Here is a 115,676-nt window from a genome sequence, read left to right on the forward strand (position 1 = left end):
ATCACAAAAGATTTCCACGTATTATCTTCTAATAGTTTCAGCATTTTGCTTTCATATTTAAGTTGGAATCTGTCTGAAGTTGTCTGTGTGCATGTAGTGCAGATATTGATATAATTTCATTTTTTAAAAAATATTTATTTATTTGGTTGCACCAGGTCTTAGTTGCGGCTCATGGGATCTTCACTGCCGCGTGTAGGATCTTCATTGCAGCATGCAGGATCTTTAGCTGCAGCATACAAACCCTTAGTTGCGGCATCTGGGATCTAGTTCCCTGACCAGGGATTGAACCCGGGCCCGGTGCATTGGGAGCTCGGAGTCTTAGCCACTGGACCACCAGGGAAGTCCCTGTAATTTCATTTTCTTTCCACATGGGAAGCCAATTTCCTCATCCCAAGTGCATTCAATTGCTAGAGCTGCCATAACAAAATATCACAGACTGGGTGGGGTAAACACCAGAAACGTATTTTGTCACAATTCTGGAGACTAGAAGTCTGATTGCACGGTGTTGGCAGGTTTGATTTCTTCGAAGATCTCTCTCCTTGGCTTGCAGGTGGCCGTCTTCTCCCTGTGTCTTCACATGGTCCTCCCTCTGTGCATGTCTGCGTCCTAATCTCTTCTTCTTTTTTTCCTCCAGTTTTATTGAGGTATAATGGACATACAGCACAGTATAAATTTAAGGTGTACAGCATAATAATTTGACTTACTTAACCCATGGAATGATGACCACAATAAATTCAGTGAATATCCATCATCTCATATAGATACAAATTTAACGAAATAGAAGAAATTTGTTCTCGTTGTGATGGGATCTCTTAGGCTTTACTCTCTTAGCGACTTGGAGCAGTATTCACAACACACAGCGGTGCTAATTCTGTTTACCGCGTCACACATTCCATCCCTAGTACCTATTTGTCTTATAACTGGAAGTTATAAGTTAGTTTCTGTTACACAACACAGTGATTCTGTTACTGACTTCAGTCCTTGGACACTTTAATAAACAGAAATTGGTAAGTGGCCAGAGGAGGAATTCGGGCAAGGCTTTACTGGGACTCACAAACAAGAACAAGAACAACTCACAAACAAGGCTTTACTGGGACTCTGCAAAACAAGAAACAGGTGCCCTTGCTTGCTTTCTGAGGTGGGGCAAGCTTGTCCCCTAAATAGGGTGAGGGTAGGGGCAGATCAGTGGGTCGGGCCAGAGGAGTGGCATAGGTGGTCTGCCCACCCCCTTGGTGCAGGGATCATGCACAGTACCCTGCTTTTGCTCACTGCACCTCAGAAGCATCAGGTGGTTTTTAGCCTTTTAGTGTCTTATTCATAATTTGCCCCAATTGTGCATGCATGCAGTTATTTTTAGTTCCTTATGGTTTCTTTGTATCTGTTGCTCAAGGAAATGTTTGTCCAGGTGCCAGCACTGCAGCAAAGGGTCCCAGATCCCAGGTGCCAGCCTGTCTCAATTCTATATTTCTATACATTTCAAAATGATCACCACAATAAGTTTAGCTACCATCTGTCACCATACAGCACATTATGTAATTATTGATTATATTCCACACACGGTATATTTCATAACCATGACTGATTTATCTTGTAACTGGAAGTTTGTACCTCTTAATCTCCCTCACCTATTTCTAGCCTCCCCCACCTCCCTTGCCATTTTGAAGGAAAAAAAAAGAAAACTATTAGAACTAATAAATGAATTCAGAAGAGTGGCAGGACAAGATTAATATACAGAAAATCTGATGCTTTTATATGCACTAATAATTAACTATTGGAAAGAAAAACAAGAAAACAGTCCTGTTTAAAATTATATCAAAGGAGCTTCCCTGGTGGCACAGTGGTTAAGAATCCGCCTGCCAATGTAGGGGGCACAGGTTCGAGCCCTGGTCTGGGAAGATCCCACATGCTGCAGAGCAACGAAGTCTGTGCGCCGCAACTACTGAGCCTGTGCTCTAGAGCCCAAGAGCCACAACTTCTGAGCCCACGTGCCACAACTACTGAAGCCAGCACACTTAGAGCCCGTGCTCCGCAACACGAGAAGCCACTGCAATGAGAAGCCTGTGCACTGCAACAAGGAGTAGCCCCTGCTCGCCGCAACTAGAGAAAGCCCACGTGTAGCAACAAAGACCCAACGCAGCCAAAAATAAATAAATAAATAAATAGATTTTAAAATAAAATAAAGTTATATCAAGAGACTTCCATGGTAGCCCGGTGGTAAAGAAACCACCTTCCAATGCAGGGAACGCAGGTTTGATCCCTGGTCAGGGAACTAGGTTCCCACATGCTGCGGGGCAGCTACACCTGCACACTACAACTACAGAGCTCATGCGCCTCAACTAGAGGGCCCATGTGCCACAAACTACAGAGCCCATGTGCCCTGGAGCCTGCATGCCACAACTAGAGAAGAGAAAACCTACGCCAGAGCTAGAGAGAAGACTGCGCGCCCCAACGAAAGTTCCCACATGCCTCAACGGAGATCCCGCGTGCCACAAATAAGACCTGACTCAGCCCAAAAAAATAAATAAATAAAATAAAATTATATCAAAAAGAGTAGGGCTTCCCTAGTGGTGCAGTGCTTGAGAGTCCGCCTGCTGATGCAGGGGACACAGGTTCATGCCCTGCTCTGGGAATATCCCACATGCCGCGGAGTGGCTGGGCCCGTGAGCCATGGCCGCTGAGCCTGCGCGTCCAGAGCCTGTGCTCCACAACGGGAGAGGCCACAACAGTGAGAGGCCCACGTACCACAAAAAAAAAAAAAAAAAAAAAAAGAGAGTAAAATACCTAAGAATAAACTTTACCAAGGATGTGAAAGACCTATACGCTGAAAACTATAAAAGACTGATGAAGGAAATTGAAGAGGATGCAAAAAAATGAAAAGATATCCTGTGTTCATGGATTGGAATAATTAATACTGTTAACATTACACAGTGCAGATTTAATGCAATCCCTATCAAGATATCCATGACATTTTCCACAGAACTAGAACAAATAATCCTAAAATGTATATGGAAACACAGAAGACCCCAAATAGCCAAAACAATCTTGAGAAAGAAGAATGGAGCTAGAGGAATCACGCTCCCTGACTTCAGACCATACTACAAAGCTACAGTAATCAAAACAATATGGTAGGGCTTCCCTGGTGGTGCAGTGGTTAAGAATCTGCCTGCCAATGCAGGGGATATGGGTTCAAGCCCTGGTCCAGGAAGATCCCACATGCTGCAGAGTAACTAAGCCCATGCACCACAACTACTGAGCCTGCGCCCTAGAGTCCATGAGCCACAACTACTGAGCCCACGTGCCACAACTCCTGAAGCCTGCATGCCTAGAGCCTGTGCTCCACAACAAGGGAAACCACTGCAATGAGAAGCCCACACACCACAACAAAGAGTAGCCCCCGCTTACCACAACTAGAAAGAGCCCGTGTGCAGAAATAAAGACCCAATGCAGCAAAAAATAAATAAATAATTTTAATTTTAAAAAAACACAATATGGTAGGGTATTCCCTAGTAGTCAACTGGTTAGGACTCCACACTTTCACTGCTGAGGGCCCAGCTCAATCCCTGGTCAAGGCTACTCAGCGTAGCTCCCACCGCCCCTCAAAAAATAAAAACAAAAACACCAGTATGGTACTGGGACAAAAATAGACATATAGATCAATGGAATAGGATACAAAGCCCAGAAATAAACCCACACACTTATGGTCAAATAATCTATGACAAAAGAGGCAAGAATATACAATGGGGAAAAGACTGTGTTTTTCATAAGTGGTGCTGGGAAAAATGGACAGCTATATATAAAAGAAAGTAGAATATTTTCTCATGCCATATGCAAAAATAAATTCAAAATGGATTAAAGACCTAACTGTGAGACCAGAAACCATAAAACTCCTAGAAGAAAACATAGGCAGAAAACTCTTTTGCGTAAATCATAGCATATTCTTTTGGATCTGTCTCCTAAGGCAAAGGAAACAAAAGCAAAAATAATCAAATGAGATCTAATTAAACTTAAAATCTTTTGAACAGCAAAGAAAACCATCAATCAAACGAAAAGACAGTCTACTGACTGGGAGAAAATATTTACAAATGATATGATAAGCAGTTAATATCCAAAATATATAAACAGCTTATAAAACTCAACATAAAAAAAAAACTCAATTAAAAAATGGGCAGGAAAAAAAAAAAATGGGCAGAAGACCTGAATAGACATGTTTCCAAAGAGGATATGCAGGTGGCCAATAGACACATGAAAAGAAGTTCAACATCGCTAATCATCAGTGAAATGCAAATCAAAACCAACAATGAGATATCACCTCACACCTGTCAGAATGGCTATCATCAAAAAGACCACAAATAGCAAATGTAGGTGAAGATGTGGAGAAAAGGGGACCCTTGTACACAGTTGGTCAGAATGTAAGTTGGTACAGCCAGCATGGAAAACTGTATGGAGGTTCCTCTAAAAACTAAAAAGAAAAGTACCATATGATCCAGCAATTCCACTCCTTGGTATATATCTGATGAAAAGGAAAACACTAATTTGAAAAGATACATGCACCCCAATGTTCATAGCAGCACTATTTACAATAGCCAAGATATGGAAGCAAGGTTAAGTGCCCATCAGTAGATAAAAGGATGAAGAAGATGTGATATATACACTGGAATATTACTCAGCCATAAAAATTAGAATGAAATCTTGCCATTTTCAACAACATGGATGGAAATACAAGGTATTATCATACCTAGTGAAATAAGTCAGAAAGAGAAAGACAAATACTGTATGTTATCACTTATCCATGGAAGCTAAAGTATGAATGAATATAGCAAAACAGAAAGAGACTCACAGATACAGAGAGCAAACTAGTGGTTACCAGTGGTGGGAGGGCGGGGAGAGAGGCAAGATAGGGGGAGAGAATTAAGAGGTGCAGACCATTATGTATAAAATAAATAAGCTACAAGGATATATTGTACAGCACAGGGAATACAGCCAATATTTTATAATAATTTTAAGTGGAGTATAATCTACAAAAAATTTTAGTCACTATGTTTTACACCTGAAACTAAAGTAATATTGTAAATCAAATGTATCTCAATAAAAACAAAACATAATGAAACAAAAATATAAACAAACAGTAAAAAATAAAGTGATTATTGATAGGTCTGTACTTATTCCCATTTTGTTATTTGTTTTCTGGTTTTTCAAATTATTTTGTATTTTTTTCTTTTAGTTTCTTTCCTTGTGGTTTGATGATTTTATTTTGTAGTATGCTTGTGTTCCTTTCTCTCTAGTTTTTGTTATCTTTTGTAGGTTTCTGATTTGTGGTTACCATGGAGTTCATATATGTTACCTATAATGATATCCACTTGTTTTAAAATGATAGTCATTTAAGTTCAACACATTCTAAAAGATCTACATTTTTTTACTCCCTTCCCCCACATTTTGTGTTTTTGATGTCATATGTTACATCTTCATATCTATCCCTTAACAGTTCACTGTACTTAGAGTTGATTTTACAATTTTTGTCTTTTAAGCTTCCTACTAACTTATTTAAGTGGTTGATCCTCAGCCTTTACTATACATTTGCCTTTACCAGTGGAATTTTACTTTGCCTATAAAATTCTTACTTCTTGTTTTAGCCTTTTCTTTTCCACTTAGAGAAGACCCTTTAACAGCTCTTGTTGGGTCGTTTTAGTATTGATGAACTCTTTCAGTTTTTGCTTGTCTGAGAAGTTCTATGTGAATATCACATTGTCTTACTATTCTAGCTTAATAAAAACCTCTTGTCCTCTTGTATCTAGGAGGGAAAGCTCCACTGATTGTTATGCATGTTCATTATTGTCGTGTATATCTGAGACCTGTAAACATTAATGTAAATATTAGAATTTGTTTATCACATTTAAAGAAAAAAATATTTTGTTTTGATTTAAATTATATTAAATATATATGTATAATAATTAATATTTTACGATATTGACTCTACTCCATTAAGATACTATATCTTTCAATTTTCAGTTTTTTATGAACTTTTATAGAATTTTAATTTTATTATTTTATTAATAAATTCTCAGTTTATATAGTTTTTTAAAGATTTATTCCTAGAAGGACTTCCCTGGTGGTCCAGTGGATAAGACTCTGCCTTCCCAATACAGGGGGCTGGGGTTCAATCCCTGGTCAGGTAACTAAATCCCACATGCCACAACTAAAGATCCCGCATGCCACATCTAAGACCAGGTGCAGCAAAAGTAAATAAATAAATAAATATTTTTTAAAGATTTATTCCTAGATAGTTCTAATTTTAAATTCAACATTGTATCAGATGTATTCCTAAGTAGTTTATCATTCCCAGTGATATTATGAAGACAAGCTTTTTTCCCCCAGTATAATTTCTTATTGCCTATTAATTGTGCTATGAACTGAATGTTTGTGTCCCTCCAAAATTCATTTGTTGAAATCGTAACCCCCAATGTTGCGGTATTTGGAGATGAGGCTTCTAAGGAAATTAAGGTTAAGCGAGGTCATAAGGTCATAACCCCGATCCCATAAGGTTAATGTCCTTATAAGAAGAAACACCAGGGAGCTGGCTCTCCTGGTAATCTCAGAGAGGCAGCAGTGAGTGGTGGTGTGAAGCGAGATCTTAATTCCCTGCCCAGTAATTGAACCTGGGTAGCCTGGATGAAAACCAGGAATCCTGGACTTCCCTGGTGGTGCAGGTGTTGGGAATCCGCCTGCCGGTGTGGGGGACGTGGGTTTGAGCCCTGGTCCGGGAAGATCCCACATGCCGCAGAGCAACTAAGCCCGTGCGCCACAACTATTGAACCTGCGCTCTAGAGCCCGCGAGCCACAACTACTGAGCCCGTGTGCCACAACTGAAGCCTGAGCTCTAGAGCCCGTGCTCCTCAACAAGAGAAACCACCACAATGAGAAGCCCGTGCACTGCAGCAAAGAGTAACCCCCGCTCGCCGCAACTAGAGAAAGCCCACACGCAGCAACAGAGACCTGGCGCAGCCATAAATGGATAGATAAATAAATAAATATAAATTTATTTAAAAAAAATATATAACAGGAATCCCAGCCACCACACCCCCTGGCTCTTGGCCCCAGTGAAAGACGCGTTTCTCATGGAGGCAAAACTGTAAAAACAGGTGCAAAGTTTATTATTAGAGACACAGTACAACAAGTGGGAGAGCACACAGAGAAACAGCTTGTTCAGTTAAGACAGAAGTAGGGCAGAGACGCACACCCGGAGAGCAAGGGTGTGGTCGTCCCCCCTAACAAGGAGAAGCCCAGTAAAGAGGCGGTAAAGTCACTTATATAGGGCAGGTCTTCCAGGTCTCTGTTCACCTCTGGCCAATTATCTGGTTTCTTTCTCCACACCTGCCCTGCCCTAGGACCCTCCCCAGCATGTGTGCGCAGCTTCTTTCCAACATGGATTCTAGCCCAGAGGCCTATGGGACGGCCTTAACATCATCTATTATGGGGTGGTGCCCCCTCCTTTTGACACCCACGGAGGCTTTCTGTGCATGTGCAGTGTCTCCCTTGTCCCAAGGATGGGAAATGAATGACCTCTTGATCTATTACTCAAACAGGGGTTAGCCCCTCTCTGTTCCTGCCACGACTGTTATCTTAAGGCGTCCACAGGAGACGAAGCCTGGCTGTTTACCCGGTTTCTGTTGTTACTTCCATTTCAGAGAGCAAACAGGAGGCTGATTTTAAATGTCTAACCTGGAGCCCACCTATCTCCTATCTCAGGAACTGCGAACAGGAGGCTAGTTGTAAGTGTCTGGCCTGAAGGCCACGTTTTCCTGCCCCATGAAATGTAAACGGGGGGCCAGTTGCAAACGCGGAGCTCGGGGTCCGTCTGTCTCTTGCCTCACTGGTGCGCACACCAAGGAAACCCATGTGGGGACACAGTGAGGAGGTGGCGGCTATTCACGAGCCGGGAAGAGAGGCATCACCCAACCGACCCTGCCGGCACCTTGATCTTGGATATGTAGCCTCCAAAACTGTGAGAAAATAAATTTCTGCTATTTAAGGCACCAAGTCTGTGGCATTTTGTCACAGGAGCCAGATCAGACTAAGAGAGATGGTGTACAGGAAGAGAACTGATTTGTACCCTGCAACAGTGCTAAATCCCTTTTCAGATCTTGCTTCTAATAACCACAATTCTTCCTCTTTCTTTCCAGTCCGTATAATTCTTAATTTTCGTTTTTTGTCTTCTAGTGCATTGATTAGGGTGCCAGTTCAATGCTTAAGAGTATGAGAAGTAGGGGGGTCAACTCAGTTGTTCCTGATTTTATAATGTTTCTAAAGTTTTACTTTAAGTACGATGTTTCCTGTAGGGGTTGGTAGCTATTCTTTATTATCTTAAAAGGAAGTTAGTTTCCATCTTGAGTTTGTTAAGGACTTGATTATTAAGAATTGCTGAAATGTACTGAATATTTTTCTTTAGCTATATAGGTAGTTATGTTTCTTTATTAACCTATTTCTACATTAAGATTAAAATGATGCATACATTAATAAAGTCTAGTATTATCTTGAACATATTATTTATTTACTTATAAGGTTGAACAATATGAAATTGTCCTTTTGTGGGCTGGTCCAGTTCCTCTTCTGCATAATAGATGACAATTTAATGGCTTATTATATCGCAGAGTTTCCTGGGTCAGAAATTCAAGACAAGCTCAGCTAGGCAGTTTTGTCTTGGGGGTCTCTCATGTGGTTGCAGTCAGGTGATGGCCGGAGTTGGAACATCCGGGTGGTGTAGGCGGCTCCTGCTCTTGCCGTAGCCTCAGGCCTCTTCACTGGTCTTTTCGTGTGAGCTGTTTGAACCTCATCACAGCACAGCAGCCTCAGGGCAGTTGGACTGCTTACCCGGCTGCTGCAATCTTCATCAGGGAGAGCTTCTGAGAACAAGGTGTGAAGCTGCATTTCCTTTCATGACCTGGGCTTGGAAGCCACACAGCTTAATTTCTGCTGCAATCTGTTGACTATGAACAAGTCACCAGCCCATCTGGATTCAAGGGGCAGGGTGCGTAGACCTCTCCTCCCTGTGGGAGGAGTGGCAAAATCACATTGCCCCTTGTAGAAGAGGATGCTGTGTGCGAGGTGTTCTTGTAGCCATCTTAGGGAAACAAAACTTACCACAGACTGCCCTCTGGCTTTGACCATTGACTTCCGCAAACCATAACCACCTCCTGCCCCAAGACCCCAAACGTCTCATTCCATCGCGGTGTAAGGTTGAAGTCCAAGACCTCATTCTGGAAATCAGGCCCTGTGGCAGGTGAGGGTCCTCAGGACTGCTCCCCTGGGTACCGCTCTTTACGTGCTATTCTCAGTCTTCGTCTTACAAACCTGAAATATGATAGTGGGGCAGACAGAGGAAGACTTCTATAGATATTCCTATTCCAAACTGGGGACAACATGAGTCCTCACACAGCAGTCGCTGGTCCACAGAAATTCCAAATCCTGTTGGGTACGTGTTACCAGTTAACTGTTTAGGGTCCGGTCCTGCTCGCGTGGAGCTCTCTGTACCTCTTAGCAGCACCTTGGGGCTTGGTTCTGCCGAGCCATGCTTCCTTAACCTAAACATCCACGTTTGCCAGAGTGTCCTTCTCAGCCTCCTTCCTGCCCAGACAACGTTGGGAGCCCAAAGAGCTCTTTTTATTTTGTCCAGGGTTTGTCTTTTCAAGTTAATATGGCTGGGTTTTTTTTTTGTTTTGGGTTTTTTTTTTTTTTACAAAGTATATTTTATTTTATTTATTTTTTGTAAGACCTGCTCACTGCAGTGTTACAGAGTAGATGGGGGGATTAAAGGAGGAGTTATTGGAGAGCTCAGAACCCTGACCCTTGAACCTCAGCCCCGTAGCCACCTCCTTTGCTTCCTGGACACCCTCTGTCCAACTGTGGTGACAGGGATGCGAAATCCCTGCAAAATGTCAAGATTGTATTTCGTGTCTTTTATAGGCTCTGCTCTGCACCTGCCCCCCTCCCTGATCTCCTAGTTTCATTGAGATCTTTATAAAAATTTTATTTTATTGAAGTATAGTGATTTACAATGTCCTGTTAATTTCTGCTGTACAGCAAAGTGACTGTTCTCTATATGTATATATTCATACATATAGAGTATGAATTCTTTTTTCATTCTTTTTTTGAATTTTATTTTTTCATTCTTTTTTTGAATTTTATTTATTTTTTTATACGGCAGGTTCTTATTAGTCATCAATTTTATACACATCAGTGTATACATGTCAATCCCAATCACCCAATTCATCACACCACCACCCCACCCCCTGTCCCTTTCCCCCCTTGGTGTCCATATGTTTGTTCTCTACATCTGTGTCTGTATTTCTGCCCTGCAAACCAGTTCATCTGTACCATTTTTCTAGGTTCCACATACATGCGTTAATATACGATATTTGTTTATCATTTTCTCACTTACTTCACTCTGTATGACAGTCTCTAGATCCATCCACATCTCAACACATGACTCAATTTCGTTCCTTTTTATGGCTGAGTAATATTCCATTGTATATATGTGCCACAACTTCTTTATCCATTCGTCTGTTAATGGGCATTTAGGTTGCTTCCATGACCCGGCTATTGTAAATAGTGCTGCAATGAACATTGGGGTGCATGTGTCTTTTTGAATTATGGTTTGCTCTGGGTATATGCCCAGTAGTGAGATTGCTGGATTATATGGTAATTCTATTTTTAGTTTTTTAAGGAACCTCCATACTGTTCTCCATAGTGGTTGTATCAATTTACATTCCCACCAACAGTGCAAGAGGGTTCCCTTTTCTCCACACCCTCTCCAATTATGGCTGGTTTTAAACTTTGTGGTGTGTATATATGTGTTTATACTATCTTTCAGTTTACAAGTAGCCTTCACTTTTCCCACTTCTTGCTGGGAACCCTACAATTAGCCATGCTTCTATCCTAATTTTGTCCTGTATTTTCCTTTCTACTCAAACATGTCCCAATTTCACCATTTTTCTTTATTAGACACTCATGTTATCTCTTTAGTTAGCATGCTTGCAACCTCAAGTAATGGAAAATATTCTTGGGAATTGAGGCTATAATGAGACTTTCCTCAAAATGATTCTCTCCAGATCTGCAACTGGGACCTTACAATTCACCAGCTGACTCCACAGTTTGCCTCATTGAGAGCTTGTTGACTTACCTCAATTCTTAAAGACGAAGCTCCCAAATTTCTGTTTTGAGAGTATTTGAGGAGTTTCATGGATGTACACATGAGTTGTTGGGAGGATACATAGGAAACGGGGGGGGAAATTTTTGTGCGCTTTTTAATATAACAATTTGGCAAAAGCCACATCTTCAAAATATTTCTTAAAGATAAGACTTTGTCTGCCTTGGGCTCTCTGTGAAGGTTCTGTGTTAACACTGACAGAAGCTCTGTTTTTTATGAGAGCATTCACAGAGGCTTTCCCATAAGGTACTTAGAAGGTTTCTCTTTTCTCTGAAGGGGTACACGAGGCATCCCCTTAGGTCTTTCTGAAACCTTGCCTAAGGATTTTACAGTCCCTGAGGACCTTTCTCACTTTGAGAACATTTTAACTGGCTGAAAAGACTGTACTGGGCCACTGTCATTTCCTCATGGACTGGTTCATTTTTTAGCTCCTCTCTCTCCTCTCTCATTTTATTATAAGCAGTGAGAATAAACCAGGTAGCACAGTAACACTGTGCGTAGAAAACTCTTAGCTTGGGACTTCCCCGGTGGCGCAGTGGTTTATAATCCACCTGCTAATGCAGGGGACACGGGTTCGAGCCCTGGTCCGGGAAGATCCCACATGCCGCAGAGCAACGAAGCCCATGCGCCACAACTACTGAGCCCGTGTGCCACAACTACTGAAGCCTGCGTGCCTAGAGCTTGTGCTCCGCAACTAGAGAAGCCACTGCAAAGAGGAGCCCACACACCACAACAAAGAGTAGCCCCCACTCGCCACAACTAGAGAAAGCCCGTGCACTGCAACAAAGACCCAACACAGCCAAAAATTAATTAATTAATTAATTAATTTTTTAAAAAAGAAAGAAAACTCTTAGCTCTACCATTTGAGGTCATTATGTTACCGAACCAAACTTGGGTCCACTTGCCCCGCACAGCAAAGCCAATCTTCTGACACCAGTTGTGGTGAAGGAAAGGGCAGCGCTGACTGCAGGCGCCCAACATGGGGCCAAGCAAGGAGCAAGGTTGGCTAGTGCTTGAAAGACACCAACCCCTGATGGCTTTCAGGGTAAGGTTTTTAAAGACGGAATGAGGGAGGGGGGCTGTGGGGTGTGATCAGCTCGTGGACCTTCTTCTGATCGGTTGGTGGTGAGGTAATCAGGAGTCGGCATCGTCAACCTTCAGGTTCCAGCCGTTCTGGGGTCTGCGTACTTGTGGGCAGCAGACAGTTAACTTCTCCCACCTGGTGGGGGTCTCAGTATCTGCAGAACAGCTCAAGGACACGGCTCAGCATAGTATCTACAGCCCTTGAGGAGGAACTAAAGACCTTTGACTTGAACAGCTAAAGTATTATTATTTTGTCTTGCTTGACTGTTTTCCCTCCTTTCTGCATTTTCTCACTTCTCTGGTTGCATTTGTTCTCTGGAACTTGGGGAAGTCCTAGGAGGCTAAAGGCTTTGCACAGACAAGAGGTAGGCAGGACACTGGTCGGGGTGCTGTCCTGTTCTGGGAAGGTCCCACGGGCTCCTGCTGGGCTACGATTGGGTGTGTATCTATTTTCCATGTCCATTAGGCGACAGTATTGAGATACTTTCTGCCACTCATAACAAAGTCTCCTTTTGCCCATGTTCCCATAACACTCTCCTTATGTCCCTTCAAGCCCCCATCAACAACTTCCTTGATGACCTTCAGGCTCTGCTAACACCCCTCCTAAGGGCCCTTCAGGCTTTCATTAACATTTTCCTCAAAAGTCTTCCAGATTCTGCTCACCACCCAGTGCCCAAACCAGTGGCAGATGTTTTAAGGTTTTGTTGCAGTAGCACCCAACTTCCAAGACCAAATTTCTATTCCAGTCAGTACTGCTGCCTAAAGCATGTCCCCAAACTATAGCATATGTAACAACAAAGATGTTACATCTCTCACGGTTTCTGTTGGTCAGGAGTCCCTGGAGGGTTTGGCTGCTGGTTTTTCGTTCAGGGCTCCTCGTGCAATTGCTGTCCCCTGGTGGCTGGAGCTGGAAAGGGTGGCACTGGAAGATGTGGGGCTGGATGGGCATCTCTTTTTCTCCATGGAGCCTCAGAGCCTCTCTACATGGTTTCTCCACCGGCACTCTCTGCGGTTTCTCTCTGAGCACCACAGCCTGACAGGCTGCTCACAGGGCCGCCAAAGCTTCAAGAACACGTGTTCAAGCAAGGAAAGCAGAAGCACTTTCTCCACATTCTTTTAGCTACAAACAAGTAACCAGCCAACAGGACTCTCGGTGGGGGGAGTGTCAGAGTCACATTGTAGAAGAGGATGCCAGCTGGGACATGTTGTCACAGTCAACTTTGGAGAACAAAATCTGCCACATGTGTCAATAACGGGTCCATTGTTGATTTCATATAGTTCCACCTAATACAGACATATACAAATGTGTGGGGGAAGAAACCTGGATTCCATTTTATTCAGTTTTTCATCTATTAGATTGACCTCTACTTTTTTTTCCTACTGTGTCTATCCAATTTCGGTGTGAAGGTTATACAGGATTGTAAATGAATTTGAGAGTAATCTATCCTTTAACATTTTTCTAGCACTGCTGTATAACATAATGATGATCAAGTCCTTCACTGTTTGGTAAAATTTTACTGTTCAACAATCTAGGCTTGTTACATTTCATTGAGGGTTTTTTTTTTTTCTTTCATTGAGGGGATTTTGACTACAGTTCAGTTTCTTTATTTGTGATTGATTTAATCAATCTCACTTTTTCCTGCTTGGTCAATTTTGGTAATGTATAATTTACAAGAAAATTGAAAATTTTAATCTAAATTTTCATATTTAGTGGCACATGGTTATTCTTAGTATTCTCATATAATTAAAAAATCTAAATTATCTGTGTTTATGTCCCCTTTTTTATCTAATATTAGTTACAAGTACTTTCTCATGAATGTCCATGAATCTATCACCCAGTCTGAGAAACAGAAAATTACAAATCACTTGCAGTCTCTGTCTGCTGTTCCTCCTTTCCAACTCACTGCTTTCTCCACAGAGGTAGACACTATCCTAAATATTTTGCTTATCATTATCTTGCTTTTTCATTTCATCATCTTATCACCTACACATGTGTGTCTAAATAATATATAATCCATTTCACTTTATTGGTCTTTAACTATGGTATTATATTATATACAGTCTTCTGAGAATGACTTTTTTTTTTTTACTCAATACTATGTATCTAGGATGTAAACATGTTGTTTATTCAATTGTAGTTTATTTCATAGTTATAGCATAGTATTCTATTGATTGTATATAATAGTTTATTCATTCTACTTTTACATCCTTATTAGATTTATTTTGTTTTAATTAAAAATTTTATCAAGATAATTGCAAGTTCACCTCCAGTATAAAATAAAATACAAAGCGATCCCTAATACACTTTGCCCAGTTTACCCCCAGCGTTAACATTTTGCATAACTACAGTATAATATCACAACCAGAGTACTGACATCGATACAATCCACAAGACTTACTAAGATTTCCCCAGTTTTACTTACACACAGTTGTATGTGTATATGTATCAAGTTCTATTTGATTTTATCACCTGTGTATGTTTATATATTGATGACTATAGTCAAGATACAGAACAGTTCCAACACACAGAAAATTTATTGTGTAATTTGATACTTTTGAAAATGAATTCATTTTATTAAATCCTATTTTATAAAGTTTTTCTGGTGTGTAGAAGTAGAACTGACTTGGATATACGGACCTGACATCCAGTGACCTTGCTAAATTCATTTTTTCTTCCTAACTGTATTATTTATAAATGATTTCATGCTGCCGAAAAGTTGAAAAAATGTCACAGAAATACAGAATTTAAAGAATTGTAAAGAATGTCTGATTGGTTCAAGTAGATGGACGTGCACTCACCGCCTCTTGCAAGAGCACCAGAATCACAAATAACTGCTGAACAATCATCGACAGGAAGACACTGGAACTCACCAAAAAAGATACCCCACATCCAAAGACAAAGGAGAAGCCACAATGAGACAGGAGGAGGGGTGCAATCACAATAAAATCAAATCACATAACCGCTGGGCGGGTCACTCACAAACTGGAGAACACTTATACCACAGAAGCCCACCCACTGGAGTGAAGGTTCTGAGCTCCACATCAGGCTTCCCAACCTGGGGGTCTGGCAACGGGAGGAGGAATTCCCAGAGAAACAGACTTCGAAGGTTAGCGGGATTTGCTTGCAGAACTTTGGCAGGACTGGGGGAAACAGAGACTCCACTCTTGGAGGGCACACACAAAGTAGTGTGTGCATCGGGACCCAGGGGAAGGAGCAGTGACCCCATAGAGACTGAACCAGACCTACCTGCTAGTGTTGGAGGGTCTCCTGAAGAGGCGGGTGGTGGCTATGTCTGAGCGTGAGGAAAAGGGCACTGGCAGCAGAAGTCCTGGGAAGTACTCCTTGGCGGTGAGCCCTCCCAGAGTCGGCCAATAGCTCCACCAAAGAGCTGGGTAGGCTCCAGTGCTGGGTCGCCTCAGACCAAACAACCAACAGGGAGGGAACTCAGCCCCACCCAACAGCAGACAAGCAGATTAAAGTTTTACAGAGCTCTGCCTACCAGAGAAACACAGGGAGATTGCCCAAGTCTCGTAGATAGCCTCATCCACCAGAGGGCAGACAGCAGAAGCAAGAAGAACTACAATCCTGCAGCCTATGGAACAAAAACCACATTCACAGAAAGACAGACAAAATGAAAAGGCAGAAGACTATGTACCAGATGAAGGAACAAGATAAAACCCCAGAAAGACAATTAAATGAAGTGGAGACACGCAACCTTCCAGAAAAAGAAATCAGAATAATGATAGTGAAGATGATCCAGGACCTCGGAAAAAGAATGGAGGCAAACATCAAGAAGATGCAAGAAATGTTTAACAAAGACCTAGAAGAATTAAAGAACAAACACCTAGAAGAATTAAAAAACAAACAAACAGAGATGAACAATAACTGAAATGAAAAATACACTAGAAGGAATCAGTAGTAGAATAACTGAGGCAGAAGAACAGATAAGTGACCTGGAAGACAGAATCGTGGAATTCACTGCCATGGAACAAAATAAAGAAAAAAGAATGAAAAGAAATGAAGACAGCCTAAGAGACTACTGGGACAACATAAACACACCAACATTCACATTATAGGGGTCCCAGAAGGAGAAGAGAGAGAGAAAGGACCCAAGAAAATATATGAAGAGATTATAGTTGAAAAACTCCCTAACATGGGAAAGGAAATAGCCAACCAAGTCCAGGAAGTGCAGAGAGCCCCAGGCAGGATAAACCCAAGGAGAAACACGCCAAGACAGACAGTAATCAAACTGACAAAAATTAAAGTCAAAGAAAAATTATTTAAAGCAATAAGGGGAAAATGACAACATACAATGGAGCTCCCATAAGGTTAAGAGCTGATTTCTCAGCAGAAACTCTACAAGCCAGAAGGGAGTGGCATGATATATTTAAATTGGTGAAAGGGAAGAACCCACAGCCAAGATTACTCTACCTGGCAAGGATCTCATTCAGGTTCGACAGAGAAATCAAAAACTTTACAGACAAGCAAAAGGTAAGAGAATTCAGCACCACCAAACCAGCTCTACAACAAATGCTAAAGGAACTTCTCTAAGTGGGAAACACAAGAGAAGAAAAGGACCTACAAAAACAAACCCAAAACAATTAAGAAAATGGTAATAGGAACATACATATCAATAATTACCTTAAATGCCCCAATCAAGAGACACAGGTTTGCTGAATGGATACAAAAACAAGACCCATATATATGCTGTCTACAAGAAACCCACTTCAGACCTAGGGACACATACAGCCAGAAAGTGAGAGGATGGAAAAAGATATTCCATGCAAATGGAAATCAAAAGAAAGCTGGAGTCGCAATACTCCTATCAGACAAAACAGACTTTAAAATAATGTTATAAGAGGGGCTTCCCTGGTGGCGCAGTTGTTGAGAGTCCACCTGCCAATGCAGGGGACGTGGGTTCATGCCCCAGTCCGGGAAAATCCCACATGCCACGGAGCGCCTGGGCCCATGAGCCATGGCTGCTGAGCCTGCGCATCTGGAGCCTGTGCTCCGCAATGGGAGAGGCCACAACAGTGAGAGGCCCGCGTACTGCAAAAAAAATAATAATAATAATGTTATAAGAGATAAGGACGGACACTACGTAATGATCAAGGAATCAATCCAAGAAAAAGATATGACAATTATAAATATATAGGCAACCAACATAGGAGCACCTCAATACATAAGGTAAATGCTAACAGCTATAAAAGAGGTAAGCAACAGTATCTCAATAAGAGTGGGGGACTCTCAACACCTCACTTACATCAATGGACAGATAATCCAGACACAAAACTAATAAGGAAACACAAGCTTTAAATGACACAATAGATCAGATAGACTTAATTGATATTTATAGGACATTCCATCTGAAAACAGCAGAGTATGCTTTCTTCTCAAATGCACATGGAACATTCTCCAGGATAGATCACATCTTGGGTCACAAATCAAGCCTCAGTAAATTTAAGAAAATTGAAATCATATCAATTATCTTTTCTGACAACAATGCTATGAGACTAGAAATAAATTACAGGGAAAAAAATAAAAAAACACAAACAAATGGAAGCTATATAATACGTTACTAAATAACCAAGAGATCACTGAAGAAATCAAAGAGGAAATCAAAAAACAGTGAGAGACAGACAAATGACAATGAAAACATGACGATCCAAAACCTATGGAATGCAGCATAAGCAGTTCTAAGAGAGAAGTTTATAGCAATACAATCCTACCTCAAGAAACAAGAAAAATCTCAAACAATCTAACCTTACACCTAAAGGAACTACAGAAAGAAGAACAAAGGAAACACAAATTAGTAGAAGGAAAGAAATCAGAAAAATGAGAGCAGAAAAAAATGAAAAAGAAACAAAGAAAACAATAGCAAGGATCAATAAAACTAAAAGCTGGTTCTTTGAGAAGATGAATAAAATTGATAAACCTTTAGCCAGACTCATCAAGAAAAAGAGGGAGAGGACTCAAATCAATAAAATTAGAACTGAAAAAGGAGAAGTTACAATGGACACTGCAAAAGTACAAAGCATCATAAGAGACAACTACAAGCAACTCTATGCCAATAAAATGGACAACCTGCAAGAAACGGACAAATTCTTAGAAAGGTATAACCCTCCAAGACTGAATCAGGAAGAAATAGAAAATACGAACAGACCAATCACAAATAATGAAATTGAAACTGTGATTAAAAATCTGCAAACAGGGCTTCCCTGGTGGCGCAGTGGTTGAGAGTCTGCCTGCCGATGCAGGGGACGTGGGTTCATGCCCCGGTCCGGGAAGATCCCACATGCCGCGGAGCGGCTGGGCCCGTGAGCCATGGCTGCTGAGCCTGCGCGTCCAGAGCCTGTGCTCCGCAACGGGAGGGGCCACAGCAGTGAGGGGCCTGCGTAACGCCAGAAAAAAAAAAATCTGCAAACAAACAGAAGTCCAGAACCAGATGGCTTCACAGGTGAATTCTATTAAACATTTACAGAAGAGCAAACACCCATTGTTCTCAAACTCTTCCAAAAAATTGCAGAGGAAGAAACACTCCCAACCTCATTCTACGAGGCCACCATCACCCTGATACCAAAACCAGACAAAGATACTACAAAAAAAGAAAATTACAGACCAATATCACTGATGAATATAGATGCAAAAATCCTCAACAAAATATTAGCAAACAGGGGCTTCCCTGGTGGCACAGTGGTTGAGAGTCTGCCTGCCGATGCAGGGGACGCGGATCCATGCCCAGGTCTGGGAGGATCCCACATGCCGTGGAGCGGCTGGGCCCGTGAGCCATGGCCGCTGAGCCTGCGCATCTGGAGCCTGTGCTCCACAACAGGAGAGGCCACAACAGTGAGAGGCCCGCATACCGCCAAAAAAAAAAAAAAAAAAAAAAATTACTAGCAAACAGGATCCAACAACACATTAAAAGGATCATGCACCATGATCAAGTGGGATTTATCCCAGGGAAGCAAGGATTCTTCAAAATACACAAATCAATCAATGTGGTACACTATATTAACAAACTGAAGAAGAAAAACCATATGATCATCTCAAGAGATGCAGAAAAAGCTTTTGACAAAATTCAACACTGATTTATGAGTAAAAACTCTCTAGAAAGTGGGCATAGAAGGAACCTACCACAACATACTAAAGGTCATATAGGACAAACCGACAGCAAACATCATTCTCATTGGTGAAAAAATGAAAGCTTTTCCTCTAAGATCAGGAACAAGACAAGGATGTCCACACTCACCACTATTATTCAACATAGTTTTGGAAGTCCTAGCCATGGCAGTCAGAGAAGAAAAGGAAATAAAAGGAACACAAATTGGAAAAGAAGAAGTAAAACTGTCACTGTTTGCAGATGACATGATACTATACATAGAGAATCCTAAAGGTGCCACGAGAAAACTACTAGAGCTAATCAATGAATTTGGTAAAGTTGCAGGATACAAAATTAATGCACAGAAATCTCTTGCATTCCTATACACTAACAACAAAAGATCAGAAAGAGAAATTAAGGAGACAATCCCATTCACCACTGCAATAAAAAGAATAAAATACCTAGGAATGCACCTACCTAAGGAGGTAAAAGACCTGTACTCAGAAAACTGTATGTCACGGATGAAAGAAATCAAAGATGACACAAACAGATGGAGAGGTATACCATGTTCTTGGACTGAAAGAATCAATATTGTGAAAATGACTATACTACCCAAAGCAATCTACAGATTCAATGCAATCCCTATCAAATTACCAATGGTATTTTTTACAGAACTAGGGAAAAAAATCTTAAAATTTGTATGGAGACAGAAAAGACCCCGAATAGCCAAAGAGGTCTTGAGGGAAAAAAACGGAGCTGGAGGAATCAGACTCCCTGACTTCAGACTATACTACAAAGCTACAGTAATCAAGACAATATGGTACTGGCACAAAAACAGAAATATAGATCAATGGAACAGGATAGAAAGCCCAGAGATAAACCCATGCACCTATGGTCAACTAATCTATGACAAAGGAGGCAAGGATATACAATGGAGAAAAGACAGTCTCTTCAATAAGAGGTGCTGGGAAAACTGGAAGCTACATGTAAAAGAATGAAATTAGAACACTCCCTAACACCATACACAAAAATAAACTCAAAATGGATTAGAGACCTAAATGTAAGACTGGACACTATAAAACTCTTAGAGGAAAATACAGGAAAAACACTCTTTGACACAATTCACAGCAAGATCTTTTTTGACCCACCCTCTAGAGTAATGGAAATAAAAACAAAAATAAACAAATGGGACCTAATGAAACTTAAAAGCTTTTGCACAGCAAAGGAAACTATAAAGAAGACGAAAAGATAACCCTCAGAATGGGAGAAAATATCTGCAAATGAATCAACAGACAAAGGATTAATCTCTAAAATACATAAACAGCTCATGCAGCTCAATATTAACAAAACAAACAACCCAATCCAAAAATGGGCAGAAGACCTAAATAGACATTTCTCCAAAGAAGACATACAGATGGCCAAGAGGCACATGAAAAGCTGCTCAACATCACTAATTATTAGAGAAATGAAAATCAAAACTACAATCAGGTATCACCTCACACCAGTTAGAATGGGCATCATCAGAAAATGTAAAAAAACAAATGCTGGAGAGGGTGTGGAGCAAAGGGAACCCTCTTGCACTGTTGGTGGGAATGTAAAGTGATACAGCCACTATGGAGAACAGTATGGAGGTTCCTTAAAAAACTAAAAATAGAATTACCATATGACTCAGCAATCCCACTACTGGGCATACACCCAGAGAAAACCATAATTCAAAAAGACACATGCACCCCAATGTTCATTGCAGCACTATTTACAATAGCCGGGTCATGGAAGCAACCTAAATGCCCATCGACAGATGAATGGATAAAGATGTGGTACATATATACAATGGAATATTACTCAGCCATAAAAAGGAACGAAAATGGTCATTTGTGGAGACGTGGATGGACCGAGAGACTGTCATACAGAGTGAAGTAAGTCAGAAAGAGAAAAACTAATATCTTATACTAACACATGTATGTAGAATCTAGAAAAATGGTACAGATGAACCAGTTTGCAAGGCAGAAATAGAGACACAGATGGAGAGAACAAATGTATGGACACCAAGGGGGGAAAGTGGTGGGGGGAGGGTGGTGGTGGTGTGATGAATTGGGTGATTGGGATTGACATGTATACACTGATGTGTATAAAATAGATAACTAGTAAGAACCTGCTGTATAAAATAAATAAAATTAAGTTAAAAAAAAAGAATTGTAAAGAATTCCTAAATACCCTTTACTTATACTTCCCCAATTTTATTGCTTTACCACATCTGCTTTCTCTATAAAAGAACATATTTTTCGTGAAAGGTACGAGCATGAGTTGCAGATGTGAGTCCTCTATACTCCCCAGTGCTTCAGTATCTCCAACAAGGTCATTCTATTATCTAGTGACCATAAAATTATCAAATTGAGGAAATTAACATAAATGTCGTACTATTACCTAATACACAAAACTTATACAAATTCCATCAATTGCCCAGATAATGTCTAAGAAACAAAATTTGTGTTTGGTGTGCAGTGCCCTGTCTCTTTAGCTCTTTTTTCACTGGAGCAGCCTTTCAGCCTTTTTCTTCTACAACCTCAACGTTTTTTAAAGTGCATGCCATTTTCATGGTAAATGGCCGTAACTTTTGTTTGCTAGATATTTCCTCACAATTTAGATTCAGGTTATGCATTTGGGGCAGGAATACTACAGAAACGACATTGTGTCCTTCTCAGAGAATTACAGCAACAGTTCCCTGATATTTGTTTGTACCAGTAGTGGCAATATTAGTTTTGATTGCTTAATTAAGGTGGTAAATGCCAGATTTCTTTTTCCAACTGTAATTAATAAGTGTCTTGTGGGCAGATGTTCTGAACCTAATAAAATAACCTCTCATAAAGCTGTCACTCAAAAAAAAAAAAAACCCCAAAAAACTGTCACTCACCCAGTTTTAGCATTCATTAATGATTCTTGCCTAAAACAAGTATTACTGTGCTGGCTACCAAATGGTCATTTCCTTTCGTATTTATTGATATTCAACTGTTTAAAAGAGTTTCCCCCTCTTCCCTAGTTGTTTATACATTTATATATCTATATATCATTATGGATATATGGATTGTTATTTTATTCTTTGGGTTGTAACCTGTTATCATTATTTATTTTGTCCCAGTTTTGGCCAGTGTGTTAGAGCTGCTTGCAGTGTCCTTCGGGGCTTGTTCTGTGGCCTAGCATGTGCTCTGTGTGGCACAAAGTTCCATGTGTGCTTGGGGAGTCTGCTGCAGTGGAGTAGAGTGCTCCACATGTCTGCTAGGTCCAGCTGGTTTAGAGTGTTGTTCAAATTGCCTGTTTCCTTGCTGAATGTCATGGGTTGAATTGTTTCCCCCCGAAAAGAGATGTTGGAATCCTAAACCCCCACCTCAGAATCTGACCTTATTTAGAGACAGGGTCTTTACAGAGATAACTATGTTCAAATAAGGTCTTTAGGGGCTTCCCTGGTGGCGCAGTGGTTGAGAGTCCGCCTGACGATGCAGGGGACACGGGTTCATGCCCCGGTCCGGGAAGATCCCACATGCCGCGGAGCAGCTGGGCCCGTGAGCCATGGCTGCTGAGCCTGCGCGTCCGGAGCCTGTGCTCCGCAACGGGAAAGGCCACAACAGTGAGAGGCCCGCGTAGAGAAAAAAAAAAAAAAAATGAGGTCTTTAGGGTGGGCCCTGAACCAATAGGACTGGTATCCTTATAAAAAGGAGAAATTTGGACACGAAATAGACACACATAAGGAGAAAAATGATGTGAAGACACAATGGGAGAAGACAGAGACCTAGAAGTTGAAGAGAGAATCCTGGAACAGATTCTCCCCTCACAGCCCTCAGGAGGAATCAACCCTGCTGGCACCTTGACTTCAGACTTGTGACCTCCAGAACTATGAAAAATATAAAAAATAAATTTCTGTTACTTAAACCACTCATTTTGTAGTACTCTGTTACAGCAGCCCTTGCAAACAAATGAAGATTTTGGCTGGAAAACAGGGTGCTGCTTTAGCAAATACCTAAAAATGTGGAAGTGGCTTTGGAATTGGTAGAGGATGGAAGAGTTTTGAGGTACTTGATAGAAAAAGCCCAGATTGCCTTGAGGACACTGTTGGTAGAAATACGAATGTTAAGGTAGTACTGGTGAGGTGTCAGACAAAAATGAGGGACGTGTTATTGGAAATCAGAGAAAAGCGGCAGAGAACTTGGCTGACTTGTGTTCTAGTGTTTAATGGAAGGCAGAACTTGTGAGTGATGAACTTGGATATTTAGCTGAACAGATTACTAAGCAAAGTGTTGAAGGCATGACTTAACTTCTTCTGAGAATGTATTGTTAAACATAAAGGAACTAGATCATGAAGATCTGGAAGACTCTCAGTTTACTCATATCGCAAAAAACGAGAAAGCAAGCTCAGGAGAGAACACCAAGCATGTGGCCAGACGCTGCTTGCTCAAGAGATTATGGGTGTATGGCTTGTGAATCCAATTAATCATCTCAGCAGAAATGCTACCAACTTGGACTGAAGGGAACAGAGCAAGGTTGAAATGAAGGAACTTTGTCAAACTTCTGAGATTCTACAGGCAGGAAACAGGCTGGAAACAGGCTGTGAACATAGGTTATCCTTAAAGCAAAGGGAAGAATGACCCTGAGGGCAGGGCCACTTCCTTGGTTCCAGAAGGTGAAGCCTCCTTTTTAATTCCAGAGGGCTGGCCCACCATCCAGGGTTGAAGGGGCAGGGCCACCACCCCAGTGGGCTCAGAGGACAGAGTATTTAGCCAAAGAGGGTTATTCTCAAGCCTTAACATCTAATGGAATTTACCCTGCTAGTTTTTGGACTTGGTTGGGACTCATAACACCCTTTTTCCTGATTTCTTCCTTTTGGAATGGGAATGTCTATCCCATGCCTATCTGATTATTGTATTTTGGAAGCAGATATCTTATCTGGTGTCACAGATTCACAGATGAAGAGGAATATTGCCCCAGGATGAATCATATCCCAAGTCTCACCCATACCTGATTTAGATGAGATTATGGACTTAGAGTTGATGTTGGAGTGGATTAAGATTTGGGGGGATGTTGGGCAGGGGTGAATGTATTTTGCATGTGAAAAGCATATGAATTTGGTGGGGTGGGGAGGGGCAGGAGGGCAGACTGTTATGGGTTGAATTGCATCCTGTCAAAAAAGATGCTGGATTCCTAACCCCCAGTATCTCAGAATGAGAAGTTAATTAGAGACAGGGTCTTTACAGAGATAATCAAGTTTAAATTAGATCACAGGGTGAGAACTAAGCCAATATGACTGGCATCCTTAAAAGAACAGGAAATTTGGACACAGAGCTGGTAACAGCGAGGCATGGGGTACTGCAAGAATAAGCTGCCTCCTACAAGGTATGGTTCACTTTTTCACTGAAGGGAAGGGCCTCTACATCAGGAGTTAGTGGGTTCTGTGGGTAATACCGTGTCTGCCTCAACCATTCAACTCTGCCACTGCAGTGCAAAAGCAGCCGGACAGCAATACACAGATTGTGTCTGCCTGTGGTCCAAGGAAACTTGATGGATGGACACTGATATTTGAATTTCAAATAATTTTCTCATTTCATACAAGTTTGGCTCTTTTTAACCATTTAAACATGTAAAAGCTTCTTACTTGCCATCCATACAAATATGGGCTGCAATCTGTATTTGGCCTGCAGTCTGTAGTTTGCCAACATCTAGACCATATCCCCGAGTGAAGAGCATACAGTGCAAAGTATACCACGAGTTTGCTAGGCTGAGTCCTTGGATACTTCTCAGATATCGCTACTCCAATTACCAATTATCAAGAGACAACTTTTCTAATGCATGTTTACATAAGGGATTAGTGCGCACTTAAGGTAGATGACTCTAATTCAGCAAGCCAACTGTGTATTTGGTGTCCACCATCTCAACGCTACAGCTCTGAGTAAGCAATTATTTCAGCAATGTCAGAGCATGGCTGAGTTCAGTACTCTGCCTTGAGATGAGATTCCAGGCCTTCAAGTCTGTCCTTGTTGTGTTTAAGAGCCGATGTAACCAGAATGAGCCATCTCATCTCCTGCCCCAGATTTCCTCATTAATTTAAAACTCTTCTAGGACAATAGTTCCTCAGTATTCCCAGAATCTTACCAACAGGGGCCACAAGGTTCTTGGTGTACACAAGCAATAACACTATTTCATACTATGTACTAAAAAGTATCCACCTTGGAATATAAACAGGAATCTGAAAGACTTTCTTCTTGTCTCAGGAAAAAACCTAAACCACACACCCAGCTGTTCTTCAACAGTTTACTACCTACAGCTACTCCAGAACAACGACTTACCAGTTAAAGCCCTTCAGTGACAAAAAATAGGAACTCATTCTACTTAACTTCAGCAGAAAACAATATTTATTGAAAAGATGAGGAAGCACACAGAAGACCAGAAAACCAGGTTCAAAAGGGGCAGTATCCAAAGTTATTCTGAGAAATCAAAACAGCAAGAACTAACTGATGGTCTCAGTAGAATTCTGGGACAAGAATGGGTTCCAATATTTCCCTGCTGGTTCATGGGAGACTGAAATCGAGATGCAAACTCCTGGAAAAGAGGCTCCCATTTCCCAACAACGGCAGAGTGCTCACCTGTGACTGGTGGAAAGGACACACTGAAAGACCCACCGCAAGGGTGCACACACACAGGAGGGGTATTTCTCCAGAGAGATCTAAGCCGCTCTTACAAATCTTACAGAACAGACACTGAACTGGTAAATATAATCAATGTTCATTATGGTGAGTGCTCTTAGGAAGTACCCCTGTTAACAACTGCCAGACCCACTTGCTGGATATGTAAATTCATTTGGAATGAGAACTGAATCCTTTCATTTATTAAAAACTATATTATTTTAGTTATATTGCTAAGAAATAAAGAGACAACACTGATCCTTAGCATTTAATGTGGAGAATATTAGAGGGTGTTATTCCACAAACTATCAAATATAACAAGTTACATTTTAAAATAAAATACCAAAAATTTTTAAAACACTATTCAGTGTTACTCAGGAAAGTCACACTCCATACCCCTTAACCTTCAGAGTATGTTCCTTGCCATTTTCCTGCTATTACTCTAGATACATATTAAAATAAAAAACAACTTTACTCTCTACCAAGACTTTCTTCAGCACCACATCTGGAATGCGACTCCCCATGTAACACAGCTTCCACGGGAAGTGCTTTCTTGATTTATTAAAGTTACAAGGGTTTCTCAATATGATTCCCCATGTTAAATCTTCATAATCAGGCTACCACTTCTGATACAGTTACTGCTCTGTACTCCTGCAACTATTCTCTTGTATATAAAGATTTGTATGACTTACTTCTGAAAGCTTTTGCACATTCATTCCAAATATGATTGGCCTCTCTCTCGTATGACTAATTTGATAAAAGAGTATTTTTAGGACTTCCTGCCTCTATTATCCTCTGAAGTCTCCTGTGGATCAGCTTCTGTGAGAATGATTCTAACATCTACTCCGCTCTGATTTCTCACTTGTGAGTTTTTCGATGTATACGAAGCCCTGAATTCCAGCAGAAGGATTTCCCACATTCAGAGCATTTCCATGGCTTCTCTCCTGTATGAACTCTCTGATGTTCACTGAGAGACGACTTTTGAGTGAAGGCTTTCCCGCATTCACTGCATTTGTGGGGTTTTTCTCCTGAATGAGTCTTCTGGTGTATCTGAAGTGACGCCTTCCTAGGATAGGCTTTCTCACATTCGCTGCATTCGTAGGGCTTCTCTGTTGAATGAGTTCTCTGATGTATAATTAGCTGTGATTTCCCACAAAAGGCTCTCTCACAGAAGCTACACTCATAGGGTCTCTCTCCTGTGTGTGCTCTCCGGTGTATAACGAGGTATGACTTGCTGCTGAAGGCTTTCCCACACTCACTGCACCCATAGGGCTTCTCTCCCGCATGAGCTCTCAGATGCGCGGTGAGCTGTTCCTTCCTACCGAAGGCCTTCCCACATTCACTGCACTGATAAGGATTATTTCCTGTGTGAATTCCCTGGTGCACAACAAGTTGTGTCTTCATGCTGAAGGCCTTCCCGCAATCCCTGCACTGATAGGGCTTCTCTCCCGTGTGCATCCTGATGTGAACGAGGAGATACGACTTACTCCTGAAGGCTTTCCCACAGTCACTGCATTTATGGGGTTTCACTCCTGTGTGAGTTCTCTGGTGCACAATGAATGGGGACTTCAGACTAAAGGCTTTCCCACATTCACTGCATTCATAGGGTTTCACTCCTGTATGGCTTCTCTGGTGTAAAATCAGCTGTGATTTCCAGCTGTAGGCTTTCCCACATTCACTGCAACCATAAGGTTTCCCTCCTGAGTGAATTTCCTGATGGACAATGAGCTGTGACCTGAATGAGAAGACTTTCCCACACTCGATACAGGAGTAGGGCTTCTCTCCTGTGTGGACTCTCTGATGAGCATTGAGGTTTGACTTGGCACTGAAGGCTCTCTCACATTTAGTGCATTCGTATGGTCTCTCTCCTGTATGAATTCTGAGATGTACAATGAGCTGTGATTTACAACGAAAAGCTTTCCCACATTCGTTACATACACAGTTTTTTTCTATACTATGAGTTCTTTGATGCTTAAGAAAATATGATTCATCATACCCATGAAACTGATCAGGATTCTGTCTTAGATAGCTTCTGGCTGAAGCTAAGTTTTGTGTCAAGCTTTTTCCAAGTGTATTATATTTAAGGAGACTTTGTCTTGAAGAAATGTGGCTTTTGCTCAGATGAAGCTTTCCAAATGCATTACAAGCATAGCTTCTCTCAACACTTTCGAGTTCATCTTGATTTTTCTGGTACCATTCTTTCCAACCTTCTAGAAAAAAAAAAACAAAACACCATATATTTAAAATCATAACACAAACCGAATATAGAACTAAAGGGCTTTAGAACTGCCATGTAATGAGTGTTTTTCTTTTGGTCCAGGCCTCTGACACACTGGTTCAAAAGAAATACTTGCCAAGTGCACACACATCACATAACCAAGCATGAGGGCAAGGGGAAGTGAATCAAACCAAAATAAGTCCCTTTACAGAAATGGGTAGCCGATTAGCAGTGATCAAAAATGTTTTTTTAAAAATAGAAGTTTAAAAATTTTAGCCTGCACTTAGAAGCCAATGCCAACTATTTATGCCAATTTTATTATTGCAGGAGTTTACTCATAAAGTTAATTCACAGGATACAGAATAGCTAGGCATGACCTGTAGGTAGGTACAAAGAGACATTAAAAGAGAGACTGAGTGAGCCATAAGGAAAGTAAGGCAAAAGCATTCCAAACAGAAGGAAGAGCAAGTGCAAAGCTCCTGGGGAAGGAACCTGCGTGGCATGGTTAAGGAACAGAACAAAGGCCAGGACAGCTGAGACCCCCTGAGTGAACAGAGTGACTCTGAGTGAACAGAGTGAAGGCAGGAACCAGATTAGGCAAGGCCCCGTACACACTGTCTGTGTGTCAGCACCCGTCAGACACATAGCCTCAGTCACCCCCGTACACGACTGCTGTGCTGGGGGCCTCAGTAGCTGTCCTGCTTTCTCAGGACTGCTTGCTAAACACTTTTCTCCCCAAAGTGGTGGGAAACTGGAGGAAGAAGAGCAATTTCAGAAGTGCCTTCCCATTTCTGCCACTGAGAATGCAGAGTGGGAAAGCCCAGGGGCACTCTCCTGCAAGCATATAAAGCTGGGACCAGAGCACACGAGGAAAGGAGAAGGAGGATGGCGATTCTGCTGTTACAACACTGGGAGGAAAAAAGCTTTGATTTTCAGGACAGAAGAGCCTTTCCACAGTTACAATATAGAAGAGAAGCCCAAACTTGGACAACTCAAAAGGGAAGAGTAAGCGGGGTCAGGGAAATAAAAGCAGGGTGATAAAAACCACCTAAGATACAGGTGAGATTAGGCTAGGTTTCAGAATTCTTTTAAGAAAAGAGCCCAAGGGACTTCCCTGGTGGTCCAGTGGTTAAGAATCTGCACGTACACTGCAGGGAGCATGGGTTCCATCCCTGGTCGGGGAACTAAGATCCCACGTGCTGTGCGGTGTGGCCAAAAAAAGAAAAAGAAAAGTGCCCAAGAAAGTAACAGATGTAATTTCCAAGTGACTGGTGTGAGAAGAGAGAAGGAAGCAATGAAATCTCCTAAAACAGTCAAGGGGAGAGAATGAAATGAAAAACTATGGGTAAAGTCAAGGGACTTAACTGCAGAGGCAAGAGAGAAAACAAGGCCCATGACTACGGGAAGGAAGGCAGAGAAAAAAGGTGCCAGAAGGAAGGAAACTAACCCAGAAAGCAACCTTTCAGAGCCACGGGAGGAAACCGAGGGCCCCATCCTTACCTGAGGACTCACGGGCTCATCCCGAGTCCACCCGGTGGTTCAAGGACTTCAAAGAACAGTTCGCGCACACAACACTCCCTGAGTGCCAGCCCCGGTTCACTCCAGACCTCCCCTCTCCATGGTTTCTGCTCACCCACCTGGACAGCTCTGACGGGAAACTTCCGCGTTTATTATCCATGGCTCTTCTCCTTGCTCCAACTTGAAGACTAAATCAGGTTTGGTACCATGATACCCTGTTAAGGGAAAATCACAAAGGATGTGGGCCAAACTGCTGGGGACTAGAAAAGGAAGCTAGAAGCTCAGAAAGGAAGCAGCTCGTTTGCACTTGCAGAAAGATTACAATGAGGGGGTGAAGACAGAATAGGGACTAAGAACGTATGACCTCCAGAGCTCAAGTCCATAATCATTAATTACTTCAGAGACCCCGGGATAGAACAACAAAAGAAAAAGCAGTGGCAACTTATGACTCACAACCTGAGCCGAAAAGAGAAGCTGTACTTACCCACAGACACCAGGTTACTATAGTTTTCCAGAGTCACATCCCGGTACAGGTGCTTCTGCGCAGAATCCAATAACTGCCATTCTTCCCAGGTGAACTCCATAGATATATCCTTGAATGACGACAATCCCTGTAACAATACACACACCATTCCACAGGCTGCAATTATACTGGGAGACATGGAAAAGATGTAGAGGACCCAGGAAAGGAGAATGTCCCTCCACAGACTGCATCCTGAACCCACCACTTGCTTTGAGAGAGAATTAAAAAAATAATAATAATAAGTGAGCCTCCGTGTGCTAGATACTCTTTTGGGTCCTGAAGACTTCAGGATGAGTGAAGCCCACTCTGGCCTTCAGAAGCTTTTAGTCTTGTAGAGGGAAATGAACAGCTATGCATGCAGACAAAATAAGGTGTTTCCAGTCTGATAAGAACCTATTCAGGGAGACCTTGCACGGGGTGGTGAGCACGACTCAAACTACAGGCACCAGACACACAGGTCTGACCCTCCGGAAGTGCCTGCCATCTGGCCGGCTGCTCAGCCCACCTGAGTCTCAGTGGGAGCGAGCACATGAAGAAAACATTCCAGGGACTTCCCTGGTGGTGCAGTGGTTAGGAATCTCCCTGCCAATGCAGGGGACACAGGTTCGAGCCCTGGTCCGGGAAGATCCCACATGCTGCAGAGCAGCTAAGCCTGTGCGCCACAACAACCGAACCTGCACTCTAGAGCCCACGAGCCACAACTATTGAGCCCGCATGCCACAACTACTGAAGCCAGTGCACTCTAGGGCCCGCGTGCTGCAACTACTGAGCCCACATGCCACAACTACTGAAGCCGCGCTCCTAGAGCCCGTGCTCTGCAACGAGAGAAGCCACCACAATGAAAAGCTTGTGCACCGCAACGAAGACCCAACGCAGCCAAAAATAAATAAATTTTTTAAAAAAAGAAAGAAAGAAAAGAAAACGTGTCAAATAGGTGACTTCCCAGGCTTCTTCCAAGAAAATAAGTGGTCCACAACCGAGTCAACCAGGGGACACCCAGCACAGACTGTGAACCTAAAGCCCAGGTCGCGGAGCCACAGGCCACAAACCAGTGCAGGGGGGTCTGCTCCCCGAGGTGCGCAGGTCCTACCAGGTGGCCCTGCGGCAGTGTCAGCCGTGCAGCCTGCATGACTGGTGCTTGATGCCTCTGAGAACTACCCAGTGTACTCACAATAAATTCCTCTCACAGGACCAAAAGATAGCAGCAAGCCACAGACCCTCAGGGGATCATTCAATAAGTGCTTATTAGGCACCAACTGTGGACACAGTCCCTGTCCTCAGTGGGTTTCCATTCCTGCAGGGGAGATGCCAGTAAACACACAGCCACCTAGCACGCAAGCGGTGACAGTGCTCTGACAGGCCTCCAGCAGCTTCATGGGAGAGAGGCGGGGAGGAAGACACAGGCGCTATCTCAGATGGGTCATCAGGAGCCCCCTGCTGAGGCGACATTTGGGCAGAAACACAAGCAGTGTGAGAACGAGCTCTGAGATTTCTTCGGGAAGAGCCTTCCACGCAGCATGAAAACAAAGGCACAGGCCTGCAGGGCTCAAGGACGTGGTAATGACTTGGATTTCATTCCACAGGAGGAGAAGCCCCCGGAAGGCCTTGGAAAGGGTGGTGCGCTCTGACCCCCACCTGAGACCATTCTGACTGCCACGGAGAGGGCAGGGGTCCTAGTTCCAGTGAAAGATGAAGGTCCCTGGGGCTGGAGTAAGAGCACTGGGGTAAGGAGCCGTGGTTGGGTCCCAGGCATCCAGTGAAGCCAGAGGCAGAGACGCCCCGGTGGAGACGACAGCGCAGAGAGAGAGAGAAGGACGTCGGGGAGAAGGCAAGGATCTGGCCAAGCAAACGGAAGACACTGCCCTCTACAGGTTGGGAAGCCTGCAGGACGAGAAAGGGAGGGATGGGGGCTGAAGACAAGGAAGCAGCAGCTAGAGGAGCCCCGACTGACGCCCTAACAGGCTCCTCCCCAAGAGCGCTGCCTGTAGCGAGGGGGACCCCGGGGAAGACACAGTGAGTGCAACTCTGGGGGAGCCTCAGAGGCCAGTGGAAATACAGGGTAGAGCCCTGTCACAGGCTCCAAGCGATCCCTGTCGTGCTGGGGACTGACCGCCAGATGACAGGAGCTTCCCATCCCAACCCACGAGGAACTCCCACAGGGACAAAAAGTGAAGTGGGAATAAAGAGAAGAGCCTCCCATCTCCCACAGCCTGAGTCGGGGAAGAAGAGGGGTTGGAGTGTAGCCTGGACTTTCCAACGCCTCGAAGTTAACTGACATCCAAATACTTGGCTCTTGCCAAGATGACTGCCAGGGCCGGGGAGGGACAGCTGACAGGGCACGTCTGAGGTCGTGATGGAGAAAAATGAAGCCATGACATCAAGCCCAGGGCATTCATGCAGGGGGGAGGAGAAACAGGAAGCAAGGCCTGAGGCAGATGCCACAAGAGCAAACACAGACCAAAGAGACAGGATGGAAGAAGAAAGGGGTAGAGCAGAGAGTGTATTTTATTTTAAGCCTTTTGCTATTTTTAAGCTTGATAAGAATAAAAACAAAATACAAAGGAAATACTACAAAAAAATTTAATTGGGCAAGCATAATCAAGAAATGAGGAGACTTCCCTGGTGGTCCAGTGGTAAAGAATCCGCCTTCCAATACAGGGGAAGTGGGTTCGACCCTTGATCGGGGAACTAAGATCCCACATGCTGTGGGACAATTAAGCCCGAGCTCCGCAACTACAGAGCCCGCGTGCCCTGAAGCCCTCGCACCACAACTAGAGAGAAGCCCAGGAGCTTTCCTGCTGGCACAGTGGTTAAGAATCCGCCTGCCAGTGCAGGGGACATGGGTTCGAGCCCTGGTCGGGGAAGATCCCACATGCCACGAAGCAACTAAGCCCGTGTGCCACACCTGCTGAGCCTGCGCTCTAGAGCCCGTGAGCCACAACTACTGAGCCCGTGTGCCACAACTACTGAAGCCTGTGTGCCTAGAGCCTATGCTCTGCAGCAAGAGAAGCCACCACAATGAGAAGCCCACGCACTGCAATGAAGAATAGTCCCTGCTCCCCGCAACTAAAGAAAAGCCCTTGTGCAGCAGTGAAGACCCAACGCAGCCAAAAATGAATAAATAAATAAAATTAAAAAAAAAAAGAGAAGCCCGCGTGCCACAAGGAAGAGCCTGCCCCACAATGAAAGATGCCGCAGCTAAGACCTAAAGCAGCCAAAAAGATAAAGAAAATAAATAAATTTTAAAAAAAGAAAAGAAAGAAAAGAGGGAATGACCAAGACAGGGTGCATAACTCTAAGATAGAAAAGGGATTTTAAAATTCATAAACGATCACTATACACAAGCAGTTCTGCTATAATGTGATGTTACCAAAAAAAAAAAAAAAAAAAAAATCACCACTATGCAAAGTCTCCGGCTTATGGGAAGAGCAGGGTTGGGGTGTGACACCTTTGTAGCACACATGAAAAAAGAAAATCAGGAACCTTAATAAAAACAGTAGCAGTTTTATACATGTTTGATTTGAGAAATACTACCATAAATATGGCACTGTACCTTGAAAAACGCCTGACGTTTGGGTGTCAGAAGGGCCGTAGGTTAGTATAAAGTGGTGAAAAGAGGCTTGCCTGAAATCAGTCAGAAAGCTCACATTGTTCCCTAAGATATCAATCATGTTGAAACAAATTTACATCCTTAAAGCAAACATATTAGCAGAACTGACTGTATTTACAAATTTCTTCCAGTAAATTTGAAAACTTAGAAGAAATGGAAAATTTCCTAGGAAAATAAAAGTAACCAAAATTTGCCCAGAAAGAATTAGGAAGACCAGACTGACTAGCCCATGGTCATAAAATAAACTGAAACAGTAATCAAAGGTATACCCTCTCCATAAACACAACAGTCCCACACTATCTTGAAAAGTAAGTTCTATCAGCATCCAAGGAACAGAAAATTTCTCCCATATCTAACCTGATGTAGAGCCAGGAAATGATAGGAAACCCATCACACAAAACCTGTATAACCCTACAGAGCAGGCAAGGACCGCACAAACTGTAGTCCAATCTCATTTATTAAAAATACCTAGATAAAGACACTAATAGAGTAAAACAAATCCTGTACATATATACATAGCAAACTATGAATGAAGTTTATCCAGAAATTTAAAGGACAGTCCAAACTTTAAAAAAAAACACACAACCGTATCAAAGAAATAAGTAACGTTAGTACATTAATGGAGGACAATCATCTCAATAGATGAAATAAAGTACTATGAGGAAATTTAACGCTTTTAAAAATCGGAATTCAGTTTGTTACAGGTAAAAGTAATTTCCCAAAGCCTATAAAAAAATTAATACTTTGTGTGAAACTAAAATCAGGAACAAGACACGGACGCTCACATCAACTCTGCTAGTCAGCACTGTCCCAGAGGACCCAGCACAGCAGGAACAAAGCAAAATGCCAGCGATAAACACTAAGCAAGGAGAAGAAACTACTGTCATTATTTACAAACATCTGATTTTCTGACTAAAAAACCTAACAGAAACAGCTGGCATAACATGAGAACCGATAAGAAACATCAGCAGGGTGGCAGTTAAAAAAAAAAAAAATCAACATGTAACAGCTCTTTCATACATCAACAGTAACCAACTTGAAAATGTAATAAGAACCACAACAAATCTAGAAAGTACTCAGGAATAAAGCTTAAAAATAGAGAAAAACAACGAAAAATACACATGTGATAAAATACATAAATGCAGAGGCAAAGAAAACACAATAGCCCAGATATGGAAGCAACGTAAGTGTCCAGTGATAGATACAGAATATGTGCTACACAAGCACACACACACACACACACACACACACACACACACATACACACGAACATTACTCAGCCATTAAGGAAAACCCAAAATCTTGCCATCTGTGACAACTAGAACTAGAGGGTATTATGCTAAGTGAAATAAATCAGACAGAAATACAAATACCATATGACCTCACTTATATGTGGAATCTAAAAAATTAAATGAACAAATAAACAAAACAAAAACAGACTCATAGACACAGAGAGCAAAAGGGTGGTTGCCAGAGGTAGAAGGGTGAGTGAAATAGGTAAAGGGGATTAAGAGGTACAAACCTTCATTTATAAAATAAATTAGCCACGGGGATGCAGCATAAGGAATATGGTCAATAATACTGTAATAACTTTGTACTGGGACAATTACCAGCCTTGGGGCAGTGATCATTTCATAATGTATGTAAATGTCAAATCAGTATGTAGTACACCTGAAGCTACCATAATATTGTATATCAACTAAATTTCAAACATTTTTATATTTTTTAAAAAAAGAAAAAAAAAACAGAGGCCTGAGTAGTCGAGTAACATTTATGATATGTACACTCAATGTGGTATAAAGATATTAATTTTCAACAAATTAATTTATAAATTCAATGAATTCTCAATCAAAATGCTAAGAAGATATTTCTTTTCTAACACTTATTCACAATAAATAAAATCATACGTTTGGACTACCGCTGCTACAACTAAAAAATTAATGGTAAAGTACAATCCTCATGAACATCAGAGACCCACGGAAGCAAGGAGGACTAAATGAACCAAATTTCAGAGAGAGGAGAGCTCTTTCCAGGTGAGCTAAGAGCTGGCTGGCTGTTTACTTCGCCAAGGGCATTTGTCCAGCCTGAGAACAGGTGGGACGGGGTCAGCTGAGACAGAGGACGACACCAGGAGAAAGAGAAACCAGTGGAGCCTTCGATGTCCCCCTGGACAGCAGGCTGTCCCCCTGGGGCATTTTCTGAGTGCGGTCAGTACAGGAACTGGGCGGGAATGGCAGACTGACTCTCCCATAGTCTCAAGGCACTTAGGACACAAAGTACTGCGAGGGAGGAGCCTGCGATCGGCACACCCCGCTGAAAATACAGGTGAACCGAGTCGAACTAAAGCAGCACCCCAGCCCCAAACCAGCTCAATGTCTGTTTAGATGAGGTGATCAGTCACTCCCCAACTGCACAACAGAGGAGAGGGGAAAGAGGCTCTGGTAGAAAGTAACATTGAACTTCAGTCTCTGTGGCTGTTCCCTTTATACCAATTCATGTACACACACACACAAGTAAAGAGAGAATGACAGAGCTAATCTGGGGAATCTGGGTGAAGGGTGTGTGTTTTTTTTTTAATACAATACAGATTATTTTATACTATTCTTGTAACTTCTCTAGTTTGGAAATTATTTCAAAATAAAACATAAAATGTAATAAACTTTAGGGCTTTCCAGATGATCCTTTGCCTACTGAAAGGGCCCTACACAATCTGGCCTTGCTCTCGCACGCTCCCTCCCCATTCCTGCCGCACGCCTTCTTTCCACTAGACAGGGCACCTGCTGGTTCTCACCTTAAGGCCACTGACTTAGCTGCTTCCTGTTCTGTGCCCCCATACTCCCATGATTATCCAGCTGTCATTCAGATTCTGCTTAAATGCTGCCTCAAGACAAGGTTGCCAGTCTGAAGTAGCCACCCAGCCTCTCAGTGCATGAGCATTCACAACTTTGTTCATGGTGTTCCCCTGGTATGTCTTACCGTCTCCCATACCCTTCACGGGGTCATGGGCCCTGTCAGTCTTGTTCACCCCTGCATGCCCTAGAAAATTACCTGGCATAATAGTCAATAAAGGCTTGCTAAACACGTGCACTCAAAAACAAGGAAATACTGTCTACATTTGTTCAAGTCTTTTAGGTCTTAAGAGGCAATAAGAGCACAGGCTCTGAAGACACTCTGCATGGGTCTGAATCTCAGCTCTGCCACCCTCGTGTCCTTGTTTCCCTTACTAGTTTGGGACCTGGCAGGCTCCCCAGTTTCCTCAGCTGTAAAATGGGGACATACTTGCCTCACAGGGCCGTGAGGTGCTAATGACATCACACACACAAAGTGGCTAGGCCAAGAGTGGTGCCTATTAATATTATTCAACAGTTGTGAAGTCTTCTTTTTTCAGGTCCTGTACCCTTATGGTCACTTATTTTATCTTTTCCAATTGCTATTGCAAATACGTTTTCTCTCGTTGTACTCTCTGTATAGTTATTGTTTAAAAGCAAAAAGTTCATTGATTTTGAGGTTAACTGTACCCCTCCGGCCGCCCCGGTGAAATCCCTTCTCCCCTGACACCCAAACTCTTCCTGTCACACTTGATCACCTAAAAAAGTGTCTATACTATTACTAATCGCTTCTCTACATCCTGCTGCCCACAGTCGCATGCAATCCCTTCGCCTCTCAGGAACTGACCACCTGCACCACCCCCGACATTCTCTCTGCTCTGGAAAAGCTGCTTAAGACCCACATTCTGAAGTCCAGGCGGCACCTTTCGGCCTCATGAAATACTTCTGAGGCATTTCGTATCATGGCTTCTAGGAAGCTCTCTTCTCAAATTTGCAGCGGAAGAAACCACTCTCCAAATGTTCTGTCACCTCCCTTGCACCCCAGCCCTTCGGCACCGCCGTCCTGGTTGCCCCCGAGTCCTCTACTGGTCCCTCCTGGGGCTCTACTCGTCGTACCCTGCGCTCCCCCGAACACAGGCGCCTTTAATCTGCACATGTTAGTTGAAAACCCCTACCCAAGCCTACAGACCCGACGACAGGCACTGCGCTTCGAACACCTACAAGCCCGCTCGGCCCCCGGATACCTCTTCCAACAGTGTTCTCCAGGCCGGAAACACGAGCAGCGCGCCAACGGCTCGGTCCACTGGCCCCCTCCCCTCGCGACGCGGATCCTTCCGGCTCTGAGCCCTCGAACCCGCCCGCCACCCTGCCCAGCGACCACCCTCCACAAGGGACCGCAGCTCCTCGAAAGCAAGAAACGTACGTAATTCTTCGCACTGCCAGCGCCAGTCTCAGCGTCAGCACACAAAGACACTCGGTGTATGAGCATCTCAACAAGTGAATGAACAAAGAGGAGGTTAATTTCCCTGATGGGGCCCGAAAGGGCTGGACACGAAGACAACTCCGTACTTGTGTGTGAGAAACCTGAAACGACAGAGGATCACTTCCTTCACGAGGACCCTCGCTGCCCTCAGAATTCAGGGGCCGCTGTAGACCATAAAACAGGGTACCTGCCGAAGGACAGGGCACCGGACACAAAATGCCCGAAGACGAGGAACGTTCCTGGAGACCCAGGCGGACGGCGGCGAACACGCGAGTTCAGGCCCTGGCGTGGCCGTCACGGGATGAACACGGCTACGCTCACGGCCCAGTCAGCTTGCGCAAGGGAGAAAGTCCCGACTCACCCAACACGAAGCTGTCCGGGACCTGCTGGCCATCCCGCGCTGTTTCGTGCAGGGTCTCCCGGCTGCTCCCACCCCGCCCACCCAGCAGGGGCTTCGCGCCCCACGGAGGGAGGGTCCGCGGGCACCAGGCACCTGCCCGTCGGGGCTGAGTCCCTCGCAGGGACGCGGGCTCCGGGACCGGGCGGGGGGAACCGGGGCGACGAGTTTGTACCGTTCCGCAGCCGTGAGGCGGGAGGGACCGAGGCCGGGCTGGCCGCCTCTACGCCCGGATCGACCGTGGGGGTTCAGGCGGCCAAGAGCCTGGTGCGCACAAGACGTTCCGGGCCAGGGTACCTTCGCGTCTCCGCCAGCTCCGCGGCCAAGGAAACAGTATGTCCCCGGCCCGCCTCTGTGCACAGTCGCCCCGCAGGCTGCAGCCCGCTAGGCGCGTACTCCGCTGAGGCGGGGGTGCGGCGCACGCGGAAGTACGTCACGCGACCAGGAGCGGCCGGCAGAAAACGACATCTCCCAGAACACTCTGCGGAGGAGGCGGAGGGCCTGGGGAGAGCGGCGGAGGCTGACGGGGAAGGCGGGCTGGCTGGCTTTGCAAGAGCCCGGTGTTCCTCCCTGCCAGCGCCTTCCCGGGCAGAGTCCCTCTCCGTGCAGGGGCTGGCGCTCGGGTTTGGACGCCACACCGGGTAGAGTTCCGACCGGAGGGCACAGCGGAGAAGAACACCGTGTGAGGCTGCAAGCTGCAGTGCACAGGGTTATAAAACAGTTGTGAATATCGGTAGATGAAAAGAGAAGTAGAAGTACATCACTAATGGGAGACATGAACATGCTGACTCTCCGTCCGAGACAGAGCAAACAATAGCCGACTGAAAAAAAACGCACAACCTAAACGTTGAGACTTAATGTTTTATTTTATGGCCAAAACTGAGGACTTAATCTTGGGACACAGCATCTTAGCTCTGAGGGGCTGCTCCAAAGAGGCAAATGGGGAAGCCAGGATATTATAGGAGTTTTTGCAACAAAGAGCAGGTAGTCGGAACATCAAAAGATTACTGTTGATTAAAGAAAACCACACATCTCAAGTTAAGGAATTCAGGGCTTTTTCTTGTTGTTGTTGTTACTTTTACCATAAGGAAGAGATTTATTTATTTATTTGTTTTGGTAACTTTTACCATTAGGAAGAGATTTTTTTATTTTTATTTTTTTAATTTTTATTTTATTTTTGAATTTTACTTTATTTTTTTATACAGCAGGTTCTTATTAGTCATCCATTTTATACATATTAGTGTATACATGTCAATCACAATCTCCCAATTCATCACACCACCACCACCACTTTCCCCTCTTGGTGTCCATACGTTTGTTCGCTACATCTGTGTCTCAATTTCTGCCCTAAAACCGGTTCGTCTGTACCATTTTTCTAGGTTCCACATATATGCGTTAATATACGATATTTGTTTATCGCTTTCTGACTTACTTCACTCTGTATGACAGTCTCTAGATCCATCCACATCTCAACACATGACTCAATTTCGTTCCTTTTTATGGCTGAGTAATATTCCATTGTATATATGTACCACATCTTTACCCATTCGTCTGTCGATGGGCATTTAGGTTGCTTCCATGACCCGGCTATCGTAAATAGTGCTGCAATGAACATTGGGGTGCATGTGTCTTTTTGAATTATGGTTTTCTCTGGGTGTATGCCCAGTAGTGGGATTGCTGGGTCATATGGTAATTAGATTTTCAGTTTTTTAAGGAACCTCCATACTGTTCTGCACAGTGGCTGTATCACTTTACATTCCCACCAACAGTGCAAGAGGGTTCCCTTTGCTCCACACCCTCTCCAGCATTTGTTTTTTGTACATTTTCTGATGATGCCCATTCTAACTGGTGTGAGGTGATACCTGATTGTAGTTTTGATTTTCATTTCTCTAATAATTAGTGATGTTGAGCAGCTTTTCATGTGCCTCTTGGCCATCTGTATGTCTTCTTTGGAGAAATGTCTATTTAGGTCTTCTGCCCATTTTTGGATTGGGTTGTTTGTTTTGTTAATATTGAGCTGCATGAGCTGTTTATGTATTTTAGAGATTAATCCTTTGTCTGTTGATTCATTTGCAGATATTTTCTCCTATTCTGAGGGTTATCTTTTTGTCTTCTTTATAGTTTCCTTTGCTGTGCAAAAGCTTTTAAGTTTCATTAGGTCCCATTTGTTTATTTTTGTTTTTATTTCCATTACTCTAGAGGGTGGGTCAAAAAAGATCTTGCTGTGAATTGTGTCAAAGAGTGTTTTTCCTGTATTTTCCTCTAAGAGTTTTATAGTGTCCAGTCTTACATTTAGGTCTCTAATCCATTTTGAGTTTATTTTTGTGTATGGTGTTAGGGAGTGTTCTAATTTCATTCTTTTACATGTAGCTTCCAGTTTTCCCAGCACCTCTTATTGAAGAGACTGTCTTTTCTCCATTGTATATCCTTGCCTCCTTTGTCATAGATTAGTTGACCATAGGTGCGTGGGTTTATCTCTGGGCTTTCTATCCTGTTCCATTGATCTATATTTCTGTTTTTGTGCCAGTACCATATTGTCTTGATTACTGTAGCTTTGTAGTATAGTCTGAAGTCAGGGAGTCTGATTCCTCCAGCTCCGTTTTTTTCCCTCAAGACCTCTTTGGCTATTCGGGGTCTTTTCTGTCTCCACACAAATTTTAAGATTTTTTTCCCTAGTTCTGTAAAAAATACCATTGGTAATTTGATAGGGATTGCATTGAATCTGTAGATTGCTTTGGGTAGTATAGTCATTTTCACAATATTGATTCTTTCAGTCCAAGAACATGGTATACCTCTCCATCTGTTTGTGTCATCTTTGATTCTTTCATCCGTGACATACAGTTTTCTGAGTACAGGTCTTTTACCTCCTTAGGTAGGTGTATTCCTAGGTATTTTATTCTTTTTATTGCAGTGGTGAATGGGATTGTTTCCTTAATTTCTCTTTCTGATCTTTTGTTGTTAGTGTATAGGAATGCAAGAGATTTCTGTGCATTAATTTTGTATCCTGCAACTTTACCAAATTCATTGATTAGTGCTAGTAGTTTTCTGGTGGCATCTTTAGGATTCTCTATGTATAGTATCATGTCATCTGTAAACAGTGACAGTTTTATTTCTTCTTTTCCAATTTGTATTCCTTTTATTTCTTTTTCTTCTCTGATTGCCATGGATAGGGCTTCAAAACTATGTTGAATAATAGTGGTGAGAGTGGACATCCTTGTCTTGTTCCTGATCTTAGAGGAAATGCTTTCAGTTTTTCACCATTGAGAATGATGTTTGCTGTGGGTTTGTCATACATGGCCTTTATTATGTTGAGGTAAGTTCCCTCTGTGCCTACTTTCTGGAGACTTTTTATCATAAATGGGTGCTGAATTTTGTCAAAAGGTTTTTCTGCATCTATTGAGATTATCATATGGTTTTTATCCTTCAATTTGTTAATATGGTGTATCACATTGATTGATTTGTGAATGTTGAAGAATCCTTGCATCCCTGGGATAAATCCCACTTCATCATGGTGTATGATCCTTTTAATGTGTTGTTGGATTCTGTTTCCTAGTATTTTGTTGAAGATTTTTGCATGTATATTCATTGGTGATATTGGTCTGTAATTTTCTCTTTTTGTAGTATCTTTGTCTGGTTTTGTTATCAGGGTGATGGTGGCCTCGTAGAATGAGATTGGGAGTGTTCCTTCCTCTGCAATTTTTTGGAAGTGTTTGAGAAGGATGGGTGTTGGCTCTTCTCTAAATGTTTGATAGAATTCACCTGTGAAGCCATCAGGTCCTGGACTTTTGTTTGTTGGCAGATTTTTAATCACTGTTTCAATTTCATTATTTGTGATTGGTCTGTTCATATTTTCTATTTCTTCCTGGTTCAGTCTTGGAGGGTTATACCTTTCTAATAATTTGTCGGTTTCTTGCAGGTTGTCCATTTTATTGGCATAGAGTCGCTTGTAGTAGTCTCTTAGGATGCTTTGTATTTCTGTGGTGTCTGTTGTAACTTCTCCTTTTTCATTTCTAATTTTATTGATTTGAGTCTTCTCTCCCTCTTTTTCTTGATGAGTCTGGCTAATTGTTTATCAATTTTTTTTATCTTAAAGAACCAGCTTTTGGTTTTATTGATCTTTGCTATTGTTTTCTTTGTTTCTATTTCGTTTATTTCTGCTCTGATCTTTATGACTTCTTTCCTTCTACTAACTTTGGGTTTTGTTTGTTCTTCTTTCTCTAGTTCCTTTAGGTGTAAGATTAGATTGTTTATTTGAGATGTTTGTTGTTTCTTGAGGTAGGATTGTAATGCTATAAACTTCCCTCTTAGAACTGCTTTTGCTGTATTCCGTAGGTGTTAGATCGTCATGTTTTCATTGTCATTTGTCTCTAGGTATTTTTTTATTTCCTCTTTGATTTCTTCAGTGATCTCTTGGTTAGTTAGTAACATATTGTTTAGCCTCCATGTGTTTGTGGTTTTTATCTTTTTTGCCCTGTAATTGATTTCTAATCTCATAGCGTTGTGGTCAGAAAAGATGCTTGATATGGTTTCAATTTTCTTAAATTTACTGAGGCTTGATTTGTGACCCAAGATGTGACCTGTCCTGGAGAATGTTCCATGCACACTTGAGAAGAAAGTGTAATCTGCTGTTTTTGGATGGAATGTCCTATAAATATCAATTAAATCTATCTGGTCAATTGTGTCATTTAAAGCTTGTTTTTCCTTATTAATTTTCTGTTTGGATGATCCGTCCATTGGTATAAGTGTGGTGTTAAAGTCCTCCACTATTATTGTGTTACTGTCGATTTCCTCTTTTATAACTGTTAGCAGTTGCCTTATGTATTGAGGTGTTCCTATGTTGGGTGCATATATATTTATAATTGTTATATCTTCTTCTTGGATTGATCCCTTGACTATTATGTAATGTCCTTCCTTGTCTCTTGTAACATTCTTTATTTTAAAGTCTATTTTTTCTGATATGAGTATTGCTACTCCAGCTTTCTTTTGATTTCCATTTGCATGGAATATCTTTTTCCATCCCCTCACTTTCAGTCTGTATGTGTCCCTAGGTCTGAAGTGGGTCTCTTGTAGACAGCATGTATATGGGTCTTGTTTTTGTATCCATTCAGTGAGCCTGTGTCTTTTGGCTGGAACATTTAATCCATTCATGTTTAAGGTAGTTATTGATATGTATGTTCCTATTACCATTTTCTTAATTTTTTGGGGTTTGTTTTTGTAGGTCCTTTTCTTCTCTTGTGTTTCCCACTTAGAGAAGTTCCTTTAGCATTTGTTGTAGAGCTGGTTTGGTGGCGTTGAATTCTCTTAGCTTTTGTTTGTCTATAAAGCTTTTGATTTCTCCATCGAATCTGAATGAGATCCTTCCTGGGTAGAGTAATCTTGGTTGTAGGTTATTCCCTTTCATCACTTTAAATATGTCATGCCACTCCCTTCTGGCTTGTAGAGTTTCTGCTGAGAAATCAGCTGTTAACCTTATGGTAGTTCCCTTGTATGTTGTCATTTTTCCCTTGTTGCTTTTAATAATTTTTCTTTGCCTTTAATTTTTGTCAATTTGATTACTATGTGTCTTGGTGTGTTTATCTTTGGGTTTATCCTGCCTGGGACTCTCTGCTCTTCCTGGAATTGGGTGGCTATTTCCTTTCCCATGTTAGGGAATTTTTCAACTATAATCTCTTCAAATATTTTCTCGGGTCCTTTCTTTCTCTTCTTCTTCTCGGACCCCTATAATGCAAATGTTATTGCGTTTAATGTTGTCACAGAGGCCTCTTAGGCTGTCTTCATTTCTTTTCATTCTTTTTTCTTTATTCTGTTCCATGGCAGTGAATTCCACCATTCTGTCTCCCAGGTCACTTATCCGTTCTTCTGTCTCAGTTATTCTGCTATTGATTCTTCTAGTGTATTTTTCATTTCAGTTATTTTATCATTTTTCTCTGTTTGTTTGTTCTTTAATTCTTCAAGGTCTTTGTAAAACATTTCTTTCATCTTCTCAATGTTTGCCTCCATTATTTTTCCAAGGTCCTGGATCATCTTCACTATCATTATTCTGAATTCTTTTTCTGGAAGGTTGCCTATCTCCACTTCATTTAGTTGTTTTTCTGGGTTTTATCTTGTTCCTTCATTTGGTACATAGCCCTCTGCCTTTTCATCTTGTCTATCTTTCTGTGAATGTGGTTTTTGTTCCATGGGCTGCAGGATTATAGTTCTTCTTGCTTCTGCTGTCTTCCCTCTCCAGTGCTTTTTTTATGTATGGGAAGATGCAAAGTCTGGACTCACTGAAATCGTTCTTTTGATATGCACCTCAGCTATCTGGGGCCAGGATCCTCCGTTTTCTCATCCTGAGTTTCCTCAAGGCTCACAATCAGGGCAGCTGTAATGTGATGGCTTGATGGCTGCAACATCCTTTGTTTACTGATATGGCAGGCAATATTTAACTATAAATTAATAGCATAATTTCAAAAGGTCTTTCTGCCTGAAAATCTTTTTTTAAAAAATCTTTCTATTCAACAAATTGTGAGGGAAATACAGACAAAACCGTATACAACACGGTACAAGAATTTGTGGGAGAAACTTAAAGCAGTGATGACAGGGAATTTCATAATCTTAAGTAATTATAACAGTAAAAACAAAACAATAAGTGAGTTGAATTCTCAAAAAGCTAAAGAACAAAGTAAATCTAAAGAAGGCAAAGGAGAGGAACTATTAAAGATAAAAGCAAGAAACTATCCAAAATTAGCAGGAACAGAAAAGACTGAAATAATACTATGAATCCACTCAAAGTAACTGACAAATATAGAACACTGTCTCTAAAGATTGTTAAATATGCAAAAATTTTACATTTTTACATGTTGCATGGATCATTCTGCAAGATAGGTCCTATGTTGGACCACAAAAAAGTCTTAATAAATTTGAAAGGATTGAACTCATAAAAATTATGTTTTCTGACAACAGTGGAACTAAATTAGAAATCAACCCCAGAAAAATTGTAGGAAATCCCCAGGTTTTTGGAAATTAAAAAAAAAAACATTTTTAAGCAATCCCTAACTCAAAGAAGAAATCATAGGAAAATTAGAAAATACTTTGAACCAAATTAAAATGCAAATGCAACATATCAAGAAGTCTAAATCACTAGAAATTCAAATCCTGAGCTCTTTCCTTTATTCCACTTACCTCCCATTTAATCCTCCCTTTCTATTTGAACCCAGACCTGCTCAGTCACTGTTATGGTTTCATAAAATTCCCAAGCAAATTGTATTTGTAACAAGTCCCAAACACATTCTATGCCCGGTTCTCTGATTGAAGGAAACTCAGCACTTAAGATCTTTCTTAGGCTGTCCTACCATTTGGTTTGCCATTTTATGTCATTTAAGTAAATTTAAATGGATAATCCCTAATCTTACTGTCTTTCCAGATCTTTCCATATTAGACCTTAGTCTCCTGTTAATCCAAGTCTCCTTATTCATAATTATGAAACTTTTGTTATGGTGTAAAGCTGCTACTGCCTTAAAACAATGCAGAACTATTTTTAGGGAAGAGGGTCTAGGATTGCTATTGGGTATGAGGGAACGGAAGGAGGTCTTGGAAAAGTGAGTGAGAGAAATAGACATCTGTAAGAATAATTAATGACAGTGTATAGACAAGAGGAGACCAACGAGGACATTTCAGTGTGTAGGATATGACAGAATACAACACAAAGAAAACCATTCTGTTCATAGAAGATTAGGGACAGTAATCGGGGCAACTGCATGTAAGAAGGAAGTAGAGCTGCAGCAATGAATAAATACATACCTTTTTGTTTCTATATTTTTCAGTGATTTAGCTTAGGTTGTTGTTTTTTTTTTTAATTGGCATGGAAACTGATGCTGGAAATGAGGTGGGAGGTGGATGGGCTCTGGGGCTGAGCAGCTGGAATTTGTCAAGCTGAGTAAATTGGGGTTTGTCTCCCCCTGACACTTCAAGGAAAAAGTTAATGGCAGGAGCTGAGCTCTGTTGGAGTAAAGAGATAAATGACCACATCTACCACTCCGGAGGTCAAGGAGACCTCCCCAACTGCACAAGCACAGAAAGGCTCCTCAGGGGTCAGAAAGGGAGGGGCTGCTATCCCATAATAGGTGTTGTCTATCTCCCAGAGACCTCCACGGTGGAATCCATCTTGGCTAAAAATGCGCGCACATGGGAAGGGCCCTGGGCCAGGTCAGATGTTGGAAACAAAGCAAGATTATTGGCCAGAGGAAAACAAAGACTCAGAAGCACTGCCCTCAGTGATTTAACTCACCTCTCTGGCGTGCTCCTCATTAAGGGGGATGCATGCACTCTTTTCCTGGTGCGTATTTCTGCCTTGCTTCTGCCTTAAGTAAATAAACTGCTTCTCTGTGTGCTCTCCCATATGTTGTGCTGTGTCTCTAATAATAAATTTTGTGCCTGTTTTCAAGTTTTTGTCTCCTTGAAAAACTTTTGTTTTCAAAGAGGACAGGAGCCAGGGCAGCTCTGCTTCTAGCCTCTAGCTTCTGGTGGTCTAGTGGTTAGAATTCCTGGTTTTCACCCCAGCTACTCAGGTTCAATTCCTGGGGAGGGAACTAAGATCCTGCTTCAAGCCACCACTCACTGCTGTCTCCCTGAGATCAGAAACACCATGCCTAATTAATGCAGTAAATTTGTATTAAGAGTCGTTTGGATACAAATGCCAGAAATATAGCTCAAACTAGTTTAAACTAATAGAGAAAATGTATTAGTTTTATAACTGAAGGGGACAAGCAGTGGGCTTCAGGAATGGCTGGACTCACAGCTTCATTCGCCATTACACTACTTTCTCCCTTTCTCTATTCTTCCCAGTTGGCCTTTTCTCATGTAATATCAAAGTAAAACTCACCCTACTTTCATAATCGTTCGGGAAAATATGCGGGGATGGACTCTCATAGGGTCAGATGCCCATCCCTGAACAAGAATCACAATGACTGATGGTCCAGCCCTTGCCCATTGTATAAAACCAATACTTCATTGTCTGAAGCTTTACTGAACCCACATAGACTAAGCATAGGAGAAAGGTTGTTTCCCAAAGAAAAACTGAGATGAATTATCAGAAGAAAAGGAATGGATGTAGGGAAGGCAAAAATAGATTTTCTCAGGTCCTCTAGTTCTAGAATTACTGACTCCCCTGATACATGAATTCACCCTGTTCCATGGGACAGTCACAGCATGAGGAAGCACTGTACACATTTTGAATTTGCTCAGGTCATATTGCAAAGCCTCCAAATTCATTCTTATCTATCCCAGTGAATTTTGATCCCACCATATTTATGAACTGTGGTAGGACTTGTAATTTGAACCATGTAAATTACTCCTGTGGCCTTCATATCACATATCATTCTTTGTTTCCTCCTTGTATATCTTTATTTTTTTCTCTACTTAAATTCTAAGCTTCGGGTAAGAAAGTGCTCCTATTTATTTTGCTCCCCATTTTGGAAACAGTAGTTTCTCTTTAGATATTGAATTGATTGGTTTATTTATATGGAAGATGCCTAGAAAAATTATTTCTCCATTTTTAAAATTGTCTTTTTCATAATAATCTCTTCTCAGTCTCAGCTTCCCTGATCTTCCATTCTCTTTCTGTGCTTTTATTTTGTGTGTGTGGGAAATCTACTATATAAGCCTAGGACTTTAATACTAAGGGACTCAGCAAAAGATGAGACAAATGTATTTCTCTAACAGACACTTATAAACTAACTGGAACAAGAAGTGTACACAGGTAGCAGGTTGAGTTTTGCAGGAAGCGGACTTTGTAATGGAGGTTTATGAGCAGGTGATTTGTAAGGGAATGAGGGAAGCAGGACTGGAAGGAAGGGAAATTTGAACAGAGATCCATTTACAAAGGAGGCCTCAGCTAACCCTGCAAAGGTCTCTGAAGCGGGCCCTTCAGATATATCCAAAATTGAGGCAAAGGGGTGGGGACTTTGTACCCCTATATTGACCAGTTGTTGGATGCAGGCTGTCCCCAAGGAGGAGGCTAATCTTGGGTGAGGCAGCTCCTTCAGCTGAGGGCAATTTCTTGAGAGGGACTCATTTGTGGCCTCTTAGAAGGCACCACAATTGGTAGCTGGAGGGATCAGTGTCTCAGTCCTTAAGGAGGTTCTGGGTCGCACACCAGAGCACCCATGACAACATACAAGGCAGTAAGCCTCTGAGATAAGATTTTGCAGAAAAATCAGTCTATTGTTACAAAGTCAGCTTTTAAAAAGAACTAGGGGGACTTCCCTGGTGGCACAGTGGTTAAGAATATGCCTGCCAGTGCAGGGGACACGGGTTCGAGCCCTGGTCCAGGAAGATCCCACGTGCCACGGAGCAACTAAGCCCGTGTGCCACAACTCCTGAGCCCATGCGCCAAAACTACTGAAACCTGTGCTCTAGAGCCTGCGAGCAACAACTACTGAGCCCGTGTGCGTACAGCCCATGCTCCGCAATAAAAGCCCGTGTGCCTACAGCTCATGCTCCACCATGATGAGAAGCCCACACACCGCAACGAAGAGTAGCCCCCGCTCACCACAACTAGAGAAAGACTGCGCACAGCAACAAAGACCCAACACAGCCAAAAATAAATAAATAAATTTATAAAAAAGAACCAGTTGGGGCTTCCCTGGTGGAACAGTGGTTGAGAATCTGCGTGCTAATGCAGGGGACGCGGGTTCGAGCCCTGTTCTGGGAAGATCCCACATGCCGAGGAGCAACTGGGCCTGTGAGCCACAACTACTGAGCCTGCACGTCTGGAGCCTGTGCTCCGCAACAAGAGAGGCCGCAATAGTGAGAGGCCCACGCACTGTGATTAAGAGGGGCCCCCGCTTGCCACAACTAGAGAAAGCCCTCGCACAGAAATGAAGACCCAACACAGCCATAATAAATAAGTAAATTAATAAATTCATACCCCCAACATCTTCAAAAAAAAAAAAAGATTAGCACATTAAAAAAAAAAGGAACCAGTTGTAGGAGTGTTAACTAAATTGCTTACTTAAAACACAAAACCAAACCTTCTTTGACACTTAAAAAGGCACTACGTAGTTGATCCAACTTACTTAGGAAATCAACTGATTTATCACAATAAATTAGCACCAAAGGAAGCTAGGTGAAAAATGAATACAAAATTAATAATTTTCACCATATCATCAACAAATTGTAACCAGGTGTTGGGCTCATTACAAAGAGTGATGGAGGCTCAAAGAACAATGTCAAGGTCGTCAAGATCGAGACTCTACAGGGTATCATAGTTAAGATGTAACTAGAGGGGTTTCCCTGGTGGCGCAGTGGTTGGGAGTCCGCCTGCTGATGCAGGGGACGCAGGTTTGTGCCCCGGTCCGGGAGGATCCCACATGCAGCGGAGCAGCTGGGCCCCGTGAGCCATGGCCGTTGAACCTGCGCATCCGGAGCCTGCGCGTCCGGGACCTGTGCTCTGCAGCTGGAGAGGCCACAGCGGTGAGAGGCCTGCGAACCGCAAAAAAAAAAAAAAAAAAAAAAAAAAAAAAAAAAAAAAAACCTTAATAAAAATAAAAATACTTAAAAAAAAAAAAGATGTAACTAGCAGCAGTAAACACTCTAAACTTTCACTGACAAAGAGGATGAAGTACATACCTAAGTGCTCAGGTCATCTTGTTCTGTTGATCTTGAGCAGAAGTTGTCCACTTCATGCAGTCATCTGCTTCTGAAAATTTCCTAACACCCTTCAGTGTGAGGCCTCCAGCTGGTACTGTTTCCCAGTTATTTAAGAATGACAAGTCTTGGGACTTCCCTGGTGGTCCAGTGGTTAAGACTCCACGCTCCCAATGCAGGAGGCCCAGGTTCCACCCCTGGTCAGGGAACTAGATCCCGCATGCCACAACTAAGAACCCGACACAGCCAAATAAACGAATAAATATTAAAAAACAAAAACAAAACAAAAAAAGAATGAGCAGTCTTTACTTGAGACCAGGATCAACAACCTGGAGATTTAATGTTGAGTTTGTTAACAATACCGTTCATGTAAAGTTAAGACATAAAATGTATGACATATGATAAACACAGTCTGCGTGTAGTAAAAGTATACATGGAATGGCAGGCTATACAGCACATTCATTGCAATGATTGCCCCAAGAGGAATGGTAATAGGAAGAAAGAGACTAAAGGCTCAGAGAACAGCAACTGAATATACAGTGTTATAATTTTTGTTTTTTGATTAAAGAAGGATCTGAATCAAATATTACCAAATATTTGGTAATATTCATATTACCAAATATGAATACCTGATCATTTGACTGTTTATGATCTCATTCTCTATACTTTCGTGTATTTTTAAAATATTCTCAATTTAAGAAAACAATATTGGTGATAGTTTTATGATTTCTAATGATAATACTTCTTATAACGTTATCCATTTATGAGACATTTCACATGTTGTGGTAGTAGTATCTTAACACTTCTGTGTGCTTTTTTTTTTTTAATGGACATTCTAGGACATTCTCCCTGACATGTGGGATCTTCCCAGACCGGGGCACGAACTCGTGTCCCCTGTATCGGCAGGCGGACTCTCAACCACTGTGCTACCAGGGAAGCCCTGTGTGCTTTTTTTTTTTTTAATGGACATTCTAGGTTGAATTTATTTAAAGATTTTTTAAATTTGAATTTGAATTTGAATTTATTAAAGATTTTTCAGTATTTAATTAGATGATGATGCATGATCCCCTTTAATCTACTGATATGGTGAAAAGTCCTGCAATGACTTCTACTTGTTTATGATATGTTTTTAAATGTATTGCTTGATTCCATTTACTATTTTATTTAATTTTTCACATGAATATAACTGAAACTGCTTTACACTTTGTTTGTTTTTTTAAATTAACTTTTGGTTATGGTATAACTATTTTGCTACCTTTGTGTTAAGAAAAGGGTTCGGTCTAGATTTTTCTAGAAATTGTTTGGTAAGATTATACTCCTTGATAATGTGGAAGATTCACCAAGGAAAACATATGAGTCTGTAGCTAAGAACTGTTTTTTAAATTTTATTTTATTTTATTTTTGGCTGCATTGGGTCTTCGTTGCTGCGCACGGGCTTTCTCTAGTTGCGGCGAGCAGGGGCTACTCTTCGTTGCAGTGCGCGGGCTTCTCATCGTGGTGGCTTCTCTTGTTGCAGAGCATAGGCTCTAGGCCCGCGGGCTTCAGTAGTTGTGGTTCGCAGGCTCTACAGCGCAGATTCAGTAGTTGTGGCGCACGGGCTTAGTTGCTGTGTAGCATGTGGGATTCTCCTGGACCAGGGCTCGAACCTGTGTCCCCTGCATTGGCAGGTGGATTCTTAACCACTGCGCCACCAGGGAAGCCCACTAAAACATTTTTAACCATCACTCTAGGTCTAAAAAGATATTATTTTCTTAAGTTAATTACCTAACTATTCCTTTAAATCACGTACTTCATTAAGTTCTAAATTTATTAACATAGTTCCTAGATTACATATAATTGAGCAAAATATTCCTTCACAAATATTTTAATTTGTTCTTTTTGGCTAATTTTCTTTTTTCATTACCAATTGTTTTTGCTGTTTCTTCTCACTTTTTGATAAAAATCTCTAGTATGATTTTATATTTTATTTTAAAAATTGGATTTATCAAGTTTAGTTTTTTCTATTTTAATTCTTTTATATTCTGCTTTTATATTAATTTACTTCTCTTCCCGTAATTACATTTTATTTCTCCCCAAATCCCTCATTTCATTTATTTTCATTCTTTTTGTTAGCACTGTTGGACTGGATAAAACGTACCTATACTACTACTTTGATTTTATAAATTACTTTTCTCTATGAACAAAACTGGAGCACATTGAGGGGTTGGGGGGAGCGCAGGCTACATCCCACCGTCTGAACCGGGAGCCCCAGGCAGCCGCAGAGGTTGGCACCAGGAAACCTCACCCCTGTTCATCAGGGAGGCGTGCCGCGGAGCCCTCTGGGAAATGTAGTTCTAAAGCGAACGGGGCTCCGGGAAATGTAGTTCTGCGCGGACACTCCCGCGGCCCGGCCGTGTCCGCCTCGGCGCCGTGGGCCAAAGGGGTAAGGGTGTGGGGGGCGGGGACGGGACGGGGGGGCTGCGGGCTGGCGGTGGCCTCAGCGTCCGACCGGGGCCGCGGTGACCCCGGCGCGGACCGGCTCGGGGCTAAGCCGGCGTGCGCACGAACCGGCTCCCGGAGCCGGGTGCGGGGAAGGCGCGAGAGGACGGCCCTGCCGCGCAGGCGCCGATTCCGGTCCAGGTCGGGGGGCGCTGTGGGGGAGGGGCGTGGGGCGGCAGAGGGGAGGGGCCGCGGGGGCCGCGGGGCGGCCGGGCAGCGGGGAGGCGGGAGGGAGGGCGACGGTGGGGAAACGCCTGGGGGACAAGGGTCTGGAGGGGCGGGTGTGGGCGGCAGTGATGTGGGAAGCAGGAGGGAGATTTGGGGGGCAGGGCAGGGCCTCCCGTGGTGGTGGGAGAGGAGGGGCTGTGCGGGGAGACGGTGGGGCTGATGAAGCTGGGGACACTTGGCGGGCGAGGTAGTGGAATGTCTGTGAAAATCAGTAATTCGGGGCCAGGGAGGAGTGAGTGGTTGTGAAGCCGGCGGAGGGAATTAAGTGGATGGTGGGGGCCTCTGGGAGGGGCCTTTGGGGGGACCTTAGCCTCGGGGGCTGGAGGCAGCAGGCCCTGGGGGTGAGGGAGCCCGGAGGCTCCCCTCGGGAGTGAGTGGTGGGCTGTGCGGGGCCGGCGTGTGCCCTGGGGATGTGGGTTCGGGTCTGTGTGCAGCAATAGTTAAGGCTCTAGCCATCCATGATTTGCGTGCTTTTGGCTTGGCGACGGGGCGCGAAGGGATGAACGACGGGGCTCTGTGGGCGCGTGGGGGGCATGTAGAGGCCCCGGAGTGGTTGCACTGAGGAATTCGTCGGCAGGAGGGGCCGCTGGTTGCTGCAGTGTTGGACTGTACCTGAGCCGTGTGCTCCTGGGAAGATCCCCCCCTCCTCGGGTTCCGGGAAACAGCTGGCTGCAAAGAACCCCCTTCCCACATGATGCCCTTGTTTACCTGTGACAAGGCCGTAGGTAAATATGCCGCAGCCCCTCTCCTCTTTTGCCTCATCAATGATTAGCTGAACTGTTTGTTCTCACTGATCAGAACGCTTAGAAACCAAATTTGGTTCAGCTTCTCTCCTTCCTGCAGTTCCCTGAACTCTGGGCAGTAGGCTTGAGCAGCTTGTAGCCCACCACTGCGCCCAGAACTGGCCGACCTCCGGTGAGATGTCCTCTCGTCTGCTGTCTGGTCCCCCGCCCTTTGATCCAGCTTCCCCACACTCTGCAGAGATGCTGTGCCTCTTAGGGCCGCAGCGTCCTTCCTCTTCCAGCATCCCTCCCCGCCACCCAAGAATAAATCCTCGGAGTAAAACATTTCTTTGCTACGTCTGTGTTTGGTTTGACTTGACAGTTTGATGGTAGCTTTTTCGGTGGAGGGCAGTGACCGGGGCGGCCCGTGTTTGGGGACCTTGTGGCTGAGGTATCTGGTCGGAGGCCGCGTGTCAGTGGCTGGGGTCTGCACACAGGTTGACGAGTGGCCTGTTGGGGGCTGTGAGGGGGAAGTGGGGGTGGTAATTGGCGCCGTTGGAGGGGCCGGGGGTGTTTGTGAGGAGCTGGGGACCCTCGCAGGGTGATGAGCTCTGGGGGCGTCTGAGTGGTGGGTGAGCATGGCGTGGACTGGAGAGTGGGTATCTGGAGGTGAGTGGCTGGCAGCCCCGTGTGATGAGGGCCTGGTTTGGGGGCGGGTGGTGGCGGGCTCTGTGAAGGTGAGTGGGTGGGCACTGCGAGAGGGAGGGGTTGGAGTTCTCTGGGGGTCCTTTGGGACTCAACATTTGGGGTTCCACTGACTCAGTGTCTAGTCAGTGGATAGACCGTGGAGGTTACCGAGTGGGGTTTGGAGGAGCCAGTGGTGGGGTTTCTTGGCCTTGGCATTGAGAAGCCTGTGGAGGTCAGACGGCTCTGGGGTCATAATCAACCAGGTGGTCCGTAAGGCGGCCTGTGGCTGGTGCGCAGGGCTGAGTGACGGAGAGCCCGCCGTGACCGGGAGTCAGGGGTTCTGTGGGTGTCTGATCGTGGGTTGGCTGTGGAGAGACTTTGGGGTTCTTTGATTCACACACTTCTGTGGATTGGTTTTGTCACTGGTGGTTGGTGATGGGGGGGGCCTTGCTAGAGGAGCCGATGGGGACTCACAGTGTGTGTAATTGACGGCCCAGACCCCCTGGGGGGGGCATTGGGCAATGGGCTTTATGGAGTCGATGGTTGTGTGTCCTGGAGACTCGTGTGTCCAGTGATCTGGGGGCTGCGGGTTCTCGGGGGGTCAGTCAGTGTGATTGAGGCGGTCTTTGGAACCGCATTTGAGGGGCTTTGGGTGTTGGTGATTGCGGGGCCTTTAAGGGTGGTGTTTTGGGGTTTGGGTGAGTCCTTCGTTGGCCCAGGCAAGACAACGTGGTGACTTCCGTTCAGTAACCGTGTTGTCCTTTGCTCTTTGGCCCCTCTTACCCGGCGTGTGCACGGCTGTGTTGGTCAGTGATGGCTCCTTTTACTTGAACATTGCCTTGTTGAAAAGTACTCAGAGACCCCACCAGCTAGGAGTCCCCCCCACCCGCTTGCTCCAGCCCTTTGTGTCGATGCTCGTTGCCGGGCGTGGCTGGCCTGTAGCCTTCCGGGGCCGGCCCCGCCTCCTCAGAGCTCGGCTCAAAGTCATCTGCAAGGAGTGCCCTCCACCCACCCACTCCTCTGGCGCATCTGAAGTTTCTTCTGCGCGCTCTCACAGTCTGAAATTATTTTATTTACTTGTGTGTCTGTTTCCCATCCTAAAGAGCAGGGACTGTCTGTCCTGTTTAGTGGTCTCTCCCACGTGCCCGGAACAGGGCCTGGTAGTAAGAGGCCTTCAGCAAATTGCTGCTTTCCTGGCCCGTAAATGAGACTGTGAGTGTGTGTCTAGGTCTGCATTAGTGTGTGAGTGGGATCTGACGTGGATGTGAGAGCACAGTGCAGGAGTATGTTGGGGTCCTGGGGGAGGAACCAGGGTGACCGTTCGGGGTGTTAGTACAGTTGGCACGTCCCCTTTTCCAGAGGAGAAGCTACAGAAGGTCTCCTGTGCATCAACCCAAAAGGGGTCCAGACAAGATAGAAGCTTCCAGGGCAGGGGGGCCTGTGTCTCAGGGGGCCTCAGGTTTGGAAAGCAGTGACTCTGGGCTCTCTTTTCACTGGGCCTCCTAGACCATCGGGACCTGCCCGTGCCCAGGAGCTCCCTGTGCATCTCGGGAAGAGGTGCTTCTCCTTTGGGTGTCGCTCTCTGCTCTCCCAGGACGTTTTTCGTGAGAGACCTGTTCTCGTGCACCACACTGTTCACTCTGGTCTCAGGAGAGTCCGGTTTCACTCAGGGAATCTGACCTTTGTGTCTGCTGCCCCCCACGCGTGGGCAGAACACATGCCATCCTTCTCCATTCCCACTTGTAGAGGTCTTCCTGCCCTGGACGCCCTCGCTCTGCCCTCTGCTGCTGTTTCACGTCAAATTTCAGAATCCAGCCTGTCTGTCCAGATGGGCTGGTTCTTGACTCTCTGAAGGATCTTCAGCACCTGGGGAGCACTGGGACCTGCCCTCCCTCCCTGGCCTGTGTCCTCCCTCGGTTCGTTAAAGGACGAAGAGGGAGATGTTTAAGGCCCTCGAGAGACGGTGCCAGGAGCTGGTCCGTGGTCCGCCTGGCGTTGAGTAGCATTCCTGGGTTTCCTTTCCTCTTTCCCTTGCTGACCGAGGGTGTGGGGCTCCCGAGCGGGTGGTCTGATTCCAGCCCTCAGCCCAGCTCTAGGGGTGGGCAGGAAGGGCCTCAAAGGGGCCAGTGTTCTCTCCACTCTTGTTAGCTGCCCGGGAGCAAAACCTGGCAGTCTGCTAACACCAGGGCGTAACTTGCTTCCCTCATTTGTGGAGGACGAGTCCAGCCATCTCTCTTTGTTCCACTGGGACCCTGAGGATACCTCCCTCCTCTCCCCCCATTCTTTGTTAGAACAAGGGGCTCCTGCTCTAGATCTCCTGTAGCTATTACGTTCTCTCCTTGCTCAGCTTACTTCGCGGAAAGGTGCCCACTGGCCATCCACCATGTCGGCCTTCCCCTCAGCCTGTCCGCCTGTGGGGACCAAGCCGGGAGAACAAATTGCCACAGGTCTGGACCGCAGCGCTAGGCATCTCGGGTGGGAGGTGGAGTTTGTCCCTCGGGCCCCCAGGCTTACCGGTAACTGTATTTTTGGATATTTCCTTTCAGGTGTACCCTCATGAAGGAAGTCACATCCCTGTGTGACCCTGCTGTGAGCCCGTGGAGTCCTTGACCCTGATCCGGTATCCGGCTGGTGTCAGTGCCTGGCTCACTCCACAGCGGTGGAGGCATTGAAAGCGTAAGTATTTGTGTGCATGAAGGCGTCGTGTTTTTTGTGACTGTGCTGATCTTAACTATTGGTTCATCTGTTCTGATAATTCTGCCTCAGGTGATCTCTGTAATACAGTTTGTGATCTTTTAAAAAGTTTTTAAAATAGTGGTTGTACTCATTTATTTGGTTATTTGGCTCGTTGGGGAAATAATTTCAACCAGTCTCTGCCAATCCAGAAGACTTTTCCACAAAAGTAGAAGAGAAAGAATAGGTGGTGGTTGTTTCTTAATTTTTTTTTTAATTAAAAAAAAATTTTTTTAGCTGCACGCGTGGCATGCAGTTTCTTAGTTCCCTGACCAGGGATCGAACCCGTGCCCCCTGCAGTGAAAGCATGGAGTCTTAACCACTGGACCACCAGGGAAGTCCCTTAGAATAGTTTTATTATTGAATAAAAATTGAACCAGAATTTGATGCCCACCTCAGGCAGTCTGCTAAAGACATTGCGAGAGACAGGAAGAGATCGTGCCCTTTTCTGTAGCTGGGCAGGTACAAGCCATTATACACACGATCTCAAGATAAGTGATCATTTGTCACATGTAGTCCATCCTAACCTTGCCTGGTAGTGGGGGTGGCTACTGTGTTGGCTACTTGCCTTCATCCAAAGGAAAAATACATTTGTCATACCTTTATGATGGGGGGTAATTTTACAATTTAGAGCCAGGTGCCAAAGTCAGGCTGGTTAGGCTCCTGTCCTCCCAGAGACCCAGAGAGAGGGCTGTACCTTCCTGGATGATTTTGGAGACGGCTCCCAGGTCCTTAAGAAAGGCATTCTTGAGTTGTTAAACTTAGTTTTAGGAAAGATTAACCTACATCCCAAAAGGGCAGAGAAAGACTTTGTAATTTTCTAGAGTAAATACTCTTTGAATAAGGTTCTGGGGAGTCTTTTTCTTTTTAATTTGTATTTGCCCTCACAGGCTCTGAGCTGTATCCCCCTAGAGGTGTTATCTGCTTTCCTACTCTGATAATTGCATTAGGGAAGGGCTGAGGCCAGGCCTTCAAAGTAAAGGGAAGGGAAGGGGCTCCAGGGCCAGGAGTGTGGACCTTAGAGCCACTGGATAGCCCCGTACCCACCACTTGTCTGAGCAGTTCCTCCGATCAGGGATCAGAGACCCTTAGGAAGAAGCAGGTGTGGAGCAGTTTCCTTGGGGTCCATGGGGTGGTGGGAGACAAGTGCCTGAAGGCAGCTGGGCCCTTGCCGTTTCTGTGATTCCTAAACTCAGCAGGGATTTTGAGCTGCCTTCTACTGTGGCCTAGGCTGTTCTGCTGATTTCCGAGGGAAGGGAAGGCAGTATTTGCGCCAATGTGAGCTGAGAAAGAAAGAACTGAAAAGATTTCCTTAGGCCTCTCTTCTCGCTGCGTCTGCTCTGGGCTGTAGCGCGGCCGGCTCAGCCAGAAACCCACACCCGAGCATCAGCTTCACCACGGCCTCCATCTCCCCCGGGGTCTCTCCTCTTCTTTTGGCCATTTCTTTTAGTTCCTCTGATCTATGCTTTCCTTTTGCTCCAGGGCTGATTTTGGAGTAGAGAGCCAGCACCCCAGGCCATTGCCTGTTCCCTGTCCTGCCTAGAAGTGAGTGGCGTTTTATTCTGTAGTACCTGTGCCAGTGGTTTCATCTAAGTGCCCCCGGGAAAAGGTGCTGCAGGGTGAGTGAGCCAAGACTGCATTTCCAGACTTTGTTGCCGTCTCTGCAGAGTGCTTTGAGGTGGTGGGGCTCCCCTGGGGTCTTTGGTTGAACCAGTGAGGCAGGTGGCTCCCGTCGGGCATTCCCAGGTGGGAGCCAGGCTGCAGAGCCCAGTGTGTGGTGCAGGCCTGGCCTGGCTGCGGTTGGCTCGGCTGACACACGCCAGTAGCTCACTTTCTATCCTGTTTCTTAGTGCTAGCACATAGCCTGTCTGAGTTCCCAGCTATAGAGAACCAAGATTGAGGTCCCCAAATGAATTACATCATCTAAAATAAAATTCCCACTGCACCTCCAGGCCATGGCCCTCAGGAGCACGAAAACTCATGTGAAATAAGAAAGAAGAGGCCTCAGGACTCGGGGTGCATTCCCAGTCCACAGACCTTTGACCAGAGGCCTTTTTCCAGAGCGTCAGGACAGAGCAGAGCAGATTTCCCAGGACCGGGGGAGAATGGTCAAGTCACAGGTGAGTTATTTGTCCTCTAGCGGTTTTATCTGTGGGTGTGATGAGGCTCACAGGCATCTCTACAACTAACAGGAAAGGGCTAAATACATTTAAATTGTAACCGGAGAAAATACAACCTTGGGAAGGAAGATGTCAAAAGAAGTACAAGGTGGATCACAGAATCATACAAAAGTCTTAAAGTTGGGGCACAGATATAAGAGAATTAAGGCCCTGCACTGTTGGAGTTGAGCCGCAAGCTTCCTCACATGTTCCTAGAAGCCGCCACAGAAAGAGAAACAGGAAGAGTTGCGTGGTTTCCTCCGTCAAAAAGCAGACCATTTGCTCGGTGGGAGCAAACATCTCCTGATGGTTTCCTGTAAAGAAAGCGTTTTACTAGCTGTTGATGTAGATGACGTGGCAGATGACATCCTGTAACGGATGAACACATTTCTGAGGCTGCTCCTCGCAGGTCCTCGGTGGGCACGGGTGTAAAGAGCACAGCAATGGGCAGCAGGCCTGGGTCCATGTCCCACCTGAGCTCTGGGTTTAGGGAAGAAACCTGAATCATCCGGCACAACTGATTGTTACAAAACCTTCAAATGGCCCCATATATATTCCCTCAGTTGGAATTTCGATACATTTTAGGTAGAACAGTTTTTGCTTCTGCTGCACAGGAGGGTGTCTGCCCAGTTCCTTTTCCTGACCTTTTTTTTGAGGTATAGTTGGTTTACAATGTTGTGTTAGTTTCTGCTGTACAGCAAAGTGGTTCAGTTATATATATAAATATATATACACTGTTTTTCATATTCTTTTCCATTACGGTTTATCCCAGGAGATTAGATATAGTTCCCTGTGCTCTACAGTAGGGCCTTGTTGTTTATCCATTCGAGATATAATAGTTTGCATCTGCTAGTCCCAACCTCCTAATTCATCCCTCCCCCCACCACCCCGACTTTATTGACTCAAGAAACGACTGCGGTGTCCCTTCACTTTTCTTCTTCTTCTTTTTTTTTAATTAATTAATTTTTTGGCTGCATTGGGTCTTCGTTGCTGCGTGCGGGCTTTCTCTAGTTGCAGTGAGCGGGGTCTACTCTTCGTTGTGGTGCACGGGCTTCTCATTGCGGTGGCTTCTCTTGTTGCAGAGCATGGGCTCTAGGCACGCGGGCTTCAGTAGTTGTGGCACACGGGCTCAGTAGTTGCGGCTCACGGGCTCTAGAGCACAGGCTCAGTAGTTGTGGTGCAAGGGCTTAGCTGCTCTGCGGCATGTGGGATCTTCCCAGACCAGGGCTCAAACCCGTGTCCCCTGCATTGGCAGGCAGATTCTTAGCCACTGCGCCACCAGGGTAATCCCTCCCTTCACCTTTCGAAACAATTCCCACCCACCTAGCTGACCTCCTCCCTCTTTTCCTTCCTCTGTTCCTTTCTTTCTTTTAAAAATCCCGTTGTTTACAGCAGCGCACAGCACTGTAGCTTTTCCCCTTCGCTGCTGTGTTCTGTGCCAGGAGCTCAGCAGAGCTGAGAGGGCTGAGCTGCCAGGTGTCAGAGTAGCTGGTGACGGCGCAGCCAGGGTGGCAGTAGCCGAGAGTGCTGGCACGAGTGAGAGCCGGATGCCGCAGAAGGCGCCGACTCCCCATTACCTTTTCCTGAGGAGTGAACAGTGCCCTGGCCACGTGTCAGGTGTGTCAACACAGGTGTTCGCTGCCCAGGGAGCCCCGAACAAAAGGCTCCGGCAGATTTGTGGACTTGGGGGCCAGGAGGAGGGGAAGAGGACGAGGGAGTGGAAAGTACAGGGTACTGGGTCAGAGTGCGGACAGTGTCTTCAGGTCCCCCCTCTCACAAGGGGGTCTTAGAGAGGCACCTGAGAAAGGCTTCTGCCAAAGGCCTCAGGCAGAGACGCAGGCACATGAGATCCTCACCGGCCCCTTGGAGGCCATGGCACGCAGGCTGCACCCCAGGTCTGGGGGCAGGAGTGGGGACAGTGTCCCCCAGGAGCCCTGCGGGGTAACCCTTTGGGCTTGCCTGTGTTTGGACCTGAAGGTTCACATGTAGGTTTTTAACCAGGAGCCAGACTCCTCAGCCCATCCACTTGATTTTTCAGGACCTGAGTGAGAAACAGGCAACCCCATCATGGACCTGAACAGGTCAGACCTAGAGGGGCCGAGACAGGAACCAGGGGGTTCATCCGGGGCAGCCTCTCAGCCTGCATGTGGTCTCAGCCGTTTCCCAATCAGGAAGGCATGTGTCAGCCCATCAGGAGGCTTCTCAAGTGGCCGTGTGAACCTCTGTGACCTGGCACAAGGCAGTGGTTCGCATAGCACAGCTCTGGCAGCAGGCGGAGGCTGGCCTGAACGCCTGCCAGGGCTGAGGCACCGGGGTCACACGGCTGGGCGTGCGCACCAGAAGCACAGTCCCAGAGCCTCCAGGCAGCACGTGCTTTCATCAGGCAGTTAGGCTAACGGCCCCAGCGTGGCTTTCCGTTGCCCGGTCTGATTAATTTACTTCAGTCCTTGGTTTCTGAGGGGCTGCCTGGGGCACTGAGTTCCAGGCCATTTGGTTTGTCCAGGCCCTGCCACCTCATGGGGTGCAGACGGCATCGGGCTGTTGTGTGGGAAGCACGGGGGCTGAGGTGCCCTGTGCTGCTGGCCGGCAGCCCCGTCGAGCAGGCAGGCTTCGGTCTACACCCAGAGCGGTCATGGGCGCGGAGAGAAGCACAGCGAGTCATTTTCTTTTGTTTCTTGTGTTTTTTCCAGGCGGAAGGAAAGTTTTCAGGAGTAGGTCTAAAACACAAAGGTCGTTAATGTCTTTCTCCCTCCCCTGTGCCTCCCCTGGTGCTGGGCTTTATTTTCCTTTCTCTCTGGTCATCATCAGTGTGTCCCATTTAGTAATCAAAACTTTAAAAGAAATCATCTCCGTTTTTATCCAGACCCTTTGTCTGGAAAGACACGTTGTCCCTATACAGAGGAACAGATATTTTTACATAATTTAACCAGAGAGATAGAGCGCACGTAAGAATTGCTTAGCAGAAACTCCTGAGTTTTTAAAAGATTTGAAAGTGGATGTACAGGATCTGGCAGTCACTGAGTCTTCAGGACGGGGTCGTAGGGGTGGAGGCTTTCGTGGGGTCTTCCGCAGAACATGACGGGTCAGTGACTGTGAGAGGAGGGCTGTGACTGGGGGCAGCCTGGCCGAGCCCCGGCACCGTGCAAAGGGCCGCTCCCTTCTGAGCTCTGTGCTCCAGGCTGGGGTCGCCATGAGCCTTCCTGTCAGCCCCTTAAGCCTGTCCTCAAATTGTCCATTAAAACGCTCACTCAGCCCCTCTGCAAATACGGGGCTATTATCAGATGCAGTGAATTCGAACAGGAAGTAAATGTGGTCAGGTAAGGCCTGGAGTGTGTGACCCGTGCCTGGGGAGCCCATGAGGATGGCCAGACCAGACCCCAGGAAAGTGTCAGGGTCCAGTGAAACCCTCTGGTTGGGACCAGAGGACCAGTGAGGTCCATGTGTTGAGAGCATTGTGGCCCGCTGGCAAGGGAGCCTGTCCCTGGGCAGTGTTTTGGGTCTCGTCCAGTGTCTGGAAGGCAGGACAGCTTTCTGCGCTGTTTTGGCACCTTCTGACGACACGGCAGCACACGTACATGGGCCCAGCCTGGGACAGTATCGGTCTCTGTGGTGTCTTGTCCTTTGCCCAGATACCAGTGGCACCTTCTTTGAGAAACACTGCTTATTTAAAGACAGACTATTCCAACTTCTTATTCTATAGATAGATGGGTGGATAGGTGAATGAATTCATAATGATGAATATTTTAATAACATTTTTGTTTTCCTCTCAAAGTATAATGCACGACTAGGACATTATATTACTTACCCATTGCTATGTAACAAATTATCCCAAATCTCAGTGGCTGAAAACACAAACATGTATCTCAGTTTCTGTGAGTTAGGGGTCTGACAGCTGCTCACCCATTTGGTTCTGGTGGAGGGTCTCATGCGACCCTGTCATCAGGATGTTGAGAAGGGCTGTGGTCATCTCACGGGGCGGTAGGGAGGTGACCCCCTCCAAGCTCACTCACGTGGGTGTTGGCAGGCCTCGGGTCTTTGCCACGTGGGCTTGTGCACAGGGCTGCCTCGCCATGTGGCCCAGGGAGAGCAGGAGAGGGTTCGCAATGTGGAAGTCACATGCTCTTACACCTGATCCAGCACTTCTACCCTGTTCCATTCAGTGGAAGTGAGTCAGTAAGTCCAGCCCATAGTCAGGATGGTGGGGATTAAACGAAAGCATGAACCCCAGGAGTTGGAGATCATGGGGCCAACTCGGAGGCCACCTGTCACTGTAGAGAAGAAAGCCTGTATTCAACAAAGAGAATGACTTCCGATTTAACAGGCATTATGCTTTTTTAGATATCATTTGAGGATGTGGCTGTGGACTTCACGTTGGAGGAGTGGCAGCTGCTTAATCCTACTCAGAAGACCTTGTACAGGGATGTGATGTTGGAGAACTATAGCAATCTAGTTTTCTTGGGTAAGAACATTCTTGTGTGACACAGGGCGCACTCAGCAACTGTGGGACCCCTAAGATATTACGGATTTCGGGTTTAAGTTTCAGATGTCAAAGGATTTTTTGATTGCTACACCCAGTTGAAAGGCTTTTATTTGCTTGTTTTGTTTTTTAGCCTCTGTAGTGAAATCTTCTTTATATTTAAGAGTCCCTCAGCCCAAGCAGTTGGGACTCTCTGTGTTTCCAATTGACAGGTTATCAAATGATCAAACCTGAGGCGATTTTCAAACTGGAGCAAGAAGAGCCGTGGATATTAGGTGAAGAAATCCTAAGTCAGAACTTTCCAGGTGAGAAATAATCAGGTATATGGCAGATAGTGAAAGTTAGGTCTCGGGTTTGGATGACAGGTTGGTACTTCTTAAATGTTATCTGTAAAACCGTGTTTAAAGTTCCTCCGTCCTTAGAGTTGACTCAGGACTAGTGACACAAGTCCTTCCTGACTTTTCATGTGCTCTCCATCCTGGTCTCCATGTCAGGATGCGTCCCCTTTGACGGAGCTGGTGATGAGGTGTGCCCCGTCTTCCGTACCCGGCAGCACAGTCATTTAGGACCTGCCTTCTTGGATACACCCCTTTTGCTAGCTTCCCCAGTCCCACCTGTACAGGTGGGCTTCCTTCCTCTTCTTTAAGAATTCATAGTTTTTTCCTGTTTGAGGTGACACTGATTGCCTTTGAGTTTCCTTTATTAATTTTCTTTTCTCTGCCTAATTGGTCAGATTTCTATTTCAAACCCACATAGAGTAGAAGGTGAGTCCATGGATACAGGAGAAAAGTCTAACGCCTTAAGCACTCTTCTGGCCTCCCTGCAGATAAGAACTTCAGGGTCAGTGTCCAGGGCTTCTTTCTGGTGCCTTTGGTATTCAGCTTATAAAGCTTCTCATTTATCCCTTCAAATAGTCTGCTGGGTTTAAGACCTGCTCTGTGATACTTTAACGCCATTTGTGTTGAAGACCCTCACGGTGTGGCAGCATCTTATCTCTGCAGTTTTTCCTGTGCCCAGAGGTCCTGGTTGACGCCACTCAAAGTAGTTCTTTCCTCATGTCTTTCACGTTTGTTTCTCTGCATGTGGGCCTTTGGTTGTCCTACACTTTCCCATTTAGACACCCTCCCCTTCTTCACTTTAAGCTCTTTTTCCACCTCCAGGGAGTGTTCCCTGACTCCCAGCATTTTCTGAAATCTCTACCCACTGAGCAGTATTGTAGGAACTCGGGTGTGATCACACATTATCTGTAATTCCTTAACCAATTAGGTCTTAAGGTTTTTTCCTACATAGAAAGATGGTGAGTAACTTCCTCTTTTCTGTTCTGTATGGAATTTATGCTGTGTAATTACTAAATACTTCATTAATTGGTTGTTGTGAGGCCAGGTATGGCAGGAGCTTTCTTATTTATCAAATATTTCTTTAGTACAAAGGTTTTCGTCTAAGTAAGTGTTTCAGCGTACCTTAGGAACTACTTCAAATTACAGATGTCTAGGCACCATTCATGCGGATTATTAGGACTGGCTATGTGTAGTTTAGAAAAGCTGTCAAGATAGACTTTATGTTCCCCCATTAATTTAGAACCACTGCTATTTTGTGGAATGAGAGGCGTTGAGATAAAATATGAGTCATGAAATGACCTTGCAGGACAAGAGAATTTTAATTTAGAAGAAAATATAAAACTAATTCAGTGTTTGAACATGAAGCATTTGTGTCAAAATGCGAGGTTAACTCTCAAGATTAACTATATAGAAAGGAATTGCTTTCGAAGTTTAATGACAAGTGAAGAGTATTTATCCTATATGTATTGAGGGCTGATTATGCGCCGTGTAGTGGGGGTACCTCAGTGAAAAATACAAACCTGTTCCCTGCCCTCAGGGTTTACATTCTAGTGCGAGAGACAGAAGCAAGGTGATTACCTATTTGATACATGCTATGAAGGGAATAAACAGGGTGTTTGTTAGTGTGCCCTTAAAATAATGTGAGCCAGGAATGCTGGAAGCTGGGCAGGGAGAGCACATGCAAAGGGCCTACAGCAGGAAAAGGCCTTTGGGGTTTGGGATTGGGAGGAGCCCAGTGTTGTGAGAGGGAGTGGGGGCTGGAAGGAGCCGGCACACAGGGGTGCGGAAGCCGTGATAAACGTCTGGGTTTATCAAAGGTTTCTAAGCAAAGGGTTAAAAGGCCTGAGTACATTTTCTAAATATTACGTGTTGCTGTGTGGAGACTAGAGTTGGGAGGAAGCAAGCCTAGAAGTGGGAATATCAATTGAAAATCGGGTGAAATTAAGGCAGAAAGGACAGGAGTGTAATGGAAACAGAGACGGGGAAACACATGTGTACCCGCACCTGAGGTGGCACCAGTGAAACCCGGTCCACGTGTTTGCGAAAGTGACAAGACTTTTTAAAAATTTCTTAAAGATTTTTTGGTACAGTTTAACTTCAATATTGTTTTATATCATTTAACTTATTAATTTGGATATATATCTTAATCTTATTTCCTGATTTGATTTGAATTAAAATTTGTAATTTTTCTTTAACATTTCCTGAAACAATTTTCTGTAAACCATTCAGGTGGATCTCACACTTCTGTGTCTACAGACGACTTTGTTTTTAACCCCCTAACTTCTCTCTCTAGTCTTTAAAATACCCACGAATAGCATTATCATCCACACTCACTGAAGCTCGGATCGTTGAATCCTTTGTTCTCCTCCATATCGGGCTCTAGTTGGTTCTTCCTCTGAAATTCTGGTATGTCTGAGAGTTAGATGTGGATTTTTTTCCCCCAAAAAATATTATCCTGCAGAAAAGGAGTGATAGCCTTACATCTGAGATCTTGCCATATCTTTCATCTTGGGAGTATTACCTCACAATTCCTAGTAAAGAATATCGTGAACTAAACATAAATAAATGGTCATATTGTGGAGATCACAAATAATTGTACTTACAGAGTAAAAAAAAAAAAATCTGTCCTAATGTTATGCAAAGAATACTTGTGGTTTAGAATAATTTCCATCATATACAGATGCAATATATAGATGATCGATTCAACTAAAATGTCAAAAACCTAAATACAAGTGTTGATGTTGAGCTCTGGAGAACTCTTGGATAATTCCAAAAAGTAACTCTCATGATGGTAAAATTACTGATATCAGTGATTCGGGTGAGGATCTTGAATGAGAATGTTTTTTTAATGTACCAATAGTACAGCAAACTGACGTACCTCACCTTTCAGACATGAAGTTGATATCCTGCATTTGCTGTGCATCATATTCAGTGTTTCTTCCTGCCTGACGTTCAGCACTGTGTACTAATCTTGCTCTTCTGTGTACTGTGATTCTCAGCCTTCTCTGATGGGGGTACTTACCTGCCTTCCTCCCTGATTTCTGCTACTCACAGCGTCTGGGCACACAGTAGATGATCAGTAGGTCATTGTGGAATGAGTGCTTAACCACCCCCAGAAATTGCTTGTCTCTTTTACCTCATCGTGATCACTTGAGTATATTTCATTTTTCCTTATTTGAAACTTGTGTTTATAAACATTTGTAATTTCAAAATCTGTTTTCATTTCTATTAAAATTCTCAATGCCTAATAAGTAGACATTGTATTTGGGAGAATTTTTTTTTTTTTTTATGGACTGGGATCTTAGGCTCCATTTCAGAAGACTTATTCAATAAGCATAATCATTGGGGAAATTTACACAGTATGGTTCATTTTTTCCTTTTTAGAAGAAGTCTGGCTAGATAATAATCTCAAAATGTGGCACCAGGATAATCAAGACAAGCTTAAAAGTATGGAGAGAGGCCATGAATATGACGTCTTTGGGAAAATGTTTCATTCAGGCATTAACTTTGATCATTTAGGAATGAGATCCCATAAATGTGGCACAGGTGAAAAAAGTTTGAAACATCCTTTTGATTTTCTTATTCCAAAAAGTAACTGTGAAAGAAAAAAACTTGATGAGCTTAATAAGAAATTACTATTCTGTATCAAGCCTGACAAAACCTGTGGTGGAATAAAATACTCTGATTGCAGTAAATGTAGAAAAGTCAGCAGTAAAGAGCCAGGGCTCATTACAAACCAAATAGCACATACAGGAGTCTGTTTATGCATGGAATGTGGTAAGGTTTTTAACAAAAAGTCACAGCTCATTATACATCAGAGAACTCATACAGGAGAGAAGCCCTATGGATGCCATGACTGTGGGAAAGCCTTCTCCCAGAAGTCATTACTCACTATTCATCAAAGGACTCATTCAGGAGAAAAGCCATATGGGTGTGGTGAATGTCAAAAAGCTTTCAGCAGGAAGTCACTGCTTGTTTTACATCAGAGAACTCATACGGGAGAGAAGCCCTATGGCTGCAGGGACTGTGGGAAGTCCTTTAGTAGGAAGTCACAGCTTCAAAGGCATCAGAGAACCCATACAGTAGAGAAGCCCTATGGCTGCAATGACTGTGGGAAGGCCTTCTCCCAGAAAATAAGGCTTATTACACATCAGAGGACACACACAGGGGAGAAGCCCTACAAATGTAGTGATTGCGGAAAAGCCTTCTTTTGGAAGTCACAGCTTATTACTCATCAGAGGGTTCATACAGGGAAGAAACCGTATGCATGTAGTGAGTGTAAAAAAGCCTTCAGCAGGAACTCACTCCTCATTAGGCATCAGAGGATCCACACAGGAGAGAAGCCCTATGAATGCAGTGAATGTGGTGAAGCCTTCATCAGAAAACCGCAACTTGTCAAACATCAAATGACTCACACAGGAGAGAAGAACTATCAGTGCAGGAACTGTGAAGAAGCCTTCTTTAAGAAGTCAGAACTAATTAGACATCAGAAAGCTCATTTAGGAGAAAAACCCTATGGATGTGTTGAATGTGGAAAAACCTTCTTTGGGAAGTCACAGCTCCTGACACATCAGAGAACTCACACCGGAGAGAAACCTTATGAATGCGGTGCCTGTGGGAAAGCCTTCACGCAAAAGTCCAGCCTGGTATCTCATCAGAGGACACACACAGGGGAGAAACCCTATGAGTGCAGCGAGTGTGGGAAAGCCTTCAGTGAGAAGTCAAGCCTCATTCACCATCAGAGAACCCACACTGGAGAGAAACCCTTCGAATGCAGTGAGTGTAGGAAAGCTTTTGCCTGGAAGCCACAGCTTCTTAGGCATCAGAGAATTCATACAGGGGAGAAACCCTATGAATGCAGTGAGTGTGGGAAGGCATTTGTTCAGAAAGTACAGCTCATTAAGCATCAGAGAAATCATACAGGAGAGAAGACCTATGGATGCAGTGATTGTACAAAAGCTTTCTTTGAGAAGGCGCAGCTCATTATACATCAGAGGATTCATACAGGAGAGAGACCCTATAAATGTGGGGAATGTGGGAAATCTTTCACTAGAAAGTCGCACCTTATGAGGCATCAGAGGATCCATACAGGAGATAAATGCTATAGATGCAGTGAATGTGGGACAGCCTTCCACAGGAAGGCACAGCTCCTGATACATCAGAGAAGTCATATGCTGTAGACATGGGGCGGGTGCGGTGAGTATGGGGAGTCTGCCATCAGGTGTCAGGCCCCTCACACTCCAAGGACACGTACAGGAGAGAAACCCTGTCACTGCAGTGACTGTCTCACCATACAGAATTCAGAAAGAGAACTTTTTTTAAGTAGGCAATATAGGAAAGCCTTCTCCCAGAAAACAAAACTTATTACATATTGATGGCTCCTCAGTGTGGAAATCTTATCAGTATTGTGATAAGTACAGACCTTTCAGTCAAAAGTGACAGCCTGTTAAATACTTAGAAGACCTAAACAGGAGAAAAACTCAATTGTTATAACAAGTAAGTGAAAGATTTCACCGGGAAAGGGTAACTCAGAGTACACTAGAGAATACATACACAAAGGAAATACTGAGTATTATATATTAGAGATCTCATGCAGAGGAGTAGTTCTAATAATTTGAAGAATTTGATAAGCATGATCCTATTAAAATAATTCTAAAAGGAAGATGTGTGCATTGTATATAAATTATTATAACAAAATAGGCATTTTAAAGTGGTAGCTGTGTTTTACGTGTGAAAACTTCTGCTTTCTGCTATGGTGCTATAGGAAGAACCAGATAAACTCTACTGCCTTAAGCAGCTAGAAACCGTACCATTTATGAAATAGTGGTTTTTTAGACATATGTCAAACACAGGTTTGTGATCCCTGGCAGGAGGTGGACAAGGTGAGGAGAGCCCCACGACTGCCCAGCCTAGACCCTGGGGGCAGCATCCAGGCTGCAGGTCAGGGAGGGGAATGAACGTGGTCCTGCTGGACTGAAGAGAGTTGCCGAGTTGGCGTCTGGGGAGCCCTGGTGGCTAGAATTTGCAGGGAAAAGTGCTGGATAGGAAGGAGCTTCCCAGAGAGGGCCTGCAGAAATCCTCAATGAGTCCCCCCTTGAGTCTGTGGGCTTTAGTGCTGATTCACACGTGTGTGGAAGGAAGCTGAGACCATGAGAGTGGCACTGGGGAGCAGTGAGCTGGGCGAGCCCTGGAGCTCAGCGCAGGCGGGGACAGTTCACGTTCCCACCAGCCATACAAAAGCACGTGGGCATCAAGAGAGTTCCCAGAACAATATTGTCTTGGTGGGGAGGGTAACTAACACTAGATTAAAAGCTACTCTACCCACAGTGACTGACGTCCAAACACTTACCTGGCATGCCAAGGGGCAGGAACATATGACTTGTAACCAGGAGGAAAATCAGGCAGTAGAAAGAGAAAAGACTGAAGTGATTGGAATTAGTAGACAAGGATGTTCAAGTAGCTATTGTAAGTATAAAGTAGAGGAAAACATGAATTTGACGACACATGAGTGGAAGATATATTTTTAAAAGCTCAAATGGAACTTCTCAGGATGAAAACAACATCTGTAAATTAAAAAAAAACTGGATGGAATTAAGAACATATTAGACATAGAAGAAGGAAAACAATGAATTTGAACAGTAAGTCTAAAAATTATCCAGGTGAATGATACACACACAGAGAAAAAGACTGGGGGGAAAGGAGAACAGGGAATTAGTTACTGTGGCGTAACACACATGGAATGGGAGGTCCAGAAAGAGAGGAGGGAGAAAAAGGATTTGGATAAACGATGGCTGAAAAATATCCACATATGATGAAAAGTATAACTCGACATATTCAATAAGCTCAAAGGAGCCAACACCTAAGAAACATAAAGATGCCAATGGACATCATCGTCAAATTGATGAAAACCGGTGTTAAAGAGAACGATTGTAAAATGTCTGGAGAAAAAGACACAACACGTTCACAGAACAAAGAATAACAACATACTTCTGGTCAGAAACTATGCAAACTAAAAGACAGCAGAGTGACATCATTAAATTATGAAAGATATAAAAGAAACCCCTGCAACCTGGAGTTCGGTTGCCTGTCGAAAACATCTTCCAAAAGTGAAAGCAAAAAAGACTTCAAAGAAACAAAATCAGAGAGAGTTCCTGCCATAAGGAAACACTGAAGAAAGTTTGGGGTCAGCAAGAAAAGAACACTCTGGAAATGGTGAATGTGTGGATGAATATGAAAGATTTTTTTTCTCATTTAAAAATCTTTCAAAAAGTTAATGGACTGCTTAAAACCAAAGTAATGACAACATACTTGGGGTTATGATCTATTTAGAAGTAAAGTGTATGACTACGATAGCACTTAAGTGTGAATCTGTAAAAATAGTTGAACAGACTGTGTCGTCTGAGACGGGCTCGGGATGACTTGTGTTTGTAGCAACTGCACGATGGAAGCTGTCTGTGTTACGGATCTGTGCACGTCGCCACACCCATTCTCCTTTTTCTGCTCTGCATGCCCAGAGGAAGTGCACAACTGCTTCCTAGGGTTTCTGCTCAGGTTCACACAGGGAGGTATGTATCAGCCCTCCCTCCCTCCTGCTGGTCTACAGACACCCACATGGCTGCAGCTCCCTGCTCGTCAGATGTAAGGGTGTTAACTGCTTCTGGGGGCTTCACCATCCCTCCTGGTTGGTTTTCTTAATTGTGAACACAAATCTGTAAATAGTCCCTTTATTAAATGTTCCTGAGTTAATAATTTGAGTGTAACATTTGTTTTCTGTGATGTGTTAAATGATGAACGTTTGACCAAATTTTGAGTATCAGTTACTGGTCCACGGGGCATAGACTGACATCTGTCAAGATTTCTCACACTCTGGGCTTCCCTGGTGGCACAGTGGTTTAGAGTCCACCTGCCGATGCAGGGGACACGGGTTCGTGCCCCGGTCCGGGAAGATCCCACATGCCGCGGAGCGGCTGCGCCCATGAGCCATGGCCGCTGAGCCTGCGCGTCCGGAGCCATTGCTCCACAATGGGAGAGGCCACAACAGTGAGAGGCCCGCGTACCGCAAAAAAAAAAAAAAAAGATTTTTCACACTCAACATCAGTGTTTTCTCTTCGTGTTTTAATAATTCAGTAGAAATTATAACAGAGTTCTTTGTGGTTTTTGTTTTGTTTTGCTGCAAACGTAAATGGCTCTGGAGATCATTACCATCTGCTCCATATGCCAGTGGTCTTGCGGTTATTACTAGACTTTCTTCACGGATAGAAACCGAAATGTTTATGAGGTCTTTATGCTGCCTCTGGGTTAGCTGAACGCCTTACAAGAAAGCGTTGTTATTTATGTTAAATGTGTACAGACAAGAAAAAGGTATCCCATTACTGAGTGAAGAAAGAAAGGAATGATGTACTGTACTTCCGTGTACTCTCAGTTTAAAAACTTGTGCTGCACAATTAAAATACTCTTATTCAATATTCTGCTGTTTTTATTATAATTCACGTAATCTGTCACCCGTAGACAAGATTTCCCATCTCAGGAGTCAGAATCACCCCAGAGAAGCTCTTCAAAGTCTCCACACCAGTTCGCATCACAAACACCATGCCAAATTGAATATCAGCTTTTCTAAGATTAAAACAGAGGTGCTTCAGGTATAACCTCATGAAGCCTAATAAATTAGGTGGAAGTAGACTGTTAGAGAGGCCCGGTGTGGAGCACACTCCCCTGTCATTTATCAGACACCCCCCCCCCCCGTCTTTCTCTCCTGCTGACATGCAAACCTCACTTGAAGGGAAATAATCGCCGTCAGGCTACACAGCGGCATTTTCTCTAACGGTTGGATTTGCATGTCAACCTGCATTTTGAAGAAGCTCTTCCTGCAGGTTTTCCATTTCATATAACTCCAGGAGGTACTGTTCACAATGCAGATTGTGTTAATAAACTTGTATATCACTCTGGTCCTGTCTTTATGGAAATAGCTAGTGAATGAAATAAATCTTTTGAGGTTTGGGCATAATTGGAAAAGAGCATTGTGAGTTACCTGTAATAGTTTCTCTGTGTTCTGTTTATGATGTAAAGTGGCTTCCACCATCGGAATTCTCCCCTGGGCCCTTATTTGCCACATGGTGAAGGGAAAAGCCATCCTCACTCTGATAATCTTAGAGAATTTCATTTGTCTCCTGATGTCTGTCTGCAACTTAGAAGCAGGCAATGTAACATGTCATGATCAGCTCAAAAGAATGAAATTTAACTAAGTTAAAGTAAGCCTTTCTTCCACACAGCACAGATCCTTCCCAACACCACACACCCCATCGCCACATCAACTCACCTGAGTAGTGGATTTGTTCTGGGGCCAACTCTGCAGATTTAGTGATACCATGTATTCTGTATTTTCTTTGCGGGCTCTTTACAGCTCGTTTCACAGTTGTTACACAATGCATCTGGGTAGTCTTGACACCTTGTCATTGAGACTCTTATTTTCAGAATGCTAAGATGAAATAAACCAGGAACACCAAATTTATTTAATACCTAAATGCCTAAATCATTTTATTTAGGTATTTAACAATACCTAAATCGTTAAAGGTGCCCAGCAAAGAGAATGTAGCTATGAAGCAGTCACTGGTGAAATGAGAGAAACACAGGTGACATTTGTAATTTGAAGTTCTCAAAGCACTAGAGTCGTTAAAATCATTCATTAAAAAACACATCAAGCTCAGACTCACAAAAAGCTGGGGGAAGGGGATTAACCCCTAATCCTCTGAGGTTTAAAAGAGTAGGATACTCATAGCTGTACCAAGAGCATAACTTTCAAGAAAAATAGAGATGAGACACAGAGTCTAAGACGGTTTACCCACACCTGCCCTGCACCTTCTGAAGAGGAGGGTCTGGGCAGGGCCGTAGACAGTTCATGTTGGAAACTCCATCAGACACCAAATCCACGTCCCCACGAAACACAGGGGCAGTGCTGCGAGAGCGGACACAGCCAGGCCTCGATCCCACACCCCACGTCCGGGCTGTCACTGTGAGAGACAACAGTCCTCGGCTCCTGTCCTGCCTCGATGGCCCACTAGCGTCAATCAGGTCCCGTCTTTGACTCATGCCTGAGTGTGGGTGTTAAGTCTCACGAGTTCGCCTTGTTGAGAGGCTTCCCGATGGAAGGAATGAGAAGTCCCCGGGCGTGGTCAGTGCAGTGCTGGTGGCAGGTGAGCTCTGTGCCTGGCGCTTCCCGTGTTTCTCTTACTGTTTGCTTGCTTAGTGTTTAGCTCCACGCTCACTCTAAGCTACTTTGGTACCAGGGTCCCACCAGGTGGCAGGGCTGGGTTTGGCCCCTCTATCTCCCTAGAAGTGAAGTGCTCTTTGTTACACTGCTGTTAATTATGCTGTTTTCATCACTGTATAAATCAGCTAATTTCTTTAGATATCTCAAAATCCTTACCGGCATTTGTCACAAACTAAAGCTGGAAAGACTGGGGGTCTGAAAGAATTAGGATCACAAAAGGCATACCTCATTTGCATTATTAGCCATTTTACTATTGCATAGGTTTTGACAAATTAAACTTTTTTGAGCTCCAGTTTCCAATCTGTACAACTAAAATGGGGTTATGTGGTCTTGCAGTGTCTGGCCAGTCCATTCATCCTGTGCTGGGGGCCGGAATCCTGCCCCCCCCCCCCCCCGCCTCCTCACTGCAAATGCACTGCTCTGGCCTGCCTGACTGCAGCCATATTCTGTCCTGTCGGCCAGTGACGGCCCAGGTTTTGGGCATGTGAGTCAAGAAGTTGTATTTACCAAGACCCTATAAACGGGTGCCAAGTGGTGGCCTCCCTTGGAGGGTGGAGCTGCTCTGTGCATCCTCCCTACCTGGAGAACCTGATCTTCAGCCGGGGTGGAGGGTTCTAGACTTAAAATGAAGCAGAGACATGACTAGGAAGGTCCCAGTGATGTCATCTGAGGTCTGGACCCACTCGTCCCTGAGGTAGCTACACTCTCAAATTCTCTGTCTCCTAATCTTCTGCTTTAGTTGCATTCTGTCTCTTGCAATCAAAAGAGTTTTGACTAAAGTAGGTATTACACCTGCCTTAGCTATTTGCAAGATTCTTCATAAGATCAAAGTAAGAAATAAATAATGCATAGGCCTCTTTTTATTCATTTTTAAACACTGTGCTAACATGCATATAACATAAAATATACCACCCTATCTTAAGTGTGCACTCCAGTGTGTTAAATATATTCATAATATTGTGAATATATTACCATCATCCATCTCAATAGCTCTTTTCATCTTGCAGCACTAAAATTCTGTACCCATTAAACTCCCTGAAGCCCCTCCACCAGCCTCTGGTTACCAGCTTTCTACTTTCTGTCTGTACCTCATACAAGTGGGATTCTACAGTATCTGTCCTTATGTGACTGGCTTATTTCACTGAGCGTAATGTCCTCAAGGTTTATCCATGTTGTAGCAGGTGTCAGAATTTCCTTCCTTTTAAGGCTGAATAACATTCCATTGTATATATACATCACATTTTGCTTATCCTTTCATCCATTGATGGACACTTGGGCTGTTTTCCACATTTTAGCTGTTGTGAATGATGTCACTGTGAACATGGGTGTACAAACGTCTCTTTGAGACCCTGCTTTTAATTATTTAGCTATTCCCAGAAGTGGAATTATGGGATCTTGTGGTAATTCTGTTTTAAATTTTTGAATACATAGGCCTCTCATAATTCTGAAATACACGTTCTCTGCCTTTCCCAAGCTGCAAATCCTTCTGTCACTGGTAACAACATTCCTCCAGTCTCCCATTCTAGAAATCTCAGCCTTTTCCTTATTCTTGTTCCCTGATGTATAGTCTGGAACCAAGTCCTGTTCTTGTTTCAGTACATCGTGTTTAATTTCATGTGCATTCCCTCTCCCACTCCCTCTAATAATTCACTCGTGTACAGTTGCTGTCACCTAAGGAACAGGGCTAACAGAGGGTGGTGGTTCAGATGGCTGGTCTGCCTGGGCTCAGGTCCTGGCCACGTCACTCAACATATAACCTCAGACATGCCTTCTCAGCTCCTCGGTTTCCTAACACATGAGGATGATCATAATAGTACATGCTACGTATGATTGTTAGGAGGGCTGAATGCAATAGGAAGTGGAAAGCCTTGTATATAGTGAGGGCCCAATAAATACCGTTATTAATGAGCCTTATTGCTACTGCCCGTTTCCCCTAGTCCTGAATGTGAGTCAGAAGGGCCTCTTAGGGCCATCCAGTTTAATCTTGCTGTTATGTAGGTAGGAAACAGAGGTGGTAACAGATGTCACTGGGGAGCCAGGACGTGAACCTTGCGTCCCAGTGCCCGCCTGTGCTCTGCCGTGTCCCCCACATGGACCTTTCAGTTGCGCCTCTAGAATCATACCTGGTCTTCATTCCCAACTTTTAGTACCTTATTGTAACTTGCTTTCTACTATGATCTGAATATTTGTGTTTCCCCCAAATTCATATGTTGAAATCCTAACCCCCAAAGTGAAGGCATTAGGAGCTGGGGCTTTGGAGGTGTTTAGGTCATGAGGGCGGAGCCCTCCTGATTGGAACCAGTGTCCTCATAAAAGACCCAAGAAAGCTAGCTCATCTCTTCCCCCAGGTGAGGGTACACGAGAAGTCAGCGACCTGCGGGGGGGAGGGGCTCTCAGCAGAACCCGACCACGCTGGCACTCTGGTCTTCGACTTCCAGCCTCCAGAACTGTCAGCAATAGCTCCTGCTGTTTATAAGCCACGCAGTCTTGGTGTTACAGCAGCCTGAATGGAGTAAGACCATCCAGACTGCCGCTCTGCTGTCTACTCAGCCACAGCTGGCATAGACTTTTCCCAGCCAGGTTGCTGTTGGTATTAATCTCCTGCTCAGTCAGTCCCCAGCGCCCCTACTTGCAAATCTACTCTCTTCTAATTTAAACCTTTCCCAGCTTTCAAGTCCCACCTTAGGGCCATTCCCTGGGAATCTCTCCCTCCCTTCTCAGCCCTTAGTGATCTCTGACTGAGGCTCCACATCAGACTCTCACATCTGGGGCAGCTTTTTTCTCTCCTAGTTTCCCATCTGGTGTGTTTACCTGCAGTGGGGATGTAAGCCTGGTCCTGGCCACAGCCTTTCCTTTGGGGTCCTCCACGCCTGTTAACTGTTTCCTCCTTTTTAACCCTCCTGCTTTAGGACAATAAACAGCAGTCATTTGGTTCATCCCCATAGGCCGTTATGTGGGTGCATTTTTCAAAGCTTTGGTAAATGTAATTAGAAGTTTCAAATAATATTAAAAGCTAGTGAGTTTTATTATGGTGGTAGGTATGTAATTACGCATTTGTCAAAACGTACACACGTTGATATAAAAAGAGTGACTTTTAGTTTATATAAATTATATCTCAATAAATCTTTACTTAGAAAATACATAGTGGTATTCCTATCATTTGGAGTGTGGTTAGCCAACTGTACCAGTGCAGTGGATGTAATATGATTTCAACTGCTTGTCCTAGAGGAGTGTGATTAAAGGCAATTACTTTCTTTTTTGTATGTGTCTATTTTCTACATGATGAACCATGATCACATCTTGTTATAATTTGAAAAACAATCATTTTGTTAACAATTAAATAATTCTCCTTGTTCTTAATCACTGGAAAACAAAAGTGCTCAATGAAAAGGTGCAATTAGAACAACTGAATTCATTCACACTTACCCTAAAAGGAGCAGCCAGGGCCAAGGAGAGGGTTGAACAGAAGCTGGAGTCCTGGGGCTAGTAGGTGAGGCCACACGGGGACAGTAAGGTGCTGATTCAGGCTCCGGAAGAAACGGAGAGACAGGAACTAGTGGTGGAAGGGAAGGCTGAAGCTACTAGTAGTGGGTGTTGAAGATTTTGCCCACAGGCTTTGAAATATTTTTAAACAGCAGATTAATTAAATTAGCTAAATGAGAAGAACAGAGAGAAAAATCACTGATATAGAAAAATAAACATGTAATAGAGATTATCAACAAAATTATTAACATTCTTTGAAAATGCCAATTAAATGATGAATCTCTCAAAAAGGTTGAGAAAAATAAAAAGTAAACAGCATCTAATGAAAAAAGAGTTTTGAAAAATTATTAGAGGAAACTACAAAATATGAAAATTTAGATCAAACACTTTTTTCAGAAAATATAGAGAAGAGATCGAACTCACTTTGAACATCAATAAAGAAATCCAAAATAACTTTAGCAAACTGAGTCTAGCAATATATTAAAAACGACAGTGACAAGTAAGTTCACACTAGGATTGAAACAGTTAACTTTGGAAAAATCTATTACTACTAATTAACACATTCAGATGAATAGATTTAAAGATAAGAAATAGAAGAAGTATGTGATAAAATTCAATTCCAATTCTTTCTTTAGGAAAAAAAAATGCTTGGGATAGAAAGGAGCTCCCTAAATCTGCTCCCAATCTGGCGTTCAGTGCTCATCAGATGTCAAACTCAGTGAAGAAACCTAACCTATTTAAAATCCCTTTAGTTAAAAAATTTAAAGAAGACAAGAACTATCACCGTGGCTTTAAGTTTTTATGTTCATCAAACATACGCATGCTGTTATGCACTGAATGTCTATGCCCCCCACCACCCAAATTCATGTGTTGAAGCCCTAAGCCCCAAAGCGATGGTATTTGAGGCAGGGCCTTTGGAGGTAAGGTGGTATGAAATCAAGAAGGCGGGGCCCTCATGATGGGATTTGTGCCCTTCTAAGAAGAGGCACTGGAGGGCTTGAGCTCTGTCTCTTCCCCGTGAGGACACAGTGAGAAGGCAGCCATCTGCCGACCAGGACCCAACCACCCTGGCTGGAACCCTGATCTGAGACTCCGAGCCTCCAGAACAGTGAGAAGATCAGTTTTCTTGTCTAAGCCACTCATTCTATGGCATTTTGTTACAGCAGCCCAAGCTGACAAAGACACATCATGCACTTGGTTTATGGAGGAGATCACCATGTCAGTTATGGGACAACGTGCTTTACCTCCGCTGTCCATCCTGCTTCTGTGATGAGGCACCAGCCATAGGTTTGTTATCGGGGTGAGGGGTTGGCTTCCACAAGTGCACACTCTTCCCACGTCCTCGTGCTTCCAAAGTAGTACCTTGTCACTGTGGTCAGGGCAATATTCAGCATTGATACACTGTGATTCTGTAAGCACATTTTCTTATGAGTTTGAATGCATTGCTCCATGATCTTGCTTCCAGCAGGAAGCTTTTCTGATCCCTAATCGTTTGTATGTGACCTTTTTCTTCCTGCAAGCCCATTAGATTTTGATTTTGTGCCCAGTGTTCTGGTTTTTCTCAATGATATGCATTTGTTTTGACCAACTTTTTTCTTTTTTTGGGGAAAAAAACCCATTTTGTTTGGAAATAATTTCAAACTTACAGAAAAGTTGTAGGAGTGAGAACAGTACATAGAACATCTGAATATGCTTTACCCAGATTCACCTATTGTAAACAATTCACCCCCACTTTTGCATTATTGTGTTATGTATTCTCTGTCTTTCTCCCATATGTGTATGCATGTGTGATGTTATTTGAGAATTGCATAAATGTACCTTTACCCTTAAATACTTCAATGTGTATTTCCTAAGAAAAGGATATTTTCTTACATAACCCCCTTACAGTTATCAACTTTTAATAGTGATACAATTCTGTTAATCTATTGTCCATGTTCAAATTTCGTCAAATGACCCAATAACAAACAAAAATATGTACACAGAGATAAATCTAGATATATCTTATTGGTTCTGTTTCTCTGTTTCTCTAATACTCAACCCAGTTTAAAAATGAGCAAGAGACCTGAACAGACACATCACCAAAGATGATATAGAGATGGCAAATAAGCATATGAAAAGCTGCTCAGTATCATACGTCACTAAGGAAGTGCAAATGAAAACAACAATGAGATACCACCAGGTACATATAGAATGGCTAAAATCCAAAACACTGAGAACACCAAATGCTGGCGAGGATGAGGAGCAACAGGAACTCTCATCAGTGCTGGTGGGGATGCAAAATGGTGCAGCCACTTTGGAAGACAGTTTGGCCTGTCTTTTAACAAAATTAAACATGCTCTTACCATGTAATCTAGAAGTCGTGCCCCTTGGTATTTATCCAAATAAATATGTCCAAATGAAATTTCATGAATATTTCATATCCACATGAAAACCTACACATGAATATTTATAGCAGCTTTTTTCATGAGTACTGAAACTCGGAAGCAATCGAGATGTCCTTCAACTGGTAAATATATAAACAAACTGTGTGCACCTATATAATGGAATATTATTCAGAAATTTTAAAATGAGCTGTAAAACGACATGGAGGAATCTTGAAAGCACATTGCTAAGTGAACGGAGCCAATGTGAAAAGGCTACCATATGATTTCAACTATATGATTTCAACTATATGACACTCTAGAAAAGGTGAAACTGTGGAGACAGTAAAAAGATCAGTGGTTGCTGAGATTTGGGGGGGGCGGTTCTAGTTATGGAGAGAGGTGCAAATAGGTAGAGCATGGGAGATTTTTAGGGCAGTAAAACTAATCATGAGACTGTAATGGTGGATACAACTTTGTCAAAACTCGGGGAATGTAGAACACAAAAAGTGAATCCTGGGGTAAACTATGGACTTTAATAATAATCATAATGTATCGATATTAGTGCATCAATTGTAACGAATATACCCCAGTAATATAAGATGTAAATATAGGGAAAGCTGTCTGCAGATGGGGGAATGGAGTATAAGAGAACTCTCTGTACTTTACAATCCATTTTTATGTAAAACTGACACTGCTCTAAAAAAAATGGTCTATTAATTTTAAAAAAAAACAAAACTGAACATGGGCCATAAAAAAAAGAATTTTACAAGTTGGTTTTACTCATGGATATAGATTTTTAAACCCTCAATTAAATGTGAACAGAAGTGGGGCTTCCCTGGTGGCACAGTGCTTGATGCAGGGGACACGGGTTCGTGCCCCGGTCCGGGAAGATCCCACATGCGGTGGAGCGGCTGGGCCCGTGAGCCATGGCCGCTGAGCCTGCGCATCCGGAGCCTGTACTCTCCGCAACGGGAGAGGCCACAACAGTGAGAGGCCCGCGTACCGCAAAAAAAAAAAAAAAAAAAGAACAAAAGTGAATCAGGCAATATACATGTATCTATAAATATGTGTTTTTATATGTACACAATAGACATATTTTTATGGACTTACATTTGATCATTTGGGTTTATCCCAGTACTACATAGGCAACTGGACATTAGGAAATCTTTTAACATAATTCACCAAATCAACAAATTATAAAATAGACAAGAACTGTATGACCTTCTTAATAGATGCAGAAAATAACATCTTAAAACTTTTGATATTCAATGTTAAAAAATGAAAAGGAAAGAAAATTATTTTTCAAAGTAGGAGTAGAAAGGAACTTCCTTAACCTGAAAAGGTATTTGTACTAAAAGCTTGCAATACATACCATTCTAAGATACAGCCTTTCCAGTCAGGAAAAAATCAAATCTGCCTGGTAGCACTGCTTCTATTCAACACTCTTGAGAAGAATTTCCCGTGCAAGTCAGAAAAAGTATTGTTCACAATAAAAAGTGATTAACAAATGTAAATATATTAAAATTCAAATTTGCTGTACAACAAAAAAATCACCATAAGCTAAATAGAAAGACTAGCATCACGTCAGAAGGAGCTTAACAATTACAGGGAATACATTAAATAAAGAATACATTAAATAAAGACCTCCTGTAAATCTATAAGCAAAAGTCAGAAAACTAAATAGGCAAAAGCTCTTCACAGAACATGTGAACAGGGGAGTAATGGGAGCCCTCATCCATTACTGGTAGATACGCGTCCACAGGAGGACAAGGAAATATGTGTAGGATTGTTCCTTGAAGTAATGCTGAATCAGTTGCAAAAGTAAAAATTATTTTGGATCAAGAAAGTAAACACTGGGCTTCCCTGGTGGCGCAGTGGTTGGGAGTCCACCTGCCGATGCAGGGGACACGGGTTCGTGCCCCGGTCCGGGAAGATCCCACATGCCGCGGAGCGGCTGGGCCCGTGAGCCATGGCCGCTGAGCCTGCGTGGCTGGAGCCTGTGCTCCGCAACGGGAGAGGCCACAGCAGTGAGAGGTCCGCGTACCGCCAAAAAAAAAAAAAAAAAGGAAGTAAACACTGCCCCTCATTAAGCTGGAAGGACAGACATAAATTAAGGCACCTGCAAAGTTAACAGGAAACAATGTTTCTCCCTAGGACAAGCTGTAAATTTTCATCAAGAAGCCCTCTTAGAGTGGTTGCTGCTTTCTTCCTCACCGAGAAAACTTTATCTCTAAAATCATAAATCATTGTAAACTGTGCCCTTTGAAAATATATCAGTAAAAATGAAATATCTCACTCTTGCCTGGGGGATCTAAATGACTTTGACTCAGAGAAGCAAACTCTTTTCTAACCCAGGGGCAGAGCTTCAGGTAAGGGGTGTCCGGACACAGCCTTCCACAGTCATCTTATCTTTGTAGTTTCTTAGGAAACCGGACCCTGGACACACTTGGCATTCTGGACCTGATATTGTTCCCTTTACACACAGCCTTGTTGTGCTATCAAAACACTGCTTCATGAAAAGTTCACCCAAATTTACCTTTCACCTAAATACTTTAATTATTGATCTCTTCCTTTGGACTGATGTTCCCTATGCTTTCTCAGGCGTTTACCTTCCCTCATTGCAATGAGTCAATAAATTGAACGTTGTTGAACTACAGATGTGCATCTGGTGAGGGATAAAGTCTCTAGGCTGAGTAGGCTAGGAATAGTAAAACCAAACAAAACTCAAAACAAAAAAAAAAGCACCAAATATCTAACAATCAGCATAAATTATGGTGTATTCATAAACTGACCAGTATACCATAGTTTAAATGAATGAGCCGTATCTATGTTCATCCATATAGGTAAAACCTAACGTTGAGTTTTAAAAAAAATGAATTAAAACAGTGTTACATCTTACCTATCATTCATATGAATTAAAAATAAAACAAAAAATAAATAAAACAAAGTATCTGCTGTAAACTGACTGATGTGTCCCCTTGAAATTCATAAGTTGAAACCTACTCCTCAGTGTGATGGTGTTTGGACGTGGGGGCCTTTGGAAGGCCATCAGGTCATGAGGGGGAGCCCTCGTGAATGCGATTGGTGCCCTTACAAAGAGGCCCCAGGGATCTCCCTTGCCCTTTCTGCCATGTGAGGGCACAGAGAGAAGATGGCCGTCTGTGAGCCAGCACTGGGGCCCCAAGGAGACACTGAATCTGCTGGTGCCTTGACCTGGGACTTCCCAGCCTCCAGAACTGTGAGGAATATACTTCTGTTGTTTACAAGCCACCCAGCCCACGGCATTTTGTCATAGCAGCCCAAACGGATTAAGACAACATCACTACACGCAGTCTGTGTAGTAAAGCTACAGATGCTCTGAGTAGAAAGACGCAGGATGAATTAGAGCCGCCTCTGCTTGCGCTGGGCGGGATGGCTAAAGGGAGTGGGGCTGATGTACTGGGGCTAATGAATAGCTGATAACAATGTTTTCTTTCTTTCTTTTTTTTTTTTTTGCGGTACGCGGGCCTCTCACTGTTGTGGCCTCTCCCGTTGCGGAGCACAGGCTCCGGACGCGCAGGCTCAGCGGCCACGGCTCACAGGCCCAGCCGCTCCGCGGCATGTGGGATCTTCCCGGACCAGGGCACGAACCCGCGTCCCCCGCATCGGCAGGCGGACTCTCAACCACTGCGCCACCAGGGAAGCCCGTGGGGTGCTTTTGACAATGCAGATTTCAGGCTTCCCACTATTTCAGACTCTCCAGGGGGTGGGCTCAGGGGAATTTTAACAAGCCCTTCAACTCCAAATTTATCCCCCCCCATCTTTCCTCTTCGGTAACCATAAGTTTGTTTTCTATGTCTGTGAGTCTGTTTCTGTTTTGTAAATAAGTTTATTTGTATCATTTTTTAGATTCCACATATGAGTGATATATGATGTTTGTCTTTCTCTGTCTGACTACTTCACTTAGAATGATAATCTCTAGGTCCATCCATGTTGCTGCTAAATTTTCAAAGAACTAGATTTATGTGATACATAAGGACTGATTTATGTGCTGCATCGTCGACTGAAAAAAATGCACAACCTAAAAGTTGAGAGTTATGTTTTATTTGGTGGACATTCTGAGGACTTCAAGCCCAAGACACAGCATGTCAGATAACTGTGAGAGACTGCTCTGAAGAGGCGAGGTGGGGGGCGCCAGGATACATAGGAGTTTTTGCAACAAAGACCAGGTAGATGGAACATCAAAAGATTACTGTTGATTAAAGAAAACCAGATACTTCAAGTTAAGGGATTTAGTGCTTTTCTACGTATGGGAAGATGCAAGAGTCTGAGGTCACTGAAGTCATTCCTTCAGTGACCTGAAGGAATGAGGTGCATTCCTCAGAGTGCACCTCAGCTCTCTGGGGCCAGCGTCCTGTGTTTTCCCATCCTGAGTCCCCTCAGGGTGCACTGTCAGGGGTAGGGGGTGGCTGCAGCAGGTGACTGCTAGATGGGGGGCATCCTGTTTCTAGCCTGAGTTCCCTCAGGGCTCACCATGGGGGCAGCTGCAATGTGATGGCTTGATGGCAGCAACATCCTTTGTTTACTGTTATGGCAGGCAATATCTTTCTTTCACACATTTATTTCTTCTGCTTCCCAGACGTCTATTTTGTTTCTTCCCAATGTCTTTACTGCCTAATTCATTTATTTCCACGTTTTCCTGTTAAAGTAGTGGGATACTCCACTTTGCACTATGTGATCTAAAATTCTTGCAACAATACACTTAGGAGGGTGTTTCCTCTTAGTTTCCCCCCACCACCGTCACTCTCTGTGCTTCAGGTCAGCTCCATCTCAAGACCCCCGGCGTCTGACGCCAGGGGGGTCAGACGAGCTGACGCCAGGTCCAGACATCCATCATCGCAGCCCGCCCACCCGCGCAGAGGAGGCGGTGGGAGCTCCCGGCCAGATGCGCCGCGGAGCCCTCTGTGAAATGTAGTTCTAGAGCGAGCAGCGCTATGGGAAATGTAGTTCTGAGCGGACACTTGCGCGGCCCTGCGGCGTCAGCGTCGCGCCCCGGGGGAGAGGTCAGGTGTGGGGGGCGGCGTCCGCGTTTGCGGGGGTCCCGCTGCGGGCCCGCAGCATAGCCGTGCGGCCGAGTGAGGCGGCCAGTGAGGGTCGGATCCGGGGGTTCTTGGGGTGAGTGGCTGAGGACTGCGGAGACTGGGTGATTCGGGCCCGCAGGTCGCGGGCCTGGAGCGTGACAGCTGCGTCGGGGGCCGTGCGGGCTTGGGGAGGCGAGTACCGGGGCTGCGGGGGTGGGTGATTGGGACGAGCTGGCGTGGGGAAGGGGTTTTAAGTGATTGCGGACGTGCGAGGGCCGGTGTGTGGGGATCCGTGGGTCCGCAGACAGTGACTGGACGGCTGTAGTGATAAATGATGTGGGGTGCGCAGTACTGGTGCTTGAAGGTTACCTGAGTCGGTCCGAAGGCGTCAGTGATGCGGCACCTGGACCTGGGGTGCCTTCTGGAGGTCGGTGACGGCGGCCTGTGTGGAGAGCAGAAACTGGGTGCCTGCTGGGGTCGGCAGAGGGCGACGAACTTGCCGTTTGGAGGAACCATGACCTTTAATGTTTGTGGGGTGAATGATTGGGGTTCTGTATGGTTTGGGGATGGCTGGGGTTTGTGAGAGCTCTGTGAATGGGGAGACCGGATCTCATTGTTGGGGGGAGAATTTTTCTCAGTAGCTTATTACTGTGCCGTAGGGACGAGTGGGTTGGGGGCCCTATGGGGGTCAGTGCTGGGGCGGGGAGTGCGGTGTGTGTAAATTATAGGCTCGTGGAGGAAGCTTATCTTATCCCTGGTCGAGGAACTAAGATCCCACATGCCGCGGGGCAACTAAGCCCACACGCCACAACTAGAGAGAGAAAACTGGCACGCGCCACACCTGGAGAGAAGCCCGAGCGCCACAATGAAAGATCCCGCGTGCCTCAAAGAAGATCCCGCGTGCTGCAACTAAGACCTGAAGCAGCCAAGTAATAATAATAATAATAATAATAAATAGGACTTCCCAGGTGGCGCAGTGGTTGAGGGTCTCTGCCTGCTAGTGCAGGGGACACGGGTTCGAGCCCTGGTCTGGGAGGATCCCACATTCCGTGGAGCAACAGGGCCCGTGAGCCACAACTACTGAGCCTGCGCGTCTGGAGCCTGTGCTCCGCAACAAGAGAGGCCGCAATAATGAGAGGCCCACGCACTGCGATTAAGAGTGGCCCCCGCTTGCCGCAACTAGAGAAAGCCCTCGCACAGAAAAGAAGACCCAACACAGCCAAAAATAAATAAATAAAATTAAAAAAAATACTAATAACAAACAAATAAATAAATAATTTTTACAAAAACATGAAGAAGCCTGTGGGGGTGGATGATTTTGAGAGTCGGTGATGGGAGCTGTTGGTGTACGAGGTAGGGCTGTGGGAGGGCCGGGATGGGCCACGTGGGTCTGAGTGGGAGTCGCAGGGCTGGTTGGGGGCGGCCTTGGTGGAGTAAGTGATGAGGGCCTTACGAGTGTTTGCCCAGGGTGTGGGATTGAGCGAGGGGTCTTTGAGGGTAATGATTGGGTGGCCTCGAATCAGTGATTGGAGACATGGGACACCTGGATATCGCATGTTGGTTGGTCTGGGGGCTAGTGAATGGACTATGGAGAGAAAGGGGTGGGGGGAGCCTGTGGGCGTGAATCATTGAAGGGCCTCGGCAGCTCATGTTTAGGGAGACCTTCTGGGAGCTGATGGCCGGGGGACCTGGGGAGGTAATGCATGGCAGGGGCTCAGGGTGAGAGGTTAGGTATCATTTGGGGGTTAGTGACTGAGACGGATTGGGTGGCCTCTGATAGGCCAAAACAACAGGTCTCTGAGTATATTTATTGGACTGAAAAAAAAATGTATATAAAAATATGTTTTCACTATATAGCATTAAAGCCAGTTCACAAAGTTAGAAAGACTATAAGATCACGTTTTTGTTTCTACCACCCTTTGAGAAACTACTTACCTTGAAGTAGCGGGATTATGGGTAATTGTTTCTTTATTTAGCTTACATGTATTTTCTGATTTCTCTATAATCGTATTATGCAATAATAAGAGCACTAACTAGCATTTATAAAATGTTTGTGTGCCAGTCTCAGTTCTAAGCTTTTTACACGTATTAACTAATTTAGAACACCCAAGAACATTATGAGGTTAAAATGAACTCTGTTGTATTTTGAGGAGAAACTGATGCAAATTATTCACTTAATGAATTGTTGGATTCAATTTCCTCTTTTATTCATGCCTTTAAAAGTGAAATTGATGTTCTCCTTTCCCATTTGCTATATGTTACACACACACACACATTCTTTGTCTCTCTTCCTCACTTACTTACTTTCAGAGAGAATGATGGAAAATGCCCAATTTTCCAGGCCACCCACCCTTGTGAAGAAAATCACATTCTTCCAACCTTCCAGAGTGCTGTGCTGTGGAAGCTTGTGTGAGACAAGGGTTCTGGAATTCAGAGGCAGCCTTTCAGAGACCATGCACACTTGCGCTCACCCCTCCCTCCACCCACGTGCAGTCCTGTGTTTGGACCGTGCTTCTTCTCTTGCTCCCACGTAAGGACAGGCCAGGCCAGAGGGCCCGAATCCTCTCCAGCACAGAAAGAAGGGAATGTGGGCCCCTTCGAGCTGAAGAGTTGATGGGGACTCCAAGGCAAAGACAAGATTCTGATGTACACATTCAAGCTCCAGAAACCCTTCTCATAATCATTCTGTTTTCCACTTCTTATCTTAAGGGTCCTTAGTGGGCACTTTCGTGTCCATATCACCTTTAATTCTTGTAAGCATCCCACGTGGTCTGTGTTTCCATCACCATTTAAAACAAAACAAAACACACCAGGCTTAGTGAAGTGAAGTGCCTTGCTTAAAGTCACATGGCCAGCAAGAGACAAAGCTCAGACTGAACCTTATTTGTTTTATTCCATATCTCATGTTCTTTGCCTGAAACACATTCACTCCCAAGCACCTAATTAAATGTTTTGTACCAAGGGGTCTTGAGATATTTGTAGAGGACCTGTTAAGTCTCACAGATGATCATGGAATTCACAGGGCTTTTTGGAGTTTTTGCAGAGCTTTTGGGTTAAACACTGCTACTGGGACTTCCCTGGTGGTGCAGTGGTTAAGAATCCGCCTGCCAGTGCAGGGGACATGGGTTTGAGCCCTGGTCCAGAAAGATCCCACAGGCCGTGGAGCAACTAAGCCCGTGCGCCACAACTACTGAGCCCACATGCCACAACTACTGAAGCCGATGCGCCTAGAGCCCATGCTCTGCAACAAGATAAGCCACCGCAATGAGAAGCCCGCACACCACAACGAAGAGTAGCCCCCGCTCGACGCAACTAGAGAAAGCCTGCTCTCAGCAACGAAGACCCAACACAGCCAAAAATTAAAAAAAAAAAGGCACTGCTATTAATGCTGTGGGGTACCCTCTGCATACTCCAGTCCTTGTTAGCTCTGTTTAGAGTCTATAGAAAACCCAGTCTGGGCTTTAAATGAAGGTCAGTTTCCAGCAAGATAGGGAGATTTAGATGCCAAAGAGTATGCCTGAACTAAAGAGAATTTAATTTGCTACTGATTCAACAGATTCCAGTTTCCATGAACTGTCGGCTTATGTGAGATGGAGGACGCCCAGGACCAGGGATTCATCCTTGGTGAAGAGTCCTGGCCAGAGCCCTCTAACTTGAGCATCATGACAGAGTCCAGAAGATTCACATGATAGGGCAGAGCCTAGATTTGCTGGCCGTTTCCCAAGAGTAGCAAAAAATGACCAAGTCCCAGGTGAGTAACTTATTTATTTATTCCTCAATTGTGGTTTCATACAATTCACCCATTTAAAGTGAACAATTTAATACTTTTTAGTAAGTTTAGAGGGTTCTGCAATCATCTACTTGTGCAGCCACAGTCTAATTTTTTTTTTGAAATGGCACAGTGGAAACTAATGTGCCATTTTTAAATTAATTAATTAATTAATTAATTTTGGCTGCCTTGGGTCTTCATTGCTGTGTGCGGACTTTCTCTAGTTGCGGCAAGCAGGGGCTACTCTTCGTTGCAGTGTGCGGGTTTCTGATTGCAGTGGCTTCTCTTGTTGCGGAGCACGGGCTCTAGGTGCGCGGGCTTCAGGAGTTGTGGCTCACGGGCTCTAGAGCACGGGCTCAGTGGTTATGGCACAGGGGCTTAGTTGCTCCGCAGCTTGTGGGATCTTCCCTGGCCAGGGCTCAAGCCCGTGCCCCCTGCATTGGCAGGTGGATTCTTAACCACCGTGCCACCAGGGAAGCCCCTAATGTGCCATTTTTTGTTTTGTTCATTTTCCAGAGCATACAAACTTTTTCCTTTAGAAATTAGAGTGGAGGTTTATCATTCAGGTTTTTTCTAGAGTTGAGCTGAATTACAGTGAGTTCACAATTTAAATTAGCTTAGGTTCACCTATGATTAGCCCACCCGTAGCTGCTTCCACTTACACTGCCTTTTGATCTTTTCAGTATTTGAACTGAGAGGGAGTTGGACTGCAGTTTCAGTTAATTTTGGTTCACCTGTGTATTCAACTCTGGAAGACTCTTGGAATCCAAACATTGCAAAAATATATAGGACTGTGCAAATTTTCTCTTTCCACCTGTTGAAAAACACAAAAAGGTTAACATAGTAGGCCTGAGACTGCTGTCTTTGAAAGGGTGTTTGCAAGGCAGGCCTCTGGCAAGTCAGCTTGTGGAGAGTTCGCTGCACTGCCGTGACAGGCTCCCTGACTGATAAAAGGGTGCCAGTGGGCCCACAGAGGCCTTCTCCGAGGTTCCAGACCACCTCACTAAGGCAAGCATTGCAGTGAAGCGAGACCAAAACACGAATTTTTTGGTTTCCAGTGCGTATGAAAGTTATGTTTACTCTCTACTGTAGTCTATTAAGTGTGCAGTGGCATTATGTCTCAAAAAACAATGTACATACTTTAATTTAAAAATTCTTTATTGCCAAAAAATGCCAGCAATCATCTGAGCCTTCAGCAAATCGTAATTTTTTGCAATAATCACATCAAAGATCACTGATCAAAGATCACCATAACAAATATAATAATAATGAAAAAGTTTGAAACATTGCGAGAATTACCAAAACGTGACACAGACCCAATGTGAGCAAATGCTGTTGGAGAAATGGCACCAGTAGACTTGCACGATACAGCGTTGCCACAAAGCTTCAATGTGTGAAAAACACAGTATCTGTGAGGGGCTGTAAAGCAAAGCACGATAAAACGAGGTCTGCCTGTACTGTATAAACAGCATGGTGTATGGTGGACACCTGCTTTCCTTTTGGAAGCTGCTCCATGACACATCTTGCATGCTGAGTCTCTACTGGTCTTTCCTGGGCAGAAACATCAAACAGAAGTTGCTGCATTCTCTTTGCTGGGGTGGAGTGTGCTCTGTGTGGCCCCTCATAGGAGGGAGAGAGCACAGGTACCGTGCACACAGGCTCCTCCAGCACCTGCCTCTTTCTCTTTCCTCACTGATCTGCTGTGTGTCCCTGCTGTGTTGCTATAATCCATCTTAGCCATGAGTACAACTGTGCCAAGTCTTGCGAGTCCCCCTAGTGAATTACCGAGTGTGCGGGTGGCCTTGGGGACACCTGAAACACCACTCTTTTACCGCTGCACTTTCTTGGCAAAATTCCAGAAGAATGCCATGAAAACCTGTTGGGTAAACCATTTATTCCTGTTAGGGACTCTTCCAGATTCCAGCTTTTCCTATCAGTCCTCACCCATGTCTAAACTTGGTTAATTTCTCCTCATTCTTGTTAAGTCCCTCTGGCTTATGGCACCTTCTCTGACTGACCATATCCAGAACAGACACCTGTCCCCAAGTATAGAATCTGCCACAGTTCTCTGATAACCTATAGAGAGCTTGCTACCCTCTGAAACTGAATTCCTCAAAACTTCCTTGTATCCATATGTCTCCGCTGGCCCTATAGAAAAGTATAATGAGTGTCCAGGTTCATGGGAGCAAGGGCCTTTTGTGTCTTTCTACGTGTTAAAGATACGTGTTGGAGATACGTGTCTCCAATCTTAGATGACTCTTTGGATAGGTATAAAATTCTTGGTTGACAGTCATTTTCTCTCAGTGCTTTAAAGAAACTGTTTTACCGTCTTATGGCTTCTAATATTGCTGTTAAGAAATCTGTCGGTTTAATTGTCATTACTTTATGGGTAATATATCTTTCTCTTTAACTTCCTGTGGGATATCATGCCTTTATCCTTTTGTTGAAATGTTATGATTCCTGAAATTCACGTCTTTCATCACTTCTCAGTTGTTTTACCTTGGAATATTTCCTCTTTCCCAGTTTCTGTTTTTTCTTTGGCAATTCCTTTTGAGGTGACTATTGCACTGTCTCATTTTGTCTCTGTGCCCAATATCTGCTAGTTCATATTCCCAACCTCTATGCTGCATTCTCTGTACATTCTTTGGGTCTGTTTTTGTTTGTTTGTTTGTTTGTTTGTTTGTTTGCGGTACGCGGGCCTCTCACTGCTGTGGCCTCTCCTGTTGTGGAGCACAGGCTCTGGACACGCAGGCTCAGCGGCCATGGCTCACGGGCCCAGCCGCTCCGCGGCATGTGGGATCTTCCCAGACTGGGGCACGAACCCATGTCCCCTGCATCGGCAGGCAGGCTCTCAACCACTGCGCCACCAGGGAAGCCCTGCCTGGTCATTTTTATAGTCTCTTTTTGCTTATTTACTTTTGTGATTCCCTAATTTATTTATTTAAACCTTTCATCTAATCCTTTTATAGTCTGTATCTGATCATTGTAATATCTGGTGTATTTGGGCCTAAATCTGTCGCTTATCATTTGGGTGATCTTTTCCCTCATAATGGCTTCGTTTTCATGTGGGTTTGGTGATCTTTGTTTGTGAACTGTCAGTAACATGTGTTTAATTTTAAGCTGGAGGACTCCTGACTGAATGAATTGGGGAACATTTTCTTCCAGAGACAACTTGTATTTGATTCTGCTAAAGTCCAGGGGGAGCTACCTACTACCTGGGACCCTTCCTACCCCCTTTTGGAATCCTGGTTTATTGTGTGAATCTAAGGTTCAGCAATTTTAGTACTGGCTCAAGGCCCAGTGTTCTGGTTTTAAAACTGATATCATCATTTATATTGAGGGAAAATGCTTTTTCCAATTGCTTAAAGTTTACCCGACTCCAAGATCTGAGAAGAGCACTCCACCAAACTTACAAGACTCCCTTTCCTATGAGCCACTTCATGAACATTATTTTTACTTGAGAAATAAGATATTGCCTGCCATCTCAGTAAATAAATGGTGTCATAGTCAATAGCAATTGCAGCCCTCCAAAGGTGAGCAGTGAGCCCTGAGGGCACTCGGGGAGGAAGCGAAGAACACCTGCCGTCTAGCAGCAGCAGACTCTACAGCCACTCCCCACGGTGAGCCCACGTGCCAAAAGAAAGAAAACAAATAATAAATAAATATACTTTTTAAATTTTTTAAAAAAGAACATCTTTAGTTTAAAACCAAGAAAAACCGGTTTGGGAAGCCTTATTTGTGGTCTTTGCTTCCCCTCAGTGGGTCTTACAAATGCTAATAAAAACATTAGAATAATTAATGTTACCAGGAAAAAAACCCTGTAAGAAAAGTCTAGATACTTTTTCCAGCAAGATAGAAATTTTAAAAAGGACTTCTCTCAAATGAATAAAGAAATCTTTAGATGGTTATTTAAAATGGGATAAATAAAACAGACATTTATGTGATTAAAAAACAAAGTTTTGATATTACACTACCTAAGGTTAAATGGGCCAAAAGGCATCCCTACTGGTCCTCAACATTAAAAGCCAAACAAGTCCACTCTATTTACCCCAGTTTAAATATATATATAAATATATATATTTAAAGGGCTGAAGAAAAAAACATTTACACTGAGCCCGTGCTCCTAGAGCCCATGCTCTGCAACAAAGAGAGGCCACCACAATGAGAAGCCCACTCACTGCAACGAAGAGAAGCCCCCGCTCGCCGCAATTAGAAAAAGCCCGCGTGCAGCAACAAAGACCCAACACAGCCAAAAATAAATTAAAAAAAAAAAAAGTTAAGCGATGGAAGTTTATTGAATAGCTAGGTTATTCACACAAAAAATAAGATACTAAGACATCAGTTACTAAACAGAGAAACTAAAGGTATTTAGGACTATTAATGAATATGTTTGGTGCCACACTGAGATGTTGTCTATAAGAAAACAAATGTTTTTCGAAATTATCACTGACATTTATGTTCACCAATCTACAGAATCCTAATGTAAAAGTTCATAATTGCTTATTTCTTAGTTTTCACTAGAATTTCAGGTCTTTAAGAGCTGAGGATTCTAATTTAAATATGTAATTAAAACTAATAGAGGCTGCTTCTGGTTTCCAGACAGTCTGCTCCCCTTCTCTCTCTCCGGAGTGTACTTTCACTTTGCTTAATAAAACACTTGCTGCTTAAAACTTCTATATGTCTCTTGATTGAATGCTTTCCTTTGGGAGGACAAGCCCTGAGGAATTGCTGTTCTGCCTATAACGTTTTGGTGCCGTGACTCAGATTGCTGCCAAGATATAGAGAAGCCCTTCTGCTCAAGCTACTTACGGTTTACAATACGGTAATTTACACCTGTGGGTAAAATTAAAACACTTTCTTTTCTCTCTGCCTGGTCCCTCCAGAAACTGGAGACCCTTGAGTTCTGAACAGCCTCATCAGATGGGCAACTGACCATCCATCCTCAAGATTCACCCTTAGGATGTATCCTAAAGAATTGGGCTAAGTTTGATCCCCAAACCTTGGGGAAGAAGCAATTAATTTTCTTTTGCAACATGGCATGTCCACAGTACAAGCTAGGAGGGGAAGAAATTTGGCCTGAATATGGGAGTTTAAACTCCAATACCATTCTCCAGCGTGACCTTTTTTGTCGAAAGTGGAGCGAGGTCCCTTATGTCCAAGTCGTCTTTGCCTTGAGGGAAAACCCCGAACTTTACAGGACTTGCTGGGTAGACTCTGCTGACTTGGCAATGCTTAATTTGCTTACCAAACCTCCCTCCCCCTCTCCTGGTGATACTAAGCGTTAGCCGACAATAAGCCTTGTCCATTGGCGCCCTCTTCTGGGGAAAAGAAGGAGCCTCTTACACAAACGGCCTCTTCCCCACTGTACCCAACGCTGGACGCCCCCCCGCCCCGACCCCGCGCCGAAGCTTTGGCCCCTTACCCGGGGCCCCATAACTCAAAACTTTGCCCACTTCAGGAGGTAATAGGGCCCTCCGAACTTCCCGTAAGGATCAAAGTTCCTGTTTCTATGCAGGGTCTCAGTCAGATAAAACAAGATCTAGGAAAGTTTTCAGATGACCCTGAAAAAAATCTAGATAAGTTTAGGCATCTAACTATGACCTTTGAGTTAACTTGGAGGGATGTTTATATCATCCTTGCCCGGACACTCTCTCAGTCAGAAAGAACAACCATATACGAAGCCACCGCTCAGCTGGGAGACGGCTACCACGTGACAAGCCCCCAACAATTTCCCAGGGGAACTGTGGCTGGCCGTTCCCCAGACGGAACCCAATTGGGACTATAATACTTCAGTAGGGCTGGCAGCCAGGGACCACTCCCCCTTCTGCCTGGTTGAGGGAAAGAAACAATGTAAACTAAAACCTGTTCATTATGGGCAAGGATGACAGGAAAATCCCACTGCCTTCTGTGAGTGGCTGAGGGAAGTCTTTATAAAACACTTAGACCCAGACTCAGAGGCAGGGAAACTGGTTTTAAATGACCGTTGCAACACTCAAGCTGCCCCAGACATAAGGAGGAAAATACAAACGGTGGCCCTAGGACCTAGCACTCCTGTCTCAGAACTCCTTAGGGCTGCCTCCTCTGTCTTCTACAACCAGGAGAGAGAGGAGGAGAGGGAAAAGAGAAAGAAAAACGCAAGGCTAAGAGGCAGGCCCAACTAGTGGCAGCATTACAGGTCCAGCAGCCAACTCCTGGTTGCCCCCAGGAGGCTTCCCCCTCACCACGACCCGAACTCCCCCGGCAACTGGCATCGCTGCGGGAAACCAGGACACTGGAAGACAAACTGCCCGGAGACAAAAAACCCCCTATCAAGGTACCTGGCATTGCTAGCTGGATCCATCACACAGGGTCAAGCCGCGGGTTGCAACTGCTGAGGAGAAGCCCTCCAAGGATCCTCCAGACAACTACACTTGTAAGCCCCTAGCGAACGTGAGGCTCCTCTTTAAAAAACAAACAGGTAAGTAGTTCCTCTTAAAACCCTCTTAACACAACATAGCTGGGCTCCAGTACTGGGCTGCTGCCTGACAATAGGACTTCTCATATTCGTAATTTGACTTCTCTGTCTTCCTCAAGAATAGACCCCAAATTGTCATTTTTAACTTTTGCCTTGCTTCTCGGTTCCTGCCAGTCCCGAGTTCGCTGACACAAACCCCTACCAGGGGGTTCTCAAGCAGGCACAGCACTTCCTTGTGGCAACCAGTTCGACACATTCCAGTTACTGTTGGCTGTGCCTTGACAAATCTGTTGGGGGACGTGGATCCGCATATCTGACAACACCTTGGGGACAGGCTTTAACCTCAGCCAACTTAGACTATGTTGTACACAAGTGCCCTTCTGTCCAGATCCCCGAGGCTGTTTACCAATACTAGTTCCAATCACAAAACCAGCCTCAAGGATAGAGCCTCCCAAGAGTTTCACTAAAAAAAAAACAAAACAAACAAATGAAAAAAACATGGTCTTGGCTGTCCTGGCTCCTTCCTTTTCTGGGGCCCCATGCTTCCATCTTCCTTTTGCTCCTGTTCTGGCCTTGCCTACTAAACTTCCTAACTAAATTTCCCTCCTCTTGCCTTCAGGCAATGAAATTTCAGATGGTCCTCAGCCAAGGATATCAGCTCACCAACACTCAAGAATGACTTCATTCTACATGGGACCTTTGGATCAACCCCCCAGGACAAGTGGACAGAGACCTGACATGACAGCCAGCAAGAGGAGGGACCCTAAACCCCTCCACATCCCTCTTCAGTAGGAAGCATTTTAGAATACAGTAGGAAAGTAGAATGCATGTTTTCAGTAAAGAAGGTATGAGGAATGGAATTACACTTTATTGGGGGAAAAAAAGAAAGTATGTCTTAGAGCTGGTTGGTTTTGGATGGGAAAATAAGGGATGAACTAATATGGAAACAGAAAGTGATGAAAGATTGTGGAAAGGAACCCTGAAGGGGGAAAAAAAAGGTTTTATGCATGATCAGGATTAATTAAATTTAGAATGAAGTTAAGTAAATGGATTTTGTTGTTAAGTAAGCTAGTACAAGACTGGAATTTGAACGAAGTTTCTTAGAGTGCTCCTTTTTGATAACAGATTGTGTGAGTTTCTGTCCCCTTAAGTGACCTGTATTTGTTTTTTAAATCTTTTTGTGATTTTGGTTAAATGAATAAGTATTGCTTCATAGAGACCTATGATCCTGTTGTGTTTTAAAACCTTTTTGATATTTTTAACAAATTTCCCAAATATCAAAATCTAACTTTTAGCCTCCAACTGACTCTGGGATGCTTTGAAGGAACCCTGAAACATCTCAGAGAGAAATGCTAAACTCATTAAATTTATTTGTTACGTTAAAATACTTGAGAAGCATTGTCAAGAGACTGGAGATGAACCTTAGGTTACAGTATATGGATAAATGCCATTAATATAGATATCCCAAATTTTATATGGAATTCCTAACATCTGATATGCCCTGATATAATGTTATCAGTCATAAGTCTAGTTATTATCCTACAATGTTATATGTCACAGAAATATCCAAGTTTCTTGCCAATTGCATTGTACTCAAATCTTTAACCATGCTATTTTAAGTTTTGTCCTTTAAAGACAATCATTATTTTACACTGATGCTTTTACAAAATGAAGATCTTCAAGAAGACTCATAAAACAGATTTTTTTTAAACAAATATAAGTTTCTGATAGCCTCTAGATAATACCACTGAACTGGGTAGCAGTTCAAATAAACTGCTTTAATCACAAAACTCTAATGGAAAACCTGATGACAAAACTCTAGTGGAAAACCTGATGACTTCATCCAGATCAACAGAAATTAATACATGGGACAAAATGAACTGATAAATATGGTTTATAGCTTTATGACTACTTGGAAAATACACTAGCTTTAATCTTTGTTTTCCAAAAAAACCTTTCCTGTCATGCCATGACCTACAAGTTGTATTCTAGTGTCAGTGCAATGTACGATGTTAATTTGAGAGATTGCTCTTCTGAAGAAGGTTTACAATTACGTTGCCTGGATAGAAATAAGCTTAATTAAATATCGTAAAAACACATGAGAAATTCTTCAGTTAAAATGTTAGTATAGGGGCTTCCCTGGTGGCGCAGTCGTTGAGAATCCGCCTGCTAATGCAGGGGACACAGGTTCGAGCCCTGGTCCGGGAAGATCCCATATGCCACGGAGCAACTAAGCCCGTGCGCCACAACTACTGAGCCTGCGCATCTGGAGCCTGTGCTCCGCAACAAGAGAGGCCACGATAGTGAGAGAGAGGCCCGCGCACCGCGATGAAGAGTGGCCCCCGCTCGCCGCAAATGGAGAAAGCCCTCGCACAGAAACGAAGACCCAACACAGCCAAAAATAAATATAAAATAAATAAATAAATTTTAAAAAATTATTGTAAAAAAAAAAAAGTTAGTATAAAATGTGGGTGATGGCTAAAGATTTGATTCTATTTTGAGAGCTATTTTTTGTTTCACAGTTTTCCTTGTTTTAATTCATCTAGGGAATTCCCTGGTGGTCCAGTGGTTAGGACTCCACACTTTCACTGCCAGGGCCCAGGTTTGACCCCTGGTCAGGGAACTAGGATCCCACAAGCCATGTGGTGTGGCCAAAAAAACAAACAAAAAAACATAATTCACCTAAATATTTCACTCAGCGTGTTTGTGTCTGATATATATACATATACATTATGTTCTTTAAGATATATACGTACACATATATAAATAAACAAATTATATATGTTATACATAAATAAAATAAAGATCAGTAGTGTACTATTACACTTAAAGAATTAAAATATTTCATCATGAATATTACTCATAATTAAAATTATATGGGAATAATAAATTTTTTACATTCTGTTGGATGCCCAAATTATAAAAAAATGGTTCATAGGTTGTTTCATTGTAATTCACAGCCACATTAGTATTTTCATGTATACAGTAGGAACATTCAAAGTTGTCTGGCATATGATACTTCTGCATTTGTTAGAAATCATAATGTAGCACTGGACTCCTGAACGCCACCAGTGAGACAGCTTTAAAACTCAGTCCTCACAATACGAATGGAAAGAGCCTCACATTTACGGATTTCTAGAGAGTAAAATCATTCACCAGTTTTTGGTAATTGTTTTAATCTGTGTCCTTTGGGAAGAGAGACTAGGAAGGCATCTTTTAATAACCCACAGGTAGTTATCATGTTTATAATTAAGTGCATGAAAATAGTTCAGAGCTATTCACTGAATTTCACAACATTTTGTTTGGTCATTATATACATTTTTAAATTTATATATTTATTTTATTTTTGGCTGCGTTGGGTCTTCATTGCTGCGCATGGGCTTTCTCTAGTTGTGGTGAGCAAGGGCTGCTGTTTGTTGCAGTGCGCGGGCTTCTCATTGCAGTGGCTTCTCTTGTTGCGGAGCACAGGCTCTAGGAGCACGGGCTTCAGTAGTTGTGGCACGTGGGCTCAGTAGTTGTGGCTCACGGGCTCTAGAGCGCAGGCTCAGTAGTTGTGGCACCTGGGCTTAGTTGCTCCACAGCATATGGGACCTTCCCGGCCCAGGGCTCGAACCCATGTCCCCTGCATTGGCGGGCAGATTCTTAACCACTGCACCACCAGGGAAGTCCCTTGGTCATTATATTTTATATGCACTAGACTGCATGTGAATAGTTGATATTAGCAGCTAAAGTAAAAATTTATATATAAAAAATGACACACTCAAATTGCATGTAAGTATAGAGAATTTAGAACAAAAATGGGGCATCAAGACATTCACAGCCTTCTGAAATCAGCCGTTCTGCCTGGGTTTGCTCTGCTGGACACAGTGGGCATATCTAGAAATCACAGACAATTTTATGCTATGTTAGGCCATATTAGTCTACAATATTCAATTTTTTCTGATGAAGTAAATGAGTGAACATTTGAAAAAGGATGGATGCATTCAAGGTATGTTTTAATATCCTTTCATTTCCACAAAATAAAAATACATTTTATGTACCCTATATTTATGAAGAATTTTTCAATATTTAAGTCTTCATTTTCAAATTTCAAGTAATTCACATAATTAATTGCATACCAAAACTATATTTGTCCCTGGTTAAAAAATACTTGATTATTTTAGCTACTAAATACTAAAGTTTGGTTAGTATCTACCAAACGTTTTAAATCTAAAACGTGGCTTGCATCTTAGAAAATGTTGACAAGTGTTAATACTATTGATTTTCAAGTTTTAAATGGTGTGTTACATTTCAGTGTACACTTTTCCTTTCACAGAACTGTGCAGTGTTAATTATTTTGGAAAAATGTCTCTGCACATGTGCTTATCCAGTTAGACCCTTTATGACCGTTCCCTTAATTCTTATCACAAAAATTGGACAAAGAAATTCTGCTATGCAGTTGATAAGCTGGTGATCGTATAACAGTTTTATAAAGTTGGATGATGAATTGGTCAGGAGCAGTACGACTGTGCAGGTGTGTCAAGGTCATTGATTTGACCTCGCTCTTGGTTGGGTTCGGTCTCTTCGGAGCAACAGCAGATGCCCACCTCCCACCCCCATCTCCCACCCCTGTGCAGTGATGTATCACCTGACTTTCTTGGCCACAAATATCCAGTCACAAATTAGCCTCTTTACCTTACTTGCCAAAGAGGAGATATTGTTCTATAGTATGTGAAGAGCTGCAGGACAACAGCCTCTGAATTAGAATTTAAAATATGTTTTCTTCCTCTATATGGCAAGGCATGTGAATACACCCATTTTCCCTTGAAACGGCCATGTAAGTCAACAGAAAGCAAGAAATACATTTATACTTTTGTTCCATTTGCCTGGTTCTCTACAGTTTGAGCTGTAATAGAATTATTCTAAGATCAGCTTTTGATATAATATTGTTTTAAATTTTAGTAATTCATAGTTAACAGCACTAATAATAGAACCGGTTAGAACCATGTACCAGTTTACTGCTAGAGGGATCATCCCCAGGGTTTAGTGATCACTAATCCCTCTTTCATGTTATCCTTCTTGTTAAGTAACATCAAAGAGATAGAGAAGAAATTCTGGGAAACAAAGAATGTGGGACCTCGGGAGGGTGAGAAAAACCCTCAGTTCCAAAAAAGTTCCGGAAGATGAGAGGTGGCTTTCTGAAGATGAAATGTAAACCCAGAGGGAATTTTTTTCCCCAGAGCGCAAGCCCAGGGCGCTCAGGTGAGAACCTGGGGCGCAGGTGGGCACAGGTGGGCGAGGTGTCACACGTGCTTTGCTCACTCATTGTCAGAGTCAGAGCCAAAGTCACTTTGTTCTGAGTTAAACTGCTTTTTCTGTGCTGTGAACATTTCGTATAAAATGCTTTTCATGTTTGAAATTTCCATTTTGTATCCGTCTCCCATCCTCCTGGATGTTCTCCAATGTGACGTGAGCAAGCTCTCGGGCGCCGACGCCAGTCTTTCCTGCCCTTGGCCTCTCCAAGTTGGCATCTGGCCATGAGGGAGGCTTGGCACTTCCCAGCCCCGAGCCCCGTGGGACTGACATTTAAGCAGTGACATCTGTTCCTATGGAGGGGAGGGTCAGGGTCAGAAAGCAGGAGACAACGGGGAGGGGCCTGAAGCCAGGGCTCCCTGGCTGCCTGGACACTGACCCTACCTCAGCTGAAGATCCCACATACCACCAACCCAGGGTCTCCTCATCCCCCAGTCGAGCTCCCTGTGGCTCCAGGATTTTCTTTCTTTCTTTTTTTTTTTTAAATTTATTTCTTTTTGGCTGCATTGGGTCTTTGTTGCTGCACGCGGACTTTCTCTAGTTGCGGGGAGCGGGGGCTACTCTTCGTTGTGATGCACGGGCTTCTCATTGTGGTGGCTTCTCTTGTTGTGGAGCACGGGTTCTAGGGCGCGCAGGCTTCAGTAGTTGTGGCACACGGACTCAGCAGTTGTGGCTTGCAGGCTCAGTAGTTGTGGCTCACGGGCTCTAGAGCGCAGGCTCAGTAGTTGTGGCACACGGGCTCAGTAGTTGTGGCTCACGGGCTTAGTTGCTCCGTGGCATGTGGGATCCTCCTGGACCAGGGCTTGAACCCGTGTCCCCCACATTGGCAGGCGGATTCTTAACCACTGCGCCACCAGGGAAGTCCCTCCAGGATTTTCTGACAGGTGTTTCCTCCCCTCCTGCTTCTCCCCAGTACCAGATTTAAGAGCGGACAGCACGACAATGGCAGCGGATGGGCTGCAGGTCCCCACCTCACTTCCTGCCCCTACTTTTCATTGAAGCGTGGGAGAAGGAGAAAAGCTGCCACTGAAATGCAGGAGCTGGTACCCTGAGCCTGACTTTCCTGGGGGCCTCTAGCATGTCTACGTAAAACAGTACGTCTATATGCATCTAATCATATCCACAACAGTTTACCGTCCAAACCTTGCTCTGTGTGCTCACGTTTTAAACGTTCTTAAGAAACGAGTCTGTGTTGAAGCCCCAGTGAGGGCTGACACTGAACGGGCAGGAGGAACCCCGGCTGCAGGGCCGACAGCTACCCAAGCCCGAGGCTGTAGGGCTACACGACAGCCAGCACCAGGGCGGGGGTCGGGGTGGCTGCTGGTCCCTTGAGAGGGTCAGAACCGCCTCCTCATCCACGGGACTGCGGTGGGCTATCAGGGGACCTCTGGCTGGGCAGGGGGCCCTGCTGCTGAGGCCTCCTTGGCCCCCCGGGGCAAGTGTCCTCCTGCCAAGGATGCTCTCGGGCTTGCCACTCAGCCTCCAGCTGTGCTGAGGCAGAGGCTGAAGGCCACGGGCAAGCCATAGGAGGCAGTGACTGTGGCACTGCCCGCCCTGCTTCTCCCTCGGGGAAGCAGCTCAGCACAGGGGTCACGAGATGGCTGCCCCTGCTGGCGCCCGCCACCAGCCCCAGCTGCACTCCGGGGAATGAGGAAGGGAGTGGAGTCCCTGCAGTCTGCTCGCACAGGCTTGGGGGGCTGGGAGGCAGGGGTCTCCGGTCCCTTTGCCTCTGCTGTCGCGGAGCAGGGCCTCCAGTGCGTGGTCTGGGCGTTCACAGCGACTCAGCTCGGGCTCAGGGTGGGCGTGGCCCCCAACCTGCAGTGGGTTAGAAGTCGGAAGACGAGCCCTCACAGTGAGACCTGCAGGCTGTGGTCGCCACACGTGAAGAACTGGAGGCCAGCACTAGCCCACGAAGCTGCCACCGCCAGTCCCTCTAGCACACACGCCGGGGGCCCGCGTGCAACGTCTTGCGGGCCCCACTGGAGCAGTGAGAGGCTGCGGACCCCACCCCGTGCCGTCTCTCCCACCCGGCCGGTCTGCGAGCCGGGCGCCGAGTCTGGAGAAGCTTCCCCTTCTTGCCCAGCCCCAGCGCAGTGCTGAGACCCTCAGGCTGCAGCTCCCGTGAAACGAGAGCAGAAGGGCCATTTAGACGTCTCAGAGCGAGGGTGGGGACTCAGCTTTGTGGCTTCACAGCTTGTTTACACCCCACTTCCACTGTTCAGACTGGTGCTGGAGAAAGACCACAGGGTCACAGGTAGGTATGGGAGCAAAGGGGGCAAAAGAGACCCCAGGCTGCCAGGATACAATCCTTTGTTCTCTTAGGGAGGAAGTAGGGCCCGGAGAGGGAGTGACTGGTTGAGGACCGCAGAGCAAAGACCACAGAAAAACATCTCTGAGGGGTGTGGCCACCGTGTCGGGCAGCTGTGCCGCGCTGACCCTGCCCTCATGTCAGTCTTGTGTGTTCCCTGCTTCAGCCAACCCCTCTCCAAGGGAGGCTGGTTCCTATCAGGGGCGAATGGGATTCATCAATCTCAATATGGAGGCTGGTGTGCTCGTTGCTACTGAGGTATCATTAGAGCTAGGCTGTTTTAATGGACAGAGCTAGGAAACAGACACACATAACCTCGTATATGTGACCATTATAAATCCCTGCTATAACTAATTCTAATCTAACCTCTTGCAACTGCTCTCCCCTTCCCTCCTCAGTGTCTGTATCTCCTTTCTCGAGTGGGGAAAACTGTGGGTCCCAATAATACTAATCACTGCTCAGTTATTTAATCATGTATTCAGTTACATAATACAAAAATAATTCTAGAATTCTACACCATACTACTGCAAAAAACAACCTACTAGTAGCTTTCGGAATTCTTTGCAGTTATTTCTGTCTTTGGCCTAAGCACATATAACAAAAGTATCGTATTGATATTTCAATCTACTTGGCCTGGTTCTTTTTATTTCTCCTGTGTGACTGTAGTGTTCATTTGAAACACAGCGAAGTCCATGCCCTCATCTTTGTATTCAATTTTAAATGTTTTAAGCCCAACCTTGTTTATTTTGTTTTATTATTGAATATATAAAAAGTTCCCAAATCACAGCTGTCCAAAATGTATACTCAGATGAGTTACTCTTCCTTTTATCTTTCCACTATTTCAAACCAGACCCATCACTGGCTGATAGAGCTCACCTCTCTGACACCCCTGTCCCCATCTTGTGAGCCCAAGGAATCTCATCACAGCCAGCCAGGTTTCTGTCACTGAGCTTACCGACCACCCACTTAAATTCCAGCCCGTGGGAATGCAGCACTTCTTTCCCAAGAACATAATTAAAAGTAAAATTAAAGCAGAAATAAATAAAAGCACTGATTTCAGTGTTCCTGGGAGGTCGCTGCTCCTGCCTTCTCTGTGCAGTGATCCCTTGGCATCCCGGTCCTCGGGGCTCTTCGGGGATAAACCTGGGTCTGGATGGGGGTGGCCTGGGGCAGAGCGGCTGCCAGATCAACAGCAGTACATGAGCGAGGCTGAACAACACTGAAAGCCTAGTGGGTTTAGGAAGGCAAGCAAAACTTTTAAATCTGGCTCACAGAGAATATTTTCTTTCCCTTTATCAACGCTCAGCTAGTGCCTTCTGGGTTCCATCCTCCGCAGGCGCGCTACGTAGAGACCGGTTTCAGCTTAGTAACTGACCGCTCACGTTTTCCATTGGCCAGGGCGCCCACGGCCCACTGGCGCAAGACGCCATTGGCTAAAATCCTTGTCCGTCTGTTGGCCAATTCCGCGCCTCTGTGTTGCCGGGAGACAGCATCCTGCCCAGCAACGGGAGGCGGACAATTGCCGTTGGCCTAGGTGCTGAGGTTGGCTGGGGCGGTTCCCGCTGCGGAGGCGGCTCCCCTGCCGCGCTTTGCTTCAGTCCCCGTCCCGGGTCCCAAGGGGTGGAGAGCTGGCGGCGCGGAGGGCGGAGGATCTGCAGGGTCCGCCGTGTGGGCGCCCCGGGGGCGGCTTCGGGCTGGCACCTGGGCCCCGCAGCGGGGGTCCGCCGTTGTCCCGGGCTCGGGGCGGCAGCCCTTCCCCGCGCTGACGCCGCACCGCGAGGGTCTGTGCAGCAGGGCTCGGGCTGGGGCGGGTGTCGGCCTGCATGGCCCCTCCCCCCGGCCCCAGCAGGGTCTGTTGCCCACTTCCTTAAAGATAGGAATCCTTCCGCCACTTCCCTGGCCCCTCGGAGTTTCCAGGGTCTTTTGTACTTCTAGCCACCTATGATGGAAATTCCTGTGTCAGGCCAAGTCCGTTCCTGGGTAGCTTCCTTCCTCTGCCTGATCTAACAGATGGGTCATTTGTCTTCTTGGCTTTGTTTTCCCTGTTATTTTGTGATTTTTGCCCCCTTTTCTTCCTCAGCTTGCAATTGACATGTAGGAACATATGCCACCAAATTAAAAATTTTCACTGATGTATACTGAAATTTTATTTATTATTATTCTCACCTACAAATTTTTTTAATATATTGTCTCTCAATTCATGGTATAGCAAATCGGCAGATTTTCATTTCTAGAGGGCATTTGACATAATTTGTACATTTTTTCTTACAGGAATTGATTTACTTACTTCTAAATTTTTCTCACCTATATTTCATCACCTATTGTCACTTAAAGAAAAGCTTTTGTGCTTCTTGTAGGATGGCTGGGCTTTTCTCAGAGACTGGGTAGGGCTGGGGTAGAGGAGGTTCGAGGTGGGAAGTGGCATGTGTACATTCCCAAAACGGCTTTTATAAAAAGAATAGTTAAGAATCACTAGTAGAAGTGGAATATACATCAGTAATTATTGAACTCAGTGAAATACCATTTACCTGTGGCTTCCCTTTAAGATTAAGGAGTCTGTGTTGCCATGGTATCTGGAATTTATCTGAATCCTGTTTGCCTGATTTTGTAGTCTCTGGATTCTCCCTCAATGTCTCTGGTCACTCAGAGTTTCTTGTTTTCCTTAACTCTTGGACATTCACAGGAATTTCTCTGGAATGGGGACACTTTCCTCTCTGTTACAGCAGTATTTTCCCAGGAGCTTCCTGATTCTATTTTCACAGGTAGGTCAATGTTTTCCTGATTTGGGTTACTTTTGTGATTTTATCTCATTTTCCACCTGAATTTATAATTAGATTTGGGATACAAATGACAAAGTATACACTTGTAAGTAAATATTATATTCATTAGAATACTAAACCACCCTGACAGTAAACAGGTAACAATCTTTTTAATGGTTCCATTAAAATTAAACAGAATCTCTTCAACTAAAACTTCCTAGCTATCCTCAAATAATGTTAAAAACCATCCCATCCAAATATGAATTGCCTTAAAATGTATGCTTTTTTTAAAAAAATATTTATTTACTTGGCTGCACTGAGTCTTCGTTGTGGCATGTGAGATCTTCGTTGCGGCATGTGGGATCTTTAGTTGCGGCATGCAGGATCTAGTTCCCTGACCAGGGATCCAACCCAGGCCCCCTGCATTGGGAAGCGTGTAATCTTAACCACTGGACCACCAGGGAAGTCCCAAAATGTATGTATGTATTATTATTTTATTTTATTTTATTTGCGGTACACGGGCCTCTCACTGTTGTGGCCTCTCCCGTTGTGGATCACAGGCTCCGGATGCGCAGGCTCAGCGGCCATGGCTCACGGGCCCAGCCGCTCCACGGCATGTGGGATCTTCCCAGACCGGGGCACGAACCCGTGTCCCCTGCATCGGCAGGTGGACTCTCAACCACTGCACCACCAGGGAAGCCCTGTATGTATTTTTTTTTTTTTTTTTGGCAGTATGTGGGCCTCTCCCGTCGCGGAGCACAGGCTCTGGACGCGCAGGCTCAGCGGCCATGGCTCACGGGCCCAGCCGCTCCGCAGCATGTGGGATCTTCCCAGACTGGGGCATGAACCCGTGTCCCCTGCATCGGCAGGCGGACTCTCAGCCACTGGGCCACCAGGGACGCCCTGTATGTATTATTAATAGTAAGATTTTGGTAAGTCAGTGGTGTTGGTGAATGTTAAAGCTTGGTGTATTTGGGAAATTGGCTTCTGAAAAATGTGTTTTCATTGAACTGATCAGAGATAACATATTGTGTTCACTAGTTATGATGGGAGTGGCCTTCTAGAGCAGACGACTGCACTAATACAATAAGCATCTCTGCAGAATAAGGAGGCGATTTTTAGATAATCTTTAAAACTGGAACTCTTCCTTGGAGCGAGGGTGCATTACTCATGGAGTGGGAGCTCTCCTGCCTCAGCTCTGAGCACTAGAGTAGGCATTTCCTACCTTGCTTACGGCCATGTCTGACCTCAAGTGCAGTTGACCATTCTTGAGGCCAACTCTTACCCTCCCCACTCTGGGGTCACACAGCCTCAGGACCATCCAGGAGTCTCTGCTGTCTTGGGTGCCCCCGAGGCCTCTGTTCCCACTGCCTGAGTTGCGGTTGCTGTGTGCACATGGCTTGGCCTCTCCCGTAAAGTCACAGGCTCTGTGGGGAACAACAGCATCTTGTCCACTGTCCTGCCTTCCTGGTAGCACAGCTTCCTGACGACCACTCATGCAGAGTGTCTTCTGTAAAAGCAGAGTATTTGGCTTGTTTTCTCAAATGAATAATTCCTTGGTGGGGATGATGCATAGAGGTAAACTCGACCATTGATTTTACCAGGTGGTGGGACCTACATACAACATCTGGTGTTGATGGTCTATGATTCTTTGTGAGATTATAGCCACGCTGAAACCACCCTATGGGTAAACATGGAGTTGGCTATGAACCCTGGTCTCAGTGACAAAGAGTAGACAAAGATAAATGTCTCCTTCCTCGAGGTGTCTCTGATTTCTTTCCGTCTTCCAGATTCTCTCTCATTAAACTTTTCCTCAGAAGGAAAAGTATTTTTTCTCAGTCAAGCCTCTCACTTTGTAAGTCTTATACATGAGTGAATTTTAATTTCACCCTGTATAGCCTTCAAAATAACTCTTAGTTTTCATTCTGCAGTTTTTTTTTTAATTTCTTAGACTGTCAGATATTAATCACCTGAGGCATGGTTTCCTCGGCCCAGTCTAATCTAATCTAGGTATCGGCATCCAGTTGTCCGATGTAGAAATGACCAGTTAGTGACAGGATGGCTCTGCCTTTGTGTGTGTTTGGCCCACATCTGCAAGAGCCACTGCTTCCTTTCAGACAGTGTGCGTTTCCCATCCATGCTGAATGCATTTAGATATTTTCCAATGGCCTTAAGCCAAGCAGTCTGCGAATTTACTAATGAAACACCAGATTCATTAGTATGTAAATTATGGGTTCATTTTTACGCCCAATTGTAAGTTGGCTTATAAATTCATAAGCTTAATTCTGTTTTAGAAAGCTATTTTTTTTTTGTCAAGAAAGTTAAAAGCTCTTACAGTTTGAGTCAGGTTTTTTTTCTACTGCTGTGTTGAACTTTAAGTGATACACAGATACTGAACTTAGGTTAACCCTACAATTTGTTGAATTTTACATATGTATATACCCATGAAAATATTAAAAAAAAATTTTATTGGGGTATAGTTGCTTTACAATGTTGTGTTAGCTTCTGCTGTACAACGAAGTGAATCAACTATATTTACACATATATCCCCTCCCTCTTGGGCCTGCCTCCCACCCCCCCACGCCACCCAGCTAGGTCACCAACTGAGCTCCCTGTGCTATACAGCAGGTTCCCACTAGCTATCTATTTACACATGGTAGTGTATATATGTCATTCCTCATCTCCCAATTTGTCCAACCCTCCCCTTCCCCCGTGTCCACACGTCCATTGTCTATGTCTACGTCCCTATTTCTTCCCTGGAAATAAGTTAATCTGTATCATTTTTCTAGATTCTACATATATGTGTTAATATACGATATTTGTTTTTCTCTTTCTGACTTACTTCACTCTGTATGACAGACTCTAGGTCCATCCACCATTGGGTCTCTACAAATGACCCAATTTTGTTCCTTTTCATGGCTGAGTAATACTCCATTGTATATATGTACCACATCTTCTTTATCCATTCATCTGTCGATGGACACTTAGGTTGCTTCCATGTCCTGGCTATTGTAAACAGAGCTGCAGTGAACATTGTGGTACATGACCCTTTTTGAATTATGGTTTTCTCTGGGTATATGCCCAGTAGTGGGATTGCTGGGTCATGTGGTAATTCTATTTTTAGTTTTTTAAGGAACCTCCATACTGTTCTCCATAGTGGCTGTATGAATTTACATTCCCACCAACAGTGCAAGAGGGTTCCCTTTTCTCCACACCCTCTCCAGCATTTATTGTTTGCTCTTCATTTTCTAGTTGCCTAAGGTGGTATCTTAATGATTTTGGATCTTTTTTCTTTTCTAATATATTCATTCAATACTATAAATTTCCTTCTAAGCACTGCTTTCACTGCATCTCATAAATTTGTTGTTGTTGTTAATTTTTATATCAGGTTCAGCAGCTGAGAAATAGCATACTTTTATATATATATATATATAATATATATATTTAATTGGGGTATAGTTGCTTTACAATGTTGTGTTAGTTTCTGCTGTACAGCAAAGCGAATCAGCTATATATATATATATATATATATATATCTCCTCTTTTAAGTTGTACTTTCACTTTCATTTAGTTTGAAATATTTAAAAATTTCTCTTGAGAGAGTTCTTCTTTGACCCATTTGTTATTTAGAAATTGTTTTGCTTGTTATTTAGAATTGTGTTGTTTAATCTCCAAGTGTTTGGAGATTTTCCAACTATCTGTTGGAAAATTTCTAGTTTAATTCCATTGTGGTCTGAGAACATATTTTGTATGATTTACTTTCTTTTAAATGTGTTCGACTGTTTTATTGCCCAGAATGTGGCATATCTTGGTGAATGTTCCAGATAAACTTGAGAAGAATGTGATTTCTGCCCTGATTGGATGATGTAGTCTGTAAATGTCTATTAAGTCCAGTTGATTGATGGTGCTGTTCAGTTCAACTATGCCCTTCCTGGATCTGCCCATTACTGATATGCAGTGTTGAAATCTCCAGATATAATACTGGATTAATCTATTTGTCCTTGCAGTTCTATCAGTTTTTCCCTCACAGATGTTGATGCTGTGTTGTTAGTGTATATACGTTAAGGATTGCTATATCTTCTTGGAGGTTTGAATCCTTTAGCACCATGTAATGCCTCTCGTTATCGCTGATAATTTGCCTTGCTCTGAAGTCTGCTTTGTCTGAAATTTATGTAACTACTCTCACTTCCTTTTGATTAGTGTTAGCATAGTATAACTTTCTCCATTCATTTACCATTAATATATCTGTGTCTTTATATTGAAAGGTTTCTTGTAGTTGACACAGAGTTAGGTCTTGGGTTTTTCTGGTTTTCTGTACTGCTTCATGGTTTTTTGTTTGTTTTGTTTTTAATTCACAAGGACAGTCTCTGTCTTTTAATTGATGTAGTTAGACCATTAACAAAGTGATTATTGATATAGTTAGGTAAATATCTACCATATTTGTAGAATGTTTGTTACTGTTACTGTTACATATTTGTTACTGTTTTCTATGCATCGCCCTTATTTTTTCCTTACTTATCATATTCTTTTCTGCCTTTTTAATTTTAATAGAGCATTTTATAAGATTCCATTTTTCTCCTCTCTTAGCATATCAATTATACTTAAAAAAAATTTTTTTGTAATGGTTGCCCTAGAGTTGGCAACAAACATTTACAACTAATCCAAGTTCATTTTCAAATAACACTGTACTGCTTCATGGTAACACAAGAATCTTATAACAGAATATTCCCAATTCCTTCTTCCTAGCTCTTATTACAGCTATAATTACTGACTACATTGTTGCTCTTACTTTGAACTGTTACCTCTTTGAAGAAAAATAAAGGTTTTTGTTTTACCTTCACTTATTCCTTCTCTAACTCTTCATGTAGATCAGAGTTTCTAACCTTTATCCTTTTCTTTCTCTCTAAAGAACTTGTTTTAACATTTCTTGCAAGGCAGGATGACTGGCAACAAATTCTCTCAATTTTTGTTTTTCTGAAAAAGTCTTTATTTCTCCTTCACTTTTGAAGAATAACCTTGCAGGGTATGGAATTCTAGTTCAGTGTTTGGTTTTTTTTTTTTTTCTTTCAATACTTTCAATATTTCACTCCACTCTCTTCTTCCTTGTGTGGTTTTTGAAGAGAAACCTGATGTAATTCTTATGCTGATTCTCAACAGGTGAGGTGTTTTTGGCTTTTGTTTCTTTTCCTCTTACTCACCTCAGGATTTTCTTTTATTGTTCTGTTTTCTGCATATATGACATGTCTAGTTGTAATTTTTTTGGTACGTATCCTGCTTGGTGTTCTTTGAGATTCCTGTGGTTTGGTGTCATTATTTTGGAAAATTCTCGGCCATTATTATTTCAAATATTTTTTTGTTTTTTTCTCTTTTTCCTCCTGTTGATATTCCCTTTACATGTTAGTCCATCAAAGTTCTTTGATATTCTCTTTCATTTAAAACTTTTTTTCTCTTTGCATTTCTGCATTGGAAGTTTCTGTTGGCATATTTTTTCAGGCTCACTGATTCTCTCCTTGGATGTGTACAGTCTGTTGATGAGCCCATCAAAGGCATTCTTGATTTCTGTTAATGTTTATCTCCAGCACTTCATTTTGATTCTTCCTTAGAATTTCCATTTTTCTGTTTATATTACCCATTTGTTATTGCATGTTGTCCACTTTTTCCATGAGGGCCCTTATAATTCCAAAATCTCTGCCGTGTCTGAGTCCGATTCTGACACTTACTCTCTTCAAACTGTGTTTTTGTCTTTTAGTCTTCCTTGTAGACTTCTGGTTGAAAGTGGAACATGATGCATTGGGTAAAAGGAATTGAGGTAAATAGGCTTTTAGTGTGAGGTTTCATGTTTATCTGGCTAGGAGGCAGGTTGCTTATTGTTTCCTATAGGTGTAGGTGATGATAGAGGCTAAAATTTCCTCTTTGGTGTATTTGTTTTTGTCTCCCCTGTTGTCCTTGGGTTTCCCTAGAGACTACTTCTTTTTTTTCTTTTTTTCTTTTTTTTTTGCAGTACGCGGGCCTCTCACTGTTGTGGCCTCTCCCGTTGCGGAGCACAGGCTCCAGACGCACAGGCCCAGCGGCCACGGCTCACGGGCCCAGCTGCTCCATGGCATGTGGGATCTTCCCAGACCGGGGCACAAACCTGCATCCCCTGCATTGGCAGGCGGACTCTCAACCACTGCACCACCAGGGAAGCCCAAGAGACTACTTCTTAAGTAAGGTCTGAGCTCTGCAGTTCTTGCAGCTGTACCCCCTCTTATTATACAACGTCCCTATTGGTGTATTGTTAATGTGTGGGGCCGGGGAAGCAGTCTATCCGCTTATGATTAGGTCTCAGTATTTATTTAATCTGTACTCCTGGGCTGTGACCTTTACAGTGCTTCTCAGATTGTTCTATTCCAAGCTCCCCCACCTCAGGTGAGACAGGAAGGCTAGAGAAGACTGGAGTTGGATATTGCCCTTCCCATGTGTGGCAGGCAGGCTGGAGGAGGCTGAGTTGGGTTCTCTCCTTCCCCTCTGTCAAGTAGGCTCCAATAAAACCCCAGTAGGTTAGGTTCTGGTGGAATAGTTTCCCTTGAGGGCAGACTTTTGTGAAGGAGAACAGAATACTCTGGGTATATTCAAAATTTTTACTTTTCTCCTGCCCTTACCAGGAGCACAAGGGGGTGTTTGGTTGCTGGGAGTAAAATTAACAAAAGTGTGAAGACCCCTCTAAGACTGGCACCCCTGGAGTTTTTAACTTTCAAGCTTGTCCACACTGAGCCTCTGGCCATTTTCCAATTAACGTGTAAGTTTTAATATCCTGGTACTAGCTCCAGTAGTGGCTTCTGCTCCGGTAAGTTTTGATTCCCTGTATTTTTCTGTCTCTACAATTTTGGGGTCAATTATCTGTTAGATCTGAGAAGAGCTGTTGATTTCCAGCTTCTTCAGCTTTTTTCTTGTTGTGAGGCTGGGAGAGATAACTTGAAGCTCCTTACACCTTGGACTGGAATCTGGGAGTCAGTTTTTTGTTTTGATAGGATATGGGTGGGCATGACAAGTTTGCCTGCAGGTCAGATTGCCAGCTACAGCTGTTGAATCAGTGCTGGATGAGGGGGCAAAAAGAGCACTGGCTGCCCCATGAACTCCCTGTACCTCCCAGGGTCTAAGGGTCACCCTGCTCCAAATCACCAGTGTTGTTGCTCTCTCTCACTGCTACACAATCAGTGTATTCAGAAGTTACAACTTTATCTTTTCAACAATTAACCCAAATCCATGCCCAGACTTTTCACATGAAGGTGTGGATCGGGACAAAGGCATTTTTCCAAAAATTTCAGAGACTCACTGTATCTCCCACTTTGCCCTAGGTGGGCCAGTGAAAGGGAAATCAGAAAGCAGTGTACCCAGCCAAGTGATTATTATTCTCATGATTCAAGACTGTGTCACTGCAACAAGAAAATTCAGTTGAACGAACCAGAATTAAATTTTATTTTCATCCCTTATGATTCCTTCTGGATAGCCACCTGCAAGGGATAACACTCAGGCTTGCCCGTTGTTGCTCGAGGGTGAAACAAGGAAGCACCATGCCCAGGAATGGTCAAGGTGGATACCTAAATTTTTAAAATAGTCTGTATAACGTCACATATCTCCCTACCACTTTTTCTTGAACATTATCCAGGAATCAGGCAAATGGAGATGATCCCTATTTAGAAACAGCAGAGTTCAGTAACTGGGGTAGACAGAATAGTGGCCTCCAACTATGTCCACTTCCTATTCTCTGGAACGTACATGGCAAAAGTGACTCTTCATACGTGACTAAATTATGAACCTTTAAATAAGGAGATTAATCTGGATTATCCAGGTGGGTACAATTTAATCACAAGGATCCTTATAAGCGAAAGATGGAGGTACTAGACAGTAACAGAGATACAGCCTGGTAAGAAAGACTCAGCGGGGCACTGCTGGCTTTGAAGATGGACGAAGAGGCCATAAGCCAAGGAATGCTGGAAAAGACTAGGAAACGGATTCTCCCCGAGAGCCTTCAGAAGGAATCCATTCTGCCAATACCTTGATTTTAGCCCAATGAGACCCATTTTGGACTTCTAGCCTCCAGAACTGTTAAATTTGTGTTGTTTTAAGCCACTAATTTGCAGTAATTAGTTACAGCAGTAATGGGAAATTAATACAGTAACCAAACAACCCAACTCAGGTGAGTAGAACAGGAAATGATGGAGTTTGGCAGGTCCCTTGATTACCTTGACTGTAAGTCATTGTTGTATAGACTTTGTTACAAAAGATGGACCACTGTTAGGTGGCAAATGGGCCAGACAATCAAAAACATGATGAGAGCTTAGTTTCGTTTCATTTCAAGGGCCAAGTCAACGTGTCCAGAATTAGCTGGTAACACGTTCTGAAAACGTGTCAGCAGTGGTGAGACATCACTGGTAGCCCTGAGAAGGGGTCAAAGGACAGATATAGTTTTCCAGGAGTAAGGAGATCAATGCCCCAAATAATGTGTCCTCTTTTAACACAAAACCAAGGGGCCAACTTTTGGCAGGCGGTACAAGGCTCCCTCAGTGGACTAGGCATAAGGTTTGCCACCTCCAAGTTACCTGCTGGCTTCTACATCAGGAGCGTAAAATCCTCCACTTCTGCCAGTCCATGATGGGGGATACATTGGAATTTCCATTGTGATGACTACTGCAGGTGGTAGTCAGTGATCAGGGAGAGGCAGGCTTCATAGCTTAATTCTGTTTGTTTCCATCAAAGATGGGCGTCTATGCAACTGACCTAGACAGTCTGATAGGCAGCCACAATTTGTTTTTACAGTCTGCAGCCCCAAAGAATAACGTCTTTAATCTGTCAGTCAGCACTCTTCAAAGTGACAGACCAGACAGCTAGACCACTGGCGGCAATTCAAGGGCCAAAAGATCAAAGTGAGTGTTGGCCAGAGCTATGAGAATGGCCTCAGTTCTGTCCACTGAGGAGACTACGTCTGCTCTCGTATCTACATACCTGGAGAGCCACTGTGGCCTGCTGGACACCGAAGCCAAACCATTAGTGAGTTAAGCCCAGCCTTTAAGGGAACATCTGTGAAGCAAGGACCCTACTGACCCAGTGAATGTGCCTGAGGTGACGGAGAGGGGCAGAGAGGATAAGGTTTCAACCAGAGAGTAGCTGCCAGTTCTTGTAAAGCTGAGCTGCTGCTGGGGCTACACCAGCTGTGATCCCAAGAACAGGGCTTCCATTTGAACAGAAAGGCCTGATTAGCCAGGCACCTACTGCCCCCAACACCCAAAGAGTCTGCTAGGGTGCTGTGATTCGCTTCTTTTCCCCCTAAACCAAATTTCTTCAGAGGAATTTTAAATTCTGGCCTTTCCTGTGTCCTGAATCTGAGACGGACAGGAGAGATGCGCTTTTTTAAGACTAAGTTGACATGGGCCTCTGGCCTGAGTTAGCTCACTGTCCCCGAGGTCTGGAAGCCTGTCACCCAAGAAGCCTGGGCTGTTCCTTCGGCTCAATGTCATCCTGGTTCCGCAGCAGGTCGGCCTTGTGTAGACTAACACAGGCCCTCCAAACACTCCTGATGTCAGGCTAGGCCCTGGTTCAGACAGCAAGTGCAATAACCTCAGTCCCCCACGAAACAATACTGAAAAACAGCCTCAGAGAAAGAATGGTTACATTTTTTTATCTGAAGAAAAAAAGGTAAAAATTACAAATGATGTTTAAGTTACACAAAGGAGTACAGAGCGAAAGATGTCTCCCTCACTCCCTTGACTTCTGCTCTCTCACGAGGCAGCCACTGCTATTTTCTGTCCTTTCACATTATTTTTATGAGCGCACGAACACATCTGTCCTTTCTACTTCCATCTC

General features: G+C 44.0%; 2 protein-coding genes and 1 long non-coding RNA gene across 5 annotated transcripts; 2 read left to right on the forward strand and 1 right to left on the reverse strand.

Moving 5' to 3' along the window:
- Positions 1-25,858: 25,858 nt before the first annotated feature.
- Positions 25,859-38,625, reverse strand: ZNF26 (zinc finger protein 26; the record flags this gene model as incomplete). Its single annotated transcript, XM_082667914.1, has 4 exons — positions 25,859-28,261; positions 29,907-30,002; positions 30,272-30,398; positions 38,593-38,625. The coding sequence occupies 4 exons, from the start codon at positions 38,623-38,625 to the stop codon at positions 26,910-26,912; spliced, it is 1,608 nt and encodes a 535-aa protein (XP_082524040.1). The 3' UTR covers positions 25,859-26,909.
- Positions 38,626-52,604: 13,979 nt separating this feature from the next.
- On the forward strand, positions 52,605-80,006 carry ZNF605 (zinc finger protein 605). Of its 3 annotated transcripts, none has more exons than XM_082668065.1 (8): positions 52,605-52,678; positions 56,918-57,047; positions 58,587-58,723; positions 59,057-59,224; positions 63,602-63,722; positions 63,953-64,045; positions 78,992-79,115; positions 79,871-80,006. In XM_082668065.1, exons 4-7 carry the CDS (start codon positions 59,210-59,212, stop codon positions 79,096-79,098), a joined length of 336 nt encoding a protein of 111 aa, XP_082524191.1. In that variant the 5' UTR covers positions 52,605-52,678; positions 56,918-57,047; positions 58,587-58,723; positions 59,057-59,209; the 3' UTR covers positions 79,099-79,115; positions 79,871-80,006. The 3 variants fall into 3 exon arrangements, with proteins under 3 accessions (XP_082524191.1, XP_082524192.1, XP_082524190.1); XM_082668066.1 differs by having other exon boundaries at positions 78,995-79,115; XM_082668064.1 differs by lacking the exons at positions 78,992-79,115; positions 79,871-80,006 and adding an exon at positions 67,463-72,422.
- A 5,207-nt stretch (positions 80,007-85,213) lies between these two features.
- LOC309830932 lies at positions 85,214-98,151 on the forward strand. Its single transcript, XR_014297550.1, has 4 exons — positions 85,214-85,345; positions 88,808-89,002; positions 93,904-95,477; positions 96,094-98,151. It is a non-coding gene; the product is annotated as an uncharacterized lncRNA (long non-coding RNA).
- The last annotated feature ends 17,525 nt before the right edge of the window (positions 98,152-115,676 follow it).

This window comes from Grampus griseus, assembly GCF_964374135.1.
Source record: "Grampus griseus genome assembly, chromosome: 12".
Lineage (NCBI taxonomy): Eukaryota > Metazoa > Chordata > Mammalia > Artiodactyla > Delphinidae > Grampus > Grampus griseus.

Bases quoted from the DNA above. Each gene is read 5' to 3' on its own strand.
- ZNF605 (XM_082668064.1), top strand. The intron at 63,723-63,952 runs GTAAGAACATTC...TCCAATTGACAG, and splicing joins TAGCAATCTAGTTTTCTTGG to GTTATCAAATGATCAAACCT. The intron at 64,046-67,462 runs GTGAGAAATAAT...TTTCCTTTTTAG, and splicing joins CCTAAGTCAGAACTTTCCAG to AAGAAGTCTGGCTAGATAAT.